The 123,975-nt window shown below is 38.9% G+C and overlaps 5 protein-coding genes across 8 annotated transcripts; 1 reads left to right on the forward strand and 4 right to left on the reverse strand.

Moving 5' to 3' along the window:
* Positions 1–8,681: 8,681 nt before the first annotated feature.
* cbln4 (cerebellin 4 precursor) lies at positions 8,682–14,299 on the reverse strand. 3 transcript variants are annotated; one of them, XM_005448390.4, is made up of 4 exons: positions 14,119–14,299; positions 13,219–13,614; positions 11,804–11,920; positions 8,682–8,894 (listed from the first exon to the last, which is right to left on the reverse strand). In XM_005448390.4, the coding sequence occupies exons 2-4, from the start codon at positions 13,483–13,485 to the stop codon at positions 8,697–8,699; spliced, it is 582 nt and encodes a 193-aa protein (XP_005448447.1). In that variant the 5' UTR covers positions 13,486–13,614; positions 14,119–14,299; the 3' UTR covers positions 8,682–8,696. The 3 variants fall into 3 exon arrangements, with proteins under 3 accessions (XP_005448447.1, XP_003439026.1, XP_025757748.1); XM_003438978.5 differs by lacking the exon at positions 14,119–14,299 and adding an exon at positions 13,739–14,093; XM_025901963.1 differs by lacking the exon at positions 14,119–14,299 and having other exon boundaries at positions 13,219–14,093.
* Positions 14,300–22,263: 7,964 nt separating this feature from the next.
* Positions 22,264–77,527, reverse strand: LOC100703679 (formin-like protein 13). Its single transcript, XM_003439052.5, has 17 exons — positions 77,289–77,527; positions 76,479–76,595; positions 75,050–75,121; positions 74,179–74,352; positions 73,811–73,968; positions 72,269–72,457; positions 71,401–72,010; positions 70,942–71,104; positions 62,570–62,681; positions 59,828–59,918; positions 49,639–49,725; positions 43,060–43,212; positions 38,808–38,937; positions 38,656–38,688; positions 38,147–38,244; positions 34,604–34,687; positions 22,264–24,386 (listed from the first exon to the last, which is right to left on the reverse strand). The coding sequence occupies exons 1-17, from the start codon at positions 77,358–77,360 to the stop codon at positions 24,285–24,287; spliced, it is 2,445 nt and encodes an 814-aa protein (XP_003439100.3). The 5' UTR covers positions 77,361–77,527; the 3' UTR covers positions 22,264–24,284.
* Positions 77,528–81,633: 4,106 nt separating this feature from the next.
* Positions 81,634–88,202, forward strand: cd40 (CD40 molecule, TNF receptor superfamily member 5). 2 transcript variants are annotated; one of them, XM_005448391.3, is made up of 9 exons: positions 81,634–81,913; positions 82,436–82,517; positions 83,593–83,712; positions 83,836–83,982; positions 84,084–84,177; positions 85,535–85,593; positions 86,021–86,110; positions 86,216–86,241; positions 87,053–88,202. In XM_005448391.3, exons 1-9 carry the CDS (start codon positions 81,866–81,868, stop codon positions 87,335–87,337), a joined length of 951 nt encoding a protein of 316 aa, XP_005448448.1. In that variant the 5' UTR covers positions 81,634–81,865; the 3' UTR covers positions 87,338–88,202. The 2 variants fall into 2 exon arrangements, with proteins under 2 accessions (XP_005448448.1, XP_005448449.1); XM_005448392.3 differs by having other exon boundaries at positions 86,219–86,241.
* A 1,306-nt stretch (positions 88,203–89,508) lies between these two features.
* irx7 (iroquois homeobox 7) lies at positions 89,509–91,262 on the reverse strand. Its single transcript, XM_003438997.5, has 2 exons — positions 90,687–91,262; positions 89,509–90,508 (listed from the first exon to the last, which is right to left on the reverse strand). Exons 1-2 carry the CDS (start codon positions 91,095–91,097, stop codon positions 89,759–89,761), a joined length of 1,161 nt encoding a protein of 386 aa, XP_003439045.2. The 5' UTR covers positions 91,098–91,262; the 3' UTR covers positions 89,509–89,758.
* Positions 91,263–96,314: 5,052 nt separating this feature from the next.
* LOC100704217 (ankyrin repeat domain-containing protein SOWAHC) lies at positions 96,315–120,370 on the reverse strand. The gene is made up of 14 exons (XM_005448393.4): positions 120,070–120,370; positions 116,339–116,400; positions 113,732–113,953; positions 112,643–112,765; positions 107,757–107,813; positions 107,309–107,410; positions 105,448–105,460; positions 102,459–102,463; positions 102,174–102,260; positions 101,560–101,562; positions 101,160–101,162; positions 100,876–100,948; positions 100,523–100,618; positions 96,315–98,291 (listed from the first exon to the last, which is right to left on the reverse strand). The coding sequence occupies exons 1-14, from the start codon at positions 120,200–120,202 to the stop codon at positions 98,119–98,121; spliced, it is 1,152 nt and encodes a 383-aa protein (XP_005448450.1). The 5' UTR covers positions 120,203–120,370; the 3' UTR covers positions 96,315–98,118.
* Between the last annotated feature and the right edge of the window lie 3,605 nt (positions 120,371–123,975).

Here is a 123,975-nt window from a genome sequence, read left to right on the forward strand (position 1 = left end):
AACCTTCTGCAAATAGCATGGCCCTGAGTAACACTAAAAGTCTGAGGTATAAAAGGTGAACGGGGATGGGCACAGCACACTGTGTGCTCTGTAGAGATCTTTATTGCTCACTTTCTCAATCAGACAGAGCTCTTCCTAGTCAGACAACCCACAGCCTGTCAGGTAGTTGACAATCCAGGGGAAGGTGGGCATGTCTACTCTTATATTCTCAAATGAATGAGATTCTCAAAGGTAGTGTTTATTGTAGAGCAGTTGAATGGGATTGCATTAACAAGTTTCTTTATTCCTGCTATTGTATTCACCCCCCTTCATGTGGCAACAAATTGAGTCAGACAGCACAAAGATTCAGATACTACTCATGACTCATGTAACCCTCATCTTCATCTCTTGCTACCTGAAGCACGTAGCTGTCTTATCTCCAAAGCTGTTTACTTATTCAAGAACTGAGTGATGCCTCCAGTCATAGAGAGGAGAAGATTATAAGGAATTAACACTTTTTTAAAAAACACCATTGGGATTGTTCTTTTTTGGATTCAGTCAAGGATGTAACCCAAAGAGAAAGCAACTGCCACCATGTAAATGTATGTAACATGTTTTAAGCCTAACGTCATACCGCTGTACTGTCATACTGTGTCTTGAAGGTTCAAGGACAGAAAAGTCACCTTCAAAAGAAAAAGAAACGTACATATATTTCATTTGAGTCTCTGGCATCAAGAATATGCTAACTGACTGTCTGCTAAGCCCCTTACCATGTAATTTAATTTCACAATGGAGGCATATTTAACAGCATTTAAGTCTCTTAAAAAACTAGATGTGGACATTTCAAATTTCAACTGCTGATGAGATGACTTTTTAAAATATTGATAAGGTGTCTCAGTCATGACATCAAAGAGCCACATATCCATGCAGAGGCTAAAATTTAGTTTGCTATGTAACCAGTAAGAATATTGTTTTTGGTTTTACAGGTCAGACTAAGTGTTTCCATTAGCACAGTGTAAGTATGTCAAGTAAAATAAAATTTGAATGTGCTTTGTTTCTAAAAACATACTTGGGAGGCACGGTGGTGCAGCCCTAGGCTGTGTTGGCTTACAATAAGAAGGTTCTGGGTCCAGTCTTTTCCGGGTCTTTCTGTGTACACATGGCACGTTCTCCCTATGCCTTCAAGGTTTTTCATGAGTCCTCGCCTTCTGCTCCATAACTGCGACTCTAAGTTGGAACGCATTTAAAATGTTCAGAAGGAATCAGGGTGTGAATCAGATGATGCAGCTTGTAATGTGAAGTACTTTCAGTGGTCAAGATGCTATGTTTCATTTATGCGGGGAACGTATCACTTGGTACTGCTGTCCCAATTAAATAAAGCACATGACAGAGTTGCTATCACAATTCTAAAGTCTATACTTGTAGACTTGTATATCGACAAAGTAATGCAATTGGGCCATGACTTAGCCATTTGAAAACTATGCTTTCTTCTGCTAAGATGGGCATGGGCGTAAAAATAGAAATTAAGAGCCAGTTTTCCCATATGCTCTCCAAACTCCTCATATAACAAGTATATGCTGCTCCTTGTTATAGGCCATGCGCATTGTTTTCTATGCCTGGTGAAAGCTGTGTCCAGGAGGAGCATTAAACAAACTGTCAATTGAATGCTTGTAGAACGTAAAAGAAGAAAAATGCGCTGGGCAGTATAGAAGAAGGAACTAAAGGTCTTTTGCAATGTCTGCACTTTGCTTTACTTTGATGCTCAATAAGGAAGAAAATCTTAGAGTAGCATACATAAATGTTTAAAATGTGCACCGTTTTTTTGTTATTGTGTGAAGCTATGAAAAAAGACCTGTACTGGAAAAATACTATGAAAAATACTGTTTTTTTTAAAGGTTTTCTCACACCTCTGATGAGTTTTTTACGTTTAGAAGAGGCTCGTGTTTTGTTTTACTCGGGTTAATGCTGAGTTATAATTCAGTTCAGGGGTTATGTGTCCCATTGGATACAATCAAAGTGAATAGTGCTCTGCATATCTAAGCCCAAGTGCAGAAAACAATCTTCTTAAAGTGCTACACTATTTAGAGACAGTATATTCAATCACATCTCAATATTGTCCTCTGAAATGCCGGTAAAGGTCAGAATTAGGTTTGAAATTCAACACAGCACACCTGCCACCATAGCTTTGAGCAAAGCAACAACCTGTGTTCCTTAAATCCTCTTTTCTGCAGCAGTTTTGTCCCACAGCTACACAAACATAAAATTACCATTTGGAGTGGATTTGGAGTGTAAAGTTCTCAGGATGGCCTTCTGCCTGCTGTTTAATGAAATTCACGTAATTCGAGACATATGCAGTTTACCTAAAATTGACTCTGTGGCAGGATATTTCTTATCTAGTAAACAGTCAATCTGAGAGCCTGAACACAGTCGGAAACAAATCAAGCTGCAGTGGCAGATAATCTCTCTGCAAATGATTTTGGGATCAGATTCATTAACACAAGGTATTATTGTTGTTTCAACACGTAACACAAACGTTAGAGAGCAGGATTCAACATGTTTACCACTGCTTGAATTTCAAATAAATGCACGTTAGATAAAAGGCCACTGAAACCTGTGTTTGTTCATTACTCATACGACATAACAATTACAAATGACACGACTTGCACATCTTCTTTCAACTCAAACGGTTTGCTGTTCATAGAGATATAGCTGCACAGTATTTCCTGCACCAAACAACACTGGCTGACAATCTAACGCATGTCAGATTACTGACTTAGAGCTATTTAATGAATATGCGTGTTATCTCAGAGTGGTGATATATAATCTTCTTTGTTTTGGTCTAATTCATCAGGTCAGCCTTTTCCCTCTGAAGTTGTACTTGAAAGAAATTTTGTCTCTACTGTGTCATTAATTTCCAAAATATCATTCTCTCATAGGCTGTTGTTCACATCATTTGAGAATCGCTTAAAAATTACAATTTTAAACCCCCCTGTGGTTGTTTCATAGCATGTTTACACCATTCCTTGTGCTTTAAATGCCACACTGCATTTGCCATCCAATAAAACAGGGAAAAAACAAAAATTTCATTTTATAAAAACAGCTATGTGGAAACTATTAGACTATATAGAGATAGTCTAATAGTTTCCACAGAGCCTGAGTTAGAATATTCCTTTATTCCTCTTTGATTTAGGACATTTTCCTGAGCTCAACTTTTACACATCGTTGGTTGAAGTGAATAACCCTGGCCTACCTCACATCGTTTTAAGTTCTTTGAAATGTATAAAATCATATTTTACGTGTGTGAGTTGGCTCTGAGAGGGAAAAGCCATTATAGCCTATAGAAAAGGCAACCACACATGAATCAACATTTTTGCTTTTCTTGTTTCAGAGGATGAAGAAAATGCCATCATCACCTAGCAATTCATTCACATGACAGCCTATTTCTGCCAAGAATGAATGAACAGAAAAATGCAATACTGCTCTGTTTGTGGTAAACGACAAAGTAAAATACTTTCAAAACACATGAAAAAACGTGAATTGCATTTGTCATGCAAGAAAATTCTGTGCAGATACAAAAGAAGTGTCCGCCTTTAATAAGAGGAAAAATAATTTTTTTTTTTGCTGAAGAGCAACAAGAATGAAGAGAGATTTCTGATTACTAATCTGACCTGATCTTTGCTGTTCTTCACAGACACGTATTTCACATGCAACATTACTTGTCCCTCCAGTTTTTGAGCTACTTATCCAAATTACTCTGATGCAAGCTGCACAAATTAGCATGCCTGTCTTACCTGGAAAAAAAGCATGATCTTCAGGTTTTCAGATGTCACAGTATGTCCAAAATTAGTTTCAACCACAGTGTGTGAGATGCCAACCACCGCGCCACATCCAACTGCTTTTTTGTTACTTATATATTAATCCATCTGTGGAATGTATTTAAATATATTGAGATAGTTTAGTTTTGTAAAAGTAGGGATGGATTTAGCTTTCTGGTTTTACGTGTAGCCAGTGAAAGAGTTCTTTAAACCTGCATTCATGTTTAATGGCCACCAGTGTGACTGACAAGTCATTAACCAATAAGTATGCAGTTTTCACAGTTAAACTCACTCCTTAAAAAAATATCAAGAGGGTGATGGTGAAAACTTTCATGGGAATGGGAATTCAGAAACTAATGGGTCGTATCAGAATGAGTACAGTCTATTATACCATACTGAAATAAGCATGTAAACTAAATAAGTAATTGCACACAATGTTGTATTTATGCAGTCTGGCACAGGTTAGATGAAAATTCATGAAATTTTGAAAATTTAATGTGTGCAGTTTTTTATCCGTTATTAAAAGTGTGAGCGGCATGGTGGTGTGGTGGTTAGCAGTGTTACCTTATAGCAGGAAAGTCCTGGGATTGAACATATCTGGGGCTTTTCTGGCGTTTGCATGTTCTACCTGCGCCTGTTAGGGTTCCACAGTCCAAAGACTGTGAGGAAATTTCGAATAATTTAGGTTATTTTCAATTGACTGTAGAGTGGCGACCTGTTCGTGTTGTACCCTGCCTCTCACCAGCAACAGCTCAACAGCTGGGATAAGCTCCAGTTCCTTTGTGACTCTATGGACGGATGTTAAAAGCTTAGCCAATATTGACATAGGTTTCTTTTATACTTTTTTCACATATACTGTTTATAAATGATGGACATAACTCATGGTTGAAAAGTGAAACCAGTGTAGCTGTGTCTTAAGCCTGCATCCTTTGTAATGGTGAGATAGGGGTGATTCTTGTCAAAGCAAAAGAACAACCAGGTTCTACAGAAGTCTATGGGAAAGAGCTCTCACTGCCACTGTCCACTTTCCTGATGGGTTTATGGACTCACTAGTTTCAAGTCATATGAATACAACAGGAAGTTTTATATTTTTTACATTATGATAAATCATATGCCTATGAGCATACAGAGTGCCTTAGTTTCTCTGTCAGAGCAATTACGTCAGGTTTACAGAAGTAAAAACTGCAAATGTGACACGCTCATCTTCACGCTTCACAAAAGCGCTTTACAAACAAATGGGCAATATCACATCTTATATACACAGTGAGTGCTATTACTGTTCTTATTTTCTGTGTTTCCGTCACATCCATAGATTTGGACTTCTTAAAGCAGCACTCCATCACAAGCAACAGCAGCAGAAACTCAGATTTTTCCAGTTTTTGAAAAAAAATTACTTAATAAAGCCACGTATTTTTTAAAAAAAAACCCACAATTTTTATTTGTTATTTAACGGCAGATTCGTCAATACATTAATTATACATTAATGTATACAATTAATACATTGATTAAAAAAAATAATGATCAGGATAAAACTTTTGAACCCATAGATTTACATTTATATGTTCAAATACAAAATTAAGGAGTAAAATTATTACTAGGTGAAGCTTTAAGCATTTCAGGGGCACAGTCCAGCTTCCACAGTCATTATGATTCCACCAATGTGAGCAAACACAAATGTAATTTAGACACCAGAAATATTATTTCAATTCAGCAAAATAAATATACATAGTGGAATTTAATAAATGCTGCCAGTCTTGTACTTTTAAAAAACTTTTAAACAGAACTCTCTGGGTGAATATATTTGCAGTATTAATTTCGGCATTATTTTCTTGTGCAGCTGTCAGCATGAAGTGTGACACAACTGTAACTGTCAATTTTCGGGAGCCTTGTTGAGCTGAACATTTATTTTTTTTTCATTCTTAGCTTTAACTGAAAGATGAAAAATCATCCTCTTCAATGTTCCCTTTCTGGTTACAAAATGTGACAGTGATGCCAAGGGAAAGTTATCAATCACTGACAAATAATACGTGAACAACCAACAGGCAGGAACGTACGCTCGAAGAGTGAAAGTGAACATCTAGAACACTTCAGAGAGGCTCAAGCTGATGAGGGTGTAGCTTTTCATTTCAGGGCGAAATAATGATGGAAATAGGCTCTCCTAGGGTTGATTTTTAACAATGCAGATGCACACTGCACCAGCAGCACACACTGCAGCAAGGGCTGTAACTACTGTAGAGATGAAGAGGGGAACCGTTATATACTGTAAGAGCACATTGAGCTGGAGAGTAACAATTAAGGAGTTTATTAATTCATCAGTTATCCCAGGCCACCCAGTGGAAACGGCTTATGCTCACAGACTGTGACAGGAATCTGTTTATTATCAGCATGTTAACTAATTAAGGTTCTCAGATGCCCATTAAACTTTATTAAGGTCCATAAACCAGTTGACTTGTGTAAGATCTATTAGGAGAGCACATGTAGGAATTTTGTTTTTTAAGCTTTGAATTTTGAACGAGTGCATTTGAACACAAATCCAATTATCTGCAGGCTCAGAAACATATTTGTTTTCGAGTACTATGCGCTCTTACAGTACAATATCTGCCGTCGCCACGGATTCATTCTTAACACTTTCCATGGTTGTGTTGAGGCACTCAGCATTTGGTTAAGGTCAGGGAGAGATTATGGTCTTTGTTCACGATAGAAAAAGGCAACAGAGACATGAAGCACGATTTACTTTATTCACATTTGACCAAAGCCATAATCTTTCCCTCACTGCAGTATCTAATTTCTTTTTCTTTTTTTTCTATTTTTCTATTTTTTTTGCCCCCTGGGCAGAAAAACGAACACACTGTAAACATAACACTGACCTATGTCGTTATCGTAGTTGATTTTGTGAGCTTTTTGGCACACAGTTGCCTATTAATTAAACAATTAAGCAAATCGAGAGCAGCACTAGTCCCTAGATAAATTTAAGTCTACCATCTTTCTTGCTTTTTGCTCTGCTTTGGTTCTCCACTAACTCTGGGTTAGCAGTGGTGCCTTGACGCATTGGATGAGGAAAAACTGTACTGCTTGATTATGCTACAATCCATGATCGTGATTGTTATCTTGACTATTTAGCATGGTCAACTTAACAAACATCATGCATTTACCTAAAAAAAAAATAGTCCTTTATTTAAAATTCAAATAAAAGACAAAAAAATAAAGGCATAGAGTTGGTTCGGGATACCAGGATCTCCTACAGGACAGAATAAGGAGTGTTTTTGACCATAAAGCCTTTCTTGTAAAGGCAACCGGCCAGAAGCTTCCATCACAAGATATAAGAAGTTACACACAGGGCACAACAAAAGGCCCAGGCAGCAGAGGATTTCTGCGCCTTCTGAGATCTGCGCGGTAATCACAGGAAGAGTGATGGAAAGCTGAAGCAATCAACCGCCACCTCGGCTGCACACTGCTGAAAGCAGATTGGTTGAGAGAGCCTTGGAGACAAAAGCAGCTGAAGGCAACCATTAATGGTCCTTCTGCTGACTCACCTAAAGAAACCTTTAAGGACTTTTACTTCTTCCAAGTAGATATTGTTGACTAAAAGCTCTCGTTTCTTAATTTAAGCTTGTGCTGAAATAAACAGCACGGAACTTTTGGCTTCTACAGAGGGTCAAAAATACCACCAAACAAAACGAGAGCTTCACAGCAAAAAATTAATGCAAAAGAATTGTTTTATTAGATTTGTCTTGCTTTCATTGTGGTTGAAAGCCAAATTCCTACCTGAAATAAGACTGACTGCCCGGCGTAATTGAACACGGAGAAGAAAGTGTCCTATTAAAACAGTTGGCATGAATCATATTTCACTGACATGACTGTTCCAAATGAGAGGTTTGTTTTATTCTGTTTTCGCTTGTTGATCGATTAAGTTTAGGTACCAAAACTCGGTTAGGTACAGAAAAAGATCATGGTTTCACTTTTACACAGGCCCCTGTGACCTGATGCGTCACTACACCAAAGGACACCCTGTACTTATCTCAAAACTTGAGCGTCAACGTGCCAGGAATGAGAACCGACTGAAAGCAGACTCCTCACGTTTTCTTTGTGTGTCCTTTCAATCAGTTTGTTTTTGTCTATTTGTATGTTTTGTGGTCATTTTGCATCTTTTTGTGCTACTGTGGTTTAGCTGCATGTCTTTGTGGATCATTTGATCTTTTTCTCTTCATGGTAATTTTCTGTTTTCGTGTGCCTCGTTTAGCAAAATTCTGAAGGTTAAGCCTACGATGTGATGTGTCTTGTGGCCAAGTTAACAATTTTTAAATCAATTTTAAATTACTTTGTTTCATTAAGGAATTTCCAATAGCATTGTTTTAGGCAATCAGTGACCTACATTACTGCTATCCCTCACGTATCCTGGAACAATTAGCTCCAGAAAAGACATTCCCCATTACTTAGCAATACAAATACTTGGTTGATGACAAGCTACACAGGTAACAGGCATACGGTTTACTCTCAAAAGGCAGATGTCTTTGAATGCAACCGTTGTCATGGGAAAAAACATCAGTATGCTAAACATATTCCGACAAGTGAAAGTCTGAAAAGTACTTTTGAGATGTTTTAGTGTTCCTCTCTGAGGCTGCTTGAGTGACAGGAACATACAGTAGCGATAGGGAACATTTCAAGTCTCTCTTTCATCTGGACGGGGACACAGCAATTCCAGCGAACGTGAACCATTTCCAAAGTCTTATTTTCCTCTCTATGTTGGGATCCATTTCCATCTATCATTTTTCAACATTTTGGCAAGACCCAACTGATGCAGCAGCAATGTTTTGATTATACTGTGACAACACATTATGAAGAAGTCAGTAAGCTTACAATCTTCTTTTCTTTTTTTCTTTTCTTTTCTTTTTTTTTTTTTTTTTACAGAGGGAACACAAGAAAGCCAGAAAATGTTGAGTATTGCCATCCACCAACTAGGTTTCCTTTCTCCAGCTTAAGGTAGACTTTGTCCTCTTTTTCAAGATAGAGCAGAACTCCATTAGTGGCTGCCTCGCGAGTTACATCTTTGTCACCCGCAAAGGCAGAGATGACTGGTTTCCCATTCAACATCAAGTTCACCTGGATGATCCAACAGAAGTAACAATTAGCAAGAGTACAGCAGGAAAAAAGGAATCTAAGATGTGGGTCAGCATAGTTTATTTCTTATTTGTAATTATGTTACTTGACCTCTTACATGGAGACAGTAATGTTAAACCCACTATACAAACACTTAAGTGCACTTACTGTGTGGAAGAGGGAGGAATATAAAGTCTTTTCTCCTTTTTTTAACCCCTTTTGGAGCAGTGAGTTTTCAAATTGAGTATTTTTTAAAGGCAACAGTCAGACGTACATGAGATTATGTCTGCATGTGTTGTATAAGGTAGCTACGGTGGCTAACAAACAGTGCAAAATTGACTTTAGGAGCACTTCACTTTTTGGATCGCTTCATCCTCTAACATTTTTAGCACCTCGTCATGTGTCAATCAGCAGTATCATTTTTGTGTTAATGGTAGTTGCTGCAACCATCAAGGAACTGTTGCAAAGTTAAATAAAGTTAACTTTATTCAAAGCCGTTTAGCTTTGTACTGGTCTGCTTTGCACTGACACCAGTTCTTTCACCAATTTTCACTCAGTGCCACTGAATGTCATTGATTGTCTGTGGTCTATCGTCTTTAAATATGAAGATGCTAATTATGGCAGATATATGCTGATTAGTGAGATTAGAGGGCTACCTACATATCACACCTACAGGAGCGGCTCAGCCCTGGAAAACCATGCCATGAAGCTCCCGGCAGATTTTAATTCCATTCTCAGTTACTGAGTCAGTGTGTTGGGGGCTTTTACGGACCATCAGTACTCAGTCATTTAAATGGTTTGCTGTGATTCCTAAATGCTTCCACTTTTTAATAATGCCACTTAAAGCTGATTGTGGAATATCTTGGAGGGAAATTTTTTCACAAACTGACCTTTTTCAACAGTGGCATCCTATCGCAGTATTCAAATTCAGTGAATTCTTTAGAACGACTCATTCTTTGGCAAATGTTTGTAAAGGCAAACTGCATGGCTAGGTGTTTGTTACACTTATGACAATGGCAGTCCAAGCATTATTAAGAGGTGTGGTCCAATACTTTTATCTGTATAGCTTATCTGTGCTTTGTATCAACGCAATATTGCACAGCTTTAATATAATGTACAAGTTAGCATCATGAACCTGATTAAAAAATGAATTTGTTAAGTGACGAGATCATTTTAGAAGCTAGCTAACTAGCGTTTGCACCTAAATGTAAACGCTGGCTAGTTATTTTGTGAGGAAGTTTTCAAGCAACAGTTTCAATAACCAAGGATGCTACAGTCTGCTAGCTAGCTACAATTTAGTGTAGTCTGTTTTGCGCTAGTTGATGATCAGTAGACTTCATTTCCAAGGTAAGACTTGCTACTGTTGCTCACTGTTGTCACTCTATTGGAGTGGAAGACTTATTGAATGAGGCATCAGAGAGCCAGAATTAACATCATATTATTCTGACTTATTGACTTACTGACTATTCTGACGTTACCATTCATCCATACACTGACAACTGGCAAAGCATTTTATATAAGAAAAATTCTCTTTAGTGCTCTATTGAAAAAGTAAAATGTATCAAATACCCCACCCAAAACTCAAAAAGAGACATTTACTCTTCAAAGTAATGAAATAAAGGAGTAAAACATTAAAAATGTTTAAATTAGAAAAACAAAACTTTTAGCAACATTAATCTTTCTTTTGCTTTCACAAGAACGCTGGCTTGCCAGTAATGCAAACTCGGGTGTTATTAACTCTCAAACAACCAAAATTGTAAGGGGAAGAAATGCTGCACTAGTTTCCTGTTTTCTTTTCTAAGCAGCATCTCTGGGGGCAAAGGAACATCAAGCAAATTGGTTACAGATGTGCTCATAGACACATGAATTTCGCCTATCAGAATCCTCCAAAAAAGCAAAATTGTTATTGCACCAAAGAAAATCATGTGTGCTGATGGGGATAAAATCTCTCTCCATCATAATACTTTAATGGAGGAATCACTAGGTGAGATAGTGTGATCCAGATTAACCTAAAATCAGAATTTGACAGCAAATTACTTATTAAGAAGCTTCAAACTGATGCAATACAAAGGCTCCTGATACTAATGATACAAATGCACTGACATGGGGATGTAGCACGTGTATCTGAGAAAACCGAGAGCAGCATTGATGCATATCACCAACTACTGTGCGTTACCTTACTAGTTCATTTTTTTTTTACTTTAGCTACTTAATATTCTTTTCAAGGCGGATGAACTTTGGCATTTGTACAATTAAATATTTGCAGAGGTAATTGTATTGTAAGCCATTTAATTTCAACATGGTCATTTTAAATTCAAATGAAATTCTTGTTAATTAGTCACTGAAAATATAACCTTGGCATCAAGCAGGTTTATTCAAACCTTTAACCTAACACATTTTTTCAAGTCATATCAGTATGAGGTGTTTGTGCTTTTTGTTTAATGTGTGTGGGTGTGGAAATGCAGTGGTGGTGATTCATGGAATAAAACAATTAATCTAATCAGTGAGGTTTTGATAATGAGACAGCATTTTTTTTTAAATGTAACTGAATGTTTTCTATTGCAGATTACATGCAAAAATATATTAAATAAATAATTATCTTAGAATATTCTGGGTAAACAATGAAGCTGAATTTTAGGTCCACCTTGCCTTCATTAGTAGTTGTTCGTAGTATTAGTTGGTGCCAATGCTTTTCTATTGCGATTTTGTGTGATGGGATTTGGAGTCAGTGGTAGTGTCCGAATAATAAGTTGGAATAATAATGCAATTCATTGTTTTCCTATTTCCAGAAGTAAGATGTTCTTCCCTTCACAAATAATTTCTTTATTGTCCCAGAGAAAGATATTTTGTTCCAATGGGGTTTTACAATTCAGTCAACTGCACAGATGTGTGAAATGAACATAAAATGATACCTGTATGGTTTGGCTCTGGTACACTTTAATCACGTGGAAGTTAAAACTGTAGACTCCTTTCCTCGGGGACAGAAATACTGATTCAAATGTGAAGTAGTTTCCTATATTCACAAGAACCTGTGAAAGGAGGGGGAAAAAACAAAGAATGCGACAAAGCTGTTTATATACTCAGCACTTCAATAAAGGTTTTAATTTCAAATGGGCTTTGGGATTAAATATTTAAATAGGAAGTCAGCCAAGCACACTTCATTGTTGTGGCTACCAGGTCGCTTTCCTGATCGGACACAAACTGAGTGTGACACACTTCAAAAAACATTTAATTCAGGCTTCCTTCTCAAGAGACCTAAACCTGGCAAGTGAATTTCCAACTCCACAAAAAAACAAGTGATGCGTAAACTAGATGATATCCAGAACCCAACAACAGATTTTATAGATTAATTCCACTTTGGAGCAACAAAAAACAAGAGAAATTCTTTTGTTCAGATTTAAAGTGACTGAGAAACTACTTCTAATATGATACATACAGTAGAAATAACATTGGCTACTTCTGTATGTTAAAAACAATTCAAAATGAACACACTGGTATATGAAGGAGATATTTTCATCCTACAGTCATAAACATAGAATATTTAAAATAATATGGAATGTGAACTTGACTGGGTTATCACTGTAGGCATGAAAGGCTCCTGCAGAATCTCATACACTTGAATTCCACCTGTTAAGACCAATGCAGACTCAGCCAGGACCTTTGACATGGGTTGCTTTCATGGCAACAGCATGCATGATCCACACCAATCATATCTCTGGTAGTGCAGTATGACACCAAAAGATCACGTTATGTAATGTCATGTAAATGAGAGGGCAGAGGATCAGTTGTGTGATACTGTTACAAACACCTTACACTGCCCACCGATGCATGACTAATCGAGTTCTTGTTGTTTTCGCTGCTGCTTGATTTGTTTGGGTGTATTTATGTAGGTGAATGTGTGTGGATGGCGAGCGTAGTCGAGCGCGCGCGTGCGTGGCGGGGGTAGCTTGAGGCAAAATGATGGGTGCGTGTTCAGGCTCTGCAGGATGCCCGCCCTCAAACATAATCCAGTCACTTTCAAACCTGCTTGCGTGTGATTATGTGCACTTGAACAGTGTCCACATGCCAACCGATGCCAACTGAAACCAGCTTTAAACTAAACTGAGCTGCAGCTATACTTAAAGCTGCAAACATGTTCTGTCAAAGTCAAAACTGCGCTTAAAGATAAATGTTTGTACTAAAACAATAGACCCAAGTACCTTCGCTCATTTGGAAATTTTATGGAAAAGACAGGGAAGGTTTGGAAAGTGATATTAATATATATTTAACCACTTTTGGCATTAGTGTTGTTCATTAAAAAAAATAAAAATTAAAAAACGGTCCTAACCTGATCGAAGTAGATTATTCTTGTTTTGTTGCTCATTTCCGATGGCTCATGGTTGTTGCTCCGGACTGCAGAGAAAGCCACCTTGGAGTTGGCGGCGCGCACCGAGATGCCGAGCGGAGAGGATGAAGCCTTCCAGTCCGTTGCCGGATTAGAGTCGCAGACCACGAGACATTTGCCCTCCAGGACGATCGGTTCCGTGTCATTCTGAGCTCTCACAACCTCAGAGATCACAGTCCAGCTGAGCATCAGTAGGAGTGAAGTAACCATGGCTCTTCTCTGTCTGTGACAACTGTGGCAGCGCAGATTCAGAGACCGTCTCCTGCACCACACAAGTTTCCGTGTCCCTCCACTGCTCTCCCCCGCTGCAGACGCGTCTGACGCTGTAAAATTCTCTTACTGGATCCAGAGATATGCCATATCCAAGTGAAACACAAACAAAAAAGCAGAATCCCTTTAAAGTCTAAATCTTCTTTTGAAGAAAAAAACAAAAACAAAAAAACTGAAAAACACGAAAAATCACCGATTGTTTTCTATGCGTCTCATTTTCAGGTAGACTTTAATAAAAGCTCGTGGATCAGACAAAAGTAGACCGTAGGAGATGTTCTATGGAAGGTGGATCCAGTGCGAGAGGGGATCAGTCGATAAATCGTCCATAGCCTTCACTCCCACTCCAAATAACGCGTCTGACAACAGCTGTTCCCGCAGTGATATGCTGCTTGTGTGCGCGCCCAGCCATCCACTTTACGCACGCACGTGTGCTAGAAGTTATAATTAACGGTCGCTGCGTAAATTCCCTATAGCTTTCATTCCTCTAATTCCTCATAAAATAACCACAAAGCAAAGTATACATTCAAGAAATGACCGTGTTAATGATGAAAACTGAACAGACACTGAACATACATTGATAGTTCCGCCGGTCCTTTCCTCTGATCCAGAAACAAACTCCTTAAATAATTATCCCCAAACGTATTTCTGATGATTTCACAGTTTTAAATGACTCTGTGATGGAAGTACATGCATCTGTCACCAAGCAGGAGTTTCACTTCCCTGGTATCTCCCTGTCCAGTCGGCTGCAGGTTTCACTGTAATGTGGTGACTCATCATAATCTCATTGCACAGGTGGGCTGAATTTGACTCATGATACTATGATCTTTCACATAAGTCATTGATGGGATTTTTATGTTGTTGCTATCATTCTTGAATCCAGCGCTGTCTTCACTACTTGCAGCTTTAAAATAAGTAAATAAATAAAATTCAACTCATTTCTGAATCTGGAAGGCAAAAACATTCCACACCTAATTAAAAACCTCTACTTTAATTTCACTAATTTTACCTGCATCTCTTGTGAGCTGAATGGCTGTTTTGATTTGGTATAATAGGATTTGAGCTTCATACATTTATCACTCAGCATCATCTGATGTAAAATTGTACTTGTCTGTTTTTGTATGCTGCATTAAATCAACAAGACACCCAAAGTGTCCTGAGAGAATATTGACAAGAGATTAGAGATGTGAGCACGTCACCTCTGTCCTTGTGTCACTATATGCTCTCCATAAAAAAGCAGATCAATTTTAACGTCCTTCCTCTGACTTACAAAGTGTTACATGGCCTGTCTCTTTCAGTTTTAATTGAGCTTGCTGCACCTTAAAAGTCAACGATAAATAGCTTAGAGTTTCAGTTAGTTTCGAATTTTTCTGAGGTGAGGGTTTATAAGTCAAGTCAGGCTTTGCAAACTGATTAATTTAGCTACATGGATAAAGTACTATACAGAAAATGAATCAGTTGAGACCATTACAGACAGTAGCCTTGCAATATACCACAGAGCGATGGCTAGATAGTGAAAGCTGTAGACAGTGCTGTTAAACTAAAATAAGCCTGACTTCTAAAAAGCACATTTGGTGTTAGGCTTTCATTTGCGTTATCATTAAATCCTCGCTTATGAAAGCCGCTTTTTGATCTTTGTGGCTGAACAACGAGAGATCACAAGGTTGCACTGTTAAAAATGATTAAATGGTAAAATCAAGCAAGCATCCAGCAACCAAATGGAGCTGAACCCTGAAACAAATCAGCCCGCTCTAATAGACAATATGGTGACAAGTGTTTAACATATTAATGCTGCTTAAAAACAGAACATGCTGAGAGCTTGTCATTGACAGATTTCAGGTGCAATGCACATGGAAAAAGCAGATATTAATAACATGTGTTCTGCTAGTGGAACAAATGGAAAAACAAATATGATCTGGTTTTGTTTTGGACAGTTTTACAACACAAAAGAGCATGGTGACACCGTCTGTGTTTTTAAAATCTGAAAACGGACTGAAATATTTGCTGTCTGGACTGAAAGCTGTAGATCTGTGAATGCAGATGAATCTGTCTTTACCTGTCAGGCATTTTGGGCATCAGTCCATTTGACAACCTGAGGACATCACTACCCTAACCTGAGTAGTAGCTGCCATTGTGTGAGATTTGTGTCATCACCAAGCTCTGACAAATGGTTGCGTGCCAAATGTCGTGCATGTCAATATGTTTCCATGGCAATGGAGTTTGCAGAGCTGGGAGAGGATGGCTTGTAATGTGCTAAGAACCACTTTCCTTTGAAATTTTTCACTAGGCAGCAAAGTTGTCCAGATTTTCTGTTGACAGGCCCGAGACTCCAACTTCAGCCATTAATACCTGAAGTGAATTTATGAACTAAAAGGAGCTTCGGGTTACTTTAGCATGATGAAAATTTTAATAAAGAGCTGTGAAATACAACTCCAGTGCATCATATTATGAAGAAAACATCGTTTGGCCTCTGGAGGCATTGTCCAATATTTCAGGGCTTCCGGTCTATCAGCGGATATTTGGGCAAATGATTCGTGTTTTAACCAACAGTCACTGTTAACAAATGTAGATACATTATGAAAAAAGCACTTATTAAAATAAAGCTTCATTTGCCTTCTTAAACATGTTTTGTCAACTCAGAGTATAAACAGAAACCAGAAATCTTTCTGTACTTCGTTGCTCAGTTCTAAATATTTGTATGCAGATATCTTTTTATAGAAATTATGAAAAAAGCAACTGCAGATACAAATGATCAGCATAAAGTCAGAGAATGTGCTGTGTATAGTCAAGCTTCAGTGAGCTAAATATTCAAAGTACATCTGTGCATGTGAATGTTGTAAAAATCCCATTTCATGCTACTTTCTCCCCAAACTATTATTAATAATAATACAAATACTGAACGTATAACGCTGTCAGAGACGGATCAGCTGCCTAGGTGCCATATTTTTTTATTTAATTTAATCTTTCTGTAATTTTAATTTAAAGTAATGGGTCTTTATTTTGTTCTCAAAAAATAAAGACTTGATGAAAGTGGATACTTTCAGCTTTAATTCAAGCAGATTAACCCTTTAAAGCCAAACATATGGTATTTGATACATGTGTTTTTGTGAGTTTTTGAGACTTCTGCATCATCAAAAAATGATATAAATTGCATGACAAATTTTTAATGACTAAATTGCAAAAATATGGTTAATGTAAAACTCATATATGCAGATTAAAATTTGATATATTTTTTAATATATTTTGTCTAAAGGTTCAACAAACACTCCATTATCAAAAAATTAAAGATTTCTGGCAGGTTTACGTTTTAAAAGGTTAACATAAGATTTTCATTGGGAATGACCAATGGACGAACAGGATTGGAAATGAGTATGTCAGAGGGTCAGCTCAGGTTAAGCAGTTTGGAAACAAAGTTAAAGGAAAAGCTGAGATGGGCAGTGCATATATTAGATAAAGGATGATTAGATAAAGGCAGATTACACAGAAGATGTAGTGCAGGAGGACACGCAGATGGTTGGTATGACAAAAGGAGGATGAGGTAAGATGGAGTCAGCTGATCTGCTGCGGCGAAGAAAAAAACTGCATTTACTAGAACCTCTAAAAATTGTAACCTGTGTTTATAAATGACTGTAGTTCTGAAACAGCAGTGATATTTCTGCAGAAGCCTTGTATGCTCTCTCTTTTCAATTCTTAATAAAGTATTTAAACGAATAATGGCATTGGCGTCAATAAAATCCTATGCATATCCGCCCCCTTTTTATTCCATTAAGAATTTATGCAAAGAACAAAAAAAAGCAAACAAAAAAACCTCCCTGGGCTAATGATTTTGTTGGCTGCTTACTAACTAGCAGACCTGTTGGCTTGTTTGTTAATGGAATTTCGAGTTCACACAGTTTATTAAAAATAAGCCGAAGTGTTATTGTCTCATAAGTGTCCTCAAAGCGCTCCCTGTTTATGAAGCTGTTTACACATTGTGAATAAAACAAAAATGTCGGTGACACACAGTTAACGAGTTACAGTAGCTTCCTCTGGTTTGCACTCTCCATTCCCACATAGGTTAACACTGTCGAGTAACTTTGCCACTGAGATGCAAAGCAGAGGGTGAATTTGAGTGGGCCTGTATATGGAAATAAATGTTCAATATATTTCTTTCTTGCAATGCCACATGGCTCACAGTTGGATCACTTCGATAGTTTGGATTGGCATGAAAAGACTCCTGGTTAAATGATCACAAAAGCTACATCAGAATATATCTACTTCTTTAAATAAAAAGCCAAAGGTAAAGTCTTCACGTAAACATCCAGTCACCGAGCTTAAAGCTGAAGCTATCTTTGTGCAGGCTGTGCGCACAAGTGACTGTGTGGATGTTCTCTCAGAGATTCGTGTTCGAAACGTCCGTGTCACCTCTCCAGTGTGAATTATTTGAATTAGAATTTTTGCTTTTTATGAGAAGTGGAACTCATGATTGCTCTCATAATCCTTCTTTCACTTTCTCACCACGATGATTTCTAAATTATTTTCGAGAAAATGAATTATTGTATATTTTGTTGGATATCCACGAAAAATCTTTTCAAGTGTCTCTATCAACGGAATAAAACCAAGACCTCCAAGGTCAAGAGACTCAAGGCCCTATCTTTGTTCGCTGGAACATAATTGTAAATTTGATTGAAGAAGCATTTGAATGTGTAAATGTTGTGGAAAAAGAATCAAATTTTCGGAAATAACTGTATACAGCCTTTGTCTTTCAGTCAGTCATCTGTGGAGGGGGGAAAATCACCAGCAGCTACTAGAGTACCTTGGGTCTGACCTTGCTGTTCCCATCAGTAGTGATGGCCGTGCTCCTGCTGTGAAAAGCCCTTCACAATGGAACACACATAACATTATCTCAAACGTGTCATGTTGTAAATCTGTGTCAGGCAGAGATGAACTTCAGTAATTCAGTGTTAGAAAAACCTGACGAATCTAAAACACTTTTCATCCGTTTCAGCAGACCACGGTGCAACTAAACTCACCCCAAAGATGAGAAGATGTCTCTACAAATGCTTAACCCTGTAAGACCCAACCCATCAAAAAAATAGCCAGAAAATTCAGATTTTTTGGAACTGAGATGTTTATTAACCCTTGTCTTTATGCATGCTCAATCATCCAGGTAAGTAAATCCCAAAAGGTTGATTCTGTTCATCTGGACGTAGCGTTTTCAGTGGGAGAAACGTTTAGTCACTCATCCATTTTTTGTATCGCATTTGATACATTGGGTGTTTTTGGCAACTTTTTGTTAACAACAATGTTAATTTTAGGCAAAAAAAGAGTTTGTCCATAACATTTTGCAATTATGGCAAGTCTTGATCATATTGATGAGATAGAGATCTCAGAAACTCATGTAGCAAAAATGAAAAAAGGGCATTATAGGGTTAAATCACATTAATATTTTACCTGTCTCTTACAGCAATTGTTTCCTTTTTAACAAATGCTGTCTATAGGGGACTCAAATTGTTACATTATCAGACATGGAAAAATACATTTTAAAAAAAGTCCCACCAGTGGGTCTTTAAAAATGTCTCTAAGGAAATTAATTAGTCGTCAAAAAGAGTGTATGTACTCTGAATTTAAGCTACTGTATTGACACTTCTGAACAGCCCTGTCGCACACAAGGAACCACTTTGTTACTCTTCAGAAAAGTTCATGTTCATTTGTCATTACATATAATATAAAACTAATTAAGCATAAATATGCCACTTTTCAAAGTAATAAAATAGGCAGCAGGCCAGAGGCGATCAGGGATCTGAGCTGTCAGTCACTAACAGAGGCCGCCTGGGTCTGTCAGCGATCTTTTAACATTTGTCTGAGGATATTTTTCTGAGGTTGTATCAACAATTTAGGAGTATATGTCTCCAAATCAATATCAGCCAGACACACTATTCAGTGTTCTTTTGAGTCTTGAACCTTGTAAACTTAAAGGGTAGCAGCGAAATGTCTTCAGATTGCTCCTTCGTGGAGAAGTGGGAAGCTATTATCAACCTGGATTTTCAGGACTGTGTGTTTTTTTTAACATGCAGGCGAAAAAAACAACAACTCTCAAACCACTTATATTTATCAAAGTGTGATTAAATGCACGGCATGTATCTCTCAATCATTAGCAGGCATTTGTTTAGGCCGTGTGACTCGAGTGCCTGCCTCGTGTGCTTTCATGGGACACAATTTTTGTGTAAAAATAACTTTGATTAGCAGCGATGCTAGCTGCTTAATCATTATAAAAACCCAACCCTATAATCGTAGTTTTTGTCCCTCTTGGTACAGAACAAGAACCTTTTAACACCACAGTGAAATTAATGTTATGACCATTTGCTCAAAGCTAGTTTCTGGGGTTTTTTTTTAATGGAATTTAAATGTTCACCTTTCTTTCAGATGTTCTTTAAATTCTTTAAAAATTCTTATATTGCTTAGCTGTTAAAGCCCCATCACGTTCACTAGCTATAGCTGGACATGTGTGTGTTATGACTTGCAGAGTAAGTGCTTACAGGGTTTGAGCGTAGAAAGAAAATGAATAAATAGCCCAACAAAGAAACTAAATGACATTGCACGATAGAAGTCTATGACAAAATGACCCTGCTTCTCACTTTGTGACAAGACCGGCAATAATTCAGGCTAAACTTTAGATATACTTTGTGAGTGTCCAGCCCGTTCTCACTCCCGAGGCGTAATATAATGACGATTTGTCAAGTCCCGCGGCGTTCCTGAGGAACATGAAAGGTGGACGTGTCCGCGTTCTTATGCTACGCGTCGGGTTATGGATGAAATCCAGTAGAATGATGCTCCCACGGTAATACACGTTCCAGTCATGTATTCGAGCCCTAACCTTATCCTTAACCTTAACCAGAACTTTAATGACGTTAGATAGTGTTCTCATGTTTCCTCATTTTTCCGATCTCGTAACATAGGGACGTGTTGGGTGCCCAGAAGCGTAATATACTGACGATTTGTCACGTAGCGTAAAATGTTAGGCTTTGGGAGTGAGAACGTGTTGGAGTGTCAAGTGTCTACTATATGTCAACACAGTGTCCCTCAGTTTCTTAAACTCACCTTTTGTATGAGCTTTTTGTTAATGTTTGTGCTTTTATAAACCATGACTCAGAACAGGAAGTCTTAATCTATCCACTGGCAGCACTGGAAGCCCAAACATTGGCCACAGTCCCCAGAGGCTAAGTTGTCAGGCAAAAGGGGATGGGTTATCAGATTAGTATGCCAGCAGACAGTTTTTAATGTCTTGATAAGAAAGGCTTGCACATAATCATAGCTTCCGCCCAGATCTAAAACACACCTGTACTCTCCCTTGTTACTCTGATCTCACACATCTCATTTTCCTCGCAATGTAAGCCCTTAAAACCTCTGGAGATAATTCTCAGAAGGTTTCTGATATAAGTGACACGTTTCACATTAGAAAGTCATTTGATCCAGTATTAACATAAAGTATTGATTAATGCAGCTTTAAAGTTTTAGGCAGGTACACAGAAGCCGCTGAGATGTGACCCTGAACAAGTTTACTTTTGGTCCAATGTGAATTTGTTTTATTCCCTCTGCTGCCAATTAAACAGGCGGCGTACTCAGACTCAACTTTCCCAAAATAGAACTGCGGTCCAACATGGCACCACAAAACAAATTTTCACAGCATGTGCCTCCGCTAACATTTTAAATGGATTTACACCATGTCACCGCAGTGCACAAACACGGAGGAAGTCACCGTGATCCAGTGGACGAACCTCTGTAACAATGCCTCCTCCTGTGGAAACAGTCAGCGGAGTGAAAGTAGGTCTGAGGGATTCAAGCAGGAGTCTGAAACAAATGTGAAGCTTTGTTTTCTGAAGGAAAACTGTTGCCAAATTGTTTGTTGTTGCAGCAGCAACAACAAAATGAATAATGAACACCTTCACACGAGTGCTGCTCTGGCTGTTAATGAACTTTCTCCACAGGAGTTCATAGGTGATGAGTGCCTCGCTTAAACCAGGATTTAAGGCTTATATATATTGTAAATACAATTTAGTTCTACAGCGCTGTGCAAAAGTCTTGAGCCACCTCATTTCTTTATACTTTGCTAAGAAATTGGGAAATAGGCCCGTGATTTAGGAAAACATGCGCAATCATCCTTGTAAATATAGTGTGTAAGGTAAAAACAGAGATTGATTGAAAGTCAATATTTGGTATGACAACATTTATTCTTCAACATAGCATGAACTCATTTAAACAAACATTCTTTTAGTCTTCAGGAATAGTTATTCAAAGCTCTTATTTGGGTGTTGGCTGCTTTCGTTTTGTTCTCTGTCAAGATGATCCCACAGGTCTCTGGGGAGGTCAATACATGACTGATAGTATGCCACGGAAGCTTTTCTGTCCATGTATGTTTTCACTGTATTTGCGGTGTATTTAAAATCATTTGTCTAAGTAGATTGGAAAGAAAAGCGTCTGGAGATCTTTAAGTTGCTTGAAGATGTTTCACCTCTCATCCGAGAAGCTTCTTCAGTTCTAGGGTCAAATGGTGGAGAGTCCCAGATTTAAGCCCTGTGGGAGTATCCCCCCAAGAGGGACAATGGACCCCCTAATGATCCTCTACCCAATCACAGCCCTGTGGGGAGGGACACTTAAATCTGGGACTCTCCCCAATTTGACCCTAGAACTGAAGAAGCTTCTCGGATGAGAGGTGAAACGTCTTCAAGAAACTTAAAGAAGTCCAGACGCTTTTCTTTTCAAGCTCCTTAGACTACGATGACCTGGATGACTGAGAATCTTAAAGGACATTTAAGATCATTGTTAAGCTATTGTGACACTTCCCTCAGCCTTTTCTCCCTCTTTCCCTTCTTTAAAAATGGCTTCTTGAAAGCCACCCTTCAGTAGATGGATTGTCAGATTTTTTCATGTTTCTTAAAAACATTATTTTCTATAGACAGTTATTTTCGGTCCAACACTACTTTTGTCCTTCACTTGTCCAGATTCCTTCATTTCTTTAAACACATGAGGCACACCACGTGGAAATATGATTCAAGTAAAGAAATGGGAAGAAACAGTGTGTTAAATGAGTTCTTTGCTAAGTCACCTTTTATTTGTAGGAATAACACTCATTCATCCTTTGAGTTGGGTGTTTTTTTTATGCTTGAATGATTCATAGATCGGTGTTAAGTAGCTTAACAAACAAACAAAAAAGGATTCCTCTGAAAATTGTCAGATACAAGGAATGCACAAAACTGAGGGAAAAAGCAGCCACTGTCCAAAGAAAAACTTTGAAAGACCTTCAGAAAGCCTGGAGAGCTATTGCTCAAGACCACTTTTAAAAAGTTCCAAGAAAATCTGTGAAAAAGTAAAATATGAAGAAACATAGGTGGCTCAAGAGTTTTGCACATTACTGTATCTTAGATGCCACACGGCTGAAGGGAACAAGAGTTGGGGAAAAATGTCCAATTATTTACCTTGTAGTTAGGATTTATTTTGCACAGCTTTTTAAGTCCCAGAACCCAAACTCAGCTGTAAAGCGGTAGAAACACAAGGTTATAACAAGGGTAGAAAAAAACCCATAGTTATTATATTTATCTTTTAGTTTTTAGAACTAATTCAGAACAACAAAATAGAAGGCCACATAATCTGAAATAACTTTTAGTATTGATTTTTTTGTATATGTTAAATGTTATGAGACTTATCGCTTTTCAATTTCAAATGCAATACAAGAGCATTATGTGAAGAGCACAAAAAGACAAACGCCAGTTACAATTCTGTATGAAAAAAGCTGCATGAAGTAAATATTTTATAAAGCTGTTTTGTATGTTTCCTGCTAATGAATCACCCGTTTCTACAGATACAGTTTTAATTAAAATAATTGGTTTCTCCTTTTAGAACGGAAAAATATGCAACTTTTCCATCTCAGCGAGGGGTCTTCTTCATTATCCCACCACCGTTCACAGTTATGGGTATAAACAGTGTTTTTTTCTGTTAAATGATTAAAATGTCAAACACACAAAGGCACATCAATCAGTTCCAACTGGCAATAAGAAGACCTTTCTTCTGTTTGAAAGGGAAATGTATGTTGCTGATCATGTTTTTAGGGTTTTTTTCACATAGCAGATGTGAATCACAGCCAGCCTTGGAGTTTCTAACAGAGAACCAGGACAGGCAATGTCCCCGACCAAAGAACAACCGAATGTTCAAAATAATCACACGCCCAAAGAATGCCCACCTCCGCTGGCCTCTGATGAGTTGTTTTTAGGGGGCGGGGGTTTGTGCTTCTGCCAGCAAAGAGAGCTGTGAGTTTTCACAGCACACTTCAGCATCTGGGTGTTGGCTACAACCAAGGGCTTTTACATCCTTCATTACTAATTTGTCTCAAAACAAATGTCAGTAAACACAAATCAAACCAATCTATGATATGATACGATGTGACATAAATCAGTTTGTATTCACAAAATTGATTTCCATGACATAGCCGGTCTCTCAGGCTGTCCAGGGACAGGATTTGCTACAATGAATGCATAGTCCATTATCTAATAAAATATCTGTACAACTCAGGAAATATATATTTTTAAAAAACAAAACTAAATCAAACCATCAGTTTGAAGAAACTAATTAAGTTACACTGTGTCATGTAGTTCTGTACCTCAAACTTCTATAATTGTCACAACAAAGATGGATCAGTTTCATTTAGTAAGCAACACTGCAGTCTCTGCCCTCGCTAATGTACGTGCGCTGTGCAATAACTCTATAACTCATGCAGCTTCAGCATGTGCCCTTTTGAAGTCATGCACAAACTGACAAAGCAAGCCAAAGAGCTCCTGAGAGTCTTGATCCGCCGGTTCTCCGAATTTCACCTATGCAAAAGAGAAAAAAAAGGTTTACTGATTTATGAATAAATAAATAAATAAAATGAAAATAATGGGGGACAGCAGTTACATTTTCTATGACCACAGGGCTTGTAAAAAATTGTTTTACAATTAACAACTGCAATCACTTTCATTTGTGAAGTGGTGCCTGGCCCGCACATGTTCTTCTTAACAGTAGTCTTTTGATTTAATTAGCTCATATGCTGCCTCAGCATGCATCCCAATCCTTGAGTGCCCTTATACAATGATGCAGACATGTACTGCCAAATTAATACGTAGACCTAGGTGGTTAAAAGGGTCACTGGCATACTAATGTTAGTAATTCTGAAGCCAAAGTTTATTACAAAGGGTCACAGTGGTTAAGCGTACTAATTTGCTGACTGCATGCTGTTGACTGTGCAGGTTAAAGTTCAGACTAAAGCCATATGCTGTTACTCTTTCCTGATATTATTTTTGTCATGTTTTACAAATGTGTAATTTCTCTAATGAAATTAACCATAAGCTTACTTACAAGCAAATATTATGTACTATAAATCCTATAACGCACACCAAACGGCTGACTTGAACACACACAGGATGTGCTCACTAATAATATGAAACAGCCTTCAGCACAGTTGGGCTTCATCTTAATTGAATTTGTTCCTTTACATCTTGCTCTTGTAAAGACATTACAAATTATTAAGTATTAGACATGCTCCGCCGGAAGGCGAGTTTCTTACCTTTTCTAATGATCAAGTCTTTTCAGTTTTTGTGCTAAGGTGTCAGAAATGATTAAAGCCCCAGTCATGCGGTCTTAGAGACCAGCCAGCGATCCCCTAGCAACCACTGGTCGCAAGGGAAAATTGCGTGTTCCCTGAACACTTGGCAGAACTGGCCACTTGCAATCAGTAGGTAAAATTGGTGGCAATGAGGTATATCATGCTACACAGAAACCCCTTCAATTAATACCCGATTGCCACAGTTTCCTGGCATTTGCATGGAAGACAAATACTATTCGCAGAGCAGTATTGAAACTGTGTATCCAAGTTTGTCTTCAAAGTAAAAGTCGCACCTTTTGAAACCTTGTCTTTCACTTTAAAGGCAAATACTACTAGTCTTTGTTTCAGCACTTTCCTTGTGACTGTGTACCGCTATACTTAGAGGTTGCCACTGGGTCGCTGACCATTCACTAAGACTGTGTATATGAGACCTAACCTGGCTGTTGACTCTATTGCTATACCTTATGTCAGCAAAAAACTAAATAAATATACTTCCAAAAATATCACATTTCAAGCTGCTGAAGCAAAGCTGCATATCTCTGCATGTAAAAATCGCAGTCAGCCTAACAAAAAGCGAGCTTGCCGTTGTTATCACTTATTTACTGCAGTTGGAATATCATACAATTTGCCACGGTTAGCTAGCTCACGCTTTCACAATGTGATTGGCATCATTTTATGCTTCACACTTATTCACAGCTGTGTGGCTATCAGCCGACTCAGTCATTAATATTCATCCAGATGTACAACATGTACATTAGAGCTGACACTAATGACTTTAACTCTGCTAATGCACTAACGCCAGCCCTTGTTTTTGTAGCTCCCTGGAGCATCCCATCTTTAGTTACTTATAGAATCTGCTATTTTGTTGGTACTGTAGATTTAATGATAATGTAAAAATGCAATGTTCATGTTTGTATTTATGTAGATGGGGAATTAGGTTTCCCAGCAGAAACCTTGTTGCTGCTCAGATTAGTCGAGAGCTTCATGAAGGAGGACCTCGGACTAAAATAAGAAAATTCCCATGGCAAATATATCCAAAGATCTACATTTAAAGACAAAGAGTATTTGTAGTGGCTGCTGTTTCGGAATAAAAATGAAGGAGGACATTTCTTATGGATTGTTTTAAAATCATGTAAAAACGTACCCAGAATACAAGTTACACTGCCGCTGTAACACAAGCCTTGCTCTTCCAAACACTTAAAGCGTAACAGCTGACAGTCAGTGCATTTGTATTACTGTGTGCTTTCACTTTGTAGAAACAGTTACACAGGTGTAAGATTCAGCAAAGTCCCCAGCAGCAAAAGGAAGATGTTAGCTAATGGTTAACACTGTTCTCACCATGAAATATTACACTCAGATGTGCAGATTAGGCTATTTGCATACTTTTATCCTCACATTTTTCACTGTCTGCCAGGGATGCTCAAAATTATGTATAACTGGAGCAAAAGACTTTCTTTTACTTGGTAAAGTGTAGAAGTTTAATCCTCTCAACAGTGTTTTAGCTGATTCGCTTCCTTGTCTTTTGTGCACGTTGAACATTTATGAGTATTTTCACAAACACATGCTGGGCCCAATAAAATCAATTTACTAATACACATCATTTGACCATTTTATTAAAGATGAAAGAATTTAGACAGTTTTTAACTCTCAGTGTGCTGCAGTGTTCGTTTGACTTTGGGACCTGAAGCGGGTGGAGTTTTGGACCCAGATTACTCTGCCAGGCTCCTGTCTACGGCAGCCGTAATGCTCCGACAATCCATGAAGCGGTGCGGCTTGTTCTGGGAATTCATCCTAGTTGACAAACCATCCTACCCGTTGTTTCTACACATGCGCACAACACGAAATTAAGTGCCAAACCATGCTACCTTTGTGAATGTGACCTACAAGCATACTTTAACAGCTAAAATTAAGTGGCAAATCATCTTACCTTTGTTAATAAGAGCTAGAAACATACTCTGATGGGCAAAGTTAAGTGCCAAACCGTCATACCTACTTAAATTTTGCTGGAATTACTCTGTGACAGCAGAAATGTGCATAAACTACTTACGGTAGGACGTTTTGCCAAAGTAGGATGGTTTGTCAGAACACGGCTTCGTAGCTTACCAAAGTCGTACTAAAACATTCTTTGACAGATTTTTGAGGGCCGTGTACCACATAAAATCGGTTCGAGGTCATTAAGCACAACCATTATTCATACGTTAGGCGCACCGGATTATAAGGCGCACTGTCGATTTTTGAGAAAATTAAAGGATTTTATACGGTAACTCTTCCAGTTTAGTATTTATTCTAACCCTGAATAAAGATTGATATCAATAATATGAATCAACAAATGTGAGGCATTATAATATCACAAGGTCTGTAAAATGTATACTATATCACAGATACTCACTCAACACTTGAACTATCCTTATATAAAAATATCAACATACCTGAAGTATGCCTGCTGTTGATTTTATTAATACAAATGAAGTTACAAAACCAGGCCCAGGAATGTTCATTACACACCCGACAGGCGGGTCTTGGATAATGTTTAACCTGTAGGTCTGAGCTGTGCTCGAAGAAGCAATATTAAAAGTTTTTATCTGCAGAAGCTGAGGTGGAATTGATTTTCTTATATCATGTCTCACTGACATGGTGCATTAAAGATGTGCATTGTATGAAAAGAGGCTGGTAATGTGACACAGCTGATAGCGTCTAGTCTTCATGTTTTTATTTTTGCTTTTATGTATTAGAAAAATTGGAGTGCATGTTTTATAGCGTATTATATAAAATGTCTCCTTTTATTTAGTACTTGAAGTGGTTTTAAAAAACATGCTTCCAGTGTCTGGGGACATCCGCAAATCAACTGCCCCAAAATTTTATGAGCTGCTTCTATGTTTAATACATTTGCATGTTGGCTATTTCAGGGCATCATTATGAATTCCCTCCTTCCACCCACTTGACAAGATGTGACTAAATATGACACCTTTTCCCCAACCTGCTGCTCCCTTGCACTACACCACAGCCCAGTCAGTCTTAATCATTTTTTCCAGCGCTCCTGAAGGGGTTTATTGTACTTTCAGGAAGTTTTAGAGGCACAGTCTTAGTACTCAGTAAAATGATCCAGCATGGATGGGACACAAGTGGGGCAAGTGTCTACAGACTGTCCTGTGTTAATCCTCAAATGACATTGGTTCTTTCTTTTCGTTTTTTTAAGAAAAAGGATGCTTGGTTGTTCTGTGGTCTTGTATTTAAAGAAGATTACGGGAATAGTCTGAGAATGGTTCAAAAAAAACATTTCAAATATAAGATATATGAAAAGCACCGCCATTTAAAAACCACTGAGAGGTAAAGTGAATAACATTAACGATCCTGTAACAATAGCACCTGTCACAGGTTGGGATATACATATATATATATTATGTAGAAAGTGACCAGTCAGTTATTAAAGGTGGAAGAAGGAGAAATGGGTTTGCATAATGATCTAAGTGACTTTAGCAAGTGAAATTATTTCTTAGATTTCTTGTTTTTTGTGTTTCTTGGTCTCTTTATCCTCCTGTCAGTTTCACATCTTTCTTTTGCTCAGTTTTTTTTAGCACACTTTCATCCAGTCCAGTCATCTATCACCCCAGTTCAATCACTATTTCCTATTGTCAGAAAATCTTAGTGCCTTAGCACTAGTACAAGTTTTCCCCTGTTCTCTGTATTTTGTTGTTGTTTCTTTTTTTCATGAATTGATCTTTTTCCTGCCTCCTGCCAGTTTTGTTCACCTATCCAACTGCCTACACATGTGAAATATATATATATTTTTTGTATACTTTATTAATCCTACCTGCTGAGCTATCTCCTTCCCTCCCCTTATAAGAAAATTAGGTACTGATAAAGGACCAGAGAGCTAAAAGGCTGGTCCAGTACCACTAAACAGCTACTGTGGCACAAATTTCTGAAAATTCTAATTCTGCCAATGATTGAAAGATGTTACAACATACAGTCTATCACAGCCTGCTTTGTATGGGCCTCCAATGCCTCAGGCTGATTGAGTTCCCATGCTGATCCCTGTCCACCAGAGAAAGCACCTATGGTAAGAGGGCACATCAGCAGAGGTAGTGTGACACTCTGGGAGTGTTCTGCTGGGAATCGTTGCATTCATGTGGAAGATAGTTTCCCAAATGCCATATTTTTTGCAGATCACAGAGTCTTTCATGCAACCATCTCAAAGGATCTACTGATAACATCTTTGTTGCATTGCAAAATCTTGTAGAACCCATACTTTGGCAAGTCATTTGTCTTTTATCCTGTCTTCCTTCTCTCACCCCAACCGGTCGCAGCAGATGGCCCCGCCCCTCCCTGAGCCTGGTTCTGCTGAAGGTTTCTTCCTGTTAAAAGGGAGTTTTTCCTGGGGCTCACTCGGGCCACTTCGGGGATGGGGTGCCCTTGGCCTCTCGGCCCGGGGCTCGGTCACTCAGGCACAGCTGGCTGCCGGCGGAGCTCACGGGCACGTCACTGCAACCCCCCTGGCTTCTGCTCCGCGGCTGCTGAGTGACCCCTCATCTGGGACTCTCCTCAGCTCTTTCTGGTATAGTGGCGCGGCTGCCCCTCTGTTGGTCTTCCTTGGTCTCTTGTGTTCTGGGGGCCTCTGGATGTCTGGAGTTTTGATCTCCTCCATACCTGCTTCATGCCCTGGAGGACGGGCCAGTGGCCCCCCACACCCTCTAGCAGATCATTACATGAAGGAACCTTTTAAAAACAAGCGCGTTCATGCTCACAGGTGCACACACGGGTGGTCACACACACAAACTACACCCTTTTTGGCTCCTACCTCAAAGCACACTGTGCGCTGTCGATCTCACGTGCTGCACAATAATGTTTAATATTTAGTATTTACTGTCATATTCCCATATATCATTGTGATCTTGTTTATTACTCTCGTTTTCTTCTGCTTGCTTTCTTTTTTCTTTCTCAACAGGTGATCCAGGTGATCGATATATGTATTTTTTGTCTGCTTATTCTGTTGGTTTTTGTTTTTTGCCCTTTTTCCCCGTCCCTCTTCTCAGGTTTTTTTTTTTTTTTTTTTTTTTTTTTTTTTTTTTTTTTTTTTTCTTTCTTTCCCTCTTTCTTTCTCCCCTTTCTTTCCACCAGTCAAGTCTGTCCCGTATTCAGCAAGTGAAAATAAAATAAACAATAAAAGCTGAATCAAATGGACCATTACGGCAAGGCTGGGATGGTCCATTTGGTAAAGTAAATCCGTTGGGCATCTTTCTTCGCCTTTAGACAATAATTCTGATGGCAAAAGAACCAAACGGGACAGGTTAAAAAAAAAAAAAAAAAAAAAAAAAAAAAAAAAGGGAGTTTTTCCTTCCCACTGTTGCCATAGTGCTTGCTCATAGGGGGTCATATGATTGTTGTCTTGAGGCGACTGATGTTGTGATTTGATGCTGTATAAATAAAACTAAATTTAATTTAATTTTGAAAGTCCAGGGAAAACTGCAGCATATGAGGAAGAGTTTATTTATCTGCAATAAACTAGCAAGCTTTTGAGGGTGTACTTCACCTCTCACCCTAAATTGGAGAGACGGACAGATGGACAGGTGGATAAATGGATTGACAGATGTGGCTTATTCTTAACATCAAGCTTCCAAACTTTGATCAAACGTTTAGGGATGATGCTACATTTAAGCAGCACTGCCTGATGATTAAAATATAACTCCCTGCCTGAAGGGGACAATGCAGTTAAAGGTCAGCTAGTTAAACTTTAAAAAGGCCACAGCCGATTCACCACCAGAACATTTTTAATAATAGTGGAAGAGTGATTTATGTTAAGAATAAGGTATAATATTGGATTAGGATAATATTGAGGTAAATTAGGATTTATTGTTCAAGGATGTTCATTTAAAATGTTCCTCATTTAGAAAAATATGCTTATTTGCTTTCTTGCTGAGGTTTAGATGATACTGATATGATTCTAATATCTGCACATTAAATGAAAAGCTGCAGCTGGGGTTACATCAGTATGTAAGAGGTGTTTCTCAATTTCTACATGAGCTTATGTATAAATTAGAAACGCATGATATGCATTTTGCATTCTTCACAAGTTTAGTCAACTTTTTGCACTTTTGATCCAGCTGTATTGTCTGCTCCACTGAAAGCATATCCACCACATGGAGTCTTGCCTTCCATTGACCTGCTTACCTGCACAAATTAGACACTAACCTCCCTGACAGGAAGCAGCACGCCTCTGTGGAAGGTGATATTTGAAGGAAAAACTGGCTCATTGGTTTCTAAGCTTCATTGTGGGATTACATTAACTGGAAAAATCCATTGAACCTTTATCACATTGATTAAGTGGTCATGACCAGAGCTTTTACAAACTAGAGGCTGTGAGAGCAAATCAGCTGCAGCTGGTGTGAGCATCAACAGTTAGCTCTCTGAAGGCAGAGACACACAGGAGATTGATTTTTCAGTCATCCATGTTCGTGCAGCTTACAAAAAAGATACATGGCTTGTTTAGACAGCTGGATTGATTAAAACAGTTTTTTCCGCCCACATAAGCTCAATCAAATCAAACATTTTACAGGTTTTACCGATGGTCTGTCGATATTGGCTCATTCTATCCCATTGTTAAATTCAAAAGCTGAATTCCTCACTGTGATGACATTGAAGCAAAGCAGCAAGAAATTTTAATTTTTAAATAGTGTTTTCATCAATTCCAGTTCAGGAAACTACTATTTTATTTACCTTCAAAAAGGTAAATGACCTACTTTACATGTTGAGCCATCTTGAATAGCCAGCTTCTTGTAGCCATGGGTGAGATTTGGACAGAAGATGTAGCTGATGATCTACAACTGACCTGCTACTACTACAACCCTGAACTGAGCTGAACACAAAGAAGCTTCTTAGTAATCTTAAGCTGTGTCCAAATTCATACGCCATATCTTTTGGAGGACCTGGCCCACGTAGACCGCAAAGGCTGGGTCCTCCGAAGACCGAGAAGGCGGGAAGTGCGAGGCTGTGAAATTGGATGGTCTAGCCTTCAGATTTGCATCACCAGCTGTCTCGGTGGAATTTAATAAACTCAGCCGTCTGCTCCTTGCTATCTAAAATGTAACATATATAACAAATATGTATATCATGTTTAACCTGAGTAGTGAAAGACCGCAGCGGGGGGGGCGGGTTGAAAATGATGTGACGGGAGTTCGCTGTTCTCACCGGCTCTAGTGAGCCTTGAACCCTCGGCTAGCTTTAGGCTCCAAACGTTGACCTCTCTTTGAGCATACATAATTAGAAACAAGCAGACTTGAAGTCAAGTCTACTTGAATTTTATATTTTAAAAATTATATTTTCTTACCAGAGTCGAAGGCCACCCTGGAAATTGCTACAATCTTGAATTTTCAATTGAGATTTTTTTAAAGGGTACTCAAAAAAGAGCATTTGTGCCAATTGTGGTATTTGTATCAGGTTGTAAAAGATTTCCCTGTAATGTTAAGCTAACTACTGCCCTGCGCTTTGCTCTTATATAAAAGTGTGCTAGTATTTGCATCCTCACACACACAGAGCGGAGCATACAAAAGACATGACATGATATTAATCAAGTTGACAGCAACTTGTTACAGTAATTACAAAAAGAAATTCCTGCCAGCTGTTAACCCTGATGTAATATAATGAAAGACAGAGAGAAGCCAATTGGCAAAGCCCAGTGCTTTTCAATATTTGCCTACTCATTGACCACTGTTTGCAGTCAGACTGCTGCAAATGATTTGCTATCTCTCCTTCTGCTGCTAACTGTTCACACAATACAACATAGAATTAAAAAAGTATAGATCCATCTACTTATTTTCTCTGATCTGGTGATGCAAATATTGGATTGGTGCGGTGTTTTACGCTGTATCTTCAAAACCTGCACAACAAAGGTGCTGCTTTCACTGTCCAGCCTGTTCAGACACTGCGTTAGTGATCACAGCATAACTGCTGTCCGACAAATGTGAGGACTCAGAAGGAAAATGAAGGAGAAACAATATCTGCCTGGCTGGAGTTTCGAAGAGTTTGTGCCAGACAAAATCAGCCAGACTCAACGGCTTCAGCCAGGCGAGTTGTTTGTTTCCAGTCTTTGTGCTAAGCTACATTAACAAATTGCTGTCTGTTGCTTCATATTTACCATACAACAACATGAACGTGGTATTGGTCTTCTCATCTTCTCGTCTAAACCACTCCTTTGCTTTTGAAAACATTACATGTAAAATACACTAAACGACCCCTTGTTTCTGTCTCTTATAAAATCTACACCAAACACAAAGGAATCGATGCAGATGATTTTTTTTTCTTTTAAAGAATTTAGAGGAATGCTGAACGGTACCTTTGTTTACTTGTGAACAAATATTTTGAGTGCACAGGAATCTAATTGTGGCTCTAGTATAACAAAATTTCCTACCAGGCCTAAAGCTCACAGCTCATTCCGTCATACCTCAGCTCTCAAATACAGCAGGAAGGGTAAGTGGACTGTATGATGATGGATTGTCCATAGAGATATGAGAAAGGTGAGAAAATAGGCACTGCTTTTGTATTGATTGTTTTTGGTGGGTGACTCCTTAAAAAAAGACATAGCCCCTGTTAAGATGTCAAAAGTGGGCTTGAGCTCTGAAAACCTAATTTAACCAGGCTAGTGAGCAAAGAAAAGGTTCTCTTTTATGGACAATGTGATGAAAGAATACACAGGGACCAATGCTTCCACTAAATCTGATGATATGTGTGACAGAGGTGTTCGCTTTATGGTCGATCTCACAATGCGACCAGAGCTTTTAAGGCAGGTGCATTTCTCATTAAAGAACATCACCGTCTCCAGAGTCCAGTCCACACAAAAGAGCGCTTAAATCATAAAAGGTTCACGTACGAATGGATGCTTTGACATTCAGATATATGTATAAATGAGATGTCATCAAAATACAAAGAGTCACAAAGCAGTATGAAGCTCAAAAACCATGTTTAATTTATGGTACGCCCCTTAAGGTCTAACAAATGACTTTAAAAAAAACTACATGAGAATCCCACCAGGGGTGCTCCAACATCTCGTCATTTTTCATCATTTGTAGAGCATCCTAAATCAACGTGACATTGCACATTAAGGGTCGGGATGAACTTGTCTTTCACACTTTCTGGCTGCAGGAAACCAATGTTCACTAATCCTCAAGAAATTATCCAATGACGGAGGGATAACACTCCAAAACAGCAAATCAGCTGTGGAAGGTTTTAAACGACGTTAAGATCATTGGTATAAGGTATATGTCACATGCATTATATGCGCTTGTGGAAGCCCTCAAGGACACGCGGTGCAAACGAAGTAAATAATGTACTCTCCCAGTGTAGCATGGGGGAGATGAGATGACAAATAATTGAAGAGGGCCATCTAGACATTACTGGGACAGGGGACCATCTGTCTTTGATGCTGAGATATTGAAATAATAATTCAAGGATTACCAGTATGTCAGAGTAGAGTTTCTTCATCTCCTCGCATGTCTTCATCAGGGCCGAAAGACCTGCGTTATATTTCTCAATCGCCATCTAGGATAAGGAAAAGCACAAGAACCTCCTGGTAAGTTTGTCAGTCTTCACATTAACCGTTTAATTAGAAATATTCTGGTTATAAAAGAAGGAAACTAAAGATGTGCTACCTGGATTTTTTAAAAAGATAATTGTAATGTTAATGAATGGCATATACATACATAATATATAAAATTAGATGAGTTGATTCATTAAAGGTGGATTTCCTTGTCTTTATTCATGGGCCTCACTACAGTAACCTTGCATGAGTCGGAGTTATGATAATCCTCAGTGTAGCCCCTTAATTTGAAGAGCAGACGAGTAAGACTTCTGTTGTCACAGCCAAGTCGAGAACAGAAAAACTGGCTCTACCGTTGTATTAGCGCATATATATGTGCATGAATGACAGAGCATTAGGAAAAGCATAAGAGGCTGGCTTTAAAGAGACACATTTAGGGTGTCCAGGTGTCCCACTTTATATGCGACTGCACACAAGCACACGGCAAGATACAAAAGTCTGTTTTCTATTCACTGGCTGTGAAGAAAGTATGCTGCCATTATGGGTCAAGTGTAGCTTAACCTGCCACATCCTTTCGCTGTCAACATTAAGTCTCAATAAGGTAACATGTTATGCAGATTTCAGTGGAATGTGATGGAAACTACCGCAAATAAGGAATGCAGCAAAATAAAATCTGTGAAAATACTTTGGTAAGTGCAGAAGGCAATTTACTTTTACTTTTTAGATATTTTTTCCCTTTTTTGCCAGAGTTGTTTATAACTTTTGCATGGCGGAAGAATGTGACTTACAGGGTCAAAATCCAGGCGAGCTTTTAAAGAAAAGTGGCTCAAGATGGGATGTACCGGCATATGGATCCATCCCCTCTTAAACTCAAAGATTAGATTAGAACCGGAGCTGAAATAGCTCTGGTTCTGTCCAGTAACTGTCAACAGTTTTGACAGTTATTGGAACAGAAAAAGAATGAAACAGACGAATGTAAGAGGACTATCCAGGTTTGCTGAGAAAGTGACATTCAAATAAAAACATGTTCTTCAAGTCCTAAAGGCCAAAACTGTAAACTGCATAATGGTCTTTATTTTACTGCATCTCAGCATTAGTGATGTGTCCTGTATTGTAATGCAGTAATTCCAGTAATGCATATACTCTTATATATTGTACATATATTTATTACTTTCAGATTTAGCCATTCTTATATTTTTGCTTGTTTTACATTATTGTATTTTTGCACAACTCTGTTGCTTGAGAAGCTCGTACACAAGAATTTCACTCGCATGTACTGTACCAGTGTACCTGAACATGTGACGTGACAATAAAAGTGATTTGATTTGATTTGATTTGATTTGTCCCACAAAAACATATTTAAGCCATTTCCATAAATGCACTACAGCCCTGAACCTTTAGACACTGGCCAAATGTGGTGCATGTGTCAGTGCAAATATCCCACATGGACAGATGGGGCTTTAAGCTGCCAGTTCTCCGGTTCAAAGCCTGTGTGATTTCTGCATGTGCTGATGTGAGAACAGCACAGATATTAGTTAAGTGGATTCAGAGCTGGTGAATGAGTGTGCCGTGTACTGCCTCTTGTGCGCTTTACTCAGGCAGCACCCTCTTCTAAACAAACAGAGTATTTCCAGCAGGGAGAACATGGCTGGTGCAAACTGTCTCCTGCTGTGGTCTACATGTGAGAAAGGACTGGTTTCATTTGTTCATGTGAAAAACAGCTTTCCTTTGTGAGGATCTAGTCACTCCATGCAGGTTTGAGTTTCCGACCTGGAGTTGGAACTACTGTCTTCGTAGTCTTTATAGCTTAGATTGCAATTATTATATTAATTTTAAAAATGCTTTTAAATATGGTCAGTCTTTTAATTTTGTTTATTTTCTGAAGAACCCCCACATTTGTAATTCCTTACAAATGTGGAGTTAAAATGTGTATAAAATGTTACTACCTGATTTAATTTAATGATAAATTTAACCTGAGGAGAAAAACGGTAATTTTTACCAGAAACATTGACTGAGGGAGAAAACTGAAATGAAAAGATTCATAATAACATTGCTTTAGCAGAGCAATGAACAGAAATTTAACAGCATGTTATTGTTTGCAAAAGTTTACAACTCAGTTTTCCTCAGGGTCTTTCTGTGTATTTTTCTAACTTCTAATGTTTGACAGTAGGTCAAGTCCACTGCGACATGATTGAAGCACCCAGTAATACTTGGGTATTTTTTTTATCCATTTGCAGAAATGATTCAGTCAGAACTGTTGAAAAGTTTTCCTAAACATCTCCCACACTTTTCTCAACCCATTCTATCGCAGAGAGTTAAGCTGATGACATTATGCAAATGAATTATTTTCTCACATAAAGCCTTCTTCTCGTAGGATGAACACACACATTTGTGCAGGCGTCTTCTCTTCCATCACTGCTCCAACCTCAGCAGCAAAGCTAAATAAGTAAAAAGACTTTCTTTTGAGCTGCATTGTTTGCCTGATATGAAAAATCCTCACTGAGTGGTTTTAGTTACGTCCTTAGTCTTGGTAAATACCCTGCTAAGCTGAATAATTATGATGTTGCCAAAGTTTGTGTTACTGCAAATAGTTTGCAGTCGGTTTACTAAATATTTTCTAAATGTTTACTAAATTTTGAAGGACAAGAACAATTTATGTCTGAAATTTCACATATAAGCAGTTTGCCATGACAATAGGACATACAAGGCATTTCCACACATGACCTGTAGGCTGGAACCAGCCCATGAAAGAATCTGAGCTGGGACACAGGATGGCTTTGCAAGATTAAGAAACAAAACTGACAGGAAGCGCATAATCCATAATCCATAATCCTTCTTTCACCCCAACCGGTCGCAGCAGATGGCCGCCCCTCCCTGAGCCTGGTTCTGCCGGAGGTTTCTTCCTGTTAAAAGGGAGTTTTTCCTTCCCACTGTCGCCAAAGTGCTTGCTCATAGGGGGTCATATGATTGTTGGGTTTTTCTCTGTATTTATTATTGTGCGATCTACTGTACAATATAAAGCGCCTTGAGGCGACTTTTGTTGTGATTTGGCGCTATATAAATAAAATTGAATTGAATTGATTTGAATCTTTTTTACTTTTGACTATATTGTGCAGCAGATAGCGTTGGATTGCAAGTCAACAATAGATCATGTCATGAGAAAGTTCATCCAAAATGATCAATTTCACCCGAGCCGTACATCTGATTCACAGATTTCTTACTGCTAAAAGCACTATCCATGCCCTGCAAAACCACAAAAAGTAAGATAATAAGCCAGCAAACTTCAGTAGAGTCAAGCTACAATTTTTCTTTGCAAAATTGAACTCTGCTTCTTTACAATAACAGAAAGTTGATTTTTTTTTTCTGTTTGGACTATTCGTGGCCTAGAATTTTAAATGAGTGACAGCCGTATTTTAAATGATTATTTAATCTTTATGTATGCAAAATGTTTTCTACTTTACCTTCAGGTCTTTGGAGAAGTTTGGATTCTGAGCTGCTATATTTTTCTTCTTGGACATTTTTCTATACTGAGTGATTTTCTTTAGTTCATTCTTCAGGACTGAAGAAAAGAAACACACACACACACACACACACACACACACACGTCTTGGTTACCGTCTATGATATTTGAGCACTGAAGTAAATAGCTGCTTTAAATCAGATGCTGTCTCCTGTGTGATCTCGTGGAGTGCAGTATTTGTGGCTTGTGGCAAGTTTTTGTAAGTCATCATATAGACAATATATTGGATTGAGACCTTACACTCCCTAGACAATGAGATCATGGTGTTTCAACAAAGTATACTGAAGCTACAATCACAGAAGATGGAGTAAATGTTACGATCACACTTCCTCACAAATAACTTTGTTGGCACAAAAAAGGAGGGTCAATATTACAGCAATCTCAGCAAATTTAACAGTCTTTGGTCACAGTAGTAAAATGTGACACAGTAGTAAAATGTGATCTACTCACCGTCTACTTCTGCGGTCAAGCCTTTGATGGAAGCTATCCAAAAAAGGGGGCAGTGAAACACAGAGAAAATACACGTTTCATTTAACAGACCTCAACTAAAAAGTGCCACGCAGATTTCTTTCAGGTTTGATCAAATCTTGTCTAGCAAATACCTCCAGGGACAGTTTCAAATTCTGCCAACTCCTGGGGAAAAGTGGCCAAGCACGGTTCATGCAACATAATCTGCTCCACAAGGGCATGAAGCAAGGTGAACTTCTTGTCTGTCCCACGGAGCTGGGCGAGCTAGGGAAGGAGAAAACACAAATTGAGAAAGGGAACGGGGCCTGAACAGAGCTGTGTCCCCTTGCCACGCAACACACTGATTCAAACATAAAGGACAACATGTATGTATGTTCTTTATATCCATGCCTGTGTGCTGATGCAAACATGCAGCTTTGTTACTCTAGGTCAAATGAAGAATTGGAGGATAATGTATAAAGTGTGTTTACACCCATGGGAGGTTTGTGTGTGTGTGAATTTACAGTCATTTTCCAAGGACACTTCTGGCTGTTTTAACATGTCTCTATACATACATTTGATCCACTTTTATCTGAAACTGTTTCAAGGTTATAATAATACACGACTGCAAGTAACAAAAATAAATAAATAAAAAGCTTTTTCAGTCATTTGTTCAACAAAAATGTCAATACATGTAATATTCTTCTGTGGAAAAGTAGGTGCCCCTTTGGCCTCAGAAGGAGAACATTAACAGAAATAACTTCTTGTGAGCAATTTGCAGGCTTCTTCACCAGCCTTTGTTATCGGATAGCTGAAATTTCTGACGACTCCTCCATGCTGACTTTATTCTGTTGCATGATGTTTGAGAGGTTTTATCTTGCATGTACTGGGTGTTTCAAATTCCCCCACAACTTTTCAGTGGATTTCAGATCTGGGCTTTTTTTTTTCTAAGCAATTACACAACCCTCAGTTTCTTCTTTTTGAACCATTCCTAGGTGGATTTATTAGTGTGTTTTTGATCTCTTAAATTCTTGTTAAAAGCTCCACTTTGACTCTTGGACAGATGGCCTCACATTATCCTTGGGTACCCTTTGATATGATGCAGAGTTGTATCAATAACTGCAAGCTGCCCAGTCACGGACACAGTGAAATAACCCCAGTACGTAGTGTTTCCACCACCATCACTCACACTTGGTGTGATATTTCTGTGAAAACCTGTGTTTATTCTGCCCAAAGCATGTCTGCAATCCTATCTTTTATTTGTCTGTCCAGATCACATTATTCCAAAAGGCCCAGGGCCAGATGCATAAAACACTGTGTTGATTCAGGGTTAAAACTTAGCACAAAGGCAGACACATGTATATTACAATATTTCTGTCTGATTTATAAAGCCGTGCAAATTCAATAATAGCAAGCATGCAGACAAGCCTATGTTACACTTTAACCATGGATATATGTAGACACTATGTCATCCATCGCATATAAAAACGCTTTACATTTTTACAGCAAATGTGAAAATGAGGGAAGGAAATATGTTTGCAGGTCTTGGAAATAAGACTAACATCTTTGTAAGTTAAGAGCAACAGTAACACACCAGCAACACCAAAGCAGCATTTCTTGCATGTGACAATCAAGCAGAGCTATTTATAGCACCAACATTCAAATTAATATTGCAAGCCCTAATAAAATTTGGAACACAGCTGGTTACAGTTGGCTACTATGTGGTTACAGTGGCAGACAGTGTATGTGTAAAGAGAAAACTACAACTTAATGATAAGTTTAATTCTGCCTGTCGGCCTCATTTCTTATTTTCACTTCACGATATCAGTCTTGCTCCCCCCAAAAAATTGTGTGGCTAAAATATCCATGTGGTGTCCAGATTTTCACAAAATATTATTCCTCTAAAAGGCACATAGGATGAAAAAGGTGGAGTGTGTTTGTGTTTATTCATCCGATTGCAGGTCTTCGTATTTTCATTGCCAAACTGTAGTTTCACTTTTTTTTCCCTCTAGGCACATCTCCATTGTAAGTCAAACTTGTGCATTCTCTTATGTACGTAGATATAGGCACTTTTAATAGAGAACATACAGTATGTATTCACTCGCCTGGATTAATTATATAAAATCTTTTACCTTGGTGTAACTTTGCTCTTACGATGCCATTTCAAACTCTGTTATGAAATACCTGTTTTAATAGCTTGTCACTTCTGTTTATGTGAATTATTTTGAATGGAGTTTAATAGTAGTAGTATGAATGAGGCATACTAGCTATCTGTGACTACTTTGAAATTGTGCTGTTGGTATGAAATGGTAATGATGACTATCGGATTTAAGCTACACTACATTTGATGGTGCCGCATAATTGAAATTCAAGAACGACCTCTCTTATCCTGTGAAAGCAGCTCACAGTGGGTTTTTTTCTATTTAGGTTATGTTGTTTACCAATTTAAGGCCAAGGCCAGCCTCTGAGGATTGCGTATACAAGACATGCACAAAGTATTGATGCTCACAAGTAAAAGAAAAAAAGAACCAAAAAAAGATCTGAGATAACCTCGATGCATTTTTCTTGGAGGCAGTCAGCCATTAATTTGAAGAGAGTCTGTCTGAAACAGCAACAGTTTACTTTTCTCAATTAGACCTGGAAACACCTCTGAGGCAACACAAGGCCTCGGCTTCATTAAATGGAGCAGAGGACATTTTACTTCTGTGCCAAGAGCACTGCCCCTTAAACATTCCCAGTAGAGAGACATAAACACAAAAGAGTGATTCAAACTAAATTTTAAAAAACACAAAGACAGTGTCGCAAACCCTAGATAAAGGCTGTGCATTCATCAGTTTGATCAACCTTAGAGGAATCATTTTGGAAAACAAACTTATTTGCTGTCTTTCCCGTGTTAGATGAAAAGATTGATGCCTTTCGCTAATCCGTCTGTTTATAGTTTAAAGCCACAGACAGTGCATATAGGATACAGGAACCAACATGACACATGCTGGCTTGGAAAGTACTGCTTTAAAGCCTTGAGTGCTGCATTTTGGCTGTTGTCACTTTAGTTTTTATAAACCAAATGTAACTCTTTTTGAGGATTGTGTCAGTGATTAGCCTATGCTAGTGCTCAAAAGCATGGTTCGCAAATGTATTCACTGTGATCCCATTGAAGTGGGATGCTAAAAATCAAAAGTGATAAACAGGCTTAAAACAGAACATACTTACCATTTGAATTTTATATACTGTCCACTAGCAGCCAACAGCTGGTACACTAGTCTGACATAATGAATCATATTTCTAACCATCAAGTAAATAATTAAGTTTTGGAGGCAGGTTTGGGCAAAGCTAGTAAGGCTGTTTCTACCATTTGATAAGGCCTCGGTCACGCAACCCCCCCGGCAATCTTCAGTTGCTAGGGAAAAGTATTCCCCAGCTGGTTGGCAAGTAGTTTGCAAGTGTTTGTATACAAGCCATCATCTTCAGTGCCAACTGCTGGGGTCCACAGCAATCTCCTAGTGACTAAACTGTTCATTAGGATATTTTTGATATATCTTTCATGTGTTAATAGACCTCTCTGCTGAATCACACTTGTTATTAATCTCTGGCTCTCTTCCACAGCATGTCCTTCATCCTGTCTTCTTTCTCTCACCCCAAGCAGCAGATGGCCCCGCCCCTCCCTGAGCCGGAGGTTTCTTCCTGTTAAAAGGGAGTTTTTCCTTCCCACTGTCGCCAAAGTGCTTGGTCATAGGGGGTCATATGATTGTTGGGTTTTTTTTCTCTGTATGTATTATTGTAGGGTCTACCTTACAATATAAAGCGCCTTGAGGCGACTGTTGTTGTGATTTGGCGCTGTATAAATAAAAATGAATTGAATTGAATTTTGATGCAGTACCATACACCTCTTTGCAATCAATTTCACACTAGGAACTTCTAACAATCTTCAGCAACCACCTACAAACAGTCAAGGAATACTGTACACAGTTTCCCCTAATGATCAACGGTTACCGGATTGTCACCGGCCAGTGACAGTTTAGGCCTGTGTGACTGAGGCCTGAGCTAACCAGCTCCTGCAGTCTATTTACCAGATACATGTGATATCCATTAAACTGTAGTTTTGATATTCTCATTTGAGTCTCTACATTTTTTCAAGCCTTTTCATCCTGCGCCACTTCTTTTCATTTCTAAGACACTGAGCCACTAAAGGCGATATTTTGTGCAACGTTTCATTCCTCCTGCAAAGCCATTCATCGACACAGTCGCACAACTGTTAGAGTGAATATGTTCAAAGACCCGAGTAATCCAGAGTGACTGAGAGAAAAACTGAAAGATGCACAGAAGCCCTGCTGTGTATGTCAATGAGTAGTCTTATTAGCCCTGTGCTGCAACTCAATCAAAGGTCAGGCAACAGTGGTGGACTCGTACTTTAGTTAAGGAGGAGAGGCGGAATCCCTTGGCCTTTTCCTTCCCGGCATTCTCATTGAGGTAATTGCCAATGGCGAGGAGGTACTCCAGCACGGAAACAAATGACCTGCAGTTGTACAGCTGCGTGCACATTCTGATCTTCTGGTTAATCAGCTGGAAGACAAACACAAGGGCACAGAGTAAAGTCATTTGTTCTGAAATCCACCCATATACAGGCTCTCACATTCATTTTGCCACACAACAATAATGCAAAGTGGAATAAGGCCGAAGCTTGTTTAGTGGCTCTCTGTACTGACAAAGAGTCGACAAAAATAACTCCAGGCTTTACAATTTTACATTCTAAACATAAACAGCCATCTCACTACACCTCATTTGACCTCATAAAATGAATAATCAGGACCTGGTTGTTTGGCAAGATTATTATTTGGTATGCAATTGTGTCAAGTACAAATATCCCCCTAGAATATCACACAATTTCTGTGTCTAACCATCTCTAAACAGATCCCGTTGAATATGGATAGCATTCATATTGAGAAAAAATTAAAGTGGGATTTTAGGTTTTGCCAGTGATGTATTAGAGGGAAAAAAGGAGCTGATGCTTTGGGAATCATAGTCCTTGACAAAGAGTTAGCTTCTCCAAATAAGCCCATGCCAGCCAACAACACCCCCCACCATATGCTCCTGTTTTAAGAATAACTTCCTGAAATCTACCAGTGGGACACCCTCAGTTACAAGAGAAAAGAACGCAGAAAGCAGATATCCAGATACAGAACATATTATATAAACCTTCTGTAACATGGAAAACTATTGTAGCTCCATGGCATACCAACTCATAGTGCAATGTAACCTGTTTTAAGAAGATCCTCTGATTTGATATACACTATATATATTTAATATATTATTTAAAGTCAGTTAAAGATCTGAGATATTGATCTGGTTGGTTACGTAGCAGAGGGTGCTGTTAATCTGTTTCAGCTGCTTTGATGATAATGAAATTAACAACATGTGCACTAAAAGGGGCAACAATGAGACAATCCCCAAAACAGAAATGGTTTTACAGATGGACACTGCCATTTTTTCTCTCTTCATCTTTTCTGTTTTTCACTAGTTTTGCATTTGGCTAGGGTCAGTGTCACTGCTGGTAGCATCAGGCGATACTTGGACCCTACAGAGGTTGCGCAGGTATCCCAACTCCACCGGGATGGTACATCAATCCATTCGAATGGCAGAAGGTTTGCTGTATCTCCTAGCACAGTCTCAAGAACATTAAGGTGCTGGAAAAAGGTTGTATAAGGTACTTAGCCCATCAGAAGGACCTGCATCTGCCCTTTTGTGCAAGGACGAATAGGATGAGCGCTGCCAGAGCCTTACAACATGATCTCCAGAAGGCCGCTGCTGTGAATGTCTCTGACCAAACAATCAGAAACAGGCTTCATGGGGGTGGCCTGGAGCCCAGCGTCTTCTAGTGAGCCCTGTGCTCAATGCCTCAATCTGTAGAGGCCAGATGACTTTTGCCACAGAATTTCAGAATTTCAGAATTGACAGGTCCACATCTGGCACAATGTGGCAGACATGAAAGGGTCAGGAGAAGCTGTGGAGAACGCTATGCTGCTTATAATATCATTCAGCAAGTCTGGTTTGGTGGTGGGTCGGTGATAGTCTGGGAAGGCATATCCACAGAGGGACACACGGACCTCTACAGGCTAAGTAACCCAGAGTCCTGGGTTTCTCTTGGTGCACAATAACAGTTGGCGAGAATATGCAGGCAGTTTCTGGAGGATGAAGGAATTGATACCACTGCTGCCCCCCACGCTCACCTGACCTAAATCCAACAGAACACCTCTGGTTCATCTGAAGCCGCCAGGTTTCTGATCAGAGTGATGCCCTGGTCAAGGTCTAGGAGGAGATGCCCCAGGATGTCATCATGGTCTCATTGTCCCAATGTTGTCAGACATGCATGAGGGCCGTACAAAATACTGAATATGATTGTGAGCTGCTGCAAAGAAATTTCAGCAAAACGGACAAGCCTGCCCATCCTTTTCTAACACATTAGCCAGTTCATATCAGTATAGATATCCAGTATGGTATTTTTTCCATTGAGACTTGATGTGTTTTCAATGTGTTTTTTTTTTTTTTTTTTTGAGCAGTTTAACGTTCTAATCACTTTAAAGCCAGAAAAATTTTTTTCTTTTTAAAAAAAAAACACAGCCATTGACAGAAGTGTTCGTGAAAGTGGACATAAGAGTTTTTTACTTTTTAAAAGAAAAAAATGATTGTTTTCTCATGTATTATTTTCTTCTTTCTCTACAATTTGTCATCAAACAATGCAGAAAACGGCAGTGTGAGTGGAGGCTAGCCCCGCTGCATACTGTCTCCTTCATTGTGTGGGAGGTGGATGCTTCCCATTGAAAAGCTAAGGGAAGCAGCTGAGTGCTGTTATCTATTGGAGATGAGGAAGTTAACTTCAAGTGCATTTTCCAAATCAACAACTTCTCATCCTTGAAAAGTTTTTACTTGTAAAACCATAAAATACAGTTTAAAAAATTAAATTACTACAGTGTAAATCTCACATTTACAGTATCCTCATAAGTTGCTAGACATTTACACTTTTTTAACTCTGTACATTACCACAAGGGATTTTAAATCAAGCAATCGAGATCTGATGTGCAAAGTACAGACTTTCAACTTGAATTTGAGAACTTTAACAAAAACATTGCATCACATCACATTGAATCACAACCCTTTTTATTCATAGTCTCCTATTTTCAGTGGCTCAAAGATGATTAGACAAATGAAAGTCATTTTAAATATATATATATTTTAAATAAATGGATTAAAATCCTTTGCAGTTAATCACTGCCTGAAGTCTAGAACCCATGGACATTACCAAAAGCAGTGTCTCTTGAGATACTCACTTCAGCTACCTTCAGTTGCTGCTTGTTCGTGGGTCTCTCTGCCTTCAGTTTTGTATTTAATAATTGAAAAGCATGCTCTATTGGGTTGAGATCAAGTGAATGATTTAGTCATCCAAGAATATATCCTTTCTTTTCCTTGAGAAACTCTTGAGGTGCTTTTGTAGCACGGTTTGGGTCATTATCCATTTGCACTGTGAAGTGCTATCCACTCAGTTTTGCAACATTTAGTTGAATCTGAGCAGTTACTATAGCCCAGTACATCTTGTTACTTCTATCAGCAGTCTCACCATCAATAAACACTAGTATCCTGGTTTCCCTCACAGTCTTACATATCAGATTGTGCCGTCTGACATACCCATGCTGTTAACATTGCCTCTTCCATGTTTGACAGATAATGTGATACACTTCATATCATCATCTGTTTCTCTTCTTTGCCATACTTCTTTCTTCTTATCATACTGATACAATTTAATCTTGTTTCACTTTTCCAAAGACTTTTTTTCCACAGCCAAGCAGACTCTTTAACATGTTTTCTGGCAAAGTCTAATCTGGCCTTTCTGTTCTTGAGTAGGGATGGGAACTGATAAGAATTTAGCCATTCCAATTCCATTATTGATATCACTTATTGATTCGATTACCAATTAAAAATCTCTTACCGATTGTCATTGGCTCCGCTTTGAGAGTCACCACCATCACTAAGCAGCAATAAAGAAATTACACTCATGCAAATTAATTGCATGCTGTGGGTCAAATGTTTGTGCATGTTTTTTCAGGTATTTCCCCTCTTTGCTGTGATCACTGTTGGAGTTGTTGCTCAAAAATGTCATTATTACACATATTACCTAAACACTTTCCTTAGAAGTAATGCATTGCGTAACTTAATTACTCCTATTTGTTATATTTCTTGTTACATTGCTTTCATGTTACTCTGTAATATATGAAAAACACTGCTTCATAATCACCATTTAACAATATAAACCTGAGGTTCTGAAAATGTTAGACTTTGTATAAAAATGGCTTCAATTCTTAAACAGCTAATGCAGTGCTTTTGTTAAACACCTTGAATTAAAGCTGGAATCCTGCACTTCAGTCACTTGATTGTTTGATTTAAAATCCACTGTAGTGGTGCACAGAAGAAAAACTACAGAAACTATGTAAATGTCCAAAACTTTATAGACCTAACTGTGTGCGGCTTGTCCAGATACGTTTTCTAATATATGTTCTTTATTTCATTTGGATGCTGCAAGCTATAATAGGCTCATTGCTGGCTCCAGAAGCAAGGAGGCCAAGAACACCCACTGGTAATTGAAAACTGCAGTTACAAAGAGAAGACAATTAGCCCAACCTGAACTCAAAGAAAAAAAACAGAGCCGAGCCTCCCAGATTGTCTCTGTTTTTCTCCCTGCATTTTTTGAGGAGAAAAAATGACTTATTATGCTTTTCTGTGCTTTTTTATTTACTGTTACAATGGTGAATGTCCACGTTAAATCTGGCCAAAGTTTCATATAATTGGATCAATGTATTTACAACTAATCTTGAACCCTTTGAAACAATGCTCCAGGAGATGTATGTTGTTAAAAACAGGGTTATGCCAAATATGGCTATGTCAGGCACAGAAGCCCCGCCCACCTACTGAAGAAACCTGACTTAAAGGGACAGTAGCTTTAAAGGGTGAAGAACTAGAGTGGTCTGAAGAGCTTTAGTATAAGCCTTAGGTAATAAGGATTATTTTTAGTTGTCAATCATTTAGAGTCTAGTAGAATCCAACAATAAAAATATGGAGTTAAAATTAGAATAATAAGTTTCCTTTAATGGATAAAGTCAATCTGGTATACATTTGTACATTTATTTAATGCTAAAGTTGCTAAAGTTTCATATTCATATTGATGTTTTGTGCATTCAGATGAAGTCTGCAAGACTTTCTTTATATTCATGTTTCCTTACTACAGCCAGGCTTTCTGTCAAATTACAAGAGATTTTATTGTGTCTTGTTTTAGAATAGTTTGCCATTTATATATCTACTGAAAATACTACATTTGGTTTTATCATTCTGTACATCACAGCTTCAGGTGATGCCTCCCTGTCTACTGCATCACTGGCTCCAGCTCTGTGACTTTGCATTTCTTATATGTATATTTGAAATGGCTGCACACAGAGAACAGCAAATGTTTAAAGAAAAAGCTAGGTCCACAATGCAGAGTAAAAGCTGTCATCCTTGCAGTGAAACACCAACAAGCACATCACAGGTGAGAAGCATTCCCATAGTGGTGACTTTGCCATTTTCCCTCCTCAAGACCTCTCTATCAGGTGGCAGGTAAACCCTTCTTAATGTTAGTGCCTAAGAAGCCTGTCGTGTTTGAGAATCCAAGGATTTGCAACTATGTTGCGACTACGAGGACCCTAATGTTTGAACACACTGTAGTAGGAAAGACCTAAATCTGAAGTGCACCTTACCTTTTTGTCACAGTGTACCTGTACGCAAATACCAAAGCTTTTGATTGAATGACCTTTTTAATAACTCTAACACAGTAGAAAGAAAACAATATCAGAAGCAAAAAGCCAAGAGTAAATTGAAACTTAATGAAATTGCTAATCTTTCTTGTCGAGTCATCTTGCCGGCACACAATATGTTTGTCTCTGTGTGTTAGACAAAGAAAAATTACTGTCACAGTCAATGGATTACAGTGCCATCATTCTTATCCATTGTTTCTCTTCATTCTCAGACAGTCAGCAGACAAGAGATTAGGGTTGAAGCACTGATGCTGAAAGAAACAGAAGCTTGAGAGAATCACATAAAAAAATGTCTGAGGAACTGGGGGGCATTCTTGTCTGCCTGCAATATCTTTACACCCTGCAGTCCCCAGTGCCAATAAACAACAATGCGCGATAAGAGTGTTAACGATCAGTCTGACTAATGATGAACAGGAATCTCTGGATACTCGAACTACACAAACCAAAAATATTTCAGGTGTTCGTGTAAGGGTTAAGAAGATACTTAAATTAATATAGATATATATATTTGAGTTGGAACTTTGTGTGTGTGTGGTTTTTTTTTTATTTGATTTTACCTGTATTAATTTAAGAGTGACTGTCTTTGAAGTGGGTCTAGAAGTTTGCAGAAAGAAGAAAAAGTCATAAATCTTTCCACATCTCTTCCTTTGTGATAACTCCAAAGTGAGTTTTCATTGGGTTTTTTGATAAGGATTTTAAAAAAAAACTTTGGTGGTTTTACACCACCTGCAGAAAAATTAAACTTGATTTGATTAAGAGCCATCTTTTCTTCTCCGTCAATGAAGAGAAGTGTTTTAAAGTGCTTCTCATGCTTTTGTGTTTCCAAGACTCTTAACATTCCAGCAAATAGAATAGAAACTACTTCACCCGCCACATAAAACCTAAAAGTCAAACTGAAGAGGGGGGAAAAGCTTTCATGTATTAATAGTATTTTGTGCACAGATGTTCTTTTCATTTATGTCTAAAGCTACGATGTATCTGGGCATTAGCATTTGCATTAGAGAATAAATTTGCATGGAGGTGTTTGATTATGTGCTGTGCAGTCTTGTGGTTTTACCCTTTTTCAGCCTGTAGAAATGGGGCAGACTTTAAAAACAGCTCAACATCTAATTCGACTTTTGATTTGACTCTGCTGGTGATCAAGTGAACTCACGGGCTGCAGGTCGTTCATGCTGATCGGAAGCTCTCTCAGAGTCAACAACAGGTCGAGTTGTGTGCTCAGGTAGGGGATGTTGCACATCTGTAGCAGAGAAAAGATGTAAGGGTAATGAGCTGTGGATATACAGAAGAGAGCGCAATTATCACATCATCACACAGCCTATTTCCATGTGATTATTCAGAATTATCTAAAAAGCAGAGCTGCTGGGAGATGCTGGAGGGAGATACAGTCATCGGATGGCTGAGGCTTGTTCTCAGATTCGAGATTACCGCAGGCAAAAGCAGAGAGCTGCAGGCCTGTCGACAGGCTGATTTAACCGAGAAACTGAAGGCTTGACACTTTGAAACGATTGGCTGAGCTGCCTAGTCGACCTTTGTGTCTGTGCTAACCTCTAATAAATCATTCTTCATTGTCAGACTGGCTCGCTGATGCTCAGGTACCATCTCCCAAAAGGCAAAGGGCACCTGGTCTGACGGACAGTTAAGGATAGGTATCAGGATTAGTGTTAGAAATCTATACCATGTAATAATTTCCCCTGTTGTGGAGGATGTGTCATCCTCCACACGTGAAAGCATTGGGCTTGTTATTTTTTCACACTTTCTGTCACGTTTTAAATTTCAAATGCAAGGTTAACAGTTACAGGGGTTCTGTGTCAATCTAATACCGGTAAAAGGACATCACCCTGGGCTAAAAACAAAAAGTGTTTGCTTATTTGTCACTGTCAGATTTTCAGGTATTTTGACAACATTTTCTAAAACTCACAAGATGAAACTTTCATCTTCAGCAAATCTGATTATAAAAACGAAAACATTGCAACTTTTCTACTGTGAGACAGCACAATTTAGCTTTGTGAAAAATAGCCAGCTTTCATACATACACCAGATAAAACCTCCTATACAGTGTAGCGCGAGACAGACTGCTATATATAAGAGTATGACAACACAGACAGCATGAGTAGGATTTGATTTATTTTAAGAAAAATACCTACGCTTCATCCCTAATATATTTTACCTCAATGGAAAATATGCTTCGAGGATGCCACTCTTATGTCCACAAGCATCCTGAGAGGGAAGTGATTACTCAGAGCTGTAAGGCAGATAACCAGACCATTTCCAACTGTCAACAGCAAAGACAAGACTCTGCTGCTTTGCAAGCTGCTCTGTAAAGCTGTATTTACAGCATGGAAATGTTTGCTGGGCACTTAAACTGTATACTATATACTGTAAACAGACTTTTAATTCACTTTATTATACAGTGCACATACTCTATATTTACAATAAAAGAGAGTGGACAAGGCACCGTTTTGCCATCTAACTACAGTATATATCGCGACTAAAAGACGACCGATTGTACAACTTTATTAATTCATTAGATGTTCTAGAAGAAGCCATTGTGAGCCATCTCGACACATTTATACAATTATTTGAAGATATATTTAAATGACCTTTAATTTAAATGGTCAATTAAATATAAAAATGTCACAAAATCCAAATCTGATATAAAAAGACTTCAAAGCTTTGATGACTTTGCCCCAAAATAAGGTTTTAAAAGGCATTTTTTCCCATTAATTCAATTCAATTTAATTTTATTTATATAGCGCCAAATCACAACAACAGTCGCCTCAAGGCGCTTTATATTGTACAGTAGATCGCACAATAATAAATACAGAGAAAAACCCAACAATCATATGACCCCCTATGAGCAAGCACTTTAGCGACAGTGGGAAGGAAAAACTCCTTTTTAAAAGGAAGAAACCTCCGGCAGAACCAGGCTCAGGGAGGGGCGGGGCCATCTGCTGCGACCGGTTGGGGTGAAAGAAGGAAAACAGGATGAAAGACATGCTGTGGAAGAGAGACAGAGATTAATAACAGATATGATTCGATGCAGAGAGGTCTATTAACACATAGTGAGTGAGAAAGGTGACTGGAAAGGAAAAACTCAATGCATCATGGGAATCCCCGGCAGCCTACGTTTATTGCAGCATAACTAAGGGAGGATTCAGGGTCACCTGGTCCAGCCCTAACTATATGCTTTAGCAAAAAGGAAAGTTTTAAGCCTAATCTTGAAAGTAGAGATAGTGTCTGTCTCCCGAATCCAAACTGGAAGCTGGTTCCACAGAAGAGGGGCCTGAAAACTGAAGGCTCTGCCTCCCATTCTACTTTTAAATACTCTAGGGACAACAAGTAAGCCTGCAGAGCGAGAGCGAAGTGCTCTAATGGGGTGATATGGTACTACAAGGTCATTAAGATAAGATGGGGCCTGATTATTTAAGACCTTGTATGTGAGGAGCAGGATTTTGAATTCAATTCTGGATTTAACAGGAAGCCAATGAAGGGAAGCCAAAACAGGAGAAATATGCTCTCTCTTTCTAGTCCCTGTCAGTACCCTTGCTGCAGCATTTTGGATCAGCTGAAGGCTTTTCAGCGAGTTTTTAGGACATCCTGATAATAAAGAATTACAGTAGTCCAGCCTAGAAGTAATAAATGCATGAACTAGTTTTTCAGCATCACTCTGAGACAGGATATTTCTAATTTTAGAGATGTTGCGCAAATGGAAGAAAGCAGTCTTACATATTTGTTTAATATGTGCGTTGAAGGACATGTCCTGGTCAAAAATGACTCCAAGGTTCCTCACAGTGTTACTGGAGGCCAAGGTAATGCCATCCAGAGTAAGAATCTGGTTAGATACCATATTTCTAAGATTTTCAGGGCCGAGTACAATAACCTCAGTTTTATCTGAATTAAGAAGCAGAAAGTTAGCGGCCATCCAGGTCTTTATGTCTTTAAGACATTCTTGCAGTTTAACTAATTGGTGTGTGTTACCTGGCTTCATGGACAGATAGAGCTGCGTGTCATCTGCATAGCAGTGAAAATTTATGCTATGTCTTCTAATGATGCTGCCTAAGGGAAGCATGTATAATGTAAACAGAATTGGTCCTAGCACTGAACCCTGTGGAACACCATAATTGACCTTAGTGTCTGAAGAGGACTCTCCATTTACTTGAACAAATTGGAGTCTATTAGATAGATATGATACAAACCACTGCAGTGCAGTACCTGTAATACCTACAGCATGTTCTAATCACTCTAATAGGATATTATGGTCAACAGTATCGAACGCTGCACTGAGGTCTAGCAGGACAAGCACAGAGATGAGTCCACTGTCAGAGGCCATAAGAAGATCATTTGTAACCTTCACTAAAGCTGTTTCTGTGCTGTGATGAGCTCTGAAACCTGACTGAAACTCTTCAAATAAGCCATTCCTCTGCAGATGATCTGTTAGCTGTTTGACAACTACTCTTTCAAGGATTTTTGATATGAAAGGAAGGTTGGAGATTGGCCTATAATTAGCTAAGACAGCTGGGTCTAGAGATGGCTTTTTAAGTAAAGGTTTAACTACAGCCACCTTGAAGGCCTGTGGTACATAGCCGATTATTAGAGATAGGTTGATCATATTTAAGACTGAAGAATTAATTAATGGCAGGACTTCTTTGAGCAGTTTTGTAGGAATGGGGTCTAAAAGACACGTTGATGGTTTGGAGGAATTAATTATTGAAGTTAACTCAGAAAGATCAATTGGAGAAAAAGAGTCTAACTTAACATCGATGGTACTAAAAGTAGCTGTAGATAATATTACATCTGTGGGATGATTATTGGTAATTTTTTCTCCAATGATAAAAATTTTATTTGTGAAGAAGTTCATGAAGTCATTACTAGTTAACGTTAAAGGGATTGTTGGCTCAGTAGAGCTCTGACTCTTTGTCAGCCTGGCTACAGTGCTGAAGAGAAACCTGGGGTTGTTCTTATTTTCTTCAATCAGTGACGAATAGTAAGATGTTCTGGCTTTGCGGAGGGCTTTCTTATAAAGCAACAAACTATTTCTCCAGGCTAAATGATGATCCTCTAAATTTGTGACACGCCATTTCCTCTCCAGCTTACGAGTTATCTGCTTTAGGCTACGTGTTTGAGAATTATACCACAGAGTCAGGTACTTCGGATTTAAGACCTTAGTTTTCACCAGAGCTACAGTATCCAGAGTCGTACGAAGTGAGGAGGTAAAATTATTAACTGACCTTAATTGACCTCTGTTGGAGTAGCGTTCAGATAGCTGCTCTGCTCTATGTTGGTACAGGCCATTGAAGATGATAACAGTGGGTGGATTATATTCTTAAACTTAGTTACAGCACTTTCAGAAAGACATCTACTTTCTACATTAATGTTTTTCTACCACCATCTTTGCTGTTTCCAAATTCTCCATAGATTTTAGGTTCCCCGTCTCTTTCTGACATTGTTTCTGGCCTCAGTTTACTTTGTAAGATGACAATTGAGACTTTCATAATGTTTGCTTAAAACTTTGCAGCTGTGGGTACATCTAAACAGTGGATAGAAGGTCTAAACTAACTGAATCCTAGAAAAGGTGTAAGGATTGTAAAAGATGTTGTGCTTCTTAGCTCTGTCGTTCTACCAGATGTTGGGTGTGCCAAAAAAGCAGTTTTGTTAAATGAAACTGCACAAGTTTCTAGGCACATTTGTCATCATATCCAACCCAGAAGCTTAACCGTATAATGCCCTTTGTATCATATTTGATACATGAGTTTTTGAGACCTCTATCTCATCAACATGATCCTTTCCATAATTTCAAAATGTTACGGACAAAACTCTTTTTTTTAAACTAAAATTAACATCGTTGTTAACGAAAAGTTGCCATAAACCCCCAATTTATCAAATGCGATACAAAAAATATATAATAAATATAAATAAAATATATCATACAGAACATGATATAGCAAAAAAAAAAAAAAAGGATTTTGTTATAAGGGTTAATAAACATCTCAGTTCCAAAAACTGGTTAAGACCCTTAACCTGGGTCTTACCAGGTTAAGGGATGCTGAAGTCATGTGACCACAGTGTAGTTTGTTTATACCCGGTCTGTGACCCAGGATTTTGCCTTCATTTTGGTATTTGTTGAGTTATATTATTATTGAACATGTATTTAGTTCTTGTTGTTGCTGTTATTAGTTAGGATTTTAGTCTTCTTGTATTTTGATATTACTTTATGTTCATCTAGTTATTCCTAAAGCTCATAGTTTCTCAGTGTTTGTTTTGTTGACCTAGATCCTTTCGTGTCGTCAGCCCTTATGTTCCAGTCTCCCTTGTTGGTTCATGTTGTCAAGTTAGTATTATGTCTCCGTCCTTCATGTTTCCTGTTTTATTTTGAAAGAGTCTGGTAATCTTTGTCTATTGTATTTAGTTTCACTTCCCCTGTCCCCTCATTAGGTTCATGTGTGTCAGCTGTTTCCCCTCATGTGTTTCCACTTCCCTAATCATCCATGTGGGTCTTTAGTCTGTCTGTTTCATTCAGTCTGTGTTTAATCATCTGTTTCCTCCCACCACGTTACCTCAAGTTGTATGTATGTCATGATTCTGCTCAGGTCGTGTTCATGTTTCATGTACTTGTTGGTCATAGTTCTTTTGCACGTTCTTGGGTTGAATCATGTTCATGTCTGTCACCATAGTTATCACAGTTCAGTCACAGTTATCATAGTTTAATTTTCCCAGTGTAGTTTTTAGGTTAGTTTACGCCCTGTTGCCTTTGCTTTATTTTAGTATTCATGTTTTATCAGCCAAAATAAACGACTCGCCTTTTGTTTAAGTTTACTTTGTCTTCTCGTCTGTGTCTGCACAGAAACAAGCTCAGCTTCATAAGCTGGCTTACTTCATGTGCCAGTGCTAAAACCGAATAAATGGGAGGATAGTATCAAGAAGGGTATAAAATCAAACTGCAGATCCATCCACTGTGGCGACAACTTAATAAATAAGGGAGCAGCCAAAAGTACCTTATTTACATTTTACAAAGTTTCATCAAAAACCTTTTTTCCAACAGAACGTTTTATTTTGTCATTAACACAAGAGCTCATTTATTGTTTGTTATTTATTAAAAACTCTCATTTACTATTTTATCATGGGAACCAAGGTGATACCAACTTCCAGGTTACCGTACAAAAATACGTCATCTCTGCGGCAGCCTATTTCCGCTGTTTAAAGCGCCATTATGAAGTGTTAGTTAAGGGAAACAACAGAGGTCAATACATGATTGGGAACAATGACTGCAAAGGAGCTGTGGAAGAGTCATGCTGACACAATAGTGCTAATGCCCTCTTTTCACAGTGCAGCACTGATGAACAAACAGCTTGTGTATGAAAGAGTTTTCAGTGGGAAATCTTACTCACACACTAATCACAAAAGTCAATGCCTGAGGAAAAAGTGACGTTAGAATTTAGTTAGTTACTGGGGGGGGTTGGATTGGGTTGCTTTTTTGTTTTGGGGGGGTTGGCCACAATCGCCAATGTTATGTTTGTAGAAAAATGAAACTAAACAGTTTCTGATGAGGAAAAATGTCTGGGTAGAAAATTCTGCTTCAAGCAGCCTGTAGCACAAGAAGTAATGCAGGGATAAAGGAAAGAATGGATTTCACTAAATACCAGTGCATTCTGAATGCAAATGTCCTGCAGTCACTCAAGACACTGCATACTTCAAAATCCTACATACTGTTAATCCATCATGAGCTATTCAAGAAAGGTAAGAGGAATTCCTAATTCAGTACAGAAAGACTGGCTTCAAAAGGTGACTGTTGTATGCACCAAAATTACTGATCTTTTGAAGTTTCACAGATAAAATAACAGCAGTGCAAAGAGTATTCCATTTTAATGTCTGCTTGCTGCAGGGCTTGAATTTTCTTTTCACTTCAGAAATCAACAAATTGAGCAAATTAGCTCAGGGGTTCCCAAACTGTTGCTTCCAGCTGTATCCAATAAGTAGTTTTATTGATACTCCGTAAACAGAGAATAATTAAACAGTTGCTTGAAGGCTCCAACATAATGTTCAGTTTCAAAATACAATAAAGCACCAGAAGACCACACATGTTGTAAAGTGTGTACAAGGTGTGGTGCAAAAGCATAAATACTGACTATCCCATGTCTTGCATAGAAAACATCTTCAAATTGTGCTAGGATGGCACGGTGTTTTAGATTGGTTTGGCTCACAGAAAGAAGGTGCTGGGGCCTTTCTGTGTGGAGTTTGCATGTTCTCCCTGTGTCTGCGTGGGTTCTCTGTGGGTACTCTGGCCTTAGGTTAGGTTCACCAGTGATTCTGAATTGGCTAAAGGTGTGAATGCGAGAGCGAATGATAGCTTTTCTCTCTGTGTGAACCCTGCCACAGTCTTTTGGCCTATCCAGAGTGTACCCTCTGTCCCTGTGGGATAGGCTCCAGCTTCCTTATGACTCTGTATTGGATAAGCGTAAGAGATTGGATGGATGGATCGATCGATGGATTTTATGGGGTGGATGTCTGGAATGAATAAAACCTGCAGAACATTAGTTAATGGTATTTTAGTTTGAATACCTGTTAGTTGACAATAATAAATATAACTGATTTTCTCATTTATTTAGTAGAATCCAGCCTGTCTGTATTCTGCTGGAGGTTTGAGCCTTCAGAGCCTTCAGAAGTACATGAGGCTTGCGAAGGTGTTGCCACTCAACCCAGGCTTACATACGAAATCCCATTTTTTAAAAAACACTGTCAAATATTCCTGTGTGGCAGTGTGGGCTGCTCTGGCTGTTCATCTGCTAACCCTGCTGCAACCTTGAGCCACCATATCACTGCCAACCTTGCTGGAAAGTGATAACCAGATGATGCCTGCCATGACAGCCGTGGTGTGTGACTGAGAAGGCAGGTGACTCAACAAGTTCTCCTCAGCAAAGTGCTAAATGAGCATGCACTGGATGCTGATTTAATCGTGAGATCTGAAATTTGCTATTTAAATTCTTGTAATTGTAATTCTTGTAGGGTAGAATTAGTGCAGTGGTTAGTTAACTGTTATGTTATGCAGGAATATTCTGGTTTTCATCCTGCTGCCTTTTTTGTTTACAGTTTGCACGTTCTTCCGCCCGCGTGGGCGCAGTATAAAGACATTCACTGGTTTTGCGGTGATTTTAAAATCGCTGTAGGTGTAAATCTGAGTGTGAATGGTTTTCGTTCTGTCTGATTTGGTCTGTGATAAACTGGTTACCCAGTAACCAGCTGGGATAACCAACACCCTCCTGTATCATTCTCTAAATCAGTGCTTTAGACTATCCCAGTTCAAACTGGGTTAAATAAAAGTCATGTTTTTCTTTGCATTTCTTTGGGCATCGAAAAGACAAACTGCAGTAAGTTTTTTAAAAAACCCAGCATAACCAATCCTTCTTTTTGTAACTGTAGTATGGCTGCTATTCCAACACAGAATATAAAAGACAGAGTCATCAGATGCTGCCCGTCACGGTTGGCCAGAGCACTGCTAAGGTACAGGGCACCAAGAGCAAGTCTCCCAGCATGGGGGGGTCACATTAAGGTAAAGTTCACAGGAAAGGGGAGAAGGCTCAGTGAGAAATGACACTCCCACCATCAACTTTAATGCTCCATTTCAGTGTGCTCCACAGCATGTTTCTGTGTGTGCAATAGCATTCCCTACTTGGAGGGATTGCATGCACAGAAAAACACTACAGTTTTTTCAGTGATACTTCTGAAAGTTGGTACTGACGTGGTCGCTGATCAGATACTTGCTTTACTATTTTCCAACCTTGTACTACTTGAGAAGTGGTCAGGATGGTAGCAAAAAGTGGTGCTGGTACACCAAGCAAGTAAGCGCAAGGTATTCGTTAATTGGCATATTGGCTATTTGGTGATCTATTAGTATTAGCAACAAGGACTAATACATTTTAAAAGTAAAGTAAAGATGAGAGAAACACCCTTCAGATAACAAATGTGAGAAAAATCAGTTTATGTCTCATTTGTCAATATATTGGAATATCCATCCGTCCTCTTCTCCTTGTCAGGGTCGTAAGTGGGCTGGAGCCTATCCCAGCTGTCTTAGGGCGAGAGGCAGGGTACGCCCTGGACAGGTTGCCAGTCTTTCGCAGGGCTAACAGACATAGACAGAAAACCATTCTGGTAACCAGTTAGGGGGGCGATCGTGGCTCAAGAGTTGGCAGTTCGTCTTGTAATCGGAAGGTTGCCAGTTCAAGCCCCGGTTCGGACAGTCTCAGTCGTTGTGTCCTTGGGCAAGAGACTTCACCCGTTGCCTACTGGTGGTGGTCAGAGGGCCTGGTGGCGCCAGAGTCCGCCAGCCTGTCAGTGCGCCCCAGGGCAACTGTGGCTACAATGTAGCTTGCCATCACCAGTGTGTGAATGGGTGGATGACTGAATGTAGTGTAAAGCACTCTGGGGTTCTTAGGGACTAAGTAAAGCGCTATACAAATACAAATACAGGCCATACCAGTTAACCTAACCCCACTACCTACATGTCGTTGGATTGTGAGAGGAAGCCAGAGTACCTGGACAGAACCCACACAAACACGAGGAGACCTAAACTCAGGACCTTCTTGCTGTGAGGCAACAGTGCTAACCATCATGCCACTATATTGGAATATCATGTTTTTAAATGACCAATTATTGGTTCCTAAAGTAATAAATTATAATTAGTTCAAGGAAGTGCAAACTTAAAAAAATAAACTGTTATAAACTATATTATATTTTCAACTGTATTCCTGTTTTTGATGCAGTTGTTTGTTATCCATTTCCATTCCCTGTGAGTGGAAATTCATTTTTAGCCATTTAACCAAAGGCAAAAAAAAATCAAGAAATCAGAAATGTGTCGTTGAAACGTTGCAGCATTAGAGCAGAAAACAGAGAAAGAAATGATCCACATGTGCGAGTGTGTGTGTGAGGATTTCTACAAAGCAATGAAACAGGCTGCGCCTCGAAAGGAGTTTGATGACTGCAGTCTCCACCGAGGATGAAGAAGGCCGTCAATGAAGCACAAGCCCATGTTTCTCATTAAATTTTAAGTGCAACTTGTAAAATAAGACTGCATTCGGTGCAACTACAATGTCACGCTTAGTGTCAATGCATGATGTCAAAAACTGGTTTGTAATGAATTTAGTGGTAAAATTTGTACAATTTAAAATGCAGTGTGTGAATTGCTCAGCTACAACTTGCAAGTTTATTTTATTGAGCACTGATGTTTTAGGCCTGCAGCTTATTGTAACCCTTTCTGTTGTTTTATGTTAGCGAGCTTGTATGTTATGAGCTTGTATACCTAATTTTTAATTGCATATGAAGATGATACATGTAACTGAAAATTGTACCTCCATCATGTACTGGTCCACAATATGCTGTTCAGCTACAGGTCCTTTGTAGGATTTGTACATTTCCACATCTTCTATGGTGGGGACATACCTTAAACATAAAACAATAAATAAATAAGAAGAAAATGTTTGCTGTTCACCACAGGTGATGCTATTTACCTGTTAAAATACCAAATCACATGGCTTCACAGTGAACATACCATTTCTTGCCAAACAACAGTTTGAAACATTTTTTGAGTATATCATTGTCCTGCTATTTCCCCCCTTTGTCCCCTGAGGCTTAGTTCTGAAAAGGTGATTTCATACTCTTTTGAGCTTTAATCAATCACTTGTCTGCTCTCTGTCTGTCCGGTCTAATCAAACCACACTCACATAGTCCTGATACCTCAGATTAGCCGAGTCTTTAGAGTTTAATTTGTAATCAGTAATACCTAAATATATTCTTAAAACTCGATGCTTATTTAGTCATTAATATTCATCTGGTGGATAAATACGGAGCCCGTTTAGAGGGCTGTAATAGTCTGGGTCCTTCAATTTTATGTGAATTTGCCAATCAGTCTTTTCTTTCCTACGTGGTTGGAAAATAAGTTCCAGCTGATTTGGGAGACTTGCTGCAACATCCTGTAGAAATCTGCTGCTGCTGGAAAAACAACGGCGCCGATGTGATGTCTGATTTCTTTTTTATGTATTTATTTTTTGCCTCTGGGCTTATATGCCATATGTCATATGAGATGTCTATGTTCATTTCCCTTTTTTCATATTTGCCTGTATGTGTGTGTCATCCTCTGGGACAGTTAGTCTTGTTAGGCTTTTATGCCTCTCTTTTTAAATCAATGTTACACATTTTTCTCACCTACATTCATATCACGTACATTCCTTTACAAAATTTGATGTTTGATTTGTTTGCTTTTTATGTGCCTTGTGTCTTTTAGTCATAATGTGTTCAGGAACTGCAGATAAAAGATAAGCTATGTGGTTAAATCTGACAGGCAAGTGTAATTAATGAAGATTAAGTCAATTTATTTAGTAATTTGTTCATTGTCCAAGGTCAATAAATTTTCAGAAATGGACTTTTCTGGCCACTGACAGCAATCAGAAATTATATATAAACTGAACAGAGGCAGATGTTTTTTCTAAGTTGATATGGTGCTGTCACCAAATACACCCTTATATCGTCCACACGTGGAGCTGCAATATGTCCACCTAATGCGTATATAGTTCCCAGTGCAAGCATTAGGTAGGAGTGGTGACAGTTCATCAAACAAATAACAGAGTTTATAGTTTTCTTATTAAAAATGAACCAAAAAAAATCATAGAACATGGAAAAATAAAAAAAAAAACAAATCAAGAATGAAGAAAACCTTGGCAACAATCAAAAGCAGAAATTTTCATTCCAGAACTGATATCTTTTTCTGTGCCACAGTGAATATTTTATTGCTAAGGGGAAAAAGCGCCCATCCTCAAACAGTATGCTGTATGTGGAGCTATGAATTTATTTTCTACTGGTTAACAACACTGTGTCAGCTGTACATATTTACAGTCTTTTGTTTTTATTTTGATAGAGATATGTCTTAGTATGGCCAGTGTGTGAACTTTAGAGCGACTTTTGACTGAGAATATTAATACTGTATGAACCTGAGAATTATTTTAACTTATTAACTTAAAAAAAAGAGTAAACAGTTGAATATGACGTGTCGCCATGTCAAAAAGGTAAAAACATATCAAGTCCAGCGATCTCTAATATCAGTCGTTGTTTAAGCATCAGAAAAGGATACATACATTTAGACCTTTAGACTGACTTTAAAATTTTATGTTACATTTTCTTTTATTGTCATGTGTACTTTTGTTCAGGTATCTCATCACATGTTTCCTTGCTTGTCCCCATGAAGCGATGCCATTAGACTGATTTCTAGTAGCCCGGGGAAAGACGAGTGATTAAAAGCCAAGTAACGCTGATGCTCCTCGTCAGCTTCTATAAAGCAGCGAGACGTTGATGGGAAGAGCCATTTATTCGCTTGCACTGAATTTGAACCTCTCTCTCGTCTTAAACTGGGCTTCCTACTTCTGTCATTCCTGTGAGTTCTGACCTCAAACCATAGACGTTCGCCTTCTCACCAGTCCGCCTATGTGCCACCGGAGTAGCACCGGTCATCAATATTGCAGCACCTGTTGGGAGTGGTTCTTTCAAGATTGTATTCCTCAGGACGACGCCACCAAGCATTAAAATATATATTATGTTTTCACAGAATATATAAAGCCGTCCCCACAGTACATTAGATCAGTTTTGCCTTCCAGGAGGTCAGCACACAGAGTCACTAAGTAAACTGCAGGTAAGAATCAGGAAGCATTTTACCCACTTGCTGTGTTTTATTCCTGAGGGCATGTCAATAGTTTCCATCTCTGCAAATAACCCGAGATAAAACTTTTATTAGTGAGCTGCTCTAGTAAAAGGTTCTGGCATCTGCTCTTTAGTATTAAAACACAGTGAATACTGCCGTGTGTCTTCCTCACATGAATTGGTAGCGGTTTCCCCTGTTTCACATTGTCCTGGCAGTAACATGGACCCACATCCCCGTTGATGATTTGTTTAGCATCTAGTTTCCAAAGGCTTTACCTCTGCCAATGAAAACACACATCAACCGCCCACGGACTTGGGCACAAAAAGATGTTCACCTCTCAGCTTCAGTTGTGACACTATAAGGAGTGAATACAAATCAGCGTTTTTTTGGCACCAAGTCATACCTCCTCAGAGAGGTGATGTGCTCATCAGACAGGCCTCCATCTTTCTCATTAATGATGAACAGTTTGTCCTTCAGCTCTCCCGGTTGCACCGGAAAACTTTTGAGGAAAATGTCTAGGAGAACAATAGATTAGAAAAAGTCAACACACTCAATGGTACATGAAAGCTTTTCTCTTGACAGATAGTCCTCTTATCCTGCGATGAAATGACTCAAAAAGCATTCTGAAGACAAAGGGTCCTTTGCTTAATTACTTTCTTCCAAATGCCTAAGGGAAATGCACAAATTTGCATTCTATCAAGTCAAAGCTGATGTGATTTTTTTTATAGGAAATGCCTCTGCATAATTCAGTAGCTGTGAGAAGACTTCATTATGAGCATCAGCGTTTAGACATGTATGTAATATGAACAGTGAATTCTATAAAATACACTCACTTAAGCCGGTCTGACACACGGGCTCTGATTTGGCAATTTTAATTCAATATGTTATGAGGCTAAGTAACAGAAAGCCTCGATTCTGAGTGCTGAACTTGCTGTTTAAGACATGTTGACCGAATAGTTTGATCGTCTGAGAAATCTGTTCACACATTTTCTCTCAACGGTAGAAAAGATCGATACCACTCTTATGTTTGGCTGCTGGTATATGAAACTGCAACAGCAGTTTATCTTTAGTATAATGGCTTGTTCTAAAATGTGCACACACCTCTACCTCTAACATTCACTTAATAGTGGATTGTATTTTGCTCTTTTAATATGTCCATCCATCCATCTTCTTCCACTTACCTGGGGCCGGGTCGTGGGGGCAGCAGCCTAAACAGAGAAGCCCAGACATCCCTCTCCCCAGCCACCTCATCCAGCTTGTCCGGGGGAACACCAAGGCGTTCCCAGGCCAGCCGAGAGATATAATCTCTTCAGCATGTCCTGGGTCTGCCCCGGGGCCTCCTCCGGTGGGACATGCCCGGAACACCTCACCCAGGAGGCGCCCAGGAAGCATCCTTGTCAGATGCCCGAACCACCTCAACTGGCTCCTTTCGATGTGAAGGAGCAGCATATCTCTGAGGGAGAGGCCAGCCACCCTTCGGAGGAAGCTCATTTCTGCCGCTTGTATCTGTGATCTCGTTCTTTTGATCACTACCCAAAACTCGTGACCATAGGTAAGGGTAGGGACGTAGATCGACCGGTAAATTCAGAGCTTTGCTTTTACACTCAGCTCTCTCTTCACCACAACAGACCGGTACCAATCCGTCTGTCGATCTCTCGCTCCCTTCTCCCGTCACTCGTGAACATTACCCCGAGATACTTAAACTCCTCCACTTGGGGCAAGAACTCGTCCCTGACCCGGAGTGGGCACTCCACCCTTTTCCGGCTGAGGACCATTGCCTCAGATTTGGAGGTGCTGATTCCCATTCCCACCGCTTCACACTCAGCTGCGAACCGTTCCAAGGCGAGCTGGAGGCCATCACCCAATGAAGCCAACAGAACCACATCATCCGCGAAAAGCAGAGGTGAGATACTGAGACCACCCAAGTGAAAGCCTTCCACCACTTGGCTACGCCTAGAAATTCTGTCCATAAAAATTAGGAACAGAATCAGTGACAAAGGGCAGCCCTGGCGGAGCTATGCGGACCAAGCTTTTGCAACGGTTGTATAAGGATTGAATGGCCCGTAGCAAAGGGCCAGACACCCCATACTCCTGTAGCACCCCCCACAGGACCGCCCGAGGGACACGTTTGAATGCCTTCTCCAAGTCCACAAAACAAAATGTTAAAAAAAATTTTAATTAAAGCAATAATTGAAAAGTTGAAAAGCCCCCCTTGCTATTCTTATAGACAGCTAGGCTAGCTATTCAACTGCCTCCAGCATGTAGCCAGTCGTAGGATAAGCTAGACCGCTGCTTGCAGGCATACGATGCAACTAGTGTCAGTCTTATGTAACTCTAAACAACTGTCCATAAAAAGGGTGACTTTCAACATTTGCAGTCCGAAGTAGTAGTTGAACTGCTGAATCTAAACCATCAAACTGATTAAAAATGGGCTCATCATGTTAAATGAGGAGCACTGAGGTACAAAGCTGTAATCATCACGTCTCTAAATCCTTGACATTAAAGACTTGAGACAGTAATTCCCTTACCAGGACCAACAGAGGACGAATCATAACATCAAACATCCAAAACAATTTTGAAGAACTACTAGTCTCCTCGTGAGTAAGGGTTAGGCTGTCTCATCTAGCCTGAAACACACACACACACACACACAAGTGCAAATTAAGCCCTTTGTTGGCTGGCACTCAGACAAACCGGGCAATGCCCTGGCAAATTAGAGTATGGAGATGGAGAGCGTATCCCATCGGGTGCATGAAGCCACAGGTGTACTTTTAATTAGGAGTGCGACATTTTCAGTCATTAAATAGGCAGCATGCAGTGGGGCTCTCAAGGTAAATAACCATATGAGTCGGACACACAATCTAAACAGAACTGCACTTTGATCATACAAATCTGCAATGGATCTCATCTAATTATGGAACTGTATAGCTCTATCACATTACTTCAGTACAATTTTGAGGTACTTGGAGCATCTCCATTTAATGCTACTTTCTGCTTCTACCCCATTTCATATGGCACTTTTTACTCCTCTTCTATTATCTCACCAGTTATCTGGTAGCTTTATTGTTTATAGTTAATATTATTTTTGAACAAATATTCACTTGAAGCAAAACAAAGCAGTTTCACATTATTTTTACCATTCAGCCAACAATCCCTCAAGCCAATGGATTCAGTTCAATTCAGCTTTATTTATATAGTGCCAAATCACAACAATAGTCACCTCAAGGTGGTTTATAGTGTAAGGAAAATAACCTACTATAATACAGTGGCAACTCCTTGTGAGCAAGAGATAATGGGAAGGAAGAACTCCTTTTTAACAGGAAGAAGGAGGTCACTTGCCCCAAGACACACAGACACACTGTGGAAGAGAGCCATTTACTAACAACTAACAATTAAATACAGAGTGGTACACAAACACATTGCAGCATAAATAAGGGAGGATTCTGAGTCACCTGATCTAGACCTGAAAGCTTTAAGGCTAGAGAGGGTGTCTGTCTCCCAGTACCATACTGGGAGCTGGTTCTACAGAGGAGAGGTCTGAAAGCTGAAGGCTCTTGATGGGGCCCAGGAGCAACTGGGCAACACACTACAAAGAGTATTGAAAGCTGTGGGTCCATCTTTCACATCAAAAACAACACTTGACCTGGGAATAAACCATTCTGTATGATAACATTCAGAATCTTTTATAATTTATTTAAACATTGTGGTGGCATGCAGAGAGGAGTCACGGCTATTAGCATTCAGAAATTCCTAACACACATTCACAGACAAACCTTGTATCAGCGTCCTTCATCTGCTCTAAAGATATTTTTCAAAAGAATGCAAAAAAAAAAAAATCAATATGAGCTGCAATCTTGCTGTGAAGGGTCCACTGAGTTTCTGTAGAGTACTTAAATGCAGTGCGCAAGTACACAGATCAATGCAGCATTGTTCTATGCACGCTTGATGCAGCTGATGTTCCGGCTTGCCCATAAGGATCGTGCTGATTACCATATTAAACCCCTCAAAAACACAAAACAATAGTAACACAACCACCTGCTCAAGCTGTCTAGTTCCATCTGCCTCAGTGCGTAACTGCAAACACCATACTGTTTTTAAAGGCACTGTGGATACAGTAAGGGAGCCAATGTATGTCTAATGCTAATTATCACTTCTGGGTTTGTTAATTAATTATTGATCACATATCTGGGATGTTATTATATTGAGGTGGAGTCTCACTGTCTACTGAGGTGAGGTGTTCCTGGCTTTGTAAAAAGAAAGTGAGACTTTGCATGCACACTGGCTCCCGGTTTAATGGGATCAGATGAATAAATAGTGTGGCGAAGAATGAGATATGAGACGAATAAACAGCATGAATTTAGGCAGGTTTTGGTGATAAACATGCAAACAAGAGCGGGAGGGGCATGTTGCTTATGTGTGCATGTGTGTTGGGGGTGGCAGGAACGGGTGCGATGGGATAGAGAGGGACAGAAAGAAAGAGAAGTCTGATTCCCAAATTATTCCGTTTTATGTATCTGGGTGGAGATCATGTGTTTTTAAACAGGCAGAAATCACCTCTGGACTAAGTCTGTTCTAAATTACAAAAACAAAACTCGGTGTTTAAAATTTGCCTCAAAGTCAGATACAAAATGCAGCAGTGCAGCAAAGGTAATTAACCATTACTTCTCACGATGCTCTTTCTTTGGTATTATCATTTTATGTTACTCATATATCACTGCAGTTCAGATGTAAGGCTTACACAATACAAGAATTTAAATGCATTGATATAGATCCAAAGTGTCAAATTTGGCTCCACCGTGGCCCACTGCGACCATAAAATACTATTTACAGATGAGCCACAACATCCAGTGTTGTGAGATAAAGCCAAAGCAAAGTCATAAAACTGAAGCCAAAGTTACAGCACAAAAATAATGTTTTGCAGTTACATAAACACATCTATTCTTACATTTCGTTTACCAAATAGAAAATGGTGATTTTTTTAAGTCACCCTTTAGAATTTTATAAAGGTTAAAATTTTGCAAAATCAGCAACTAAATGCATTTAGCCCAGACGACCTGTTGAAGTTCAAACTGAGCTTCAAAATGGGGATAAAAGGCAATTTAAGTGACTTTAAATATGGCATAGCTGTTGGTATTTCAAAAAATGCTAACCTACAGCGATGTTTACACCACCATCTCTATCTTTACAGAGAATAGTCTGAAAAGGAGAAAATATCCAGTGTGCAGCAGTTATCAAGAAGAAAATACCTTGTTCCTGCTAGAGGTCAGAGGAAAATGGCCAGAGTGCTTCGAGCTGATGAAAAGGCAACAGTAACTAAAATAACCACTCGCTACAACATAAATATGCAGAAGAGCATCCTTGCACAAACAACACATCAAACCTTGAAGCAGATGGTCTACAACAGCACAAGACCACACCAGTCGGCTAAGAACAGGAAACAGAGGTTACAGTTAACATAGACTCACCTAAACTGGACAAAATAAGATGCCTGGGAAGGTTTGAATTTGGTGTAAACAACAGGAAATCTTGGATCCATGGACCAGTTCTTATATTGAATCTAACATCTCTCATTCACAAGCACCTTTTTTTCTACACCTAAGTGCTTTCTTTCTAATTTTCACACTCCAGTGGATGTGCTCTCCGTATCTCGCCCATGGATACTTAAGCATGCAGACTGAAGCAGTCAGGGATCGAACCACCAACCTTCCAATTACTAGATTATAGGATTGACAGTCAGACTGTTAGTGGCAGTGCAATAGTGTGTGAGACATTTTCTTAGCACACTCTGGACTCTTTAGTACCAACCAAGAAATGTTTAACCACCACACTAGGAATGCTGCTGATCATGCTCATTCCTTTATGGTAACATGTACCTATCTTCCAATGTCTGCTTCCAGCACGATGATACACATCACCAAGCTTAGATATCATCAAACTGGTTTCTTGAGCATGGCAGTGAGTTCACTGCATTCAAATGCTCTCTACAGTCACCAGATCTCAGCCTGATAGAGCACTTCATGACGTGGTGGAACAGGAGGTTCACATTATCGATGTGCAGCTGACAAATCTGCAGCCACTGTGTGATGCTATCACGTAAATATGGGCCAAAATGTCTGAGGAATGTTTCCAGCAACCTTGTTGAATCTATGCAGATCTTCAGGTAACGGGAAATCCAACCCAGGACTAATAATGTGCATCTAATAAAGTTTCATAGTGTATTTACTGAACTGTACCTCTCAACTGTTTTTCAGGTGATTATGTGGGGCATCTCTGCTTAAACTGCACAGAAAATGGAGTGATTGATAGATCAGTGGTTACCATACTGGTTACCAGTGATGGGAATAACAGCATTAAAATAAACGGGATTACTTTTTTCAGTAATGGGTAATCTAACAAATTACTTCTTCTATGATTACAATGCCATTACCTTTACACATGACAATTTTTTGGCACACAATGGGTTGAAGCTGTCTTCATCTTACTGGGAGCTGGGGGGGGGGGCAAAACAATCGCATGAGTGCTGCTGATTGGCTGATGAAGAGTGAAGTAGTCATGCTAAACCAACCAGAGGTAGACTTGGGCGAGTGTTCACATACAAACATAGTGAGCACTCATAAACGAAAAGGCAGACAGAGGCACAGTCATGGAGATCCCAGATAATTCAAAGGTAGCATTTTTTTAAGTGGAAGTCCAGACATTATTTTTCTCTCAAAGAGAGAAACGTCAAGAATCTCTAAGTGAAATGTGATTTATGCCCTGGAACAAAGTGCTTTTCCACATCAGTTGTAAGCAATTCGACTAGTTTTGTTGCACCTCTCAATGTCACAGCCGCAACAAAGCTAGTCACCAGTAACGACGGTGTTGATGCTAGCAGGCGCAGACCAAACCCAGGTGAGGCTATCGTCAGCTCAGCAAATAACAGAGATGGAGCGACGCCATCTAACAGTCTAAGCTTGATTTCTCTTCTCCACAAACATCTGTAGCACAGAACAGACTGATAGCCAAGTACGTTGTCGAGAACATGCTGCCTTTATCAACAGTCTAGTGAGATTTCTTCAAGTCTCTTATTTCCAAGATACCAGCCAAGAAGAAGTAGGCCCACCAAGCAGAAAGACTTTTTCCAAATACATAGATACCCAGTACTTTAGTGTTCAGTGTTTCCTGTTAGTTCCTTCGACTGAGGGCTCATTTATTTCAATTATATATTCAGTTTTATAATAAACAATTGAATATGTACTTTAGTATGTTCAAGTATATTTACTAATTTATATTTTAGTATTTTACTAAAGATGGGATCAAAATTCTTTTACATATTTAAACTTTTTTTAAAGTTACTTTTCCTGGTAATTAGTTACTTTTATAATATTGTAACTCATTTGTAACTCAGTTACTTTTTGGAAGAAGTAACTGGCAACTATAACTAATTACTTTTTCAAAGTAGCTTGCCCAAAACTGATTAGCACTAATTAGCAGGTATCTGTGTCTATCTTACAGACAAGCTGGCGATAGTTAGCATTTCACTCTGCTCTCCATACGTGCTCACTTCTGGTGACAGTTTCAAATCAAGGCTTCACAAACCAATGTATGACATCATGGAGGCTACACCAATGTTTCATATATATTCTACACTTATACATTGTTGTATTAATAAGGATAATCCAGCAACAGAAAACCAAAACACACATGCACAACCACTTTTCTTTCCTGAGAATATACTTATCGCTTTCACTTAAGTGACATTTTGAACTTTTTAATTTTTTGTAGTAAAAATGACACTTTCAATAGTGGTATTAATAGGACCAAATAAATAGGAACTGAAAGGCAGATGCTTTTCCTTGTTCGTCAAATGTTTTTAAAGCTTGCAGCAAAAAGATGCATGGCCTTGAGTTGCCTTCGGGCTCTCATCTCTCAGCTCCTGCGCCTGACAGAATCAAAGTTTCCAGGTCAGGGAGGAGCCCTTGATACAGTATTCTGTATCAAGGCAGGAAATCACTGCTGTTGTCGCTCAGATCCCCTATCCATATTTTATGAATATGTGAACTCTAATTATGTTGCCAGTCTGCACATTCATGCTGATTCCATTTAGCAGCCCACCACCACATCTGTATCGGTTCACGGTAACTGTGCTACTTGGAGGACCTGTGAGAGGAAGCTTCTGAAATGTTCTCCCCTGGCATGGCTCTTGAAATATACAAGCCACATACACTCAGTTAATCAAAAGTGAAAAGCCATTAGATGAGAAATAGAATATGTTCCAGTCCACAATCACTCTGCAGAGTCCATGGGCAGTCATGTCACCGCTGGATTGGTGACATACTGCCCCCTGCAGACACAAATACAGATCATATATGTGCTTTGCACAAAATGTGTCTCAACTATTATTTGAAGAGAGAACACTCGCAGCATTTTTAACCCTGAACGAAAGTTGTCAGGTCAGCTTTCTCTTAACTGGGCATACAAGTCGAATTTATAAAAAATTCAAAGGACTTCCTGACAATAATGCTGTTTCTGCAGAGAGGCTGCGCTTTCTGTGTAGTGCTTCCCTCTGGTGGTTGTGTAAACACACATTCTAATTTCTAATTCACTGGAGAAATAAGCTCCTTTATTTGACTTAATCCGGAAGAATGGCTTTTCATTACAGCATGGAAATGATACTTATTATTTTGCAGAGGAAATCTAATCTTCTTCTTAAAATGCTGAAAATTATATGTTTCCTTTGGCAATATTTATGAGCAGCTTCACGTCAAAAGTCACAGACATATTTATTGTACTCACTGAAGTTGTGTGCAATCTTCTGGTTCAGCATAATATGCTGGGTATTATTTGGCTCAACAACACCAAACGTCCCAAGATCTTTAACAGCAAATTGGTTGTGCAAGAGTGATGTGTCGATTTCAACCCTCCCCATGCGTTCCTGTATCCAGAACGATTTTGCAATCTGCCAACAAACAAATTAATTCAGTACTGCAACAATTTAATTTTATGAGGAAATCAATGCTAATATTACAAAAGAACAGCACTTGAGAAGAAATAACTGACAGACAAAACAAAGAACAATTCACAGCAATGATGAAGAAAAACCAAGCTGAAACTGACCTTTCTGTTTTTGCCGAAACAATAAAACATGTCATTTAAATATGAAAGACTCACACTAATGGGAGCCTTTGTAAGTGCTATACTTGGCTCTGAAAATATGATAATTCAATGACTTGTAATAAATGGAGACAGTTTTACCTTGTCTGGGCCAATAAGATCCCAGTGGAAAGCCTTGGTGCATGCTTTTTTTGAATTTAGGTTGAGGGGTAAAGGTGGAGGAGCCGGGATGCTTGGGGGAGGGGGCCCTTTCACAATTAAAGAGCCTGCTTCTTGGGCAGGAGACTCTGGGACCACGGGAGGGGGTGGAAGGATAGCACGGGGACTGGGTGGAAGGGGGGTGGGAGATGTCGGAGCAATACGACTGGGAGAGGGCGGTGATGAGACCTGAGGTGTGATTATTTGGGGAGATTTCTTCCTGCGAGGTTTAGGAATAGGGTTTGTGTGATCAGCTGGTGGATGGGTTTGCTGAGCTGATAAATTATCTCCATCACTCAGGGGTGGATCTGCATTTTTATTATCAGCTGGAGGATAAGTCATGCTGCCAGCACCAAATTCACCACTGGACTCGAGATCTGTATCGTTGTCCTCTGTGTCTTCGGGTATGCTCACGTGTCGAAAGGACTTTTGTTCCATGAACATCTTGGACTTCCTTTTCCACTCTGAACACAGTTTGTCAATTGCTTTGACCCATGCGTCCCGTTCCTGTTGCACAGTCCCCGGGGCATCTGTTTCATCTGGCACCTTAAATCTGCAGTAAATAAGCAAAACCTAACTAACTTATCTAGATGACATAAGTAAGGTAATTAACGATCCCAGACTCCTTTTATAATATTATCACTCAAACTGTTACAGTAAAAATGAACACATTGCACAAATAGACTTTTGATCAACAATACCCGCTTGTGCAAGGCAGATAATTAATTTGACAAGAACTACAGCTGGTGTGACAGAGTTCATTAGCTGCTTGCTTTTGTTATATTTCCACGTCTTAATAAAACTCACTCACTGGTACTCATTTTTGTGGGTGATTAGACTGAAAGTGTCAGAGTCGTTAAGTTTCTGCACTCTGGTGTCACCGTTTGACAGGTGAATCACAGTGGAAACAGGCATCGAGGGTGTCATCTCGCCATCTGTGGTGCCCCAGGATCTCAGCGGGACCAGTGTTAGTTGGCCTGGATGGAGCTGGGCCTCATATCTGGAATAAAATGGAGAAGGAGTTATGTTTAGTGTAAGCTTTAGATATATTATAATGTATGCAATTTACCGGTGTCTACTGTTTTTGAAGAAAGAGCAGTATAAAATATAAAAAATATAAAACAGCAGCTAGAAATATAAAATACCCAGCCTGGATGTATTCTAAGATAAGCTCATCTGCCTAGTAATGGGTCATGTATGAGGAAACATAGAGGAGGAGCCATTTGTAGACTCAAATCCAGGAAAGGTTCAGTTAGAGGAACTTTTCTAACTGAAGATAACAGATAAGAGGCTTTCGATAAAAGAAGCGAGTGAATGTAACACCTGACTCAAAGACTGTATCAATTTTCCATCAAAAATCAAAATGAAAGCATAGATTTATTCAGGAATACACTTAAAACTGCTCTCTAACAATGAATACGTTCTCCTTATTCCGAGATTAATTGAATGCGCTGACTTTACTTTGCAGCATATGTCTGGATTCTGACACAAAAGGATTCGTTTTTCATTCCTCAGCTGTAGGCCAAAGTTTAAGGCAATTGCAAACATGATTTTGATTAAGCTTTACTTGCATATGCAGTGATCCAACGTTCTTGGGTAATGGGGGAATGGAGGATTATGGACTAGAATTGGTTGGATAAACATTTCGGGGTTCAGAAATATTGTAATCATTTTGTATGACTGTAAAACTGAAATAAAACTCAAGTCAAACTTAAGAAACTCAAAACTGTCGTAGACTTAGCTTGTGGTATGAGCTACAAGGATTCAAAGTTTATTAAAAGGGATCAATTATGCAGTACATTTTTTTTTATTCCATATTGTGGTGGGGCGTGGTCTGCGGCGCCGCTTCAGGGGAGGCGAACGCACCCGAGCAGCATCCGCAATCACGCCTCGCCACACACATACAATTACTTTATCGACAATGACACATATTGTACTTATACACAGTCCCCACTTTTGAAGGCTGAAATGTACTTGTCCAAACTCACATAATTATAATTATGAGGATTTTTTAATACTTGGATGAAAATTCTTTGGAGTCAATGTAGAGCCCATGAACATCGTTAAATGCTGGGCTTCCACCTGAGATGCTTCAGGCACCGTCAACTGAAGCTGTTTGCTTTTCTGTCTCTGTGCAGTTTAAAGTGAAAATCGTGCTCTGTTGGGTTGAGATCACTCAGGGTTTATGTCAAGGCCCAGTATAAGACCAAATTAATGGTTTAAGCTGTTGACTTCTACACTAGTAGCCGACAAATATTACTGACAAATAACCTCTCATCACTAACAAAACTGTCATTTTGTCCTGTGGCTGTTTTATGAGAGCAATGTTTCAGTAATAAGTAGACATACATACTTCATCCATTTAAATGATGCCAAGCCTCCTCTGTGCAGCAACAACATCCCTTCTCGAATGCTCTGTGGTGCCTGAGATTGCTCATGGGATTCTGCATTTTCTTCTCCGGGATCATTGTATATGTTACTATAAATTATCTTATTGATAAGCTCCATCATCTGCTCGAAATGAGAGAATCATGACAATGAAAAGAGTCACTGTGAAACCATCAGTGAATGACATGAAATGGTATAAAAGTAAAAGCAAGGCTATTGCATTTATTTTTATAGCTTAAGTGTTTGCAATCAAGAGTCTAAATTCAAAGAGCAATAATCACATCTCAGTAAATCTCAGCAGAAATTGCCTCTGTGAAACAATCTTATCATCACCTTATGTTTATCCTCCAGCGACGTGGCCTCCAATTCATAATCATGGTGTCCTTTAAAGGAAATAGAGTACCTGGAACCCTCTCCATCATCACAACTCTTGACAATAGAGAAGGGAAGTTGCCGCTTGACGATTCCTTTCTCTATGCTGCACACCATTTTGGTCCTGAAATCAATCTGGATGTTCACAATGAGAGTGATTAAATGAGCACGTCTGAAGTGTGCACTGTGTGGCATTAAAACATTTATTACTGCATCGCTTTAGTAATTAATCTGCTTTCAGTAAGGCACCATCATAATGTCAAAAATCTAATTTGGTCATTACATTAGATTACACAAATCGACAAGTACAATTCCCATCAGCCCAGCCTGACTTTATCTTTAGTGCTAGTTAGCAATGCTAACATTTTTGTGTGGGTGTGTGAAAGAGAGATTCTGGAACATGCAGAATCTTCGGCCTCTGCATAACCATTTATATGGATTGCCTGTTAAACTGGTATATGGAGTACCTGCTCAACCAGTGAGCTACACCAGCACCAAATCCAGAGGAGCTTTGCATGTTTCAAAGTGCAAAAATAATCCTTCTTTATCTTGTACCTGTACCTTCTTCAGCCCCTGTTCTCCTTAAGGCCCCCGTCCCTTTAAGATTCCTTCTCTGGTGCCTCTCAACAACAGGTGGGTGGCGTACAGCCAGAGCACACAGCTGACCATGTTAAGGGTTGCTCTGTCACCTCAGAGAGCTAAGAGCAGCCTGAAGCCTGAGGTCATGGTCTACATTCCTGTTTCATTTGTTATGCAATGGGATGTCTACAAAGCATCAGCGTTTCAAAGGGCTGCAAGGTGTTAAAGTTTTTTGTTTTTGTTTTGAACTCACCTGTAAAACCCGTTTCTGCCACCTGTAGCGGCCATGCTTGTGAACGCTAAAGTTGTACTGAGATTCTTGCACCTGCAAAAACAACAAATAAACACCATTTCATATATGAATACTTAGAGGGAGATCACCACTTAAGGACAATGTAGAATCACTAGATTACACTATACTGGATTACACAAGGACACTGCATTATTGTTTCTGCCAATGCCCTTGGACTACCTTCCACATTCTTTCATAAAAACAGCTCTTAGAAAATTGTGTTTGAACTGATCCAGCAGGCTTTGCAGCTTATTAACAAAACGATGTTTTTAAAGAGCAGAAGAATAGAATAGAAGAATAGAATAATCCTTTAATTGTCCCACAAGGGAAAATTTGGTTGTAACAGCAGTCAGAAAGACACATATACAAACAAACAGTACACAGGACACAGAACAGAAACATACACAATTTGTCTTACATATTTACATTAAGGACAATGGTTACTATAAACAGAGTACTGTGCAGTTATTAAATTAAATAAAAATAACTACAGATAGAAGAAGATGCTGCACTATATTTTTTAAAGTCTGCTTAACTCCAGCATCAGACTTTTAAAGCCATCTGCAAAGTTTCTGGTGGTGCATTTAGGATATCTGCATGTAAATCACATTCCTTTATCTGTGTCTGTCGCATGGTGGTTATTTGCAGGGACATGTCGACTATAACAGTTTACCGTAGTTAGATCAGTAGCTTAAGGGCTGGTGTTTATAATTTGATTCTTACATGGAATATTGTTTGTTGTGTACTTATACTGTATTATCCAGGAAGAAGAGACATTAGACAGTTCATTTTGGGTCTGCTTTTAAACCATATCTGGCTATCTTGAATGGATCATCTACTTCTTGTAATATTTGTGAGGATTTAAGCTTCATCTGCGCTATTAAAAAATTCCACATATGAAATTATACACTTAACATAAACAGAGCAACAACCTGGAAAGTTTACTTTAAATTCCCAACTGACTGTTCTTTTTCTTTAGCTTTAACTACGACACGCTCCACTAAATCCCCCACTTATCTGGAACTGTTCAGTGTTGAGCGCATGACATAAAACTGCACGTATCTACATATAGTGAATATTTAAACACTTTCAGGGAAAATTGAAAAGCTGCAGGTTTCACTCTCCATCTCGTCACATACTGATCAGTGGTCTGGACACATGGGGAACCCCAGATCCTGTTTACGGCATCTTGTGTTATGTTATGTTACTGCATTTTGGTCAAAGCTTGTTTCACATGACTCATAATACAAAACAATGTAAATTCTATCCACAAGATCCCTTTTTTTTTTTTTTAATTTTGGAGTTTTCAATATTGAAACCACAACCACGTCATACGCAAACTGAAGTCACCATGAAAACTGTGTACCTGCTTAGTAAAAATGAAGGTTACCTTGTCATCTGTCATCTTCTGTTCTCTGTCCATCCTTGCCTGCTGCAGAGCATCATCGATTGATAACTGTCCACTCTTCACCTTGTTCAGGATGTCTAGTTGCATCTCATTGCTCAACTGAAAACATAAGAATGGAAAAAGATGAAGACTTTATTTTTGTCTGTTTGATTTTCTTTCCTTTTTCACCCACATTTCAAAGGTCATCTCGATCTCATAACAAGCATTCTGTGTGTGATTTATTTCTTCAAATTTAAAAAAAATAAGAGAAATATTTTAAATATTAAATATTTAAATATTTATTTAATATCGCTGCAAAGCACACTTCATATCGTTAGACCACAAGAGCGTTTCATGTTTTTCCTTTAAATATTTCTACCATAAGCACTATCCACAGGTGTTTTCCTTTAGATTTGCATAAAGATGTCACTGATTTCTCTGCATCACAGTATGAGCAATGCCAACATCTGTCTGCCTAACTGCACTGATAAGCCATTGTGTTGTCACATTATCAGAAACCTTTTAAAAGGTCTATTCCAGGAACGTACTGTCACACTTATGAGTAATGTCTGCTCCTATCTTTGGGAAATTCAAGAGGGAAGTCAAGTAAAATTGAGGAAGTAAAATGCTAAAGAGACACTGGTGTGCTAAAACATAGCTTTGTCTGCTCTTGCTGTGGGCCTGCACATGTGACGTTAGTGAAAGCAAGGCAGCTATTCTGTAGAAGCTCTATTACAGTAAAGCTGTTGTTATTTAATGACTCATCTGCAGAAAGAGTTTGGCACTTCCTTAATTCATAAGCTAAAATCTTACCTGTGGCATGTCCCCAGTGTACTTCTCCATCCTGGATGGGTTGTCTTTTCTCTTTGATCCTAAAGTTGGCATCCTAGCTGTTTAGATTATCTATAAAATGCTACACAGTTTCTCACTTAAGCAAGAAGTTTCTCCTTTACTGCAAATATAAATTCACAGTATTGTGTCTTGTTTTGTTTGTCATGCAGTCTAAACAGAGGTCTACTTGACGACTGGGAAAAAAAAAAAAAGTGCTATGATTTGTATGTTTCCTTCTACCACCGCCCACTTTCAACGCGGATTAAATTTGTTCCTGCTTAGGCTGTTTAGCCACACCTACAGCAGCCAGCACAAGACTTTATCTCCAGACAGCATACATTTCAAGGCAGGTTACATGTCTTAACTGGCAGGACATGGTTTTACCTCTTCTTTTTTTCTATCCAGTGGAGAGTGCTAGGGAACCCATGATTTTACTAAAGTGTTCATATGAAATGCAATAAAAGTACTAAAAATGTATCTCCTTTTTTCAAAAAAAGAATTACTTTGTTTGAATTATTATAGCATAGGTTTGAAAATATGTATTCATTAATTTAAAAGTTAAAATATTATAAGATATAAAGGATTTAAAACTTTACAGTTCCAAATCACTCAGTCCAAAGACTGTAAACATCTGGTTGTGATTCATAGTGTGAGGTGTTTTCCCTGCATAGGTTTGTACACATGTCTTTATGTTGAGTATGTGGCAGTTTATGTGAGAAACACTCAATGATTGAAGTGCAGGGACGTGCACTAGGACAGTCGTTTCGGTTAGTTCTCTGCTGATTATTGTGTTTTTTGCACTGCGTACATTATACTGTGGTTTTAAAAGCTAACTTTGAGGACTGTTTATTTGCTGTGTACATCAATTTTATGTCATTTTGTTCCATTTTTTTTGTAGTTCCTTTTCATAGAGATTGCATTTGCGAAGTTCCTTTTTTTATTGTTTTAATCTTCATAAATCTTTATTGCTATGCTTTTTGTTGTTGTTGTTTTTTTCATCCATTGTCATCCAGTTTCCTCATTTTATCCAGTTCAGGGTCAGAGGGAGGGGACTGGAGTCGGTCTCAGCTGTCACAGGGTGAAAGGCAGGGTGCAACCTGAAGAGGTCACCAATCTGTCACAGGATTAACATACAGAGGTAGACAGCTATCTCACATTCATACCCAGAGACAATTAGCCTAACTTCATGCATTGACTATGAGAGGTGATCACCATCACAATGTCTTTTTTTCTGACCATGTGAAATTATTTAATAAAGTTATTGTATTATATGTATTGTGTATTAATTACTGTTTGAGAACTAGTGTACAATAGAGTTATTTTACTGCATATTTAGTTTTTTAATTGATAGCTAAAAGTATAATCACACTGAAAATAACTGTAAGTAATGAAGTTCATCTCATCGACTTTATTGTATATTTTATTCTATTTTATTCTACTGTATATAGTATTTTATTTTATTCTATTCTGTACAGTTGTGTACTGTATTTATTCTTATTTTATTTTATTCTAATTTTTGCTTCATAACTTTTGCACTGTCCACTTCCTGCTGTGACAAAACAAATTTCCCACATGTGGGACTAATAAAGGTTATCTTATCTTATCTTATCTTATCTTATCTTATCTGCAACAAAGTTTTATGAAAAATCCATGATAATCAGTTTAGGAGAGGAAAGAAAACTTCAAAATTGATAAATGGCAAAAGATAAGACGATATCTGGCCCTTCATCACTTCACCAGTGAAATAGGCTATTTAGAATACAGGACATGATTAGGTTGCATAAGTACAAGGAAGTTTTCATGGGCACACAAATCCCGGTGCATTTAAATAGGAAAAAAAGGGGGGAAAGCCTACATGTTATAGTATCTTAAAGTGTAATTCATGAAAAGTACTTTTTTGCTATGGATCGATATTCTGTGGTTAGTAAATCAGGAAACTGTAAAACGAGTTAGCTAAATGGGGTAAGAAAAAAAAAAGTACCTTTCAAAAAATTCCAGATTTAGTTTTGTTAATGTTAACTGTGTGCGCTGTTCATATTCCTCCGAAATTAACAGGACAGTGATGACATTTTTAAAATGGGAACAAGGCAGGACACTGAAAAGGAATCTGTACTGGAATTTCCAAAAACCGCAGTGCTGTGAGACGTGGTGACGTCGCAATGATTTTTGCCTGCTTACGGTACCTGTACCGTAATTGCAAGAATATAGCGCAACAGAATGTGACTCCTGCTGCTGTTTCAATCCATTTGGCGAAGAAGAAGCTCGCGTTGGTCATAGATATTTTAAAAACCTTACATATACATATTTTACATCTATATATAACAGAGAAAAGCAGCTTTTTAAGATAAACAAAGTTCAACAAAGTTAAACTGGGGAAAGCCCGCTCACGAAACTCTTACAGGGAAATCCCTGGTGGTGGTGTGGTGGGTTTAAAACACTATCACAGAGTAGGTGTGGTCAAAAACGAACAAAACAACTAAAGTCATTGTACTTTCCACTTTTGTTAGATAAATATAAAGTGCTTAAAGTCCATTAATAATCATTGTCATTTCCTTAAAATAACAATCTCATCATTTCAAAATACTGCATGACTACTATGAGTAAAATAGTACCATACATGTGGCTTATATGTATATATAACATAACAGATGTATATATATAGACATATACTTATATTCAGAATGTGATGGTTGTCTGTTTTTGTATTCACCTGCTAAGGAGTGGAAAGTGTCTTGGAAGTCACCTAAAATCTGAGGCGCTCATCTGAAAGTACTGCTATTACGTTGTGTTAAACAGCTGTAAGGACATTGTACATGCCAACATCAACACAGGAAGTCATATATGAGACATCAATACTCTTTTAAAATATTGCATTTTTGAAAGATTTATAGAATATGCATGGAGGGTGGAGGGGTGCTGATTTTTTTTTCAGTTGAACAATAATAACTGATTGTTTTTAAAAGCATAATATAAAAACATTTACATGTTTTTTTCCACTTTGTGCTACCTAAAATAAATCTTTAATAAAGACTGGTGGAGTGGTGCTCCTATAACAACCTGGACCTCAACATCTCAAAAACAAAAAAAGATGGTAATTCACTTCAAAAAATCAAGGTGTGTCTGCTATCTGGAAACATGGGAGGTAAATTGAGAGATTTAAGTGCGTCATGTTTCTCGCATCACACCTCAGATTTCACGTCATCTAAAAACATCTCCCATTAGGTAAAAAAGGCCCAGCAGAAACTCTTTTTCCTGGGAAATCTCAAACAGGACCACCTCCCTGCAACAACTGATAATTAGTAGCCACCATCACAGTGGTTGTACAGCAGAAGCCTGGAATGATCTGCAGAGGGTAGTAAAAGCAGGTGAGTGTGTCATCTAACACTTCTGATCGACCAAACCTTGGCACCGCACTGAGAGCCAGGGCAGGGATGCAACCCACCCTAGACGCTGGAAGATTCGAGAGTATAAAATGCAGACCAAAACAGACTAAAAGCAATAACTTTAACCCAAAATTTGTCACCTCTGTCCACCCCCTCACCCTGCAAATGACTCAGTGATTGCAATATGACTGAGCTTGACTGGCGCATTATTTGTCTATTAGCCAGCTGCTGCATTATAGAACAGTACTTTCTGCTTCATCAGTCTCAAGAATAAGAAACAGTTCTTCTAACGGTTGGGTTGTAAAATAGAAATCAAAAACTGGAAATAAAGTTGCAGCCACTTTGTTGTAATTTAAAAGGGAAATTTGTTACAGTCTATATAGGATATATAGACAGGCAAAGGTAAAGACCCTACAGAAAACCCCCCAACAATCACATAATCCCTTTTAAGAGGAAGAACATCATTTTAACAGGGAAAATAAATCCCCCCAAAACAAAACTGAATCTGGCTCAAGCAGGGGCTGCCATCTGCCCCAACGGGTGAAGGGAAAGACAAGAGAACAAATGCAGAGTGGGGGAGAGAGAAGACTAAATTCAATGCAGTATTGGTATATTAATACATAACTGGAGAAGAAATGCTCACAAGAAGTTACATGGCAATCTGAGTCTATTGCAGCATCACCAAAAATCTAAATATCATAAAATGCACTGCAGTGAACATATTTTATAGACTAGAAGTAGCAAGCTTTTAATAAAGATGGCTACAGCCCTCTACATGCAAAGATGGGTGCCTTAGTTCGTCCTCAGACATACTTAATACTACAACTGGAGTAAAGCAGCAGAGTAGCTCTTCCTACTCCATCAGAAAAAGACCCACTCTTTATTTGTGCAAATAATGTGCCAGTCAGGCGTGCTTCCTGTTGTGTGAAACAACGCGTTGTTGCAGAGGAATTCTATTTAAAGAGGATTTAGCACTACTTCTGGGTATTTTAGAAAATAGCTAAAGAAGAGTACAAGCTTCACGTGTTTTTACAGGAAACGGTCAAGGAAAAGCCCCGTGCGAAGCCCCTCCCACACAGTATAAACAGACGACATAGCAGAATAAGTTCGCATTCACAGTTCTGCGTATGTGTGCACTTACAGAGCTGTGTGCTGTTGTACTCGACGCTATTCAAAATGGATTTTAAGTTTATAGCGCTGCTTATACTGATCGGGTCTTTCATGGTGAGTAAACCGATTAATGCTGTGGTTTCATTTTTACAGGGATCGGTTTTGACCTGCGACAACAAAAAGAAGCACGATTTCAGATGATTTCTTCTTAACGTGTTATTATACGCTATAATGTGTGCTAAATACTTATCGTATCCAGCTGTTGCGTTACTGTGTTATATTATTGTCAAAATCCTGCTTTTTTCCTGTAAAGTCAAAACCTAATGCTAGAATTACGTTTCATGTGGTGCTTTCACTTTCGATTTCCTGGCAGTGGACAAAGACGTGACCTTGTGTGAATCACGATTTGCAAATATTTGTTAGTAACGTTACGAACAGCGGTGCACCTGGCTGCTGGATTGCGTTCACGGTTAGTTTAGCAGTTAACAGTTGGCTGAATCTTTGGGACTTTCCACCACGCCCCTCGCAGTCTAGGCCTGAGGAAGTGAATCTAACATTATCAACATAGAGAAACTCAAACGATACTCGAGATCACACAATGGCCTCTTACTTAAATGTCATGCTTTTATTTTGCAGGGAATGACTGTTGCTCAGGCCAGCTGTGACCCAGAAACACAGTATGAAGAGGAGGGTCAGTGCTGTCTTATGTGTAAGCCAGGTACGAAAACACTTTTCCTATAAAAATAAATAAATAAATAAAACATCTGCTGGCTTGTTATTTATAATATATTGTCACCAAATTGAACTTGACAGATAGATAAACAACAAATACACGATTAAGAGCCATATCGAAGGCATAACTTTACTAACAGCATCCAATCTTTCTTTTTTCAAGTAATAAACATTTAAAGTAGCATGTATAAGAATAAACCTAGCAGCAGGAAGCATGTGGTAGATAACCGTCTTTTTCAAACAGCATGATCACTGTTACTAAAGCTTTGCTTTTGCTTTCATTTTGGCTGCTTTTACACAAGCATTTCAGCCTGTGTGTGAAAAGGCTAACATGCACATCACTCAGACATATTATAGCCAAAAGTGCATTTCCAACAAGCTAGTTGTTGCCTTTAGTCGTGCCTCACTCATTGTCTATACTAGCAGCACCCTCACCTAAAACAAACTGAATATTTGCACCAAGTGAGAATTCATCTTTCCTGTTTTGTGATATGTGTCTATATAAAAAGAAGGTGGAACTGAAACAGACGATCGCTTACACTGGAGGCAGACATTTTGACAAAAGGCCCTTTCATTCATTTTTTGAGGAGAATTACTCTAGGTTGAGCTTTCAAAATGACAGTAATTACTCTTCTTTAATTTATTATCAGTGTGAGTGGAATGTCTTCTAGCTTTATGGACTTTTGGTGGAACACAAAAGACAATCTAAGATGACAGCAGAGACACTGAGAAGTTGTCCTCCTGGTATTTTAACATCTCAGAATAGAGTAGCATATAGAAAAAACAACCTAGTAATTGCTACTGGGAAAAGGGGCCCTCGTAATCCCACAGAAAATGTGAACCATGTAAACAAACCAAATATAACTTGTTGATTAAAATGTTTTAGGGTTTGTTAGAACCAGATAAGCCAACCATCACCTAGTTGACTTGGCTTAGTCATATTTCCCTAAAAGGTCCATTGATTACCTAGACTCAGAAATACCAATTTAATAATTACTCAGGATAAATAAAATGCTGCAAATAATTTACTTGATTCTAACTATGCATATCTTGTTTTGCAGGGACTAGCATGTCTACAAAAGATTGTAAGAATCCTCAATGTCAACCTTGTCCTGATAATCACTACCAGGATAAATACACAACGGAAAACAAGTGTCTGCAGCAGCCTTACTGTGATAGAAGTAAGAAATTGTGACAAATTACCTCAAACTGTTCCGATACAGTGTGTCTGTGTATACCGGGACAGAGAGAGACTTTTCTTTGATGTTGCTCACCTTACAACGTAAACCTTTTTTGTCATTTAGATAAAAACTTTGAGAATCCATTCCCGAAAAGCAAGACACAAAAATCCATCTGCGAGTGTAAAGTGGGATTCCACTGCTCCAGTAAAGACTGTATTACCTGTGTGGTACACACAGTCTGTCAACCAGGATATGGAGCCAAAGTCATAGGTACCCACATCCTTGTGACTGAACATTTGTTTAATTAGCTTTAAGTTGTGTTTTTTTATGCGATTGAGTCTCTTTTTTTGAAAATGATTTCTGATTTTCAGGCAACGAATCACAGGACACAGAGTGTGAAAAATGTCCAGAAGGGACATTTAACAATAATACGTCGTGGGATGCTCAGTGCCGCAAATGGACAGAGTAAGTACACATTTACATTAACATGTGAACTTAGAGATGATCTTTATAAAAAAACCTGAAAAAGGGCCTTTGTTCACCTTTTAAATTTAGTTATGTGTTTCAAGAATGTTTTTTCTTCTTTCTATGAATATGCCAACAAATAGTCCTGCAGAATATCCGCCATAGGTCAAGGTCAAGTTTATTTATATAGCACATTTCCAAACAGTCCATGCTGCACAAAGTGCTTAACAATGTAAAATACCACTAAAACAAATAAAATGCAAATCAATAATGATGCAGTAAAATATAGAAAAAACTAGTAAGTAGATGAGATAAGTCAATAAAAACAACTTAGGCTGTTAAAACCAAAATGTTTAGGTCAAAGTGTGTTAAAAGCCAGACCATGAAAAATGTGTCTTTAGTAACGATTTAAAATGTTCGAGTGTTTGTGCAGGTCTAATATTAAGAGGCAGACTATTCCACAGAGAAGGCTCTCTCGCCACAAGACTTGAGTTTAGTCCGTGGAATAGTTACGGTTAGTTTCGACCTGGACCTCACGGTTCTTTCTGGAGCATAAATAGGAGCTTGGACAGGAAAGAAGGGGCTCGGCCGTTAAGTGACTTAAACACAAAAAGTAAGAGTTTAAATTGGCTCCTGTATCAAACGGAACCAGGCTAAAACTGGGGTTATATGCTTCTTCTGCATAGTTACTGCACTAACATACAATTTAAACACCTTAATTTTTTATCATGAATTTAAAAAGCTGATGTGACCTGTTTGGCCACAAAATCTGCAATTTTGTACAGGAATTTCTTCTCAAAAACAGGGATTAGGTGTTGTTTCAGTCCTTCTGAAGAGACGTGCCATAGATTATATTTTTCCTGACAATGATAGAAAATGCTGCTTGTAATTGACACCCGGAGACCAGTGCTTATTCACTATTGATGTAGGAAGATGCCACTCTTGTAGAGCTTGTTTGTCTAAATATGTTAACATGAAAAAATAAAGCGAATCTGAGGCATTGTATTGACTTGCTTCTTAAGTTTGTGTAACTTTAGCAGTGATTTATTAACAGTGTGAGTCTGATTGAAAACGAGGTTCTGTAAATGAAGAAAAGGGTGTTTCTAGCTGAGGGGATTTTTTACTGTGTTTCATGACACAACCGTTTGGTTAAACCAAAATACGACCTCTGGCGAACTTACCTTTCATTAGGCCCAAATACAGTAACTTACACAAGCTTTAATCTTTGTGTAGGGGCAACAAATCAAATGAAAATAGTGGAATTCAAAGTGTAAATACAAACCAATGACAAATTATTGAAAAACAAATGGAACACTGAGGCAGGAATTCTGCTCTAATACTGTGAAATTCATTGCAGATGTGAGACGGGATACCACGTTGAAGAAAAGGGAACGCATACCACCGACAACACATGTGGTAAGTTGTAAGTAGGAAGATGAATTGCAAAGGTTTCTCACCTTTCTCGCTACTGCCGTGTGCAGCTGTGTGGTTGGATATGATGCATTGTTCAAAACGAAACTACGTCAACTGTGAGAAGGTTTGTCTCACAAATCTAAGTTGGTCTGTGGTTTTCAGTGTGGCTTTATCAGCTTTCACTTACAGTGTATCGATATGTAGACTCCACAGTCTCCTGATTTACTGCTTATTTTAGAATTACAACTGACTTAATGATTTATTTTCAGTTTTCCACAACGCTTCTGAATTTATGCTTCCTCTGTTTAATGTGACTACGTGTTTGACATGAAAGTCTCTGCTGTTTTATATTCTGTCTACACAAATTCTAGACAATATCAGAAAACTCATTGTATGGTTAACTGTGTTTTTATTTCTTTTTCTCTACTAGGACTCCCACGACGGGGTCACATAATCGTGATCTCTATTATATTTGTAATGGCTGTGATCACTGTTGTAATCTTGGTTTTGTTATATCGAGGTAAGCTGTGCTCTAAAGTTTAAAACAAGTTTAATGAGTCTAAATAATGATAATCTTCCCATGTACTTATATTCTGTGTTTCTTCTTTTTTATGAATCGGTAAAGCAGGATGCATAAAACAAAGGACAAAGGTAAATATGACTTTTTAAAATGTATTTATTTGTTCTTACATAGATGTTTTTTAATGACAGTAAAAAGATACCCACTCGTATATGTATTTGAAATGACAAAAATTTAAAATTAATTATTGTGTCTGTTGACCAGCACTCCAGTGTACATCTATAAACAAAAGATGACATCTTAGAGTCTGAATGATTAGCTTAGCTTAGCATAAAGCCTAGAAACAGCTAATGAATCCAGTCATAAGAGGGGCACCTACAAGGATCTGTTAAAAAAAAAAATTCGTACATTAAAAAAATTAAACTGCAAAAATTTGTTTTGCATTTTTTTTAGGCTTTTCATAAAGCAAGACTACTTGTCGCTAATCTTTAATGCTAATCAGGAAAATAACAGCAATCGCCATAGCTTATTTTGTGTACACACTTGAAAGTGTGTATTTGAGCTTTCAGCAAGAAATCAAATGAGACAATTGCAGAAAAATGAAAGCCTGTTCTTTTAAACGACTGCTGGGCTTTGTTCTCAAGCTTAATCAGCGTGGGTCATTTTGTGCAGTCCCTTTTAATAAGCCTGCAGTGGATTTATATACACATCCTGCTGACTGGGTGTCATTTCTGACATTTCTGATGTACCTTAAATCCTGTTTCACACCTTTAGACACTGTTTCAGAGAAATGCACTGCATAATTCAACACAGAAACTATAGCGTAAACTTGTACATGCTTTTCAGTAAGAGGAAACAAATCTGTAAAGCACCAGAACTGTTGACTTGATCAAATTGATTTTATCATTATTATAATGTGTGTTATTTCTTTAACTCTGACAGCGCTATTTTAAACCACTGCATCCAGAAGAAAAACCAACATGTACAGAAACCACCCTGAATATGCCACTGACACCAGAGGAAAATGAGGACGACCCAAGCCATGAGCTCTCCTCAGAAGGATTCACAGAGAAAGGGAACCAGGTGATGCAAGAGAGAGGCAAAGAAGAAATCGTGTCTCGTCAGGAGTCTCAGCTGGAGTCTCAGTTTGAGTCTCAAGAAGACAGTCAGTCAATGGATCCATTTTACAAGCCTGTGCAAGCCTGTACAAGTGCTGTGGAAAGTTAAAAAAAATAAGTACCTGATCTGAATAAGCATCAGTGAATTCGTCTCCTTACTAATTCATTTTGAATGTTTACATGAAGTTACAATCATTTCATTTGCACTAAATTGTAAAAACCTAAACACACACACACTATATATACGTGGTGTAGACGTTATCATCCGGCAAACAAAACGTTGCTGGTTTGTTTCAAGCTAGGAAGGACATCATGGACCAAATGAAGCGCCCAGTGCGACCCCTAGTGGCAAGTGAACAGCCGAAAGTAGCTAGCTATAAGCCTTAAATCTTAACAATAGAATGTAAAGTAAGATGTATTATAAGGTGTAAAGAGAATGTGGCGTAGTGTGTGATTTATCTGCATTAGTTTTGAAGTTATATGTTGTTTATTTTTGTTTTGTTTTTGTTTGCGTGTGTGTGCGTGTGTGCGTGTGTGTGTGTGTGTGTGTGTGTGGGGGGGGGGGGGGTGGGGGGTTCAAGACAGTATTGACAGGTATCCTGCTCCTATGGACATGTCATATGGACCACTAGCTACCGCTACTGTTACCTTGTACATCATTAGCACTGTTTTCTTTGTTTGTTTGTTTTTTAATTTGAAAACATATGCAACATGTGGAAATAACAATCAGTGGGGTTGTTTATGTAAGCACAATCCCACTCCCATCAAGATCAAAACAACAGTGAAGACCAACCCACAGTGGACACCACCATGCTGAGCATGCTTAGACCCTACAGTTAGCTTGTATTTGATGTTGTGATCTGATTTGTTCTGTACAGATGCTTTGTTAGTATTTGCATGTACTAAAATTGTGCCGTTTAGCATGAAAATGGCATATTGTTCACCGTTTCTGCATTAAAATTTGTGACATTTAATAAGATGAGTTTGCTCATTGTTTCCTGCTCTTGGTTACCATAGCTTCCCACAATTCCCATAATGCTTTTGTGGGATCAGGAAGTATAATGTTCAGCGGGCTATACCATGCCATTTTGACAACTGGGTAGTATTAAGTGTAGCCAAATTAGTTATTAGTTGTTACTGAACCATGGGCTTGCATGGTCTATGTACCCATGGTGACGATGCTGATAAAATTATTAAAACGTGATATCTTCAACCGAGTTTCGGAGATGAAAGGAGCGTCTTGTCTACGTTTCCTACATTGGTTTATGGACGTGGTGGCTGACGTTCTCCTTTGAAAGTGTAAGCCACAGTTAATTTAAAAATATTTGTACTGTGTCTGTATATTTGCACTTAGTCCGAACCTAAATTGCGTTTTGGCGCAATCCATCGCTGACAGTTTAAAGAGCCTTAATTGCCTCTTACCTGTGTCCGAGTACATCTGTCCTTTTCACTTCTGCTCTCTTCTCAGTGATGTCTTTATGTTAAAAACCCTGTAGGTTAGTGGAGTAAATTGTGCTGTAATTGCTCTTGATTTCCACAGAGAGGCGCCAGATGATTACTCTAGATTGAAAATTCAGTTTTTAAGTTCGAACGGTAACTTTTTAGTGCGACACTAGAACTATAAGAAAAAAAGTTTGTAAATATCCAAAGCAGACATGCGTTTATCGGTATCAAATATTTTTAAGTTTCATGACATGATATCAATTGTATTTCTTGTCGCTGGTGTGAGAAATCGGGGAGTCAGGTTGGAGCTAATCTGGCCTGTGTGTGTTACTGTTTGTAGGGATTTGCATAGAGAGTTGAGGCCAGAAGACAAGGCATTTCGGACCAGTTCCTCCCAGGAGCTTTTTTCATTATGTGTGGATTAATGGAGGTAGGTCCCTTTGAATGTACATGGAAACTGGAGTGATTGATACTAAGAACCTCTAGAAGACCCTAAGGCCCGCTGCTGTTAAGTCTTAGGAAATGGAAGTGTCGTATTTGGCAAGGAAATCGGGGTTTTTTTTGTTGTTGTTGTTTAAATCAAGTTTAATTGAATTAACTTGCAACATTCTATCAAAAAACCTATAGAGAAAGACACAATAGACGTATTTTTGATGTGTAAATTTTCCCTGAATCTCTTTGAATTCTTAGTCTAATGTTATAGTCTCTAAGTGATAGACTTCTGTGGTCCTGTTATCAGACTGTTAATGTGGGCTATCATCAGTGTGATCGGAAAAGGTCAAAGCTGTATGCAAAGTATATCAAGAAGTAGGGATACAGACCAGTAAAACTGCAGAATTTCGCCATAAGTCGAAGTTTATTTAAGCAAAAAAATATTTCTTCATGATTAGACAAAGGAAACATAATTTACAGTTTGTTGGTGGAAAAATACATCTACATTTATTTACAGTAACACAAACATGTTCATTCTTTGGTTTCACGACACATTTTCGTTTCAATGCAAACTTCAGGAAATCCCTGAGGTCTGAAAGTTTAAAGTGCAAAAGCTGTGGGAAAGTGTCCTTTTCACTCGTGCCCAAACACCGGCTTAGACGAGTTCACGAGTCGTATAGCACGAGGGAACGAGCAGTCCGTTTCTTGAAGCCCAGTCTTCCCACAGTTTTCCGGCAGGGTGGTAAAAACTGTCGACAGGTTTCTTCACAGTCTCTGAGGTGGCGGTCTCTGCCAAAGACCAGATTTTGGGTTTTGGACTGGCGATGTTTTCTTTACTTTCCAAAACTGATGGCGTGCGGTCAGAGTCACGCTTTTCGGTTTTCTTGACAAGTCCAAGCTCTTTGTCTTCCTGACGCGGTATCTCCAAACGCGCATCCACAGGTGCCGAGCTATCCAACGCGCTCTCGATCTGCTCGTCTGCATCTGTGCGCTCTGTTTGAGGCTCTGCCTCGTCATGATCATCCAAATGACACTTCTGCTCGTCTTCATCGCTCTCCCCTTCTTGTTCCTCATCCTCCTCATCAGATTTCCCCTTTGACGCCCAGCTGACCCTGTTTTCCTTCTTGAGGCGCCTCCTTGCGTTGGCGAACCAGGTGGAGACCTGCGTGAGGCTCATTTTGGTGATAATGGCCAGCATGATTTTTTCCCCCTTTGTGGGATACGGATTCTTCAGGTGTTCGTTCAGCCAGGCCTTGAGTGCACCGGTGCTCTCTCGAGTGGCCACCTTGGCCACCCTACTGGGATCATCGGCTGCTCCCGGACGGTATGGAGGGTAGAAAGCCCCGCCGCGAGCCAAGAGAGCGTGATGGTAGGGAGAGGCGGCTTTCAAGTCAAACCCGCTGCTCTGAAAAGTAGAATGAAAGAAACGTAAGAACTAAAGAAGAGATTCGAGACTCAGTGTCACAAGCAACACACCCAGAATTTGTTTGACTTTACGCATCACAAAGATACAATTTAAAACAAATCCGTTTCAGTTACTCGAGATCAGAGTGAGAGTGTTAATCTCTAAATTATCAACTCACCATGTGTGCAATGTGCCTGTGGTGTGGATAGGGTATAAAGTTATATCCCTGTAGTCCTGAGTATGGTATGGGAATCCCAGCTGCCATCGCAGCCAGATGTTGAGCCTGCTGCTGCTGCTGTACACCCGGTGGACACCCCAGCACCGGGATCTGATATCCAGTCGGCATAGTGATGTTCCTCTCCAAGAAGAAGTTGCCAAATCCAGTTTGCGATGCGGGCATCTTTTCTGCGTCCAAGCTGTTGAGGTCTGAGTTTGATGCAACCTCCCGGGTCTGTTTATATAGGCTACACCCAGCTGCCAGCGGAGGAGGGCGAGAGGAAGGGGGGAGACGGGGGGTATCCCACTGACAGCCCATTGACTGACAGCTACGTTCAAAAGACCTACAGCTTTCACTGGCAACAAATCCCATCAAAGAAGCCCTCCGCTGTTCCTTTTAGCGTTTTCGAGGAGAGGCTAAATATGTGCTGCTGATCGCAACGCTGTGATTTCTGGAGAGAACCTAAGTTTCAATTCAAATGCGACCCTTTGGAGAGGTGACTAAAGACGCTCGTCACTACATGACAAGCAAAGATCTTTTATTTATACTTCATTTTACATCAAAGCGTCCAGTTAAGTTTGTTTTTGTTCATACGTCGACGTGACTCGTCATTTTTATTTGTATTTTACAGCCTCCAAAAAAGGCAAAACTAAAAATAACAATAAAACTAAAAAATAAATAAAATAAAATATTAGTTGTTTAAGTTGTAATGCTTTCCTAATCATTCCGTAGTTTGCATTATTTTATGTTTTTCTTCTATGTGATTTATTTTTATGGCAAGTTTAACACTTATCATGTCTGGCACTAATCAACGGAGAGGTTTTTTTTTTTGTTACCTGAATTCAGTTAACAGTTAACAGCATCCTGCCAGTCTCCTATTGCCGCTTCTGACACTTCACCGCCTTCGGATCTGTCGTTTTGTGAATTTAATTAACCATCTCACCAGCAATAAATTACGCTAATAAGCCAAAAGGAGACGTTTACGCACGAGTAAAAGTGTCACTACGAGAGACTTCTTGAAGGTCTTTCACTAAATAATTAAAAATGAATGAAGAAAATGAACATAAAATGTAGTTGTCCGTTAACCTCTCAAGCCCCGGAGCAACGTCTTTTTATTTGTTAATTTAATGAGAAACTGCCCTTCATGTCGGATGGCATTGTTTTGAGCGCAGGGCAACATTTCAATGGCCCTAATTAAACGAGGCTAAGTGAAACAGGTGTTGACTAATGTATATGATAATTATAAGATAACAGATGCTAATGTGTGTGTGTGTGTGTGTGTGGAAGGGGGTTGTTAGAGATAAGAGGTGAAGATTACACCTCTTATTCTGCTGTCCTCCTTCATGCCCTTCAAAAGAGTCGAAGTAAAGCTGAGTGTTTGTGTTCAAAGGAGCCCCGCTCTGTTATCTGGCATAAATTTGCCTATCTTATTAACAGCATTAGAGGTGTAGTGGTGGTTGTGTAAGCAGGAGTGCTTGTATTAAGTGGTAAAAGAAGTGTTGAAACAGGCAGAGCTGACACTTTAGAAAATATTAAATCCACAGTCTTCTCTTTTTAATTGACAACCCTTAATTTTCACCTGCAAGTTGTTATTTTTGTTGTTGTTGTTCTTTGGTTTTCATTTGGCTTCTTGTTTTTTTTGTTGTTGTTGTTGTTTTTTTACAGTACTTACAGTCAGCTTTGATTTTGCTATGTTTGTTTTAATTTGTTTATTTTTATGATGCATTTCTGTAGCAGCACAACATTCTTCTAAATCTGAATAACCTCTAACAATCATCTCCAGCACTCACTTTTTTCAGTGTCTACGTAGTTATTTCCTTTACCTTTCACATTAATCTAGGCTGCATATGTCAACATACTGCATATTTTTCACAGATTAAAGAGAAATTTTAAACTTTTTACTCCACTGCACTTATTCGAAAGCTCCCTGTATTTATTTTTGCAGGGTTAAAGATCTACTTGTTTCATCACAGTTGGAAGTTTACACTAAAAACAGAAGATGGACAAAAGTGAATAGCAACGGCATTTCTCTGAGTGTAAATACTATTGTGTATGCTAAATACAGTGTAAGAGATCTCATGAGGGGTTCTGCTGCTGAGTATGTTGATACTACGAGCCAGGAAAAAATAAGTGCATTGCAACTTTTGGTAATTCGCAACCAATAAGTAAGAGAAAAGTGATGCAGGAAAAGGATGAAGCAATTTCTTTGTTAATAGAGTTTCTTATTATTTTAGATAGAAGTTAGTTATTACTAATTTAAAAAAAAACATTAAGTGTTTCTGTTCTTTCTTTCTTAATTTTATTATTTTTGGTAAACTCTGTATTATCTTAGAGGTATTTGTAAGATTTTGCTAAACAGGGTAAGTAAACAGAGGTCCAGATGTAAGGAGAGTGGGAACTCTTGGGGGTAGTATTAGAGGGGAAGAAATGTAGGAAAGGTGGGGGAGGGAGGGGAATTTATTTGGGTGCGGTCCACATAGCCTAAAGCAAATTTGTACAAGAGCAACAATGGGTTGACTAGGGAGCAAGGAGAAGAAGGCTTATGTCTTCAGTAGTCTACATCTCACAACACAAACAGCTCAGGGCAGCAGCCTTTGTCCCTCCTGAAGAACATCTTCTCATTCTCTTCCTCTTTTGGCAACTCTGCCACAATGCAGGTGTTGGTCCTGCTCTGACAGGTTTGGGTTGCACTGTTTGCTGTTAGGATGTCAGTGATTTACAGGAGAGAGAAGTGACCAAATGGAAGACGATTGTCCTCAGTAGGCTGAGAGATAATGCAAGATAGCAGAGAGGATGACCCCATCTTCATCTGTGATAACATCTGAGCCCGTGCTCTGTGCTGAAACAATGCTCTATATCCTCCTGCTATTAACAAATCCTCTGCATATTTCATATTATAGCTCACTAAACTCAATGTGGAGTTTAATAAGACCCCAATTTTTTGGAGCATAAAATGCTGAATGACAGTGCAAGTGGTCTAATGATCAGGTCAAGACAATAGGTGTAGGTGTGACCTCAATTACAGGCCATCCCATGCCCTCAAGCTGACAAAGGGACTAAACATGCAATTTGAATAGCTCATATGTAGGTGTGAAGAAGACAACAAAAGCCTAAATAAAAGCCTTAGTATCTTTAACACCTTTTGCTTGTTAGTTTATTTTTGCTGCGCTCGATACAGAAAAAGGAGAAAGTTTACAGAGATTTATAGAACCAGAAGATGGCAGATTTGTTTCAAAAGTTTACCTTGTAAAATACTGGAAGGTATTTGTATAAAAAGGCAAAATGAAAAGAGAAAGTTTGTGATTTCTTTTGTATAATTTCACACACAAAAAATAAAATCCTTTCAAATCCAAGGGTGGAATAAAAAAACAAAAAACAAATCTCCGACGGTCAATTGGCAACAATTATTTAATGCTTTCCAGGCAAAACTCCTTAATGGGATTTTCCTGGGGCACCAACACAAATGGAGAGATGTAAGTAAAGCGTGAATGTTATCAAGCTCTCCCACCTCTTTGCTATCTGACCCCCTCTTCCCAGACCCCCTTCCATTCTTTGTCCTTTGTCATTGCCCTTATCAGGACCACTCTATCATTCTTTCAAAATAGTAGTGGCGCTGAAACCGCTTGCAAATGTAAGTATGTCTTTGTTTAGGGCCGGGCACTGGCCCGCCTCCCAGCTCCCTCCTGGGTGTTGCCTGATTGACGGCTCTCCACTGGGTGAGTGACAGGCGGCGTTGGTTAGACAGTGACGGCCAGTGTGACAGCTGGCGCTGCTGCTGGTATCTCCATGCATCGGGCCCCGGTAGGTGGGTGCTGGACCCCCAGGATCCCTCAGCTAGAGGCCTGGCCCAGTTTGCCGTGAGCTCAGTCAGATCAGTTCCCCGGTGTGCTTGTTGTTGCAGATCAGCTTGTTAGCTGGCTGCAGACTTTTCTTCACTACAGCTGAAAATTTCTTCCACACATGTGCAACAGAAAAAAAACAGGACCACGGTGACAGCAAAGTTAGATCAAGGGTGAGAAGATGAGAAATTTAAAAACATGTATATTGTTAAAAACAGCCCCTATTTTGCATTTTTATAAGCAGAATAATCAAATGATGAATGGATTCTGACACACTGTAATGGTTAACAAAAAGAGCCATTTATTATTATGTTAAAATACTTGAGTAAGCACTTTTGTCTTGGTGTGTGTCTTAAAGTAGTTTATATACTGATTATGAATACTAAATATGGGGATTTAAGGTAAAATCTTGTCTTTTTACCTTTGTAATTACTAATATTTGTTATCTCATATCATCCTCCAGTTTCCCTGTAGATATGTGGAGTTAAACAATAAGGATGACATCTCAAAGTTATATTATAGGCAGCATCAGTGGCCAAGATGGACTGCATGCACACAATGTGTTCTCCTTTATTTACTGCGTAACAAAAGTTTCAACAGTATTGTTACCTCAGAGCTATGCAGAAATTCTCTCCAGTTGAGCAAACTGAAGTTCACACATCTATTATTTTCTTTCTATGGTCTAACAGAGAGCAGCTAATGAGGTTATTGGGCATCTGTGACGTGACATCTACATTTTGGCCTATTTGTGAAACAATGGTAACGAGGAAGCCAAAGACATTGGGCTCTGTGTTTTTCAACTCAAAATAACAAAGCCAAGCAGCCGCTGGTGGGAGGCTGCGCTCTCATGGAAATGAGCAACCGAACCAACAATGTAGCGCCTAATCTCTTCAGAGAGAGGAATCAGTTACACAGCAGTATGCACCCCTCAATGCTTTTCATTAGAGTCAGCGTGCTATTGAAACAGTCGCTCCACCCCCTGACTCACACACATACATGCGCACAAACACAACCCTCGTGTGTAGCCACAGGCCTTACTCATACATGCACCAGATACAAGGTAGCCCCCCGACAACAGGAGGGTTGAAATAAGTGGGGCAGAGGGAGGTATGGGGGTGCGAGGCCTCAAAGCATCGGATTAAAGTTAATGTGCCCTCCCTGGGTTATAATCTCTTCAGAGGGGGACTTTGTTTGAGGGGCTTGAGGGCAGTAAGATAAGTATCTATTACAGAAACTCCCTCTTATCCCCCCCGCAACATCCCCGCTTCAAAAATGAAGCACAAAAACACTTGCCTCTGTTCCCCTCTGTGTTGTCTGATATCCAAGAACCAAAAGCAAGTGCTGCCCTTTTCAGCTAATCAGGTATTAAGGTCTAAAGCCGTATGGCGAGTTAGCAGGGCCCATATTTACTCCATCTGTAGCCCACCAAGTCATGTAGTTGAAGTAAGATCAAAGGCAGCTTAAAGAAAAACCGGGGTTATTGTATAGAAACAGAAAACAAAGCAAAATTACAAGCCGGGGAAGCCGCGGTGTGAACGGCCAAGTCGATTTCAGTGTCGCAGTTAAGTAGACGCTCACCATGTTGATGGAAGAAAATTCAAAGACACGCACTTTCATATAAAAGGCAGTTTAATTACAAAATATCTTCATTATATAAATAATGTGCAAAAATGTAACTGAGGCTAGAATTAGGTTAAAAATAACTGTAACAAATGACACTTAATTTAGAAAGAAAAATGAGAATCTTTACCAACAATGTAAAAGTAATGAATACGTCACTTTTAAAGCATTAGAATCACTTGGCAACATCTTTAGAACACAATGTAACAATGCATTTTAAAAAAATGTTACCAGGCATTTTGATAAACAGCTGGTGAGCAAATCAAGTACAATCAGCAAACACCACTTTTTGTTTCCCTAACAATCCTTCATCGAGTAACAGAGTGACCTCATCTGTGCTCAGTTAAAGTAAATCAGAGTTATTTTACCAGCAAACTAAGAAAAACTGCCTCACGTCAGATACACAGTTATTATAACCTGAGAGTAACCAGCAGGGGCACAGCAGAAATGTAGGTTGGCAAAAATGCTAATACTGCTTTGCACTAAATCTCAAGATCTAAAAAGAAAAATAAAATTTGGATGTTTAGCCCAGTTACTACAAATTAGAAGCATGCAAATATATTGCAAACAGGCAAATGCTTATTCATTTACTCAAGAAACTAATCTTCAGTACTGTCTGAAAAGTCATTTGCAAGAAACCTGCTTTAAACAGCTTAGACACAACAAATATTTATCCTTGTGTTGATTGGATTATCTCATTACTGGGTGAATTTTCCAGCTGCTCATTTATAAAGTCGTGTTATAGACTCTGTATTTGAGTGTGAGCTGGTGCAATCATTACCATTATCTGATGTCCGACTCTAAGAACTGGCAAAGGAGGAGCGCGAGAAAAAGAGGTAAGGTTTAGTACTTTATTTTTGTTGAAAGGAGGGCAATGAGCAAAGTTTTTTAAAGAAGTAGAGTGAAATGGAGAATTAAACTGAAATGAAGTTATGGTTAAATGCTAAATTTAGTGTTTTTGTGAATTATTTTTGCAGTGAGACACTGTTCTGTACAGTCCCTTAAGAGTGTTAAGTTTTAAATAATACATTTACCAGTAAATTAATGTTAGCTGCTGTCAAGGACTGAAGGAAATCAGTTTAATTGCATTGTTCAGTTATGGTGCATTTAAAGAACCGAAACATACAAAAAACATTAAATGATCCTTTTAAGGGGTGAGCCTGGTAACTTCTGTTTGTATATATGGAAATGAGAAGTATTATCACTTGATTTAAAGTCAGACTTTTTTTTTCCTGTGTCAGAATGCTCAGCTGTTCCTTAAAAACTACAAACTATTTTCATACAGAGTGTGAAGCTTATTCTTCCTTTTAATCCCCAAATTCTTACTAAGACAGCCGATGTACGACTGAAAATACTCTCCAAGAAATACACTATCTAGCCTTGTTTTTGATTTGGTGGTCACTCTTGTGTATTCTTGACCAATTTTTTAAAGGTTAGAGATCTGAAAGCCACTGACAGGCTGAACAAGTATAGAGAGGGAGACTAAGACGTTATCATTTTTGGTCTTTTCATTGAAAACTGTAAACAATAAAATAAGAAAAATAGAGAAAATCACTAGCTTGACCATCATGGCCTCAGCTTAAGGAAAACTTGTAAGGCGTGTGCCACTTTAAGTAACACTGAAGAACATTGATGAACATTTAAAAATTCAAAAAAATATTTAAACAAGCTGTAAGGAAAAATATGGATTATATGCATGAAGAAGTATATTTGGTTTCTCTAATTTTGTTTAGGTGGCAAACATTCGATTGGATCTGTAACCACAGGTATGACTCCTGTGTGTGTGTGTGTGTGTGTGTGTGTACATATAATAAATATACATATTAATACTTGGTACATGTGTGTAAATATGAATGCCTGAAAGGGCAAAGTGAGTGACAGAGTGAGTGTGGGAACAGCGTCAGAACAGGGTTGACCCTGGAGTTTGTTTTCCCTCAGCGGGAGAATTTTCTGGGTCTAAAAGCAGGAAGCGCGAGCTGATGTGACGCCGTCCTCTCCTCCTCTATCGGAGCCAGCTCCTCTGCTGACCCCCACTTCTTCTTGGAGTGGAACAACGATGCCAACTTCCTGTTCTTGTTCCGCTCCCTGGCCTGAGTTACTTGAAACTCTGAAAGAATAAGTAACAAAATTCATTAATGAGTGAAAGAACCACAGTGTTCTATACAGTGTCCAATGTTACACTAATAGTAACTGATACATAGTAACAATGCAGGTGAAACTTTGTAGTGAAACCAAGGTTTGATGATTTCTGAGTCAATCAAATCCTTTTTTTATTGCCATTAATGGGCACAAACTGTAGAGAGGTGTTTCAGAAGGGGACATGGCATAAAAAAAACTTCAACATTTGGGAAAACAGTCCTCTCCTCTGTCTTCTCGAGTTTAGATAAGGAAATAAACACCAGTGTGGTGTAGCTTAGCTTATCATAAACACAGAACACTGCTCTTCCCTCCTACACCAGATAGTTATGCAAAGCTACAGTAACTGTCCACTTCACAGTTGGTGTGCAGACAGAGTGACATTCCTCTGTTCAAAAACAGAAGAGGATAAAATAAATCTGCATATTTCTATGGATGTTTTCCAACAGCCTTTTCAAATTTGGATTTGGGTCCAAGTTTAAGTTCCGCTGTCCAAAAATTCCTTGTTCAATCCTTCATCCTTCAGTGCACATTGCCTGGACGTGGGTTAGACAGTTAGGCACATTTTTGAGTCCAAAATATTACAGATTTACTAACCAAACCTGATCGCTTCCTCTGTATTGAATACTGTCTTCAGTGTAGCTGCCCTACAAGCCTGGATGAGGAGCAAGTGTTGTTTTTCCTTTTAGCAAAAGGAAAATGACTCAGGACGGGGTTACTGAATGTCACAGAGGAGTGACAGGGGATTCATAGTTTCTATTAGTGTCAGTGTCCATAAATATGCGGTTACATCAATTGTTATTTAAAACAAATGAAACCTGTTGTGTTACTACAGTTAGTGGAATAAATTAGAATATAGTAGAATATATAAATATTATTAAAGAAAAGTGATATACAAGTATTTAGATAGGCAGGGTTATTAGACCTAATTTCTACATGTTTTCCAAAATGTTGAGCTACTCCTAAAAAATTATTTTTACTTATTTATTTCAACTTAAATTGTGGTTAGAGCTGCTTAAATCAAACACACTGTCCCAGTAACTTGTGATAGACCAAGGATTCCTTTTCAAAACCAAAAGTTGTAGTAGTAATGGTTTCTTATTCATTTTGTGTATTTTGGAGATCTTTTTCTTTTTGTCCTGTTGTCGACTTATAACCGTGTTTTAATGTCACTGAAAACTGAGCTTTTAAAAAACTGCTTATGTGTGGACGAGGAGTTAAGTGTCAAATGTGTGAACCTTTGTCTAATTTGTTTTACTTCATGCGCTTAGTGTGTATTGCTGTAAGAAAAGAACATGAACATCAGCATATACGGCTGTATTTTCAGATTTTCCTTTGTTCTTCTATGTGCCATGTTTGTTTGTGTAATAACTATCCCTCCTAGGCTGCTGATTGGCCAACACTTCTATACTTCTAGAGTTATATGACCACCTCTTGCTTTTTGTGCTTTCTTCTGGATGCAGATATTTTTTGAAACACTCCTCATGTGAACAGGAAAGTTTCTTTAAAAGGATATTTTAAATAATTCATCCCCCACCTTGATTTTTAACATGCATCCTGCAGCATCCTGCAGCGGCAAACTCTTGCTATGCAGGGTGTCTCTGAAGAAATTATGATCACTGTTTGTAATGGTAAAGCTGCTGTGATGGGCTGACACAGACATACACTGCAGCGTGAAACGATCAACCCAACCTGACTGTCACTCCCTGTTTGCAGATGTGGGTATTAGAGGGCCGACGCAATGCAGTTGTTGCTCTGCAGAAAGCAGAAAACGTCTGTCATCTAAGCAGACTACATATATCAGGCAAGTCTGATATGTAGGAATATAATGCAGCTGAATATCTATTTATTATTATTGATTCTATTTTATGCAGCTGATGTTGTTGATTTCATATTAAATATTGAAGTTAGATGACACAGTTGGCAAAATAGCACTGGATGGACGGGTGATTTCACTATTTGTATTGTTTCGTTTTACTTGATCACCAGTGTCTGAAAAGAAAAACATAAGACTGAGAATAATGCACATATTCCCCTATATTTTTTCACACCATGCACATTTGTCTGGATGTAGCCAAAGTATATTAATCCTATTTTCAAAGGAGCTAACTCCAAATAAAGAATTTAAACAAAATACAAAACCACGGCAGGGATGGTCATCAAATAGTTTTAGCAGCAAAACTAGAAGAGTCATTCACTCACGTAGCTCACAGTCTTCATCTGGACCTTCTGCTTCTTTGATGTTCAGATAATGGCAGGCAAGATGACCACTGTAGTCCCGCAAGTTTTCTTTAGCCCCTGGTAAGACAAAAAATAAATGACTGAAAGCAGAGACTAAGCAGCAGATAAGCCTAAGCAGATACTTCACTGACATCTTACACCAAAAGCTTTAAGGAATGACACATAATCTAAAGGTAAACAAATCTACCTACATGAGGTAACCAGCTGTTATTCTTTAAATTACTCGCAAGATTCTTTTTCAGTGGCGAAAACTTGCAAAGCATTTTTGTGGCACTATCTCTGCAACCAGTAGGTTAAATAAAACCACTTTTTACCGTATGTCCCTACGAGCAGGTCAAGAATGTGCCGATGCCCATGTAACGCTGCGATGTGTAAAGGTGTGTATCCCTGCAGAGAAAAATAAGTGTAAAACAAAATGAAAACATGCACGTACATGTGTATTCTGAAGGTAATTTCTTGGTGAGGCCGCGTGGTATGCAAACACGCCAACAACAGTCACTCCACCGACACATAAAAAGAGTTTAGAATTTACATTTTGACTTTGTGTGTAGTTGAGGGGAATAACTATGGCAAAGTGCTGGAAGGCTTAAGTACCTACCCCCTAGAGTTTCCCAGGCCCAAGGACAGCCAATGAAAACAGCATGGAAAAGAATATACAAATTAGCAAAGGTTATGGAAACACCAGATAATGATAAAAACATAATTGCATGGTAATTCGCTGAAAATTGCATAGTTGTAGAGTTGTGCATGCTGGCACATTGACGCACTGTTTTGGGAAACAATTAAAATGACATGACATGATTTATTAGCGGAGTAGACCCGCGGCAGCCCCACAACACGTGCTCCTGTAATACATTTGTACAGCTGGATCTTCACAGAGATCTTTTAGGAGCATTACATCACAGCAGAAGAGGCCAGCAGCGAGGCGGTTGTTCTTTCAAGACATATAATTTACTGTACATTACCCATCCATGCCCGGGAAAAGCCTGGTTACTCACGTGCTGCAAGAAAGAAGAACGCCATGATAAAAAATCAATGAATGTGAAGTCACACTAAAGCATAACTGAAATAAAATTTACAAGGGCACTGCTGTGGTTTCAGTTCACCCACGATGGAGACACTCCTTATAAAAACAGCTGTAATTTATTCTTTATCTCTGGTGGTAAGCCTGAACTATGAAGCATTCAGGCTAAACTAGCCAAAGAGCCATTCATTAAAGTGCAATTTATAGTTTTGTGGGCAATATAGTTGCTTGCATTTATACTTGTTTGCTGATAGATCTGCATTAGTCTTTTACATTATCATCAAAGAAGTATGTATATACTAATATAGTACTTAAATGTTTTGGATTGCTGAATCAAATGACAGGGTTTCATGCTTTTCTATGCATACGAGTGCTCCAACTGTGACTCATGTAATGTTGTCTATGTTACATATAAATAGGACTAAGATAAGACATGCATACTGGGAAGTGAAAGTTAGAATATGTAGGGATTATTTTTATTTGGATACATTTTTTAGGACTTAACAAATGCATAATGTGAAGCATGAAATCGTTAGGAGTGCCCTTTTAAAGTTATTGTCTAAAATTAAGAAAAAAAAATGCACTCACTGATTTAATGTTGACATCACCACCAGCATTAACCACCAGTGTGGCCATTTCCTCATTGCCATGTTTGGCAGCCCAGTGCAGAGCTGTCTGTTTGGAATAGGGAAAGATTTGTTAGTCCTAAAAATATGATCAGATAATATTCGGCATTATTACAAGTGGTAAGCTGGGCTTCTTATTGGCTATCTGAGTTCAGAGGACCAGCTGTGCACAGGGGAGGGCTTTGGAGAGATGGTAAGAAGGAGGGATGGAGGGATGGTTTCCTGCCATCTAACGAAGCCTAATTACAAAACAACACAGCCCTGTGCCCACAGTTGGGGGGCCCAGCCGCCTGTCACCAGGGGGAAGATTGATGATGTTAGTGTGACCCGCAGAGGGGAGACCCACCCAGACATCACCGCACTACTGTCAGCACACGTCAAGGAGGGAAACAAGAGCCTCCATGATAGAAGTCTGAGAGATACACAGAGAGGTCCTCATGCAAAAATATGTTCATAGGTGTGAAAATAATACGCATATGTACACGCAGCACATGCAAACCATATCGACCTGTCTGACTAGCACTGTGATCTCCTCTGTTTTTCCTACACTTTAAGCTGCATAATTACGGGCTATCAACAGGTGAAAGCAGTGTAGGTGCAGATGTCAGCTAAGTAACCACATCCATCCCTTCAGCAATTTGACCCTTAACAGAGCAAATCAAACAGTAACCATTTCAGAATTACATATTAACTGCGGGCAGATGAAAACCCCGTAACCTCTTTACTTCGGTTAACTGAACAGCTTCACAGGGGATCAAATGAAATGAAAAAAAAACCCTCTTTTATCATAATGATTTTATGAGTTTAACTGGTCAAACGATCTCACAGCTACTATTCACTGCTACAACATAACATAAAAAATGCTGACGCTATTTAATAAAACCACGTGGCTGCACAAAATCAGCAGATGATTTTTTTAAAAGGCTTTCTTCTCTTTCTCTCAAATTACCATTATATCTACCAGTACACTACAAAGCTAAATATCTATATGTTCTTTAAAATAAATATGTGACAGTCTTTGAATGCCTCAGATCTTTAAAAAAACTTGCAGCTGTTTAAAAATGTGTACAATATATATACATATGTGTGTAATATGTATAAAAATTCATTCTTTTGGACAAATTCAGTGGATATATTAGTGTTTCGTCTTTTTTCTGTCATACACCATTAGTAATAAATCCTCATATTATGTTCATTTTTACACTGAATATTTCAAAAATGTTATATCAGTCAAACTTGTCAGCATTGATATATGCGTATTGTGTAACTTGTGTAATTAATCTGTATGGGAAACAGAATCATCTGTACCCATGAGACTAGTAAAAAACTGTCTTATTAATGCTGTCAACACCTTTTTTTTAATGTAGTGGATGTTATAAACGTTGGGACCAGATAAAGTTTCTCAGAGGATTGGATGGTCAACCTGTGACTTAAATATCAAGAGAAACTGACACTACCTCAGTGCTTGAAATTTTGTCCAGAACTCCTAATGCTCATAGCAAAACAAGTTGGTTCAACAGCTGGCAACGGAAAAATCTATCTTATCCACTCAAGGCAAAGAGGAAGCCATATGTAGCTCCATCTCTCTGCGTCGCTCGTCTGCGAGACAGATTGTGATAGATGCTGTCTGGCTGGAGTATCTCCATCTCTTTTGTCTGTCCCCTGTCACAGTTTAAGACAGATTGGCCAAGGGGCTCTTTGACAGGCGGCTCAGCGGGTTTCTCAGTGGGCAGGAGTGATGGACGAGGCTAAACAGGATGCTGCGTCTTTCCCTCCTGCACCTCTCGTTTCTGTTCCTGCACACTGAGGTAACCCCCCACCTGTCTGCTCACTCAGGGACAGCTCTGTCCCCACCACGTGCTCTCCAGTGAGGGAAGTGGTGGCTAAAGAGGACATCGACAGGGGACACAAAGGCCTTGTGTGCCTGACACTTCCCTGGATGTGGAGGAAGATAGAGAGGAGTGATGGGCTAATGATGTACTTACAAACTGTGTGGCAGGGGAAGTCCATCACGGCAGGAACGGAGGCCCGCGTAATGAGGAGAACAGGAAGAGAGAAAGGCCATTAGACTCTGGAGTGAGAAGTGCTGCATTCAGGTGAGATGACCTGTGTTAAGCCTTCACTTTTAGGTCACTGTTTGAAGAGCATATCTATAAATCTACCTTATCCTCACAAACATTTTGTCAGAACAGGAAACACTTAAGTCCTCCCAGCACTGAAGGGTAATCCCTTCAGTGCTGCTCAAACGTGTGATTTGCAGCCTGCTATGTGGTACACTTGGCTAAACTTCTGTTAAGTAAAATCAAGCCAGCAAAAGATCAAATATAATAATTCCCAGTGTAAAAGACACCAGCAGTCGTGTGACTTTTTGATTGTCGGTATCACTGTGCATTATCTCTGGAAATGCTTCTACCACTGCAGAGCAGGGAAAGGCTGAAGGCTAAAGAGGAACATCAAAGAGGCCTGAGGGGGAATTAGCACCTTCCCAGGGACACAACCAGCATTGTTCTACAATTAATCCCAGCCTCCTCTATTACTTTCAGATTATCTTTAAGTGGGTGAACTCTTTGTGGGGCATTAAGACTCTCCTTAATCCCCCCCCTCCCTCCCCATCTCCCTAAACTTCAATGGCGGCCGTGCTATCTTGTCCGGGTAGAGATGGCAAAGGCTTAAGGCTACTCTTAGAAGGTGGTCTGCCATGGCCACAGGACAGTGTGAGAACTGTGACACAGGGGAGGGACAACAAACAGGAGCTCAAAATCTCTTAAGCGCACAGGGAGACAAATAAAAGGATTTGGGTTGTCAGGGGGGCACAGGAGCTAAAAAGCTATCTTTCATAATCCTTTTGATAGTGGACCTTTGAAATGCGTGATCTGGATGTTTTAACACAGGGTTCTCAGAATACTATTAAGGGGAAAAAGATTGCAGCAGGATGAGCTTGTAAACGTTACAAAAGCGAAAGACAAATCTGAGTACAAGTCATTGGAGATCCATTGAGAATTTTCCCAAAAGGCGTTGGAAATGAACTTCTAATTTTTACAGGCTGCAGATAGAAGTATGACGTGTGAAACTTACACCCTGGAAAAGGTGGGCACGGTCACAGCCGGGGGCCATCGTGTGTCAAAAAGAGAACGTGAGAAGCATCAGGTCAGAAAGAGTCATGGAACGATAAACAACGACGAACACAAAGTAGATATAATACTGCAACATGCTACGTATAGGGTATCAAATACTCACTGAAGTGAAATCCTGGTTTGACCACCCCCCAAAAGATAGAACAAGAACACAAGTATTAGTGAAAACAAATATTAATTATTATTCCAGCAATTTGAAACAGATTTTTTTTCTTTTTGTTTACTCATCTTTTTTTGTTTCAGTCATTATTTATTTATGTCTTTAATACTAGAATAACCATTGAATTCTGACAGGGACAGAAACACAAGCAAGGAAGCAATCAGATTTTATCCTTACTCAAGTACTTCCTGGAACTACAGAACCAGCAGTTTTAAAGCCCCTTTTGCTCACTGCTGTAATTTTCCAGCAGATGTGACTGTGAAGATTAAAAAGACAAGACCAAGAATAGTTTTTTAAAAACTCCTGATGCTGTTATCTGTATTAATGCTGTGTGACTGATTGTTTCAGTAAACATAATAAATAATAAATAGACTGTAAATAAGACATTCTAATGTTTGAGGGTTATGTATTTATTCTTTAAGTACCAAAGGTGAGACAAATTTCCTCTAAAGCTCTTGCACTGTGATGACCAACTGTTAGCTGGAACATGAATCAGGAGGTCAGGGTGTGGATTGTCAGGAGACTCTTTAAGTACCACTAAAGTCTGTCAGGTGATGCTGCTATAAAGTAATACCTGCAAGGTGAAAACTCCTGAAAACTACAATTTTAATATAACACTTCAGTCGCACAGGGCTAGAGACCATTTGGTAAACCCCTGACAATGTCCGATCAAGAGGGAAAAATGTGTATTCCACCCGACTGGTTGGTGAGTAGTTGCTGGCTGTGACATGCTGGCTGAGCATATCACCAAAAACCTTCTTGTGTTTGCTTTGGTCACTACCAGACTGCTTCTTTGCATAAACCCACCAACTACCAACTGAAGTGTCCCTTCAGAGTAGAAATTCTGCCCTGCTGCACTTTTCAAAAAGCACAACTTTTGCAGCACTGTATACCTCTTTGCAACTGATTTTACCTAGCAACAGCCAGCAACCTCAGCAAAACTGTAATGAAATATAAATTTTTCCAGAACAACGGGTGTTCACTGACCCACCGCTAAGCCTAATATTTATTTTAATTATAGTTTAATAATGAGTAATCAGTGTTATCTGCTTCAGTAAGAACAAATCATTTAAGTTTATTACATCTCTTGTACCCTTTTTGACAAATGTCGACACTGAATATATATATGTAAAAGATGACATAATACAGAATTTCTAGCATAACTTAATTTATTCAACTTTACAAAAGTCATTTTTAAAAATCTGTCACGTTTTTACGGTGTGATGGGATGCATCATACCTTCGTGGCGCACTTGGTTTGTAGTGATGTTTAGCTGTGTGGCATGTGGCTTAGGTAACATCTACAATTACCACCATATTCCAAGATTTCCATGTAAAACGGATCTTCTTTCCATGTTGCATTGTGAGAAGACAAATTTTATTACTTCACCTGTCATAATTTAGCAGGTTAATTAACATGTGTATCTTTGTTTATACTTTTGATTGTGGGAAGTGTTATTAATTTATCAGAGATGATTTTTTCATGGGTTTCTTCATGGATTACCTTCTTAACAAGTTGACAGTCTAGCGAGGCCTCATTAAAATTTACCTTGTGCCCACTTTGTTATACTATATCTGTCCTTCACCAGTGTTACTCAATTCCAAAACAGTTTTCAATAATAGTTTTACCATTTTTTCCTTTTCTAAATAAGTCTGGAAAATGAGTTATGTGTTAAAGGGAAACTTCCTGATTGTTTGGCTGCTTGTGTTTCTTGCCCCATCAAATCCAGTGATAATAGTAAAGTGTCCAATTTGTACTAAACTGGATTTATCCTTTAAGCACTGAGGAAGAGGGCAGCACTACCTTCTTGTTTGCCAGAGAGCGGTCCTGTCTGAGCAGCTGAGAGAGGTCAGGGACTCGAGCACCGGCAGCAGAATAGATCCACTCCTTCTCTAAAGGATCCAGCTAGGACACACACACACAAACACACACATCCTGTTATGGGCTCCTTTGATAGTGCTGAGGCCACAAACCTCTAATCCATTTCCTACATGCTACTGAGTCACAGCCAGCTGACACATTGTGGGAGACGCCCATGATGACGCCGGTTTCAACAGTTTGGATTTTTACTTCTGTTGTTTGTTTAGTGAAACCACAGGGAGAGTGAATGTGTATTTACAAGACCAAATCCACGATTGACACATGTGAATGAGACAAAAAGGAAACTTGAGCCGCTCTACTCCTGAAATGTTTCACTTATATCTCTTCATTAATAATAAAGGGTTAGAAAAAAGAGCTGAGAAGCACTTACAGCGACAGAAGCAGAGCCCATACTGCCCGTACCCTCCTCGTCTTGCTCCGACTCGGACTGAAACACAAAGTCAGAAGAGTGTTACTCAGAGGTGACAAAAAGCTGAGCTCTGATAAAAGTTAACTACTGTTTCAGTCATAACACTCCCACAACATGATTTGAGATCACAGGACACACACTTTTTCACACACTAGTCACACTGCTGTGATGTTTTCCAGCCGGCGAGATGTGACCAAAGGGTGTGAGACAGATAGATAGGTAATGAGACAGCGAGACAGAGGTGACGCATTCACACATAAGGGGTAATGAATAACAATCCAATTAACAATTAACCCAAAAAACAACTCGCCTGCAGTCAGGCCATATGTTTTTGTCACCATTTTAGTGTAAAGAGGTCAAGAAGAAAACTTCTTAAATAATGAAAGCGGTGTATAAAAGTGTCATAGTGGTTGATTTATGTGTGAGAGGATTGTTCTCAGCTCACACAGAGACATCATGTTAGAACACTCGGCCCTTTCACGTCTGTGGCACAAACTGCACATGTCACTCTGCGAACACGAAAAGTGGAGGGATGATATTTATCCAGCCTGCTCCACTCTGGCACACATGCGTTTTTAGCTATTTTTGCTGGCGACCAGTAATAACAGACGGAGAAAACAAAATACCATTGTTGGGTATGTATTCAAGGGAAAGACAGAAGAGGATGAAAGAATCTGAATTTCAGCAAAGACTATTTCAGCACTGTTTTAAGCCATGTAAGCATTATTTTCACTGTCAAAATGATGGTTTTTGTTTTAATATTCATCTCACCTTTAAAATTATTCTCAAGAGGTCCAGGTGGCATCTCTAAAAGTGACCATTTGTCCAAAATCTAAATATTTATTGAAGTGCCACAGTTAAACAGGCCACCGAGTCAACAGACACTCAAGCAGCTTTGAGGATGTACTTAAAGACAGAAATGCTTTGAGCGAAAACTTCCCATTATTACATGGTTACAGTGGTATGTTTACCATCTTAGCATGTCAGTATTCTTCAAAGGATTCCTGAAGTTATTGTTAAATAAATATCTTCACATAGTTGAGGAAAGATATTTCACTTAAAACAAATGTGCCTCCACAAATGTTAACCTCATCATGGGAGTAAGAGGAAAAAGCCAACTGATTACCAAAATTAGCTGGAGTGTGAAAGCAAAGCTGCTAATTTCTACATTCTTACCCTCACCTATTGCCAGAGGCTGAGGGTAGTGACCCAAATAATATGCAAGCAGAAAAAATGAGCTTCCTTCGAAGAGTGTCCGGGCTTCGCTTAAAAACAGGGTGAGGAACCAATCATGGCAAAGCCACTACAGCAGCCAGATGACATGGATTGATGGATGAATGGGCTTGTCGCTAATCTCACTGTAAACCCAAACGTTGAAAGTACTTAAATAAACTGAGGCTACGTCCACACTAATGCATCGTTTTCTCTCCGTTTTGACCTCCCGTCCACACTGAGATGGCGTTTTCCTCAAGGAAAAACGCAGCGTTTTGAAAATGCTCTCGAAAACGCATACATTTCAAAACGGAGCTGTCCCGTCGCAGTGTGGACACTCGAAAACGCAGAGTTTCTAAAACGATGACGCATTTTAGTCATGTGATGCCATCATGTGACCAATTAAACAAAGATAGCGGAGTGCATTATACAGCAGTTGTTTTGTTTGCTCTCAATTTTGACAGCCCTAAAAAAGATTAATATCAGTCTGTACAAGCTCCAGATAGCTTTTCTTCAAATTCTTTAATGCTCACTCGCGTTAAAGAATTGGAAAGGCATTTAACATGATTTTGAATTCTAGCATTAGTCCAGTTTGTTTTAATTTTTTGGTTTCCTTTCTTGTTTCTCCTGACTTACAGCTTCTTCAACATCTTTTGTCCACTATATCTACTATCTCATCCCAAAAGTGAACAATAAATATTGAGTTTTGATAAACCTAAAAAGTGACTCTGTTGTACTAATTCCTATTAAGTTTCGTCAACTTATTCACATGGGAGACATAAATGAAAACTTTAAGTTCTAGTTCCCAAAAGGTTGATTCTGTTTATCTGGACGTAGCGTTTTCGGTGGGAGAAACGTTTCGTCACTCATCAAAATGACTTCTTCAGTCTCAGGTGACTGCAGGTTTCTCCAATCTTATAAACAGCACATTGCACAAAAACTGAAACTTGACTGAAACTAGTACCACTGAATGAACAATGGGCTGTGAGTTAGTTCCTTGATCATTAATATGCAAATTCTCATGACCACTGATCAACAACTACTGATCAAGGCCCATTGATCACTGATTAAGTTCCACTTACTAAATATTTCTGAATTTAATTATTATAACGTTTTTTTTTTTAAACTTTTGTCAGTTCTGATAAGCTTCAACTTTTAAATTCATAAACTTAAAAAACTTAAAACTATTTTTTTTGTTCTACTAACTTGTTCAGGTTTACAGTGCTGAACATAAGCATCGGGAATGATTTCAAGACTACATTCATGTCTACATCTAAAAATATATATTTCTTTTTAGAAATTATATTTTATTAATTTCGATCCAAAAGTTTGTGTCAGTTGTCCTGATAGATGTAAGCTGTTTTTACACATTCACTTTTTACCATTTCTGGAGAATCAACATTTTCCACAAATGTCCTTTCTCACATGATTCACACAGCAGGGAATGTCTTCAGACACATTTGCACTACTAGAAAATACTCCTTTAAGTTTAGACGATGGAGGTGCATTGACACATTATTACCAGCAATTTGGCATCTCACAGATTTTGTACCAGAGAAGTGATGGGTTAAAGAGAGGCTAATATCAAATGTGACTGCTTCAGCATTTGCATACTTCAGTCAGGTGACATCTAGAAAAGCTCAGGGCTGCACTGCATGTGCGAATATGAGCTTACAGGTATGTCAGTCTGGATCATAGTCGTACAATGACTATGTCATTCACAGTGTGACTAACAAAAATGGCATTTAGCCTTTAAATTCTTGGTGTGATTGTATTTAGAGTCAAAATTAAGTCTTCATTAGAACTGTATCCAGCACATCACCTTTGCCTCCCCTTCCACTATTCCCAGCAGGAATAACTCTCTGTATTTTATTTTATATAAGAACATTCAAAGATAAACACTTTTGATAAAGACCCAAGTGTTTTCACCCCAAAATAAACTTTTCGGTACTCTCTGAAGCATAAACTAATGGAAACTACCATTTCTTAAAAACTTTATCGATTTATTTTTATCTCTCCAATGCACATGTCAGCACTGATAAATCAGCTTTTTCAGTTGAGCTCTAATTGTAATCCATTGTGACCAACATGAGTTTAGCAGATCTGCCCTACGGAGAACCACATGACACACTAAAACCTCTTGATGTGGAGCCACTCCTGCCTTAGCGCTTCTTGAGAAGCGGGCCAAATTTCGACAGGTCTGAGAACAGATTATAAGGTAGCACAGACATTTGGGTAATGTCTGTGGGAAGAAAATCAGATTGGACATCAACTTTACACCCAGCAACTTTGTGGCGCAGCGCCATGATGTTAATTTTTTTAGTGGATAAGACAACAAAGCGATGATGGTTTCCTCCCAAATGCTTCTGGGAACTGTGATAATCTAAATATCTTTTTCTGTTCTAATCCAAGAACCAAATATAACAGTTGGCAGATGGTCTCTGTAACATGAAACAACTGTCAACACTATAATAGGTGTACTTATATCAAAGTTTGTAGTGGCTACCACCATAAATAAACAACATAAGGCTCATTCTATTTATCTAGACGGAGCGTCCAGCATCAACTTTCTAGGATTTCCTTACCTGGATGATTGAGCATGCATCAAGACACTTTAAATAAACACACCTAATCTGCTTCAAGTCCTACATTAACACACTCGCGCATCAACACATTTCATCTATGTGTTGTGCAGGCCATCGAAAGTCCCTGGGATGAATCCCCATGTCTTTAATGGACACATGATTATTATCTTTCTAATGAGGTTCAACATGTTGCTGCTTACCATGATAAGAGGGCTTAGTTTAAATGCAGATTCTCCCCCGACTGATTCCCCTCCCTCTCACATTTAACATAGTGCAGGTTACAAATCCAGTTAATTTACTTGGCACCACCTGGTGGGTGAAAGGAGTCAGTGTTCCCCATTTCCCCTGTAGTCTTTTCATTCCTCTGACAAAATATGGTGAAAGAAGCTAAATGTTGAGAATGAACCTGCAGTGAATGTCATTCTGAAAGGCCTGCAGCTTTTATCAAAAGGGTGTTACAATTATTTTAAGATCTTCAGATACAAAAGGTCTCAAATTAACCAGATACCTAAAACTGTATATAACAACTAATGCACAGACATAAGCCTCTCCAGCAGTATTAGTTCCAGTCTAAACTCTTTTTCACACAATTACAGACTCTGGTTTCTACCTGGTGTAAAATTCTTGTGACAAAATTCTTTTGCAAGTTATTACAAAATAACTTTTTCATTTTCTATTTTGAATTCTTCACTGCCAACAATTCTCTTACAGTCTGGATTCCTGCATGTGTTGTTTACATGGCACAGGTTCAATATTAACCATAAACGGGCAACTTTTTGATATTACAACTGAAGCAATCTTACAAGGTGTTTTTTAAAAGAAATGCAGACTTGCAAACGTGCCCAGCTTTTTTAAATGTGTTTCTGGCAATTATTTTCATTTTCTTTTTACACTGCACCTCAGTTTTCCTGGAAACGTGACCGTCCAGCACACACGTCTCTGCTAGTGAGTGGTGGTGCATTTTGCAGGTGTGTGAAAGGCACCGATGGTACTGTTCTGTGCCAGGAAATACCAGAACAAACACTGCCTCTCAGTTAAACAAACTGTCACCTTTGACCCAGAATCTCTTTCCAGCTCATCCTCTGCGTTGCTTTGCTCTGGGGCTTCATGGATCTGGATGGCAGGAGGTGGCCGTGGAGAGTGGTGCACAGGGTCTGCTCCTTTTCGCTGGCCCTACAGGAGCACAGATATAGTGTCTGATAAACTTTGTGTGATCCTAATTTGTGAGCTGAGTGTTTACATGCCAAACATTCAGCTGTGTCGAGTGTTGGTTAACAGCCAGAATTAGCATTTTGCTTGCTTTTTTTTCCTTCACCATCTGGTGTGGGCAGATAATGTTTACTTCAGTGCCTGCTCAGACTAATCATGTGTGAAAATACTAAAAGCAGCATAGCATAAATGTAATTTTATTGCATGAACAATATGGTTGGATGATGACTATAAAGTTATGGAGTATAATGTTTGTTGACAGTTGCTTGTATGCATTAACCTCCTAGGACCTGCCGTCCACATATGTGGACATCACATTTTGGGTTATTTAGACCAAAATACTCAATTTTGCTCTTCAAGGGTCTGATATCCATTTACGAGGACATTATACTGCTACTGTTCTATCAAAATTTTAAATGAATATCCTCATATGTGGCTCTGATTTTTCATAAAAACAAAAATAAGGTAAAAAAAAAATTCTGGTAATTCTTTGTTTTTACATTTATCGGGCCCCAATATGCCCAAATATCAAAGAGAAATTAAAAATGCATGCCGTGGAAGAGTTCGGGTCTTAGGAGGTTAAACAACTATGCCCTTTATGCAAAGACAGAAGGCCTTGGACATTGCTTATTCTTAGATTTGCCAAAACAAAAAAGCTTTTTATTCTCTCACACAGCTGCTCTGTCAGTGAATGCTGACACTTGCTAAGATTAGAGGGGGAAACAACCCGAAGCACTCGAACAGCAACGCCCTTGTTTAGAAATAAGTGTGTCACTAACATAAAGAGTAGCCACGGAGTACTGAGGCGAGAACAAATTCAGCGATTTACACTTTAGCACCCAGTGTTGTAGCCTAACCACGCCCTGTCTGTCCCACAGTTTTTCTGGCTTTCGCAATGAGTAAAGAATAGTGTGCTGATTTCAAATTCACCTCTGCTGTGGCGTCAGCCTCTCCACATGACATTGGCTCATCTTGTTCCTCCTTCTCACGAGGAGTAGATGTCGGGGCGTCTGTCACTTCCCACTGCACTGTGGATGTCGTTCTGGCCGGACTCGTATGCCTCTGTCGGTCTCCATCTGGCCTGAGACTCTTGGCCTCTCGCTCTTGCACCACGTTCCTGTATTTCTTCTTGAGGATAAGATATTTCTCACCCTGTAAAAGACAGTGAAACAGTACAACATCCATGTTAAATAAAGCAGGAAACGGTATTACCACACAATCAGTTGAATTTTAGAAGCACTTGCTGTAGCTTCTAACTAAAAACCATTAGATACATTAAAGTAATTGTGTGTTAATCATACTCATCAGTACGCCTTTAATCATTTTGCTGGACCTCACATCTTTAATGCCCTTTGAACCCAATTATTAAACATCAAAAGCTGAGTTAGCTTCTTTGAATTGCCGCTGAGGTGATCATTCAGCTGCTTGATTAACTGATCTAATCTAATTCCTCAGTGTGAGGATTTGTTACTTTTCTCTGTTGTATCTCAGTATTGAAAATCATTGGATTTTGGACTGTTGGGCAGATAGAAGATAAACAGTTAAAGATACTAACCTCAGACACTGTTTACTGCTGAAACAGATTAATTTATAACAATCCTTAGCTACAGGCTTACTATTTAAATAAATCCTGTTGGAATTTTAAACAATTTTTTTGTTGCATCAACTGAAAAAACTTAGTCCAGGTTACACAAATCTAAGCACTGTCAAGTCTATAGATTTGATCATATCTTACGTAGGTTCCCATATGGAAAAGAAATAGTAAAAACTTATATGATTTACTCATGAAAGTGGCCACTTTCTCATTACTTTCATATATTCGTTTAGTAAGTATCCAAAACATACAAGTTTCATTATATAATTTTTCAAGGGATCTTATATGTGTTTCCACTCTTGTATGCTTTTCATGCAAGTTTCACACAAGACAGATACAAACTTTATAAGATTTATATATATCTTTTCCATATGGGTTAGTAAAGTATATGATGCCAAGATTCTGATGGGAAAATCAATAGTACTCTCACATCTATCTACAGCTGGCATCATTAGACGAAAAGTCCATAATAATCTCTTAGCAGGCCATTGTAGTGGGGGTAAAATCACCAGTACAAATTACCATCATGAAATGCATGGCACTTAATTTCAGAAAGCCACAGAGAGCAACAAGTCCATCTTCAAATGATGCTGACACAAAATATGCTTGTTCAGTGGCAACTAAAAGTTACTCATATATCAACAGTAATTTCAACAGAAAGCTTAGCAGTGCTAACATAAGGCAGCATTAGCCTTTATCGTGTGTTGGACCCATGGTTTTTAACTGCTGTGCTGTGAGGTAAAGAAGGCCTGCTGAGGAAGCCAGCCAGGCTGATGAAACAGGATTTAAAAATGTCATGATGACAGTGCTTCTGACTTAATTAAAAAATGTTTGTAGCTAGGTACTTAATTAACATAAAAGGAACAGGAAATGGCTGTTATATGTCACATCACAAAATGCATCATGAAGCTAACTTTGCATTTCAACCTACTATTATTATTAATACTTTATCAACGTACTGCAATTTTAGCTTTACAGTTTCATTCATTCCTTCATTTCTTTAAATTATAAAGATATTATCAAGAAATGCACATTATTTACAATCACAGTGTGCCTTAGTGATCACTTTTTGATCTCTCAAAGCGGGGGGGGGGGGGGGGGGGGGGGTTCAGAACAGATCTGGTCAGTACTGTACTATAAATATCTGTGTAGTTTAGAACAGACTGGGGGAGCTGCAGGAGGAGGGCTCATCTAGATTAGATCTAGTACAGCTTTAAGTACAAAGTTAAACCCAGGACCAAATTAGTTTCTTTACAAAAAATTACAACATGCTCTGTCAAAAGGCATGAAACTCCACAGTAGGGCATTAATTAACCTTTTATATCTATTTTGTTTAAATCTGATAAACATAAATGTAAAAACGGCACATTGCTGTTTTACAGGGATTTGCATTTTGTAACTGCATTTGCCAAAAGAAACTGTTAGAGCCACAAAATTTGTTTTTAAACGTCTTCTTTTTGCAAATTTACACAGGTTTGATATTTTGTCATTTACTGAACTTTAAAGCTGCTGATAGGTGTTTCTTTTTAAACAGTGATCAGTGAGCTAAGATAAGTCTCCAGACCTCCCTCTGTATCTTCACATTTATCACACAGATAAGCATGCTATTCATTTCAAACTGTTTCTTCAAGAAAGAAACATCAAATCTATAACTCAGATGAGTTTACTCTGTTTATTCTTGCAGGAATTTTTAGTCTACATATGAGAACGCTTCATGGAAATAGTGTCTAGAAACACAAACTGCAGCTGTGTCCCCTGGGGGAAACCAGTGGGTACAAACGGTTCTACAAAACACAAAGATTGAACAGACTGGACAACCCCTTGTTCAGTCACAATAGTTCCGCCTTTCACAGCATGGCCTCTGTGTAAGAAGTATGACTGGAAAATCAATGAGAGCATAACTTTTCCCAGAAAAGGTAAAAATATTTGAGTAGTTTACTTACATTCTCAGATTTCACCACAGCGATTCGGTCAATGATGAGCTTGAATTCCTCTCGGTATTTGGCTGCAAAGGAAAAAATATTTGAGTTCAAAAACAGGAAACTAAACATAGTTTCTAATGTTTTTTTAACATTAAGTGGTACATGAGTGCTTCCAATACTCAAAAAGTCAAATAAGGATGGAAAAAAGGACACAAAACGCTGTTGTAGTGATGTGGATGCTGGACGTAAGACAATAAGAAGAATGTGTTTTGCGTATATAGACCTTAAGATACCCAAAGATTAGATGCACAATAGATGATATTTATTAAACAGCACAATAACGGAGCTGAATATATTTCTAGTGTTTATACTAGATGTGTTGTTTGTAAGTTGCAGTCTGCCGGTAAAGCTGTTGGGTTCTGTTACTTTATCTGAAGTAAGAAGACAAATGAGGTTTGGATGAGAACATTACTGGCAGAGCAGTTGTTTTACAATCTTCAGTTTAAAGAAAGAGAAAACACGTTCCCCTCCAGCCTGGCCAAATATGTAAACAGAATTTAACTTATCCCTTAGGCCAAAAACTCGAGGCACTTGAAAACCTACAGTGAATCTTTCCTGTGAGAACCAAACAAAGTGACGAGCTGACAGAGCTGATCAGATAAAGCTTCCCGCCCTTTGTTTACACCAGTGAGCAGATATCAGGCTTGTGCAGAAAGTGTGATTAAAAGCTAACACTAGTCATCAGGCAGCCAGGATGGCTTCGCAAACATAAACCTTTCCAGACGTAGGTATTCCATTCACGCCAAGGTGTTTATATAAGTATGCGGCTCGGGACAATTGGAGCGTTTCCTTTTCCTCATGTGGACGGAAAGAACATTTGTAGGGAGACAGTTGCAAAGTTCGCATTCTCAACAACAGGAAATCCAAAGGAAGTGGCCACTTACATCTGCCTAAACAAAAGAATTCCTTGCATGGCACAGTGGGTAATATCGTGTATGTGCTAGTTACTTGTTAGCCAGAGGTCTGCAAAAAACAAGCAACCCACACACAAACTCACTTTCATGTACCCCCCTCCCTTCAAACACTGCTACATTTTTACCAGCTGCCCCAGATTTGTTGTCTGATTAAAAAAAACACACAAAAACGCCCCCATTAGAGGTCTACATCCAGTCATGCATGTGGACTTAATTATGATTAAAACACTATCGCCACAATTACACGAGGAAAAGCTGCAACCGAATGCCGCGACAGACTTTAAATGTGTGGGAAGCACTTTTCTAATTGGACAGCGATGTCAGATGGCAGAGCATCAAAGCAGCTCTCTAAACCTCTGTCAACAACTGCAGTGCTGATGCAGCATCTGGACAGTGCATGCTGGCAACTGCAATGCAAGGTCACTCTGGATAATCATTTGAGAAGGTTAAAATATGTTTGCATTTCCAGGCAGTCACAAAAGTAAAATCACTGCTGAACAGGGACTAGATACAGCATTACAAGCTCATTGTTTGCCTTCGTGAGACGTGCTCTTACTCTCAGCTGTTAGTTTAGTAGGCACACCTACATAAAAGAGATGTGCTGCACAGCTTTTGAAAAGATAAAATAAAAACAAATAATCCTCCTGTTAGAGAAAAGAGAAAAAATATTCATAAACCTTAACGTGCTATTAAGCTGATACGTCGTGCTGCAGCTTCATGTGGTCTGATATAACCACTAACTTCAGGTGGTTTCAAGTGACACCTTTAACTGTGTTTATGTCACCAAACCAGTTTGATGTGCACGTTTACTCCTGGTGCTGCCACTCTATGACACAGACGCCTTTTATTGTTTAGTTCTGAACTCCCTGAGCTGTTAAATCTTTGCTTTATCTGTTTACACAATACACAAAAACAGTATGAGATGTTGCTTCTGCTATTTATATACCTGCTGGTATGTATGTCAGTTAGTCACACCTACATAGAGTCTGTTTCTTTTGTCTGTGACTTTTGTCTGTGGTCTAACAAAAATTAAGCCAATCATATTTGCCAAGAGATCTTCCAGAGGCCACTTTAGCAAGCCATTCTCCAGAGACCCATATGTTAAAATGCCACAATTTACTGCTGAAATAAACATGTTTACAGTCTTGAACAAAAGTGGTATTGTTATTTATAGCTAATTTTCCCCTTCATGACCACTGTACAGGGAGTGAAATCTTCTATAACGCAGCCATATGAATCTAACAAATAAGAAATCTGAAAAAAATGAATGAAAATCCATCTTTCCAAATTTCTTTTCCTTCTGCTAGAGTTGACTGTCAAGTATCTGTGTCTGCGCAGTGCTACCACACAGTCTATGGCAGCATGTTAACCAAGCCATTGTAAGGAACTGTTGGCCAATAAGTTCAAAGCTATGGGTATTTTGGGCGTGTCAACGAAGATGAAGCTTAAAACTTGTAAGGTTTTGAAAGTGACTGCTTATGAATGTGCTTCTATGTAAAATTGTTTTTGCATAGGTAATTATCAATTGATTTTTCACTATGTAGCTATGCTGAGTGTAGTCAACCCTTTCAAAACTGCTCCAACTACGTCTTCATCCTCTCCATGGGTTATTGATGTCATTGGTTGAAGGTAACCCATGGCAGATAATAGTTAGTTCATCCAGTCAGTAAATATACCAATTAAATTATGGACCGATTATAGTCATAACCCACAGTCTGCAAAACATGGACATGGATGCAGTGAAGCCAATGCAGAAGCATCTTTTTAATGGCCAGCAGGAGGTGGCTCATCTGGCAGCAAGTGCACTTAAGGACATGGAAAAAATAAGTATAATAAAGGGTTTGAGGCTTCATAACACAATTGCACAGTGGATGACTTCATGCTGGTTATGTCCATCTTTATATATAGGCTATCACCATACTAGACCAAATAAGGCAGTTAAAGCAAACCTTCTGTTTGCCACAGGCATGCGGTATATTTTAATGCTTAAAGGTTTGACTTTTTCAAATAATTTGTAGCTAAAATGTTACCTTTTCTCTCTACAGTTCTGATATCTTCTATGAAAGTAAGGTTCTCCGTCAGAATGTTCTTTTAGCTAAGCATATCTATGAGTACACAGAGTTACACAACTTTACTCCCAAACACTTTTTTTCTGCAGAAACCAAATAACAGAAGAATGGTGGTGTCAGCAGTGACTCAGGACATGATTGCATAAGCATCTGTAGAGTAGGTGGGTGGAGAAGAACAGGGGAAAGATTACATCTCTATGGCAAATACACTGATTCTGGGCTCAAATGGTGCATAACAGCCAAGTAATAACTAGTTATAACCACTGGTCGTTTTTATTTCTGAGGAGGAGCCACGGGGCCTTCTTGTGACACTGCATAGTGACATGCTTTGTTGATGGGGTGGCTCGGGTCCTCTGTTTGAGTTAGAAACGTGCCCGAGGGAGGAAATGACACAATTCCTGCTGAAACTCATTGGAGGGGCTTTTTAATGTAAACCAGATGTCTCCTTTCTAACTGAAAACAATGAAAACGACCCCAAAGCCGTTTGTTAAAGCAGACAAAGGGGATGTTGCCTGTTTAAAGCACAAACAAACCAAAAGATAAATGTTAGTCTTATTATGAGGACTGTCATACTAACACGAGGTCAGTTGGTATTTTGCCATCCCGCTCTAATGATGCAGCACGACCTCATCTCATTTCATCTGCCCGGTTTTTTTCCGCCTAATATTTCCACTGAGTTAAATCCACGATGCAACCTCTGGTTACTTACCACGTAACTGCAAGTCACTGTGCCCAATAAAAGGCTTAAATGTCCTCAGTATATCTGCATTTTTGACTCTGCCTGAGTCGCCCCCGGCGGAGTAGAAATAATCCAGCAGCGACTCTTCGCTCACATCACTCATCTCAGCTCAGTGTTTGGAGCGTCTCTTACCGGCCAGGATGGGTTTTTTCTTAAGCGAGTAATCTAGTCTTTTAGGGGTTTTTCACTCTGCCACACCGCTCTCCTCCTGGCTAATTTGTTGTACTACATATGTAAAGTTCACTCCACCCAGACGAGCTGACCGCTGCTGCGCCTCCTCCCCCGTTAACCCTTTAAAGACACACGTCTTCATTTTCGAACTCCGCGTTTTCTGTGCCAACGGTGAAAAGGAAACATTCAGCTCCTTTTGTTGGAGTAGAAGAACTAATACTGGGCTCTAAGATACTTCATGACAAGTACAATCACTGTGCTGAAAAGCCAGTGTATGGGACTATAATTAGGTGGATAGACGTTTTAAAAGTTAACGTATTTAATGCAAAAATAGTCCTTTTCCACTGTTAACTTTACTGATGCAGATATGTTTAAGCAGTAACTCCCTGCTGCATTTGCGTGACATGCAGCTGTTATGTGAGGACTGCAACGATTATTTCCATGACGTGCTGATTTGAGGGAAAGAAAGAATTATCGCGATGCTTTAAAAAACAGTCAAATCTGTACACTGAATCAACAACATGTTGATTTAAAGTCTGATGTGTGTAGTGTAATGGTTTGTTGACTTAAACTTGCAACACGTATATTTTCATTAGGTAAAAATCTTATAACACATCCTCAAAAATAGATGATTGTAGAAGTGGTTCCCAGGGTTTTTGGCTTGTGACCTTTCACAATAAGACTTGTGTCTGCTTCAGGACCCTTAATGCTTTTCAGTTGTCTGTGACTGTTTAGTAGTAGAAACTATCCGGGATGTTTCATTTAACTAGCTCACAGAGGTCCAAAAAGATGGAAATCCATGATATGTTCAAGAAAGCTGGGATAAGAGACGTTTTAAAGAGAAGGCTGCAGAATTTAGTTTTTTCTTTGTTTCTTCATTAATGATCTCACAATAAAAGAAGTAATATACATTATTTGCTATCTAATAATGAAAAGCATGAAGATATAAGTCAAAAGGGCCATACTCATACTATCTCCAGTTCAGGACTTTTACTTGAAATTGAGCATTTTGCATTTTTAGTACCTTACCTACGTGAAGGATTTGTGTACTTCTTACACTACTGCTATGTTGACCACACAATCCCAGACAGTAGCAAGGTGATAAATGTATCGCCAGCTGTTCTCTGGTGGCATAAAATAATTCCACAAAGACGTGGCATATGCTCTGGGATCAAATTTCTTTATCCTCATCAAACTTGTGTTGTTTTCTAAATTGAAAGAGCATAAGGTCCCACTTTCACGCAACAGAATAAACTCCTCACCTCAATAATTGTATCAGCGTATAAGAAGCTTATTGTAATTACAATATTGTCTTCTTAGGGCAGCAGCCTAGAACATGAAATACAAATCACTCATTTCTAAATTGAATGGAAACCCGTTCAAAGCAAAGCAATACTAGAGGACAGAGGGATTAAAATGTAAGTCCGGTACATTTAATATTTACAGCACAATCACACAATTAATCTGACAATGTGTTCTGTGTTTAATACCTGAACCGACTGGTGTCCCATCTTTATCAGTGGTGTGAGGGGGGGATGGGGATGGGAGTCACTGTTTACTTGTGACCCAAATGCAACCCATCATGCAGATTTGGTACTTTAACCAATGACAACTGTTAGTTTTAAAAGCGGATTGGTTTTTATTTAGCTCCTCTGTGGTAAATGTGGTGTTGACACCTGAATATAAGTTAGGGCTTCTGGCATATAAAAGCTCATAAAAAAAGGTCAAGCCCCAGATGTTGGCAATTTATTTACCCACCTGCAAATGTTTTCAACCTGCACTCTTTTAATGGACTGTTGCAGTAAAAGTGCCGAAGTTTATCATATTGCTTATATTTTAAAGCAAAAATTAGAGATTAAATACTTATACAATATGCAAATATACTCAAGTAAAATGAAAGTACCTTAAAGTTTTTCTGAAGTTCAGTAGAATATACATGGACTGAGTTCTCTTGACTGTGGAGTCTATTTAAGCTACAGTCAAGTTCAAAAAACCAGTGTGAGATGATCTGAGCTTAATGACATGATGCTTCATCCTACTGGAAGCAGACATCGGAAGATGGGTACGGTGTTGTCATAAAGGGATGGACACGGTTAGCAACAATAGGTAGGCTGTAGCATTAACCAGTAACTAGTTTATACAAAGGAGCTCAAAGTGTGCAAGGAAAATAGCCTCCACATCATCACACCACCACCAGCAGTCTGAACCACTACCCGATCATTGTCGCAGCAGAAATTGCAACATTGTCCAATGTTTGTTTTTCCAATTGTACAGTTTTGGTGAGCTTGTGTGAAATGTAGCCTCAGTTTTCATTCTTAGCTGACTGCAGTGGCTCATATGGTCTGCTGAGTGTCCTCTGCATACCTTTGTTGTAACAAGTGGTTACAACAACACTTACTATATTGCTTTTTTTATTGTGCTTGTCTTTCAAATAAACTCATGTGTTCTCCTGTAATCTAACACTGAACGTTTATAGTGGCAGATAATTATTAATTGACTCATTCCTCATAGATCATTTATTATTTAACCTCCTGCAACAATTCCAGGAAGTCCAGAGTCAGGCGGGTTATCATAAAGAAGTTCATGGTGACATTAGTATAAAAAGATTGCCTCCAGGCATTGAAATAAAGGAGCAAGACTGTTTGTTTGTTTTTTTAAATTATGAGAACAGTAGACTATGATGAAAAACTAAATATTTTTAACAATGCTCTCCCAAGTTCTTCAAACAATTTTTCACAAGTAGGCTGCCGTCATCTCTGCTGCTGTCTGCAGCTTTTCCTATCAGATTTTTCCTTTCTATTGAAATGCTTTGATTCATCATTCTGCCAACAGCCAGCCTTTTTATCAGTGACCTTGTGTGGGTTACAGGCCTTGCGGAGGATGATGATCATGAGCATCACCTGAATAACTGTCACCCTTCCCTTTGTGGCTGCATGTACTGAACTAGTCTGAATTAAACAGTGTATTTATAATGTCTGAATCATAATGTATACAAACCTGATTTATACAAACGTGCGACCTTTATCCAGCGCTGGATAAAGATCAGTATTCATTAATACTATAGTAACACTGTCTCCTTCTCTCTGGGTTTTACACAGCTGTGACTGTTAGCTAGCTAATGAGCTAAAGTCAGCGATGTAGATAACTGGGAAAAGTGAAAACTTCAAGGTTCTACTCAGGTATAGACAGGAAGAAATCATTCTGGGACTCTAATAAGTTCTTTAATGGCTGAGATGGAAGAACAAAACAGCAACACGTTAACCCCTACTGTTGAAGTTCCTGTATGAACTGAACAACTCTAAATTCAAGGAAAAGCTGAATTTGTTTTCTTTAAAGCTCAGATGGAACTTGGCCTGAACATTCAGACTGCATTCTGGACTTTGTCATGCTGGTACATGGAGAGAGGTACTGAGCACAGCTGTGTGCACACACAGCATGTCTCTTCATGCTTGCTCCTCCCCTGGCCTCTTGTGTCACTTAGTTTTGCCTTATTATCGTCTTATTTGTTGAAATTTAGGGTCTGTGAGCACAAGCAGAGGTTTTTGCTTGGAAAGTAACTGTGGCCTCCTTTTCAGAGGCTTCTCTAATATTTAAGGGTCGTGAAATATGTCAATCTTTTCTCCCCTTATCCTTATTCACTTAGCTGCTGTTTACAGTTTAAAGTTATCATCAGGACAAACACTTCTAATTATTCTTTGCTCCTCA

Source organism: Oreochromis niloticus, linkage group LG20 (genome assembly GCF_001858045.2).
Source record: "Oreochromis niloticus isolate F11D_XX linkage group LG20, O_niloticus_UMD_NMBU, whole genome shotgun sequence".
NCBI classification, from domain to species: Eukaryota; Metazoa; Chordata; class Actinopteri; order Cichliformes; family Cichlidae; genus Oreochromis; species Oreochromis niloticus.

Bases quoted from the DNA above. Each gene is read 5' to 3' on its own strand.
- cbln4 (XM_005448390.4), bottom strand. From the start codon at position 13,485: ATGGTTACTTCACTCCTACTGATGCTCAGCTGGACTGTGATCTCTGAG. The intron at 11,921-13,218 runs GTTAGGACCGTT...CTCCTTTCACAG, and splicing joins GAATAATCTACTTCGATCAG to GTTCTTGTGAATATAGGAAA. The intron at 8,895-11,803 runs GTATCATTTTAT...TGGATCATCCAG, and splicing joins ACCAGAGCCAAACCATACAG to GTGAACTTGATGTTGAATGG.
- LOC100703679 (XM_003439052.5), bottom strand. From the start codon at position 77,360: ATGCCAACTTTAGGATCAAAGAGAAAAGACAACCCATCCAGGATGGAG. The intron at 72,458-73,810 runs GTATGTATGTCT...ATTTTATTCCAG, and splicing joins GCATCATTTAAATGGATGAA to ATATGAGGCCCAGCTCCATC. The intron at 49,726-59,827 runs GTACAATTTTCA...TCTCTGCTACAG, and splicing joins TGGACCAGTACATGATGGAG to ATGTGCAACATCCCCTACCT.
- cd40 (XM_005448391.3), top strand. From the start codon at position 81,866: ATGGATTTTAAGTTTATAGCGCTGCTTATACTGATCGGGTCTTTCATG. The intron at 82,518-83,592 runs GTACGAAAACAC...CTTGTTTTGCAG, and splicing joins CTGTCTTATGTGTAAGCCAG to GGACTAGCATGTCTACAAAA. The intron at 83,983-84,083 runs GTACCCACATCC...TCTGATTTTCAG, and splicing joins ATATGGAGCCAAAGTCATAG to GCAACGAATCACAGGACACA.
- irx7 (XM_003438997.5), bottom strand. From the start codon at position 91,097: ATGGGATTTGTTGCCAGTGAAAGCTGTAGGTCTTTTGAACGTAGCTGT. The intron at 90,509-90,686 runs GTGAGTTGATAA...TCTACTTTTCAG, and splicing joins ACAGGCACATTGCACACATG to AGCAGCGGGTTTGACTTGAA.
- LOC100704217 (XM_005448393.4), bottom strand. From the start codon at position 120,202: ATGAGTGATGTGAGCGAAGAGTCGCTGCTGGATTATTTCTACTCCGCC. The intron at 113,954-116,338 runs GTAAGTAAACTA...TGTCTTTTACAG, and splicing joins CTGTGGTGAAATCTGAGAAT to GGTGAGAAATATCTTATCCT. The intron at 112,766-113,731 runs GTGAATTTGAAA...GTGCTCCTGTAG, and splicing joins AGGCTGACGCCACAGCAGAG to GGCCAGCGAAAAGGAGCAGA.